General features: G+C 47.2%; 3 protein-coding genes across 5 annotated transcripts; 1 reads left to right on the top strand and 2 right to left on the bottom strand.

Moving 5' to 3' along the window:
- Positions 1-29986: 29986 nt before the first annotated feature.
- Positions 29987-88748, top strand: DHRS7B (dehydrogenase/reductase 7B). 2 transcript variants are annotated; one of them, XM_004776476.3, is made up of 7 exons: positions 29987-30064; positions 67618-67796; positions 73235-73344; positions 81269-81485; positions 82080-82172; positions 85511-85663; positions 87544-88748. In XM_004776476.3, exons 1-7 carry the CDS (start codon positions 30045-30047, stop codon positions 87747-87749), a joined length of 978 nt encoding a protein of 325 aa, XP_004776533.1. In that variant the 5' UTR covers positions 29987-30044; the 3' UTR covers positions 87750-88748. The 2 variants fall into 2 exon arrangements, with proteins under 2 accessions (XP_004776533.1, XP_004776534.1); XM_004776477.3 differs by lacking the exon at positions 29987-30064 and adding an exon at positions 61967-62180.
- A 3675-nt stretch (positions 88749-92423) lies between these two features.
- TMEM11 (transmembrane protein 11) lies at positions 92424-104568 on the bottom strand. 2 transcript variants are annotated; one of them, XM_004776473.3, is made up of 2 exons: positions 104455-104568; positions 92424-93335 (listed from the first exon to the last, which is right to left on the bottom strand). In XM_004776473.3, the coding sequence occupies exons 1-2, from the start codon at positions 104514-104516 to the stop codon at positions 92819-92821; spliced, it is 579 nt and encodes a 192-aa protein (XP_004776530.1). In that variant the 5' UTR covers positions 104517-104568; the 3' UTR covers positions 92424-92818. The 2 variants fall into 2 exon arrangements, with proteins under 2 accessions (XP_004776530.1, XP_004776531.1); XM_004776474.3 differs by lacking the exon at positions 104455-104568 and adding an exon at positions 101192-101468.
- A 13025-nt stretch (positions 104569-117593) lies between these two features.
- NATD1 (N-acetyltransferase domain containing 1) lies at positions 117594-129237 on the bottom strand. The gene is made up of 3 exons (XM_045083625.1): positions 128903-129237; positions 122463-122581; positions 117594-120641 (listed from the first exon to the last, which is right to left on the bottom strand). Exons 1-3 carry the CDS (start codon positions 129006-129008, stop codon positions 120525-120527), a joined length of 342 nt encoding a protein of 113 aa, XP_044939560.1. The 5' UTR covers positions 129009-129237; the 3' UTR covers positions 117594-120524.
- Positions 129238-142757: the final 13520 nt, after the last annotated feature.

The raw sequence follows: 142757 nt of genomic DNA, 5'->3' as shown, positions 1-142757 counted from the left end.
TAAAATACAGAAATAAAAACAAGTTAGTGACATTAGGGATGAAAAAGGGGCTTTGCAACAGAACCCAATAATACTAAAAGAATAAGAGAATATTATAAACAATGGCATGCCTACAAATTCGTGAACTTAGAAGAAATGAATACATTCCTTGAAAAATACAATTTACCAAAACTGACCCAAAATAATAAAATAGGAAATAAAAATAGAATTTTGTTTATTAAAGAAATGGAATTTATTTTTTAAAAAATCTTCCACAAAGAAACTAGGACCAGAGGATTTTACTAATAAATTCTGCCAAATATTTAAGAGATAAATAATACCAACCTTACATAAATTCTTTCAAAAAACAAGAGGATGAAATACTTTCCAAATCATTTTATGAAGTCAGTAGAACTGATGCCATATGCATTTTTTAAGATTTTATTTATTTATTTGAGAGAGAGAGATCACAAGTAGGCAGATAGGCAGGCAGAGAGAAAGAGGGGGAAGCAGGCTCCCCACTGAGCAGAGAGCCCAATGCGATGTGAGGCTTGATCCCAGGACCCCGAGATCATGACCTGAGCCGAAGGCAGAGACCTAACCCACCGAGCCACCCAGGTGCCCCCAAATGCATTTTTTCTAGTGAAAAATACATTCTAAAAATTACAGGCCAATAAGTTCTTTTAATATGGATGGAAAATTTCATAAGAAAATACTAGAAAATATAATCTAAAAGTAGATAAATTGTATAATACATCATGACCAAGTAGCATTTCTCCCAGTAAGGCAAAATGGCTTTAGCATTAGAAAATCAAGTCATTCACTATATTAAGATAATAAAGGACAACCATATTTCAATAAGTTAAGAAAAAGCATTTGACAAAATGCTTAATACTCATTCATCATAAACACTCCCAGTAGACTAGGAATACTAAAGAATTCTGTCAATCTGACAAAAGACATCTATAAAAAAGAAACCCCACCCTCAATATACTGTTTAATGGTGTTCCACAAGATCATGAGCAAAGTAATACCAGCTCTATTCAACATTGTACTAAGAGGTCCTAGCCACTATAATAAAGCAAGAAAAGAAGGAATAAAAGGCACAAAAATCTGAAAAATTAAAACTGGCACTTCAATAAGATCATTTAGCTAGAAAATGCTATGGAATTTACAACTACTAGACCCTGAAGGTAACTTTAGCAATTCTACAAGATAGAAAATTAGTATACAACATTTAATTGTATTTTATATTCTAAGTGCAAGGAATTGGAAATAAAATTATAAATCATTTCCATTTATAATAGTGTTCCTCAAACAATGAAATTACTAGGAATAAATTTAACCAATGACATGCAAGACTTGTATATTGAAAACCACAAAACATTGCCGAGAAAAATTAGGGGATATTTAAATAAACAGCAAAATATCATACTCAAGAATAGGAAGACTCGTTATCCTTAGGATATCAGTTTCCTCTCATACTGATCAATAGCAGAGATTGGCATATTTTTTCTTTTTTTTTTTTTTAGGATTTTATGTATTTATTTGACAGACAGAGATCACAAGCAGGCAGAGAAGCAGGCAGAGAGAGTGGAAGGGAAGTAGGCTCCCCGCTGAGCAGAGAGCCCGATGCGGGGCTCAATCCCAGCACTCTGGGATCATGACCTGACCCGAAGGCAGAAGCTTTAACCCACCGAGCCACCCAGGCGCTCCTGCATATTTTTTCTTAATGGGCTAGATATTTTAGGCTTGCGTGCCATGTGGTCTCTGTTGTAACTGCTTATAACTCTGCATTGTAGAGTGAAAGAAGCCTTAGACAATAAATAAATGAAGAATCAGGGTGGTGCTCCAGTAAAACTTTATTTTAAAAAAAAAATTTATTTATTTATTTGACAGAGAGAGAGAGAGAGAAATCACAAGTAGGTAGAGAGGCAGGCAGAGAGGGAGAAGCAGGCTCCCTGCCTAGCAGAGAGCCCAGTGTGGGGCTTCATCCCAGGACCTTGAGATCATGACCAGAGCTGAAGGCAGAGGCTCAACCCACTGAGCCACCCGGGCGCCCCTCCGGTAAAACTTCATTTACAAAATGTGTGGCTATCGGCCAAAGGCCACAGTTTCCTAAACACAAACTTATAAATTGGACACAATCCCAGTCATGACGCTCGCAGGATTTTGATGGAAATCCACAGCCTGATTCTAAAATTTATTTGAGAAATTGGAGAATCTAGAATATCCAAAGCAATCTTGAAAATGAATAATAAAGAGAACTTACATCGTCTTACTTTAATACCTAACGTAAAACCACAAAAATCAGGACATGTGGTATTATATTAGTAAAAGGACTGACAGATCAACAGAATAGAATGGAATGCCCAGAAAGAGATGCATATTTGTATAGTCAGTCGATTTTTAATATGACACCAAAGCAATCCAATGAGGAATTTTCAACAGATAGATCTGGAATTACCATAAGTCCTTACGGAACAAAACAAAACAAAACAAAACAAAACACCTCAGTCCCTACCTCATACCATATAGAATTCAAGATTAATTCAAGATGAATCATAGATATAAAAGCTAAAGCCGTAAAGCTTTTAGAAGAAATCAAGAGAACATCTTCAGGATTGGGCGGGGGTGGGGTGGGGCTGGTAAACAAAATTTCTTAGGTCACTGAAAAGAACAATAAAACAAAAATTGATGAGACTGTATCAAATAAAAATTTCTGCATTTTGTCAGGCTCCATTAAGAAAATAAATAGGGCACCTGGGTGGCTCAGTGGGTTAGGTCTCTGCCTTCGGCTCAGGTCATGATCTCGGGGTCCTGGGATCAAGCCTCACATCGCATTGGGCTCTCTGCTCAGTGGGGAGCCTGCTTCCCCCTCTTTCTCTCTGCCTGCCTATCTGCCTACTTGTGATCTCTCTCTGTCAAATTAATAAATAAAATCTTTAAAAAAAAAGAAAATAAATAGGCATGTCACACTAGGAGAAAATATTTGCAAAACATATATCTGAAAAAGGACTAGCACCTAGTTTGGATATATTATTACAAATCCTATAATCAATAATGCAAAGACCAACAACGAAATTTTAAAATAGGCAAAAGATTGGAACAGGTACACCACCAAAGGAGATGTACGAATAGCCAATAAGCAAGTGAAAAACACCGAACACTGTTAGTCATCAGGGAAATGTAAATTAAAACTATAGTATACAGCCATTACATACCAATATGCATTTGTCAGACTGGCTAAAGTTAAAGTGAGTAACGTTAAATATTTGTGATGATGTGGGAGCAGCTGGAACTCTCACATTATTGAAGGGAATTTGAAATGTGACAAGCATCTATGGCCATACTACCCTGAACTGTCTGATCTCATCTGAAATGTGATGACCACTTTGGGAAAAGGTCTGGAAGTTTCTTGTAAAATTAAACACATACCCACCCCATGATGCAGAGTTCCACTCTCTGATATGAACCAAGAGAAATAAATATATATATCCGTAATATAAAAATAAATATATATATCCATATATGTATATATGGATATGTGTATTTATTTTAAGATTTTATTTATTTATTTGACAGAGAGAGACATGGTGAGAGAGGGAACACAAGTAGGGGGAGTGGGAGAGGGAGAAGCAGGCTTCCTGTTGAGGAGGGAGCCTGATGTGGGGCTCAATCCTGGGACCCTGGGATCATGACCTGAGCTGAAGGCAGACACTTAACGACTGAGCCACCCAGGCTCCCTGAAAATATATTTTCATGAAAAAACTTGCAAAACAATCTCTGGGAGATTGTAGACGGACATGAAACAGAAAAGGGCATGAGGACACTATGGTTTTATGATAAATTTCAATGTGTTTTGAGTTATTTATACATTTTTGTCAAACCACAGAAGACGTAACCTAATATTTGTGCATTTCATTTTTATAATTTTTCTTTTTTATTATAGTAATGTATATGTAACAAATTTTGCCATTTTAACCATTTTTGAGTGTATAATTCAATGTCATTAGTTGGACTCATAAGGAGCAGCCACACTGCTGTCTGTACCCCAAATGTTTCATCACCCCGCATGGAAATTCTGTGGCCATTAACCTGAAACTCCCCACCTTCTTATCCCTCCCCACCTCCCGCACCTTCTAGTCTACTCTATGTCTTTATGAATTTGCCTATTCTAGATGTTAGGAGCTCAGCCCAGCTGGGGGTAAGAGAGAGAGAAAGCACTCATTGAGTTGCCAGGTGTTGGAGGAGAGCAACAAGCCCAGAATGAAAGAGTTACATTTTAATCACTTACCAGGTGATACAAGAAGAATGTAAAACTGGAGCAGCCTCGGACTCCCCCTGTTCCATCTTCCTCCGTGAAACGATGCACCTGCTGAGGGTCAGGTGGATAGCACAGGTGTAAGGTCATCTTTCTGTGGAGGGAATCCCAACAGAAGGCAGGTTTATGAACCCTGGTCAGAGGATAGATGAGGTAGAGGGCTCAGAGTGGAAAAGGGCTGAGTACTGAATCCCACTGGAGAAAGAGCCCTGGGGTTCCCCCAATCCTCCCATAAAGAAGCCGCACGGCTGGAGATCTTTGCTCCAGGCAACAAGGAAGGCACCTGGGCCAAGAAGACACCTGGGCAAGGAGAGCGGCCAGCCAGGGGCTAGAGTCCCTGACAGCCACTCTCCTTGGAGACCGAGGTGCACCTGCCAAGCCTGAGCCTGAGCCCTGTGGAGGGGGAAAGCTTCGACCTACCACCGCACTCCCATGCATGCCCATGAGGCCTGATGGAGAAAGCCTTTGTGATGCCCTGTGGTCAGGCTTGAAAAGTCACACAAAGTTTTCCAACCAGGAATGAGACTCCTCACTAGATATTTCAAATAAGTGCAATCTTACAACATTTGTCCTTTTGTGCCTGGCTTTTTTCACTCCGCCCAATATTTTCATGGTTCATTCACACAGTAGCATAGATCAAAACTTCATTCCTTTTTGCAGCTGAATATTATTCCGTAGTGTGTGGACACACAAGGTTACCCATGCTTCTGCTGATGGACACTTGATTGTTTCTGCTGATTGGTTATTGTGAATAATGCTACTGTGAATACTGGCGTGGAATTATCTGTTTAAATGGTTTTCAGTTCTTTGGGGTATATACTAAGGAGTGGAACTACTGGGTCATGTGCAAATTCTATGTTTAACTTTGCAAGGAATCAGTTAGCTTTTTCTCAGCAGCCATGCGTGAGCATTACAGTTTCCCTACATCCTTACCAATGTGTAATTTTTCTTTTTAAAAAACTTACAGCCATCCGAATGGATGTAAGATGGTATCGTATTGTGGTTTTGACTACCAATGTTGCCCATTATCTTCTGTGCTGGTTGGTTATTTGCACGTGTACTCAAGTCCTTTGCCAAGGACAAGACAAATTGAGTTGTCTCTTTGATGTCAAGTTGTAGGAGGTCTTTATGTATTCTGGGCATTAAACTCTGATGATACACATGATTTGCAAATATTTTCTCCCACTGCAAGTTGTCTTTTCATTTAATGGATAGTGTCCTTTGATGCACAAAAGCTTCACATTTTGAAGAGTCCAATTTATCTGTTTATTATTTTGTTACCTCGGCTTTTGCTGTGATATTGAGGAACCTGCTGCCAAAGGCAAGTTCATAAAGATTTCCCCTTATGTTCCCTTCAAGGCATTTTAGCCCTTAAATGTTAGTCTTTGATCCATTTTGAGTAAATTTTTGCACATGGAGTAAAGTAAAAGTCCAGTTTCATTTTGCACATGGGTATCTAGCTTCCCCAGCACCATGTTAGAAAGAGTATTATTTCTCCATTGACTGGTCTTGGCACCCTTGTTGAAAACCTACTGACTACAGATATGAGATTTAATTCCTGCGCTATCCTATCCCATTGGTCTGTTTTTTTTTTTTTTTTTATCCTTATGCCAGTGCTACACTGTTTGATTATTCTAGCTTAGTAGTCAGTTTTTAAATGAAGAAATGTGATTCCTCTAATTGTTTTTTGTTTTTCGGGATTGTTTTGGGGGTGCCATGGTGACTCAGTCGGTTAAGCTTCTGACTTGATTTCGGCTCGTCATGATCTCAGGGTCATAGGATTGAGCGCTGTGTTGGGCTCCTTGCTCTGTCTGGAGTCTGCTTGTTCCTCTCCCTCTGTTTCTCCTCCCCCTTCCTCCCTCTTTCAAATAGGTAAGTAAGTAAGTAAATAAAATCCTTACAAAAAAAAAAAAAGATTGTTTTGGCTATTTGGACTCCCTTGAGATTCCAGATAAATTTTAGGTTGGGTTTTCTATTCTTGCAAAAGAAGGGCTGTTGAGATTTTAATAGGGATTTCATTGATTTTGTAGATTGCTTTCGGTAGAATTGACAATACTAAAATTACTGAGTCTTCTATTTCATGAACACAGGATGTCTTTCCATTTATTCTGTTTTCTTTAATTTCTTTCAGCAGTGTTTTGTGGTTTTCAGGAGAAGGATTTTCCTCTGGTAATTATCTACTTGTTTTCTGCATGTCGGAATGGCTAAAATTAACATGTCAGGAAACAACAGATGTTGGCGAGGATGCAGAGAAAGGGGAGCCCTCCTACACTGTTGGTGGGAATGCAAGCTGGTTATCCATCCTGGAAAACAGCATGGAGGTTCCTCAAAAAGTTGAAAATAGAGCTACCCTATAACCCAGCAATTTCATTACTGGGTATTTACCCAAAGATACAGATGTAGTGATCTGAAGGGGTACATGCACCCCAGTGTTTATAGCAGCAATGTCCACAATAGCCAAACTATGGAAAGATCCCACATGTCAAATGACAGATGAATAGATAAAGAAGGTTGATATGTATATTATATATGTAATACGTGTGTGTGTGTATATACATATATACTTTACATATATACATATATACACCTCCATACTCAGCCATCAAAAAAAATGAAATCTTGCCATTTGCAATGACAGGGATGGAACTAGAGGGTATTATGCTAAGGGAAATAAATCAATCAGGGAAAGACAATTATCATATGATTTCACTCATATGTGGAATTTAGACACAAAACAAGGGAGCATAGGAGAAGAGAGGGAAAAATAAAACGAGATGAAATCAGGGAGGGAGACGAACCATAAGAGACTCTTAATCGTAGGAAACAAACTGAGGGTTGCTGGAGGGGAAGGGCTTGAGGGGATGGGGTAACTGGTGAAGGGCATTAAGGAGGGCACGTGATGTAATGAGCACTGGGCGTTATATAAGACTGATGAATCACTGAACTCTGCCTCTGAAACTGATAATGCATTATATGTTAATTAGTTGAATTTAAATAAAAATAGAAATAATAAAAAATAAAATAAAAATCCTCTGAATGCAAAAAAAATAGATTCTAATTAATGATATACATGATAAAGTATTTAGAAGAAAGTATATGGTGGCTGAAATTTATTTTTATTTTTATTGATTTATTTTTTTAAAAGATTGTATTTATTTATTTGATAGAGAGAGATATCACAGGTAGTCAGAGAGGCAGGTGGGGGGGGGGGCAGGCTCCCCGCTGAGCAGAGAGCCCGATGTAGGGCTCAATCCCAGGACCCTGAGATCATGACCCGAGCTGAAGGCAGAGGCTTAACCCACTGAGCCACCCAGGTGCCCCTGAAATTTATTTTTAAAAGCATAACAAAATATATTGGTTTAATGAATGGATAGAGAGATGATGATATATGATAAGACAAGTATATCATTCAGGGTTCAACTAGAGAAGTATAACACATAAGTGATTATACTACGAGATTTATTGCAAATAATTGACTTATCCAATGGGGTAGGGGGAGACTGTCTGGGCAAGCCTGAAGTCCAGGAGGCAGGCCTTTGGGAAGAGCAAGCCAGAACTCATGTGTGTGGGCTAAAGCTTCTTCTCCCAGGGAACCCTCAGTCCTGGTTTTAAGGCCTTTCAGTAAACTGAACCAGGTCCACCAAGATTATTCTAATTGATTACCAGATTATTTTGTGTTTAATTACACGTGCAAAATGCCTTCATGGCAACATCAAAACTAATGTTTGAGTATCTAAGAATGGAGTCTAACCAAGAAGACTCAGGAAGAAGATCATTACAAGAAAATATTTTCTAGGGGCGCCTGGGCGGCTCAGTCGTTAAGCGTCTGCCTTCTGCACGGGTCATGATCCCACTGTCCAGAGACTGAGCCCTGCGTTTGGCTCCCTGCTCATCTGGCAGCCTGCATCTACTTCTCCAGCTGCCCCCACTTGTGTTCCCTCTTTCGTTGTCTCTCTCTGTCAAAAAATAAAGAAGATGTTTTTTAAAAAAGAAAATATTTTTATTGAACTCATATTCCTGTTTTCTTTAGCTGCTATTGAATTTTTGAACATATTTTTTAATATTTTACAGAAAAAGACCATCACGTCCACCCCAATACCTCTAAAATACACGTAACTTGTATATATTGTAGATATTTCTAGAGCATAATATAAGTAACAGGTAACCATCATTTCCTCTGAGGAAGAAGAGGGATAGGACAGAGGCTTCTTAGGTGCCTATTTTACAGTGTTTGAATTTTTACCATGGGCCCACATTGCTCTCTTCAAAAATAATTTTTAAATATATAAACATAGCCAGCTATTGTCTGGGGGCACTTGGCCCCACACCTGCTGCGCTGTTTCTTTGTGCTTTCAGAAATGGAAGCCCCAAAACTACATTTCCCAGGCTCCTTTGCCAGATGCAGCCCAATTAGCTTCCACCACTAAAGAGCCAATGGGTGAGATTTGCAGATATGAGGGAAGATGAAGCATTTTCTGCTGCCAGCAACTGCTTTATCAACAGCAGTGTTAAATGCAGCTTCGTGGGCTCTGTTACAGAGTCTAGAATAGCTTATCTATCAGTAACACCATCTTTCCACTTTTGTCCCTCCAGGCTTTTCAGCTACTTTAACTCATTCCTTGCAATGACTAGGAAGGAATTGGGGAAGACATTTGGGTGAATTTGGATATATCTTAGACCCTTGATCTCATATGTAACCCAAGCCTTCCTTGCTTGAAGACCATGTAATGACCTCATTGGAGGCAGTTGCTTTATAAGGCATTAGAATGGGACTCCCTCCGCCCATGTCTCCTCATTACCTTCAAACCCTAACTAGAGTCAGATCCCAGCGTGCCTCAAGAGGACAAGTACTGTGTTGCCTACACACCGAAAGAAATACAAGATGATGAACGAATTATAAGATTTTACTGACTTATCACCCCAAATCTGGGGAAATGAATGGAAACGGATTTTAAAGGCACTAGATCAAGGAGAAGAGAATATTTTGTTTGATTAGACAGAATTTAGGGATATGGATTTACTTGCCAGGACTTCAGGATTTGAGTAGCTTGAGTAGTGGAAGTGGCCTTAATGGATTGTTTGATAGGCTGAGTAAAACCTGAAATCATCTCAGCCTATATTCAATGAGGCTGAGAGGCAGAACATTCCCAGTTTAACACTAAACAGCTGCCCTTATACTTGCGTGTGCCTATTAGGACACAAGCTGGTGGTCTTCACTCCGGAAAATTCTAACGCAGTAGGTTTGTGGCAGGAGCCAACAATTTCCATTTCTACCCAGTCTCTCCACGGTCTGGGCCTGTGCTTGGAGAATCACTGATATAAAGGACAGAATCCCTCCCGAGTGAGCTAGACATGGTGGAGGAAATTTCTCCCATGCGACTCTTCCGAACTCCCTGAACCCTGAGAGTGTGCAGAGAATGTCCCTTGGGAACATTGGTGCGGGATCCTTAGCATCTTTGGAAAGCTATGGGGCTTTTAGAATGTGGGCGTGGCCTATAGAAGACTTAATTTGTGTGCCTCCTGTGAGATAATGCCTGCAAGTTTGGGAGACTGTCCTGAAAGACACAGCACATACTTTGAGCCAGCGATAAACATGTAGTGCTGTTTTTCTCCTGTAGCCAGAACCCTGGGGCTGGAAATCAGAGGTGGAATTGGAAGAGGCTCCTTTCATTCTCTCTTCCTCTATTATGGTAAAATACGCATAACAGAAATTTACTATCTGAACTATTTTTAAGTGTATAGTCCAGTGGCATGAAGTATATTGACATTGTTGTGCAACTGTCACCACCATCCACCTCCAGAATTCTTTTCATCTTGTAAAACTGAAACTCTGTCCCTGTTAAACAATAACTTCCACCCCCCACCCCATCCCTGGAAGCCACCCTTTTACTATCCATCTTTGTGATTTTAACTATGATAGGTCCCTCCTATAAGCAGAACCATACAGTATTTGTCCTTTCGTGATTGGCTTATAAACTTAGCATATTGTCCTCGGTTCAACCGTGTTGTAGCAGGTGTCAGAATTTCCTCCTTTTAAAGGCTGCATAATACTTCACTGTATGGATACACCACCTTTTGTGTATTCATTCATTCAGTCGTTTATGGACATTTGGGTTATTTTTATGTTTTAGCTATTTTGAATGATGCTGCTGAGAACATGGGTCTACAAATACCTCTTTCAGACCTTGCTTTTGATTCTTCTGAGTATATGTCCGAAAGTGGAATTGCTGGATCATATGATAATTCTATTTTTCATTTTTTGAGGAACCATCACACAATTTTCCATAGTAGCTGTACCATTTCACATTTCCACCAATAGTACACAAGTGTTCCAATTTCTCCACATCTTTGCCAACATTATTATTATTATTATTTGGTAGCTACCCTAATGGATGTGAGGTGACCTTTTATTCTTACACATAGATTCATGTGCAAAAATTTTTGCTTTTCATTGTCATTATATTGGTCTCAACCTGGATCAGGTTCTTAGTTTCTTCTTTTAAAATTTTTAAAAAATTTTTTATTTGACAGAGATCACAAGTAGGCGGAGAGGCAGGCAGAGAGAGAGAGAGGAGGAGGAGGAAGCAGGCTCCCTGCTGAGCAGAGAGCCCAATGTGGGGTTTGATCCCAGGACCCTGGGATCATGACCTGAACCGAAGGCAGAGCCTTTATCCCACTGAGGCACCGAAGCACCCCCAGGTTCTTAGTTTCTAATGGAGGAAAGTTTCCACAGGGGTCACAACAATTACTCCATTTAATTGGATGTTGAGATATCTCCTAGGTATTTTTAGCTCTTCTGTTGAACCAACAGGCAATTAAGAGAATTATTAGGCTGGCTTGGAAGATTGATCCTGAATACCAGATAGGATTGCAGATGCAAAATGTGGCCAGGGAAGGCCATATCTGAGTCCTAGGGGATTTCAGAGGGGACCTGGGGCTTCCAGATCCAGTAGCAAAAGTCAATGGAAGATTATAGCAACATACTCTAAATGACAACACTGGGGCTCAGATCCTTCCGGAGGTACAGAACCCTGACTAGCTGAGATGCCAGTGGAGGGAGGGTAGAGGTCACATGAAATCTGTTGTGAAGGAAGGAGTTATAAACACCAGCATGGCATCTGCCCAGTTAGAGTAAACACTCTAGGAAATATGAATACTTCTGTTTTTGCTTGTATTTGTGTATATTAAGGACTTTCTGTTTCTCTGTTGTGCTTTCCCCCAGCTATTTTAGATAAGGGAAGTGGCGGTGATTAACCTCATAGCGCTTAGGTACAGACTAGACAGTCCAGGATTGTGGCTGAAAGAGAAGAGAAATTAACATCATATGGAATGCTACACAACGATTGCTGGGGTTGTCTCCTCTCTCAGGGAAGAGGACGAGAACGTGAAGGAAACTCATATAGGTTAAGCAGAAGCATGATGCTGTTATTGATCTTTGGAAAGTGAAATAAAGACGCCCACTAAAAGCTGCTAAGCAATTTTCTTTCTATTTTTTTTTAACAATTTTCTTGATGACTCAGTGTTCATGATTCTCACTGAGACATCTCATACTTCTTATCTTCTTCCCCTCATACTTCTTCTTTCCTCTTTCCTCTCTCTCTCACTTTCTCTCTCTCTTGAAAAAGTCCACAGAGGGATCCACCGAGTCCTTCCAATCGGGAAAGTCCTGTTTAAATTTAGAAAATCCTGAAATGTGAAAATTTCACCAAATCCTGTTATGACTTTCCTACCAGAATTAAATGTTAACAAAGTAATCCCAGATATATTTTATATCATTTTGAAGTTAGTAATGCCCACCATATTCAGGGGTAAACATGTGACGTCTTCAAGAAGTTTTCTAGATCAAACAAGAGACAAGTTCAATCCAGAGCAGACTGAATGATTGCGATTTCTTAGCAGAATTCAAACTCTGAAACTCTCAGACTCATTGTTAAATAATAAATCCAAGAGTTGGACACTGTCTTTCCCACATGTGGGAAAAGAGAAAGGGGCCAATGATCCCCTTCAGATTTAACAGGTAAAAGTGTCCATTAGGGGGGCGCCTGGGTGGCTCCGTGGTTAAAGCCTCTGCCTTTGGCTCGGGTCATGATCCTAGGGTCCTGGGATCGAGCCCCATATCGGGCTCTCTGCTCAGCGGGGAGCCTGCTTTCCTCCTCTCTCTCTGCCTGCCTCTCTGCCTACTTGTGATCTCTGTCAAATAAATAAATAAAATCTTTTAAAAAAGTGTCTATTAGGAATACAGACACATCAATCATAATGCTATCCCCCTCAGCAACAAACTATCAACTAAAGTAACTATGTACGAATGATATCTTTGTTGCAGGTTTCATTTGTTTGCTTTTGCAGAACATGGCAACAATTTCTGAAGCTTCTTTGTTCAAATAACACTTGTAACCCAAAAAAAAAAAAAAATTATTCTAATGGCAAACACAAGCTGGTAGCTGTTCTCAGGGTTCACATTACTCTCCGTTTTGTAGCAGAGGGTGTACCTTGTGACCTCTCACAACTTACTCTCTTATCAAATCAGATTATTTTAAATTGTTTAGGATTATAATAGATGGTTTATGTAATAAATTTTTAATAGGTTATTTAGATAGATTATTTAAAATGGTTTAAACTATTATTTTTAATAGTTTGAGATGCAGAATATTTTCTCTAACCATTACATCTTTAGTCCTTTCTGAGATTCGCTCTGTTAATTTGTAAGACCTGCAGTTTTTAAGGCCTGGCTCTGAAATGATGCGACTCATCATGATACACAAAGAACAGGCTGCAAAGAGCCTTTTTGCTGCCAGAAATGGGGAAAAGATTGATAACAGCTTTTACTTAATAACAGTGAAATGAAAATGAAGAGTGTATGGAATGTTTCTTCTCTCAAACGAGTTAGCTTTCTATGAGAAAATACTCAAGATGTTAATAATCTACACTTCTTGAAAAAGCCACTTTCCTGTCTATACTTTTGTGTAATTGTCATCATAGCCCTGTGAAGTTGGCATTAATTTCCATTTTGCCCACGAGAAACCTGAGGCCCAGAGGTGCAAACTCACAGAGCTTTAGTGGCAAAGATGATTGGAAGCTTGGCTCTGCCAGGCTTTGATGATGGTGGTGACATCAGTGGTAGCAACAACTGATATTTATCGAATACTTATTATGTACAAGCTCTGTTCTATGATATACTGTATAATTTAGTCCTCATAAAACTCCAGTTAAGGAGTTACTAAGACATTCATCTCACCTAGATGCATCCAACTCTTCAACCCAGAAAATGTTTATCCTTCAAAAAGTGAAAAGGTTTACATTTCTAAAAACTTTGCATTCTGAGATAGGCCATGGATATAGAAGCTTCCAGAAAGCCTTGAAGTACAAATACCCATAGCTTGTCATCTTTAGATAAACCGTGTCTTATTTTTTGTTAATAAAAGACAGGAATTTCCAGTTTTTTGTCAACAAGAATACATTATCCAATCAGGACTGACAATTTGGATATAATAACCTTTACTATTAGCACTATTTCTTTTCATCTGCTAGCCATTTGTTCTGAAAGCTAGACTCCTTTGAATGTTTTACAAGAAAAGAAAAAACTTTTATTCAGTGCTCAATACTAAGCTGTGAGACTCTTTAGTATCTTCTTCACCATTATCATATTACAGAAACTGGGACACAGAGGTCCCTGGGTGGCTCAGTGGGTTGAGCCTCTGCCTTTGGTTCAGGTCACAATCTCAGTGTCCTGGGATTGAGCCCTGCATGAGGGCTCTCTGCTCGGCAGGGAGCCTGCTTCCCCCTGTCTCTCTCTGCCTACTTGTGATCTCTGTCTGTCAAATAAATAAATAATTAAAAGAAAGAAAGAAAGAAAGAAACTGGAACACAGAAACGTTTGGTAACTTGCCCATGGTTACCCAGCTAGGATAGGGAACCTGACAATCTGGTCCCTAAGCCTGCTTTGACTCTCCCTGACACATTCTGGCCATCCCTTGACTCCTAAGTCCCTGCTTTGCTGAAAAAGTTGTTGGGGTTCTCATGGTTTACTACCCCTACTTTTTTTCTACTTCTGCCCTAGCCACTGGGAATACAGAGGGTGAAAAACATAGTCACTGCTCATGTGAGTTTAACATTTTAAATGGGGGCATCAGACAGCTGAACAATGATTATAGAGCTTGGGGTGGGGGATGCCCAGAGGTCTGTGGGGCTCCAGGGGTCGGGCACTTCACTCAGACTTAGAGGTCAGAGAACACTTCCCAGAGGGGGAATACTGGAGCCAAGTGTTGAAGAACAAGAAGGGTTATTCAGATGGGAATAGAGAGGGAGGGAAGGAGTGTTCCATTAAAAATGCTCCAGTTATCTATTGCTATATAACAAATCACTTCAAAACCTCGTGGCTTAAAACAACAAGAATCATTCCATTCTCTCATGGTTATGGGAGTTGATTGGTATTGTTCTGTGTCAGGATCTCATATAATTGCAGGGAGATGGCTGGTGCTAGGATCATCTCGAGGGCTTCCTCAATGAAAGGTCTAACAGTTGACACTGATTATTGGCTAGAGCTTCGGTTGTGGCTGTCGAAGCCCTCTAAGTTGCCTTCATATGGCCTGGGCTTCCTCAGGAGGATTCCAAGAGCCTGCATCCCAAAATAACCAGAAGGAACTGATTTCACCTTGACTTGGAAAGGGCATGGGCTCATTTCTCCATGGTTATAAACCCTCCCAGATTCAAGGAGACGGGTTTCACCTCTCCAAAGGAGGATCATCAAAGTCACCTCTCTTCCTACCACACAGATGCAATTCAAACGCAAACAACCCTAGACCATAAAAGGGTACAGTGCAGCTCAGTAAACTATTTTTACTTAGACTTTCCCATAATAACTCCTTCCACGCAATTTGGAATTTTTTTGGAGGGTTCTTTTTTAACTGTTTTGCTGGTGCTCTATGTTTGTGCTCAAACTATGTGTTAGGTGCACCATACTGAGGGAAGGGTGTTTCAGGCAGACGGAGCAGCTTATGAAAAGAGAAGAAGTGAAAATGCATGGTTAAGTATATCTGAGTGAGTAGATACTGGAAAGTGAATGGGGAGACATCCACTGGAAGGTTGATAGGGGACAAAGGATGAATGGCTTTGAGCACCAGGAACAATAGCATGCATTCTTCTTAGTATTCTAGGCACTTTTCATGTATTAACTCATTTAATTATTCAACAATCCTGTGAGGTAGGTAATATAACGACTTCACTTTACAAATGAGGAAAATTGGCTACACACTTTCTTCAGGTTCACGTGGCTAGTGGGAGGAGGTGATATGATTTAAGGCCCAGAAAGTCTGGGCCCCAGAACCTATTCCTTTAACCACAATTATTATGTCATTAATCAAAGGAGTTTTTAGTTCAGCTGAAAGATGATAGGGAGTGATTTATTAGAAAATGAAATTTGGGGAGGAGGAAAAAAAAGAAAATCAAATTTGATTAAAATGAAAGTAGAGAATTCCTGTTAAAACCTTCTGAGCTCATTTTGGATCCTATGGGAATACTGACGCAAGAATGAAGTGGTGTATCTGTCAAGAAGAAAATCATTGACCCCAAATGGCCTTGCTGAGGTTAAAGGCCCAAGTCAGTAAACCAAGACTTAATACCTAACCCAAATGCAGTTGCAATCCCCCAGGAGTGTAACCTGTAACCACTCGACATTGGAGTTTCCTGGTCAGCACTAGAAAGTTTGCTGATACACCCCTTCCATTCCCTTCAGGAGGGTGGCCTTGCCTAAAACAATGAATTCTCTGCTCATGATTTCCTGTTTTCTGTTCCTTGTTGACCTATAAAAAGCCTTTCTACTCTGTAGGCCTTTGGCGTTTCCCTCTACTTGCTAGATGGGATGGTGCCTGAGTCATGAATCAATAATAAAGCCAATTAGATCTCTTAAGTTTACTCAGTTGAGGGGCACATGGGTGGCTCAATCATTAAGCGGCCATCTTTGGCTCAGGTGATGATCCCAGGGTCTTGGGATCAAGCCTTGCATCCGGCTCCCTGCTCAGCAGAAAGCCTGCTTCTCCTTCTCCCACTCGCCCTGCTTGCGTTTCTTCTCTCTCGCTATTATTCTCTCTGTTAAATAAATAAATAAAAATCTTTTAAAAAAGTTTTTACTCAGTTGGATTTTTGTTATTTAGGATATCCTTTACTTTTTTTGTGGTGGAATATACACACCGTTTTATATAGATAGTAAAACGCACTGATCTTGAATGTACAACCTGGAGAATTTTTACGTATGTAGACACCTATGGAATTATTCCCAGATCAGCATGTAGACTAATTCCTGTACCACAAGGCTTTCTCATCCCTTTTTCCCCATCACATTCCCCAGCCCCAGGAAGTCACTCTTTTGGCGTCTGCCACTGCCATCCCCTGTTCCTAGACTTCATGAAATGGTACTCAACTTTGTGTCTTTGTGAAAGATCATCAATCACAATGTCTGTGATATTCATCTGCATTGCCCCTAGCACAGTTAATTCTTTCCCATTGATTTGTTACAATACATTGTATGATTACATCACAATTTGTGTGTTGCTGAACTTTTGGGGTCGTTTCTGCATTTTGGTGATTACAAATAAAGCAGCTGTGCACATTCTGGTACATTCCTCTTGGCAATACACCTACCAGGGAATCACTGGGTGACAGTATGGGCTACCCCTTCACTTGCTCAATTCGGCTGCCTTTCCCGCAGGTCACCCCGGGGCCCAACACCCCCACACACTGGGTTACTTTCTGAACGCGAGGATCCCCTCAGCATTAACTCCTTGGAAAGCAGCGAGGTGGACACAGCGCTCAGCGCCCCCCTCCTAGGACGCTGGGGACTGGTGGACTCCCGGTTACTGACATCTCTTTGGCTCTCTAGTCTGCAATGCATGCTGGGAAATGTAGTCTTTTGTTGAAGACAGTGGGACCGGCTAAAAATCTGGGGACCTTTATGCCAATATCCATCAAGAGGATCAATATTTATTCCTGTTACAATGACAAAAAGGGATTTTATAGGGAAAGAGCAGGGATTCAGGGAACAGAAGTTAACAGGCAGCTTCATAGGACAGGGTACCAGGAAGTATCAGCCAATCTGTGCCCACCCTTATTTATTTATTTTTTTTTTTTTACTTTTCAGACTTGAAGTCGCTTCTCAGTGAAGCCCTAGAGACAGAGCCTGATTGGTCCAGACGTAACTCAAGCCCAATCCTTGATGAAGACATCTTAGCTGAAAGTCCTACCAATCTCTAGACTGATGGACAATGTGTCTCCTGCAACGTGCTTCCTAAAGCTGCCGGAGGCAATTTTAGCATCACTGATAACTTCACCAGCTCCAAAGCTGGCTGGTAGGAAGAGCTGCCTTCCATGATGGGGTCAGAATTTGCATCTCTTCTCTTTTAATTTAAGGTGAAAAGGAGAAAAGCAAGTATCTTGTTAAAATCAAAATGCGAAATGTGATTCCCCAACAATTACCAGGAGGATGGTACCCATTTCACACAGAACCAGAAACTTAGAGAAGAGAAAGAATTTAAATGAATTCCAGCAAGGATTTTCTTATCCCTCAGTTAAGAGGCTTGTTACCATCTATCTATCTGTCCATGTTCAATAATACACTAGGTGACATTTGGACCCCATAGCACTTTACAACCTCAAAATAACTAAGTATTATTCACATTCACTTTATAGATAAGTACACCTATGACTTCAAACATCAGTACCTAAATTACAAGGGGGGGATTAAGTATCATAAGCACAAATTAAAGTAAGATGCTTTATACTTTCTTAAATTTAAATTCAATTAAAGATAAGATGCTTTAAAGTCTCATATCTTAAACTTCCCTCAACAAAAGATTAATAGGGGTGGCAGAAGAAGGGATAAATAAGCAGAACACAGAGAATTTTTAGGACAATGAAAGTACTTTGTATGATATTATAATGGTAGATACATGTCATTAGGGTTTTGTCCAAACCCAGAGAATATACAACACCAAGAGTGAACCTTATTGTAAAATGTGGACTTGGGTGGTTATTTTGTGTTGATAGAGATTCATTCTTGGTTAAAAAAAAAAAAAAAAGTATTGTGCCCGTGACTCATATTGATAATAGGGGAGCATGTGTATGTGTAGGGACAGGTGGTGGTGGTAAATCTCTGTACCTTCCTCTCAATGTTTTTATAAACCTAAACTGATCTTTGAAAAGTGGTCTTTTAAGAAGGTTATTAATGCTTAATATATACCAAAAAGGGTGAGATAGAAAAATACAATTCCTTTCTTTGAGAATCCATCGGTGGAGGTGGAGACAAAGGGTAATTTGGATAATTAATGCAACTATATGGGGAATTTGTTCCCCAAGCCTCCCTGTGAATGGAGCTATGAGAATATCAAAAGGTTCTGTGAATGGGAAAAAATTTTCAGCCTGGGGAAGGAGGCAGAGTTGGGGGAGGCTTCATGGGAGAAGTGGCAAATAAGAAAATATAATGACATCATCAACATTTATATAACACAGTCATTCAATGTCTGAGAAGAACATGGTTATGTGGAAAGAAAGAAGATACAGATCTTGCCCTCTGGGAATTCACAATCAAGGTCTATGGCACAATGTAGATTTTTTTTTTCTGAGTTACTTACATTTTATTCACATGGTTCAGAAATATGACCTTAATACACAAATAGGGCTCAACAAATAGAATGTATAAAAAGTCATTCATCATGGTTCTGCCTGCCCCAGTGTCTGTGTTCCCCTCCTTGGGTTCCCTCAGAGCTTGTACACGTGTGCATCTGTGCTTTGATTGGGCTTTTGCTCAGTTAATCGTCACTCTTCTTACCTCCCTCCACTGTGTTAGAACTTACTTCCCTCTTGCTGCCGTGGAACTTGACATTCCTCTAGTTAACAGAAGGCAGACAGAGGTAAAAGTGCACCAATCCCAAGCTGAGGCTTTAGGAGATGTGGCAAGTTATGTCCAGAACACTTGCATTCCCACCATCTGCCAGGACAAGAGCTTGCATGTTCAGACTGGGCCCCGGAGTGAGAGACATGTGCAGCACACCTGAACCTGCCTGGCAGCCCACAGCAGTCAGACCCCCAGATCCGTGAGCACAAAAATGTAGCTGTTGTAAACCAGTTAGAGTTTGGGAGGTGGGGGACATACTTATTAGATTGTATTATTGCAGGAAAATCTAGTTTCATTTTGCCTTTTTAGCTTTATATATGTCATTAAGATATATACTGACTTCCCCTATTGGAGCACAGATTTTCTTCTTTGAGTTTCATGATATTCCAGCGGAGAATGTTTAAATATGTTTAACCAACTTTCACTAATGAGTGCTTGGCTTGGTCCACCCGAGATAGGGAAACTTAAAGCACTTTGTTTCAGAAAGGCTCTCCTTGTGTCTGAATAAATGGAGGAAGCTATGTTCCCACTCTAAGGGGGGAATCAAGAAAGTTAACCATTCTCTGAGTTTCATCCTCAACCCCCATAGACCCAGTGACATCTAAGAAATACCAGATCCCAAAAATGTTCCAGTACAAACCCTTAGTTCTGAACAAACTCTGACCAATACTGGCATCAATACCCCAGCCTTCAGTGATTTCTGAACTAACTCCTTTGTTCACCTGTCACTCACCTGTGATTGGACCCTACCCAGGAATCCCGAAGGAACACGGACCTTGGACCCCTTTCTCAAATAAACCCCTAACTCCGAGCAATGATGAGACTCACTTTCCTTTCTTTCCAAGTCTCCTAGACACTCAGTCTGCTATAATCTAATACTTAATTCTATCCAGTGAACTCTGCTTTCACTTTCTCCTGGCTTGTTATCCTGGGCAAAGCCAAGGACCCTCCTGGCTGGTCCTGTGTGGCCCCCTCTGGGTCCTCAGACCCAGTAAGCCTACATTGCAACCTTTTGTTATCACAAATAAAGATGCACTGAATAGTCTTGTGCATACATCATTTTACACATGTGCAACAGTGTCTTTAGAATCTTGGAATTTCTTGGACACCTGGATGGTTCAGTAGTTTGGCTCAGATCATAATCACAGGACCCTGGGATTGAGACCCGCATTGGGCTCTTTGCTCAGCAGGGAGTCTGCTTCTCCCTTTGCCTGATGCTTCCCCTGCTTGTGCGGGCTTGCGTCTCTCTTTCTGACAAATAAATAAAAATCTTAAAAAGAAAAGAAAAAACACAGATTCATTTTTAAAAGATGTGGAAAATATGCAGCATCTGGAGCCACACAGCGAGGTCGAAGCAGGGGGGCCTGGGGAGGGTAGGGACAGAAGGGCAAGCATGCGCCATGAGTTCTACTCTTTGGGGGGGATCAAGGGGTGGGGGCCTAGGGTTTCACAGGCTCACTTGTTATTGGTGAGTTGAAAACACAAGAGGGGGGATTTAAAGTGCGGGGAAGAGAAAAGGGCAAGTAGCTCAAATATTCACTGAAATCAGCCACGATTTCTAAATCAAAGGATCCGGAATGGGAAGGAAGTAGCCAGGCTCTGTGTGTAGTCTGTGACTGGCAGTATGTTTCTTCAACTTTGAGGTGGATACCTTGCTGATCAAAACTTAAGTCAGGCATTTGTATTGAGAGAGAGAGAGAGAGAAGACCAGACATTGTCAAGGCTTATACTCTACAATCTGAGGTCCCACCTCTCACTTTGTTCATTCTAGGACCCAGACTATTGGAGAAGCCTCTGTATGGGACATTGCTGATCTTAAGGCAGAAACAGACATGATAAACTGCACACTGATTTCTAGTTTTTGCTCAGTATTGACACGTCACTGCCGCCCACATTTCACTGGTTATGGAAATCTAATGGCTGTGCCTGAGTTCTACGGAGCAGAAATGTTTAATCCTTCTGCAGGAGTGAGGGATAATTCAATCTACCTCAGCCCTATTCTCTTTTAACCTCACAGTGTGGGCCTGCAGCTCAGGCCCTTTCCCTTTTCCTAAGGGGATCCTCTGGACTCCCGTGGTCTCAGCTCTGTCTCCAGGCCCGACGAACTGACAAGCCCAATGCTTGCTGGGCTGCTCTGGAGGGCTCCCTTGTCAGAACCTCAACCCCAACACACCTGAAGTTGAACTCATTTCATCCCCCACCCCCAGCCAAACCTGTTTCTTTTATATCTACATCACCCAGGATCCTGCTTGAGCTATGTTTGCCTCTCCTGCTCCCTCCACATCCATCCAGTGCATTGCCAAGTCACACTGAATTTACACTTGCCTCGTCTCTGGATTCCAGCCTTTTCCCACTGCATTTCTGGCCTCAGGACCCTAGTTTTGAAATCCGTTCCCTTCATTATTCCTAAAGCCTCTGGCTCATGGTAGGTATGCAAGAAATATTTATTAAATGATGAATTAACTTTCCAAATTCCTTAATGTGTTTTCTGTGAACTTGCATTAAGTTATGTGCTTACCTGGGAACAGTGTTACTCCTGTTTCCTAACTGGGCTATTTGCCTCAACTCTCAACCCTCTTCTGTCATTTTTCAGAGAGAAGTTGTGGGGATCTTCCTGGTGAACTATACAAAACCGGTCCTCACTCCCAGCAGAACACAGGCCAGTCTGACCCTGTCTGCTGTCCAAAATCCCTTCACCTGTCCTGCGCAGTAGCCAGATCAAACAGCTAACCATCCTCTGTGCCCTTGCTAATGTCACTAAGGGTGAAATGGACATCTCCAGATTCTCTGTATCCTGCAAAGACCACACAAACATCTACTCTTCCAGGAAGCCCTCCTGGATGCCCATCCCTACTCATCTCCTTCTAAATTTCCACAGCAGTGTAACTGTAACTCTCTACCCCATGCCATTTTCTCTTGTTATGGCTAAGTGTGTTCATGTCTTCTCTCTCCGTCAGATCGTGAATTTCTTGGGGGGGGGGGGGCTGGAGCTGTGCCTGCTGTCTCCTTGTACCCAACAGTACCCTACATGTAGTAAGCACCGTATAAGGGTTTGTTGAACACATAGGAAATAGGAAGTAAGAAAATGAGGTGTGTTTCTCCACAAAAGATACCTTCATCCAGGAGGATGCCCTGTCGGTCCTCTTCTGAGCACTTACAGTATACTAAGCCCAGGCGTGAAGTCCTGGGCTCCAGTAGCCCAACCCACAGACTCGGAGGCTCTCATTGCATGATTTTTCCACCTGCCTCCGGGTAGGCCATGGCAGGAGCTCTCACTTCCCATTTCACCTTCCAGATCAGACAGTTTAAGCTAACCCAGAAATGTCACAGACCGCGCGTCGCCATGGCTGATGGGGTTGCATGTGGGAAGTAAGATACAAATAGCGTCTCATAGGTCCTCAGACAGAATTTTTGATGATCACATGTGCTTTTTTTTTTTTTTTTTTTTTTAACCAAAAATACCTTCCCGATGGCAGAAGGTCTGAAAGTTGCTAAACGGCAGGTGCCGCAGCTTTGAGTCCCAAGGATTCAGTCCCTTCCTGGGAGAAACCTTGAGATCAAAGCTTCCTTGTCTGCCTCAAAGAGGGATGTGACCACCTCAAACGTACAGACACGCTCAGAAATCCATGGCCTCTGTTTCGGCTAAATCCCAGTGCTCGAGGAATAGAAGAATATCGAACCTGGCAGCTAAGCTACCTCGTTCTCCGCTCCCGTGCATGTCCCTGGTGAACGGTGAAGCGGGAGAGGAACTGCTTTGGCAAGTCCCGTCCTTACGGGAAAAGAAGAAATGGAAGATAGCCGCTCCCTACACCAGAGTCCTTTATCTACAAAGAGGAGCTCAAAAGGTAAGAGAGCTGGCAAGAAGGCAAGCAAGGCACAGACAAGTCCCTCCTGTGGAGATTATCCACCCAGACGCCTCCTGGAAAGGGGAGAAAATGGAAGCTGCAAGAACCGCCCTCGCGAGATGGCTCCTCGGACGCCCTCGCGCCGGTCGCGGGCGCCTCCTGCTGGAAGAGCTTGGAACACACCCTTCCGCGAGCGCGACTTTCCCCGCCCCCACCTGCGAGCCTGGGAACGCGTGGGCTGCGGACCCGCCAGGCAGTTGTCCCCGGCTTCGCAGTCATCCCGGTCCTCGGTTTTAGACTTCTGACTTTATTGTCCTGTGAGGCCGCGGAGTCACGGAGAGACGCTGACGGGAGAGAGAAAAATGTCGCTCGTCACACGATCTACACTCTTGTCCCCGCCCCACCCCTGAACCAGCTGTCTGCAGATCTCCCCAGGAATTCTGGAATTGTAAACACAAATACATCACACTGTATGTGCGTGTTGAAATCATTGATTTGTGAGATGGGAACCTCAGAGGTATTCCATAAGTGTTGTCATCGCATTTTGGGACTGTGTGTGTGTGTGTGTGTGTGTGTACGCGTGTGTGGCAGGGTAGGATGGGGGCAGAGTCCAGAGAACTTTCTCCCTGGACTACAAAAGAAGACGTCCACAACCAGCTGTCCAGCTGTGTTCTCTCCTGGGAAAAACTGGGCTGTTTAGCTATGTCCAGGGGTGTGCGCTGGAGTCAAACTCCTCAGGTTCAAATCCCGGTGTCTGCAGGTTAATTTTTTTCCATTTGACATTAGCGCATTGTTCCACACGCAGATGTCTTTGACAGGAGTAGAAGAATCTAGTAGGAACAATGGTGCAGAAGGAATGTTTTTCATTCCTTCTGTACCTTTGCTGTGACTCCTCTAGCGCTATTCCATAGAACTTTCTGAGATGGCAGACATGTTTTCTATCCGTTAATGAACACTTGCAATAGAGCTGGTATGACTGAAGAACTGAATGTTTTATTTTATTTTAATTAATTCACATTGAAATAGCCACGTTGGCTAGAGGTCACTGTATTGAATAGCACAATTTTAGCCCCGAATGTCACCAGCTTCCTGTGGAAAAATCAATTTTGTGAAAATTGACACTCCTAGCCTTTTATGGGTGTTCCTCTTGAATATTACGTCTGATTAAAACTATGAAGAAATACAGTGTACACATTATTAGTTGCATTAGGCAATAGGATCCTATAGGACATTTTTACTTAAAAATTTTTAGAAATCTAGGTGCCTGTGTGGCTCAGTGGGTTAAAGCCTCTGCCTTCGGCTCAGGTCATGATCCCAGGGTCCTGGAATCAAGTCCCACATCCGGCTCTCTGCTCAGAGGGGAGCCTGCTTCCTCCTCTCTCTTCCTGCCTCTCTGCCTACTTGTGGTCTCTGTCAGATAAATAAAATCTTTTTAAAATTAATAATTTAAAAAATCAAAAATTAAAAAAACTTTTTTTAGAAATCTTTCTTCTCAGGGAAGAATACAGGCTACCTGAGAGAGACAATCTCTATGCAGCAGTCACCAGCATTTGCTTTTCTCACAAGTTTCAGTGAATAGCCATAAAACTCCCCTTCCCGCCAGGAAGCTGAACATTTCCCAGGAACCACCAATAATAGAACATGTGAGACACACGAAGCTGTGTGTCTCAGCTTTGTGCTTTAAAAAAAAAAAAGGTTTATTTTTAAGTAATCTCTACACACCTACCCCCACTGTGGGGCTCAAACTCATAACCCTGAGATCAAGAGTCACAAGCTCCACCAACTGGGCCAGCCAGGCGTCCCTCAGCTTTGCGCTTTCTGCTCTCAGATGGGCAATGTTCTAAAAATTGCATTGCCTTTCTTTTGTTATCACTTCCCAGGTGTCCTTCTGACCATCTACTATCTTTGGCATAACCTTTATACTCGCAAATACATCCCTGAGATGAAGAGGCGATAATGACAAGTGCCAAGACAAGTACTACAAACTACTGATGCAATTCCAAGGGCTTCGGGAAGGTGGTCGCCTTTCCTGGTAGCTCAGTGCAGTGGAGAAGGCAAGGAGAGGTCCTCTGAATCATCACACAGCCTCCAAGTAGCATCATACGAAGCACATGTCAAAGGGAAACCGATTTTATTAAAAAGATCCATGGGGTGGGAGGAAGGGGTCATGTTAGAGTTCATTTGCTGAGAGAAAATTTGTCCTTAGAACTCTACAAAATCTGGGGCGCCTGGGTGGCTCAGTGGGTTAAAGCCTCTGCTTTTGGCTCAGGTCATGATCTCAGGGTCCTGGGATCGAGCCCACATTGGGCTCTCTGCTCGGTGGGGAGCCTACTTCCCTCTCTCTCTCTGCCTCCCTCTCTGCCTACTTGTGATCTCTGTCTGTCAAATAAATAAATAAAATCTTAAAAAAAAAAAAAGACCTCTACAAAATCTGTGTTGTTACCAATGAAACTTTTTTTTTCATTTTTCTGCTCTCATCGGAGGCAACTATGGTTATGGATCCTTGTCTTCTTGTGACAATGATTCCACCACCACCAGCAATCAGAACGACAGCTACGATTTATTGAGCACTGACTTATGTGGCCCTTTACAGGTGTTACTCCTTTGGTCTCACACTTTATTATCTTCATTTTAAGAATGAGAAGGCTGGGGCACCTGGTGGCTCAGTGGGTTGACCCTCTGCCTTCGGCTTGGGTCATGATCTCCGGGTCCTGGGATCGAGACTCGCATTGAGCTCTCTGCTCAGTGGGGAGCCTGCTTCCCCCTCTCTCTCTGCCTGCCTCTCTGCCTACTTGTGATCTCTCTCTCTGTCAAATAAATAAATAAAACCTTAAAAAAAAAAAAGAACGAGAAGGCTGATGTGTTAAGCAATTCAACCCTTGTCGTGTGTGTGTTTTTAATTCTAAACTTTATTTTGAATGAATTATAGATAGAGCATGATAGTAGTTCAGCATCAAAGCCAGGGATCTGACAATGTACGTGTGTTTGTGTGCGAGTGTGCAATTCCATGTCGTATGTGTAGATCTGTGTAACTACCAGTACACCCAAGACACAGAATTCCTCTATCGCCACAAAGATCTTCCTCCTACTAACCACTTTATAGTCAAAATCATTCCCCTTTCTCCCATGGCAACCCATGGCAACCCCTAATCTGTTATTTTAAGATCTTACATAATTGGTATCCTAAGTAGATAACCTTTTGAGGTTGGCTTTTTTCACTCAGGATAATGCTCCTAAGATTCATTCAAATTATTGCAAGAATCAACAAGTCATTCCTTTTCCTTGTTCAGTAGTATCCTGTGGTATGGTTGTGCCATGATTTGTTTAACCACGAGAGATATTTTGGTTGGTTCCTGTTTTGTCCACCACAAGTAAAGTGTCTATGAACAACTGTGTTTGGGTTTTCATCTTTTTGTAAGTTTCTGTTTCTTTGGGATAAATGCAATTACTAGGTTTTATGTTTTGTTTTGAGAAACTCTCACCCTGTTTTCAGGAGTGGCTGTACCGTTTTACATTCCCACCAGTAACGTATGAGAAATCCACTTGAATTTATTATTTTCCAATCTGTATGCCCTTTATTTCCTTGCCTTGCTTTTTGCACTGGCTAGAACTTTTAGTACTAGGTTGAATAGCATCACTGAAAGTGAATACCCTTGCCTTGTCCAGTTTTAGAGGGAAAGTGTTTGGTCTTTCACTATTAGCTATATCGACAGCTGTGGGTTTTTCATAGTTGCTGTTTTTCAGGTTGAGAAAGTTCCTTTTTATTCCTAGTCTGTTGAATGTTTTTTTTTTTTATTAATGGGTGTTTGATTTTGTCAAAAGCTTTTTCTGTACCGAGTGATATGATCATATGTTTTATTTTCTTCGTTAATCTCTTAATATCATGGATTGCTTTGATTGATTTTTCAAATACTGAAACAGCCTTGCATTCCTGGAAAAAACTTCACTTTGTTAGGGTGCATAATTCTTTTCACATACTGCTGAGCTCTGATTGCTAGTATTTTACCAAGAAGTTTGCCTCTATATTAATGAGGAATGCTGATCTATAGGAGTCTTTATTTCTTTCCTCTCTTTCCTTTTTTCTTTTGGTATTGGCTCTGTCTGGTTTTGGTATCAGGGTAATACAGACTGACCTCATAGAATGAGTTAGGAAGTGTTCCCTCCTCTTCTAATTTCTGGAAGAGATTTGCAGAACTGGTATTACTTCTTCTTTAAATGTTTGGTATGATTTCTCCAACTATCATGGCCTGGATATTTCATCTTTGGCAGGCTTTCAATGATTTCTTTAGTAGTTCAAATTCTATTGTACTTTTCCCTTTCCTACAGGCAAGTTGTGATAGTTTGTACTTTCAAGGGAATTGGCCCATTTTATCTAAGTTGTCAAATTTATGTGTTTAAGTTGTTTTAGTACTCCCTTATTATCTTTCTGATGTCTGTGGGTCTGTAGTGATAACACCATTTCATTACTCATATTAGTCATTTGTGTCTTCCCTCTTTTTTGTCAGTCTTCCTAGAGGTTTATCAATTTTATCTTTTGAAAGACCCAGCTTTTTGTTTCATTAATTTTGTTTTATTCCATTGATTTCTGCTGTCCTTATTATTTTCTTCAGTTTGTTTTGTCCAATGGGAATGAAAGTCCATGCTCTCTACTTGGCCTTCTCTGACATTATATCAGGAGAGGGAAGAAGATGATAGCTGGGTCCCTCTATAGCTTGGCTTGAGGGGAAGTCTAAGCTTTCTGCTTAGCTCTTGCTGGCGGGGGTTGGGGGGTATAGGGCTAGAATATGTTTTGGGAGTTTGGGCTGGAGTAAAGCCATTGTTTAAGTTTTCTGTCTTCCAAGGCTGCCCTTTTCCTTGTCTTTCTAGTTAGAGAGAGCAGCCAGCTTTTGGGGGGAGTTTTGTGCATGTGGGCATTTCTAGGTTGCCTGCCCCTCTAGTATCCAGTTTGGAATAATGAGGCAAAGAACCAAAACCAAAACCAAAACCACCACCACGTTGTTCCTTCAATTCCAAGGTCCCTAGCCAGTGTGCCCTCCCTCTACCTTTCAGACTTCTTATGCTTTTTAAATATATATTGTCCAGGATTTTTAGTTGTACTTAGCAAGAGGAATAGTATGTCTATTTTTTTTTAAGATTTTATCTATTTATTTGACAGAGAAAGAGATCACAAGTAAGCAGAGAAAGAGGGGGAAGTAGGCTCCCAGGGAGCTCTCCCAGGGAGCCTACTTCCCCCTCTTTCTCTGCTTGATCCCAGGACTCTGGGATCAGGACCTGAGTCCAAGGCAGAGGCTTAACCCACTGAGCCACCCAGGCGCCCCTATTCTGTCTTCTTAGGAATTCCCCTGTCACTTTTTCATTGAAAGTCATGGTGTCTATTTGTATAATATCTTGGCTGGGAAGTTAGAGTTCTTGTACTTGCATTTGACAGAAGATCCAATTCAAATTGGTTATAAAAACATTGGAATTTATTCTTGCTTACAGAATGACTCCAAGTAGGACTGAAGCTTCTGTTGGCTAAAGTGATGATAGGCTTAGAAAATTAACCCTAGGAAACTGGCTCAGTCTTGCAGTAAGGACTCAGGATCATATTGGGTTTGCTAGTGGGATAGTGCCACTTTGGGAACTAGCAAGCAGGAGTCTAGAGTTTCAGGATGCCTGGGTGGCTCAGGCTTCTGGCTCAGTGGGGAGTCAGCTTGTCCCGTTCTCTCTGCCCCGCTGCTGCTCTCTCTCTCTCTCAAAATAAATGAAATCTTAAAAAAAAAAAAGAAAAAAAGTCTGTAGTTTCCAGAACAGTGGAAGGAGGGTATACAAACTCCTGTGAAAATGTCTAAGGAAAACATGTTAAACATATTATTTGAAAAGATAACTAACATTTAGTTAGAAATACAATTTCCTGTTTCTAGATTTTGTGAGTACTTGTGAGGATTTCCATGAACTATTAAATGACTAAAGTGAATAAGAGCTACGTACAGAGCAGTGTTACAGTTTCCTGTTGGTAAAACAAGGGACAATGGGGAGAAAGCTGAATGTACACAGAATTGCTGGATTATGCATAAGATGGCTCTGGAAAGACAAGCATAGCTAGTAGCATTGTTATCTACTGGGAAGAGAACTGGGTACCTGGAGAACAGAAAGGGAGATTTTTCAACTTACTCCCTTTTGGCATCTCTTGAATTTTGAACTAAGAGAATTCTCCTCAGTTACTCTTTCAATATCTTCTTCCCGTGGTTCCCCTTCAACCATTTCAGATCTTTTAAAAAAATTTACTTGCAAGAGATCTTATATATCCTGAATAAAAATCATTTCCAGATGTATGTATTGCATATATCTATTCGGCTCTATTCCTTGCATGGTACTCTCTTCTGTCTTTCCATGTCTTAAGTTTAAGGACGCCCAATTTATCAACATTTGTCTTTAGGGCTGCTACTTTCCGTGTCCTGGTCACAATACTGTGGTGTTATTTTCTAGAGCTGTACGTTTCACATTTAGCTCTACTTTTGAATTGATTTTTTGTATGAGGTAGGAGTCGAGGCTCATAACCCACCCCCACCCCATATCGGCATTCAATTGATTTAGCTCTATTTACTGAAAATAACTTTCCTATTGCTTTATGGTGGCTCCTTTGTGGGGGAAAACATGACTACATGCCTGTGGGCTCTTCTTTTCCACTGATCTTATATATTACTGTTTTAATGATGTCTTTTCAATTTATAGTAAGTCCAAACATTCTCCAGGGTACCGACCACTCCCCCTCACCCCAACAAGCCACCAAGAGAGTGCACGAAACCCGAACGGGCCTCCTTCTGAATTTCCCTCCTAAAGATGGAAGAAAGGCACTTAGGTAGGAGTTCGCCTTTCAGACCTCGGGGTGCAGCGCCTCCTTCCGGCACCTCGAGGAACGCACGCCCGACACGCACGCGCAGCCTAAAGGCCGGGATTGGACGGAGCCTCGCGGGCGGGGCGAGCGAAGTCTCGCGTCACTTCCGAGGCGGGAGGATAAAGTTGATTGACCATGGTCGCGGAGGCCACCAGGTAGGGGTTGGGGAGGAAGCGACCTCGGTGGCGAGGGGCGGAGGGACCGTCCCGGAACTGAGGCGCGCGGGTGTATCCCGACTCGAGTGCATTCCCGGCCCCGGCAAAGGGAGGCAAGAGGGTGTCGAGGCCGAGCAGAGGCCGCGGACCCCGAGCCGGCCTCTGCCGACCGCCGCTCCCCGCAGCTCTGAGGAAAGACTCCGCTCTCGCGCGCTTACAGTCGAGCCTTGCCTCTGGCGCTTTCTCTTGGGGGCGGCCGACGCCTTCGCTGAGGTCCCGGTGATGGTGTGTGCGGCTGGGAGGGCCTGACATGAGACGGCGGACCCGCACAGGCTAGGGCCTGTCCGTTTCCCCGATTCCGCACCCATCGACGTGAAGCCCCGCGGTGGCGGGCGTGACCCACGCTCGAGCGCTAGAGGCTGGTGGCCCTGGAGCCTGGCGTTAGAGACCTAGGATTCGCAAAGGAGATCCCGTTTGTCACACGGCAGCGGGGAGGGTTGACTGTGGAGCCCCCGCGGGAAGGGCTTGTTTCAGATCTCTTACTCCCCTAGTCCTTGCTCCGCCGCTTTCTGCCTGTGCGGCTTTGGGCAAATGTCTTAAATTCTTGGCGCCTGGGTACTCGGCAGTAATTTGGGGAATAAGGCGCCCGTATTCGTGAGGTGGTTGTGAAACGTCAATGAGATTGCCAGTAGAATGCACCCCGCCTAGTGTTTTGCCACACAGTAGTTAGGAAATAAGTGGTACCCATAGAACTCTCTTTTAATTTCCCTTGGTATAGTGATCTGCGAGTTAGGAAGTTACTTCTGGGCGCCATAGACACCTATGTTTAGGGAGCTAATACTTGATTCTTGTAGTGGAATTGCCAGGAAGTGCTTTTCGCGTCTTCCAACCGGTATGGAGGTGGGGCTTTCTAAGGGAGTGGCAGGTGGACCAAGGGATCCTTAGCCTGGTGATCCAGAGATACAAGTAGTACAAATGATCTAATTCTTCAGAAGGGTAGGCAGGGGAACTAACTTAGGACTCTTGTCTCTTGTAGAAACTTTTCTTACTCTTCACCACCAAAGAGTAAAGTGAGTGGTATTACATACTTTCAGCGGAGTTACAAAAGCTGAGATTACACACAACAAATATGTGGGGGAGGCGGGCTTTTAGAACACACAGAAGTCTCTCGACTTTTTCCTAAGGTAATGATGCTTTTTATTTCTCCTGAGGCTTAGGATGGGAAGGAGCCGAGATGGGAGGAAGAAGTAGGGTCATGACTGGGCCTTGGTCAGGAGTGACCAATAAGGCTGAGTGCTTCTTCTCGCTGGGATTTTCTAGGCTGACCTTCTGTTGTCCCCAAAGACAGTGTGGTGAAGATTCCAGATTAACAGCTGATGGTAGTTTATGTAGTCCCAATAGGGCTCGCTTTAAAAGGAGGCATTATAAAGATGTGTATGCATAAATTATGTTTTGCTGAATTGATCTTTTTCAGGAGACAGAGAAGACCACCTAATTTGTTCTATTATTTTTCTTTACAACATTTGAAGCTTCTTTAGGATCATTCCTTTTATCCCTGCATGGAGGGTTTCTTTTATTGTAGAAAACACAGACTTTGGAGAAGACAAAACAAAACAAAAATTTATATCATTGGAAAGGATCTTTGTTGTAAATTTTTTCCTGGATTGTAGATTGATTAGGGATCTGGTACAAACACTAAAACAGTAGTTACCATGTTTTAATTTTATGGCATATACTGAGCCATTTGCCCAAGACGGAAGTACTATCTTATCCTAATTATTTTTTAAGGACTTACTTATTTGTTTCAGACACCCCTGGGGAAGGGTGGAACAGAGGGAAAGTGAGAAGGAGAATATTCAGCAGACTCCTGCCTGAGTGTGACACAGGGCTCTCTATTCCTCAACCCTGAGATCATGATCTGAGCCAAAATCAAGAGTCAGATGCTTAACTGACTGAGCCACCCATGTGCCCGGAGAAGTACTATTTTAGTTCCATTTTTTACAGATGAAAAAATTGAGGCTCAGAGAGGTTGAATGATGTGTCTAAATTTGGAGAATCTAAGAGAGAAAAGAAACAATTTTAAAGGGGATTATCTTGGGGAATGTAGAATATACCAGAAGGGAGAGAAAGGTTACCCTTAGATGCTGGAGAACTCTGGAATGAAGGGACATTTTCTCATTAAGTCTTGGAGTCTCCTGCTGGGAGGGAAGGGCACTTAAAGGCAAAAGCCTGTTGTTTTATCTGCATATCCTGGGCCAAGGTCAACACAGCTGGACTGAGGTTCTCTAGGTTTTGAAGTGCAGGTTTGGAATCCTGCTGCCCTGCTCTAATGGGTTGATGATGTACTTTGCTTTTTAAGAACCCGACACTGTATACAAGAGTGTGCAAGCCACATAAATGCATGATCAATTCACATCCAGAAAGAGTCTTGGCTTTATAAACATCTTTTTGAAGGTTGTTTTAATTTTTATTTAAAATTTTTTTTATTTTTTAATATTTTAATTCCAGTGTAGTTAACACAGTGTTATATTAGCTTCATGTGTACAATATAGTGATTTAGAAATTCCGTATATTACTCAGTGCTCATCAAGATTAAGTGTTCTTGGGGTACCTGGGTGGCTCAGTGGGTTAAAGCCTCCGCCTTAGCTCAAGTCATGATCCCAGGGTCCTGGGATTGATCCCCGAATTGGGCTCTCTGCTTAGCAGGGAGCCTGCTTCCCTTCCTCTCTCAACCTGCCTCTCTGCCTACTTGTGATCTCTGTCAAATAAATAAATAAAATCTTTAAAATAAAAAAAAGATGAAGTGTTCTCTTCCTAGATGTCCATCAACAGATGAGTGGATAAAGAAGATGTGGTGTATATATATATATATGTATATATATATATATATATATATCACACACAATGGAATACTATGGAATACCATATATATTTAGTACTATATATATACATATATGTATTTTTATATATGTATACGCACAATGGAATACTATGCAGCCATCAAAAGGAATGAAATCTTGCCATTTGCAATGATGTAGATGGAACTAGAGGGTATTATGCTGAGTGAAGTAAGTCAATCAGAGAAGGACAATTATCATATGATCTCCTTGATAATGAGGAATTTGAGAGGCAAAGTCAGTGGTTTGGGAGTAGGGAAGGGAAAAAATGAAACAAGATGGCATTGGGAGGGAGACAAACTATTAAAGACTCTTAATCTCACAAAACACACAGGGTTGCCGGGGGGAGTGGGGTAGGGAGAGGGTGGTTGGGTTATGGACATTGGGGAGGGCATGTGCTGTGGTGAGTACTGGGAAGTGTGTAAGCCTGATGATTCACAGACCCCTGGGGCTAATAATACATTATATGTTAATTTAAAAAAAAGATGTTTTCTTAATCCCCTTCACCTATTTCACCCATCCCCCCACCCACCTCCCTCTGGTAACCATCAGTTTGTTCTCTATAGTTACGACTCTGTTTTTTGTTTTTTTTTTTTTCCTTTGTTCATTTGTTTTGTTTCTTAAATTAGGCATGAGTAAACACATGGTATTTGTCTTTCTCTGACTTAATTTGTTTGGCGTTATATTCTTTAGCTCCATCCATGTTGTTGCAAATGGCAAGATTTCATTCTTATTTATGGCTGAATTACAAGTATTATGTACATAGATGTATATATACACACACGTATACACAATATATGTAATAAGCATGCTATACAATATACATTTACTTATCATACAATATATGTATGCAATATACACATATTATACAATATACATGTATCATATATATATATATATACACAGGGAATATATCATATGTGTAGGTATATACACACACACAGAGCATTATATATATATACACCACATCTTTATCCATTCATCTTTTGATGGACACTTGGGCAGCTTCCATAATTTGGCTGTTGTAAATAATGCTGCAGTAAACATTGGGGTACATATATCCTTTTGAATTCATGTTTTCTCTTTTTTTAAAAGATTTTATTTATTTATTTGATGTAGAAGGAGAGTGAGAGAGAATGTACAAGCACAGGGAGTAGCAGGCAGAGGGAGAGGCAGACTCCCTGCCCAGCAGGGAGCCCCATATGGGACTCGATCCCAGATCTCCGGGATTGTGACCTGAGCCTAAGGCAGACGCTTAACTGACTGAGCCACTCAGGCACCCCTCAAATTAATATTTTCATATTCTTTGGGTAAATACCCAGTATTGTGATTCCTGGGTCATGGGGTAGTTCTGTTTTTAATATTTGAGGAAACTCCATACTGTTTTCCACAGTGACTGCACAGTTTCATTTCCACCAACAGTGCCAGAGGATTCTTTGCTCTTCACATCCTCACCAACAGTTGTTTCTTGTGTTTTTGGTTTTAGCTATTATGAAAGTTGTGAAGTGATTAGCTCATTGAAGTTTTGATATGCATTTCCCTGATGATGAGTGATGTTGAGCATCTTTTCATGTGTCTGTTGGCCATCTGGATGTCTTTGGAAAATGTCTGTTCATGTCTTCTGCCCATTTTTTAATTGGGTTATTTTTGGGGGGGGTGAGTTTTATAAGCTCTTCATATATTTTGGATACTAGCCTTTTATTGGCTACGTCATTTGCAAATATCTTCTCCCATTCAGTAGGTTGTCTTTTTAGTTTTTTAAAAAATATTTTATTTATTTATTTGACAGAGAGAGAGATCACAAGTAGGCAGAAAGGCAGGCAGAGAGAGAGAGAGAAGAGGAAGCAGGCTCCCTGCTGAGCAGAGAGCCCGATGCAGGACTCGATCTCAGAATCCTGAGATCATGACCTGAGCCGAAGGCAGAGCTTTAACCCACTGAGCCACCCAGGCACCCAGTTTTGATTGTTTCTTTCACTCTGCGGAAGCTTTTCATTTTGATGTAGTCCCAATAGTTTATTTTTGCTTTTGTTTCCCTTGCTTTAGGATACATATCTTTTTTTTTCTTTTTAAGATTTTATTTATTTGTGAGAGAGAAAGAGAGCATGAGCAGGGGTGAGGGATAGAGGAAGAGGGAGAAATAGTTTCCCTGCTCATCAGGGAGCCTGATGCGTGGGACTCAGTCCCAGAACCCTCGGATCATGATCTGAGTCAAAGGCAAATGCTTAACTGACTGAGCCACCCAGGTGCCCCATAGCACACATATCTTGAAAGAGTGATGTAATAGCTGATGTGAAAGAAATTACTGCTTGTGACCTCTTCTTCAGGGTTCAAAATTTTAGATAATACTTTCCTATGGTGTACTTAAAATATTTTATTCAGATTCGTAACTGTATGTTTGTATAAAGGGAGCCGTGTTTGTGTTCTAGTCAAGAGCGTGGAATGTGTCTTCCCTAACATACTTTCCTCTTTTTCTCCATAATTATAACAGTGAACATTCATTGAATGTTGTATGCCCAACTTTATGCTAAATATGTTCTTACAATAACTCTGTAAAGTAGCAATAGTTATTTTTAGAGGAAGAAATGGGCTCAGAGATGGGAAGAAATTTATCCAAAGGCAAAGAGCTAGTAAGGGCAGAACCAGTTCTACGTACTCCAAAAGCTGGTGCTTATCTGTGTACTTCAGTCATTCCTTCATTTAGCAGAACACACCTACTCTCTACCAGCAATGTGCTAGGTGTCGGGGATACAGTGATGGCCAAAACAGACAAAATCCCTGTTGTCAGGTTGCTTCTCAGTCTAACAATGGTGATAGGCAGGTAAAGAATTACAAACTAATTATTAATTATGGTTGTGGTGCATGCTATGGAGGACGGTAGAGGGTGCTATGAGAATGTATAATGCAGCCATTTGGCCCCAGGAGGGAGTGAGGAGAGACAGGGAGGCTCTGTTGAGGAAATATTTAGCTGAGACTTTTAAGTATTGAGTTGGAGTTAAATTGGGCAAGGAGAAGGGTGAACCAGGGGGAGGGAAGGGCATGTGTGAAGCCTTGAGAATAGGAGGAGCTTGTCTTATAGTTACTGTGTGGCAAATGTTGCGCAAGTCTAACACAAAATGTAGGTGGGGGTCAATATCACTCCCCAGTCTTGGTTTGTTTGCTTCTCAGAATTTATAATGAATTCCACAAACCATATCTATTTTCCAGCTCTGATTGGAGTCCAGCCTCCTTCAAATATGTGATTAGACCTCTGGTTGCCCACAGAATGGGGATTGGGGATGAGAGGAGGGATAAATACCTAAATGGGAGACTTAATTGGCATTGGTAATTTCTACTACAAAGCTAAATAGACACTGAGTGTCAATATTTTGTTTCATCATATTGTCTCTCTTTTGCTAAATGATTTAACAAATATTTTATAGTTGCACTGTGGTCCACACCCTATGTTAGCCACCTAGGATACAAACGTATAAGGACATTCTTTTCCTTTGCCATGCATAATTTAATGTTTTCTTTGCCTTCCATTTAAGATGCTGCAGGTTTTTAAAGAAAGATTTTATTTATTTGAGAGAGAGAGAACGAGAGCAGGGGGAGGAGCAGAGAGAGAGACAAGCAGACTCTGCTGAACGTGAAGCCCAGCATGGGGTTAGATCCCATGACCCTGAGACTGTGACCAGAGCCAGAATCAAGAGTCAGACGCCCAACTGACTATGCCACCCCGGTGCCCCTAAGGTGCTGCATTCTTATCAGCATTATTCTTCAACAAATATTTATTTAGCGTTTGTTATGTGCTAGGCACCCGGCTAGGGATACAGCATGAACAAATAGTTGTGGTCTCCGTCCTCATGGAGCATAAGCTCTCATCTGGGACTGGAAGGCAGAGAGGGAGGGAGAGAGTCAGGGAGATGAGGTTGAAGAGATAGGCTGGGGTCAGACCACACAGGCCTCATAGGTCGTGCCAAGGATTTAAGGCTTATCCTAAGAATGGTGGGAAGCTGTTGAAGAATTTCAGTCACGAGAGTATCATCAGTGGGACTGTGTTAGTAAAAGGTCACTTTGGCTCCTCAGGACTGGTTAGGAGGTAGGATCAATAGGGCTTGTTCATATTTTCACTCTGGGATGAGAAGGGAAAGGGGGTTGTCAGAGCTGATTCTTCATTTTCCAGCTTGTGCTTCTGTGATAGGAACCCCTGGAGGAAGAACATGAGTTCCGTTTTGAAAAAGATGTCTTTGAAATAATCCAAGTGGAGATGTCACAAAGGCAATGATACGGGAGGATCTGGCTCTCAGATGACAGTAATGGGCTAGTCCCTGGCGGGGGGGGACCAAACTCTTGTTGGGGAGGGTTTTTTTTTTCTTTTCCTTGTATTGAGGGAGCCATCAGAGTTGGGAAAGCAGGGAATAAAATTTCTCCACATTTATGTTGGGGAAAAGTTAAGATCTGCCCACCTAAGAAATGGTCTCCACAAATGTGGAATGAAAGAAGCTAGTTCTGTAATTGAATAAGCATTAACCAGGACTGGGGTACATCGCAAGTACTCTGCTAATGAGATGACAAAAACAAAAAAGAAACTCTACCATTTATAATTCATTACAAACACAGTCTCAAGATTAATGGTAATTTTGTAAGAAGACTTGACAGCACCATTTGATATATATGCTTTGGTAGTTCCTCCTAAATTCACCTGGTAATTGGGGTGGCCATCTGTACCAATTAATTGCCTTTATCTAAAGGAAAAGTAAAACCTCTCTAATCTCCGTGTGCAGGGAATAGAGATGTGTAGGCTAAACTCCTCCGGTGACTGAGAGAGGGGGCGCTTTCTTCCTGGGTATTAGCATTTAAAAGAGATGGCTTTTAGGACCTTCGAAAAAACATTCCTGAGTTCTGCAGCTAGCTTATTTAACCTTTAAAAAGATTTGCATACATATCAAAGGACAGAGGAAAGTTTTATATAAATACTAGGTTATTCAAAGAAATGCTCTAAGAAAAAGGAGGGAGGAAAAAAAGATCTCTTTCCCTTTGGAAACAGAGAAAGTCAATTTTTAAAATTTACTTAAACTTACAGTGCAATAAGATGTTGGACTAGAGCACACACAGAATGGGGATTATTCCGAAGAGGACTTTTAAGTGAGTTCCATGTAGTTTTGCATAGTTAGGATACCCTCAAATGGTCAAATGTAGCCCATAATTTCTTGTACCTTGATTCAAAGAAAAATGTATATTGGTACTCCTGGTAGTTTCCAGCCAAAACGCTTGTCTCTCGTAGTTAACTCTTCCAGGGCTTGTCTAGTCCTCCTTAATGTCAATAATGTCATTCCTTAGTTCGACCCAGTGTTAAAAAACAAAAATTCAAATAAGTGAAATTCAAATATTTTATTAGCTTTATTCAGTGATTCATGAATCAGGCGGCATCCCATCTAGCAGACAGAAAGGCGCTCCAAGGAGCTATACAAAATGAAGGACTTTTATAAGCAAAAGAGAGTGGGAACAAGGAAGCCTTACTAGCAAAATGTGGATTGGTTTTGGCAACGTCACTTTCCTTTAGGAGATGGCGGGGGTCTATAAGACAGATTACCTCACTAATGCTGACCGGGTGATTCCTGATTGGCTGGTTTAAGATTCCACTTCTGGAAGAGTCTGAGACTGTAACTAAGTTAAGACTTGGTTTGGTGATGTGGGGCTTACCAAACATGACTGTTTTGGGTCTTTTGTCTTGTTTCTAACCCCATTTATAGACATAGGAGACCTTTCTTTGGTAGGTAAAGTTAAGGTTTTAAAGCAGAAATGAACTCTCCATTAATCTGTTCTGGAAAGCTATAAACCAGACGCTGGAAATTGAGGTTGAATGGCAAATAAATTTAGCTTGGAAGCTACTTGCCACCCACTAAGGTAGGAAATTGAATAAATGCTTTTAGATTCTGCCTGGGCTCTCCCTCCCATGCCCTACGGTAACCTGACACTTGTCTACTCATCTACTTTGTGGAGGGAATGGTCTGCTGATAGCTGCTGATTTAATGGAACGTTGCTTACCAGTAGTTTGAACTTGTTTGCTGTAGCTAGAGCTTTATTTTATCACGTAAGGTCATGTTTGCATTAGGAGCACTATGTTTTGAAGGGAGATGTAAGATTTTCTAGGTTTATATGAGTAGTACTTAGCAGTTTTAAATTGGAAAGTATATTAGGAAACTACTGTTACTTCAAAATTCTCTTGTGAGTACGTATGGTATTACAGTCCAGATTGGCTTAAAACATTAGCTAAACTGGGGGCACCTGGGTGGCCCAGTGGGTTAAAGCCTCTGCCTTCGGCTCAGGTTATGATCCCGGGGTCCTGGGATTGAGCCCCCCATTGGGCTCTCTGCTCAGTGAGGAGTCTGCTTCCCTTCCCCTCTCTCTACCTGCCTCTTTGCCTACTTATGATCTCTGTCTGTTAAATAAAGAAATAAAATCTTAAAAAAAAAACAGTAGCTAAACTGAATCAAGGAAATTGTACTGAGTTTCTGTTAAGCAGTTAGCTTGTTTATATTCAATTCTTGCATAAAAGCCTTTGTATTTTGTTTGGGTGATTGCAGCTGAATATGGGAATCTGTTCATCTAGATAGTATTAAAATTCTTCCTTTTTAAGGCTCCAACTAAAGGATTACTAATATTATTATTTACCCCCTATTTATTGCACTTAATGTGGACTTTAGAGTCTGAAAACCTGGTTCAGATCTCTGTTCTGCCACTTGCTAGCTATGTGACTTCAGTCACATAGCTTTTCTCATTTAGCAGATGGAAATCACTATCATACCTACCTCATAGGATTGCTATGAGGAGGAAATGAGATCACGGGTATGGAATATGTAGCCCAGTAAGTTGCAAACGCTAAAAAAAGTAATTGTTATTGGTATTTGTCTTTTCACAGTAGCCATATATGGTAACAAGCTAAAAGTTACTCTTTTAAAGTACAGTTTGGACTTTTGTTTACTGTTATTGTTTCACTCCAGTAAAGTCCTCGTGTGTGTTAAAAACTATCACAGAATAGGTAAAAGATGAATTATATTAGAAATAGAAATGCAGTTGTGGTTTCAGGAGTTGGGATATCTAGTAATTTCTGCTACATTTTCAAGAGATTGAAGGATTGTGATATTATATCTTGTAGGATTGTGTAATTTATAAAAAGCATCTGAAAGCATCATTGTCCTTCTTTTCCTATCAGTTGACAGGTCTTTACAAAGGGCAAGCTTTTTTCTCTCTTCTTAACCTGGAGATTTACAAATTGTGACAAGTGGTGGTTCTTACATATTGTGCATGTGCCTCCCAAGGGTCCAATCCAGTAGGTTGTACAAAAGTGTTAGAGCTTTTGCTCTCCACTCTTTGGGATAGCTATTGGGACCTGAAGTTCCAGCTCCTGAAAACTAGGAGATAGGAGTACCTCGAGGGAGCCCAAGGTGCTACAGTGTTCAGTTTGCTCATTTCACATATGCTGCCCATTTGTTTGTCATTGATTCAACAATATTTGTGAACATACACCTTGTGTCTGGCACAGGAAACAGGATAGGGGCTTAAACCTCCAGAGAGAGTCCACATGCGGACAGATCAAGTACAGCCAGGTGTTCCAGGAGCTCTGGCATTGAGGCATCAGACAGTCTGGGCTTTCTTCTTGATCTGATTTTCAGGTTGAGAAACACTCACATGAGACATGGCAAGGAAGATAAATTTATTCATTTTCTTTGTTCCCTTTTTTTTTTTTAAGATTTTATTTATTTATTTGTCAGAGAAAAAGAGGGCATAAGCAGGGGGAATGGCAGGCAGAAGGAGAAGCAGCAAGGAGCCTGATCCCCAAGACCCGGGGATCATGACCTGAGCCAAAGGCAGACGCTTAACTGAGCCACCCAGGCATCCCTTCTTTGTTCTTTCTTTTCACCCTTTCTGATATTACCTACCGAATTTCTAAGTAGATAACCCAGTAATCGTAGAGATAATTGGTATCATTTTAATCCTTCCTGCAACTCTGTGAGGCAGGTACTAGACATATTTTGCAGATAAGGAAACTGGCTGAAATATCAAGTAGCTTGTCTAGAGATACTTACCTGGTTAGTCTGATTATTGGTATTTGAACCTAGGTCTGGCTGGATCCAAAGACAGTTTGCTGTATCATATCAGTAATTTGAAATGATCATACCTGTCACTTAAATCTCAATAGAAAAATGGTAGCTGGAAAGTTGATCTTAGGTAAAGATCAAGAGAAATTTAAAAGAAATTATTTATTGGGAAAAAAACTACTGAATTGTAAGAAACAAAGTTTGGTTCTGCATTTTATCAGAAGAAAGTTATGGTTAGACACCTGTAGCAACTGACACCAGGCCAGGGATACTGGATAAAGTGAGAAAGTGTAAATTCTTCCAACAAGAAGCAAATTTCACAGCGATCTAGTATCTTGTTGTTGTTTTTTTTTCTTCTCATAAACTTGAAAATAAAATTAACTGCTTCCCCCACCCCCAACATTTTAAAATTTAACTTGGCCACACATCATATCTGAGAAGCCATCTCTTTTGAAAGTTTCTAGTTGACATGCAGTATTTGATTATGAAGACATTCAGATTGGATGAATTGGGAGACAGAATTTCCATTTGATTAGGTTTGCGTTATGATCATCAGTTTCATTTCTAGTAGTAGGAAAAAGTCCATTAAGTCCTTGGGATGAGTTGAGAAGACTTCTGGTATGATAAAGAGGTTGCAAATTTCCCCCCAAAACCAACTATAAAACAGGACATATGTCAGAAACAACCATTTCAGAGGTCCAGAAATCAACCAAAGACACACAACAAATTTGAGAAGCATTTCTTCATGAAAACGCATCAAACACTAAGTGAGACCAGTGGGAATCTGTGGTGTTCCTGCTAGAGCTCCTCCCATCCCATCCCATCCCCCCAGCTCAGTTAGTGTAGTAGTTCAACCAGGTGAATAGCTATTTCACTGTTGGGGCTACCTTATTTAGAACAGAGAGAAAACAAAAAACCATGCCCAGAAGCTTTCTTATTCTTATGTTGTGGCCCTGGTTGGGCAAGCAGTGAATCAGTAGACGAGCTGGAAATTTGACAGGACCACGTACTCCGGAGGACTGGAAAGCTACATGTATGAGCATAGTTTGCTAAAAAAGGCCCCAGGCTATCCACACATCCCTGGATAGTGTGCGACTACAGAGGAGTTAGTCACGAGAAAGCTTGATGAAAAGTAAAAGCTGATGAAGACTTGAAAATTGCTTGAATTTTGAAATTACTTCCCATACCACACATAGATCCATCTGCAAAGGGTAGAAGCTGTACTTGTCTGAGGTGTTTGGCATAGATACTGACATACAATGGTTGACCATTAAGATATTCAGATAACCACCAGTAGGAATCCAAGCATAAAAATAAAAATAAGAAGAAAAGAAAAACTGAGCAGAGACATCACTGGCCACATACTGTGGGTGAAACAAAATCCTTAAGTTTAGTACAGGCAAGTTATTAAACAAATTTTAAAAGTCAGCTACTCTGCAGTCTCCAGAGGACAAAATGAGAATCTGAAGTTGCTATAAGGTAATATCTAAAATAACCAGTTTTCAACAAAAAATTTTGTAAGACATGTTGAAAAAACGGGAAACTGTGACTCATACCTAGGGGAAAATAGCAAAAAGAACAAAGGTTGAAGACAGAGCTTCAAATATCCTTGGGACAATATCAAGTATACTATCATTTGGAAGTCCTAGAAGAAGAGAGTATGGGGCAGAAAAGTATTTAAAGAAGTAATGTCCCAGGGCACCTGGGTGGCTCAGTTGTTAAATGACTGCCTTTGGCTTAGGTCATGATCCCAGGGTCCTGGAATGGAGCCCTGCATTGGGCTCTCTGCTCAGCAGGGAACCTGCTTCTTCCTTTCCCTTTGCCTCTCCACTCCCTACTCCCCCCCAACCTCTGCTCATGCCCTCTCTCTCTCTCTCTGAAATGAATAAATGAATAACAACAAAAAAAATAATGTCCCCAAATTTGGTGAAGAACATTGTATTTATTTCCTATTGTTGCTATAATAAGTTACCACAGATGTAATAGCTTAAAACTCCATAAATTTATTACCTTGTAGTTCTTGAGGTCAGAAGTCCTATAATCAAGGTGTCAGCAAGGTTGTATTCCTGCTGGAGGCTCTAGAGGGAATCTATTTACTTGCCTTTTCCAGCTTCTGTAGGCCGTCAGCATTTATTAGCTCAGGGCCCCTTCCTTATATTACTCTAATTTCTACTCCTGTTTTCACATCTACTCTGTGATTCATCCCTCTTGCCTCCCTCTTATGAGGACTCTTATGATTGTATTGGGCCTGCCCAGATAATGCAAGATAATCTCCCCATCTTGAAGTCCTTAATTAATCATATCTGTAAAGTTCCTTTAACCATATAAATAAAGTAATATACTCTTACGTTCCAGGGAATAGGATGTGAACATCTTTGGGGGATTTTATTCAGGCTACTGTAAACATCGGTATATATATCCAGGAAACTCAGTGAACCCCAGGTTGGGTAAACCCAAAGATTCTCACCTAGATACATCATAGTAAAACTGTTGAAAACCAATGATCAAAGTTAAAAGCAATAAGTGAAAAATTACTCCTCATATACAGGAAACAACCATATATGATTAATGGCTTAACTTCTCGTCTTAAAGAATGGTGTTGGACCTTCTGGTTTCTTATTCAACATGTAAGGTGCTTAGAAGTTGCCCTTCCACCCTAACAAGTAAAAAGCAAAACAAGTGGAAAAATCAGCCAATTCTTAGGTCCATGAGAGTCGTGAGATCACAAAGCAAACTGCTGCCACCAAAATTGGCAAGACGGGTGGATACAGACAATAATACTTATTCGTGCAGTACTGCTGTAGGAAAGCTTGAACTGTAATTGAAAATTGCTGGAGGCTTAATGTGGAAAAGTCTGAGAGTTAAAAACTGGAACTCTGGAGGGACCCAGTCTAAAGGGGGCCTCATAGTTTTGTGAGTTTTGACTCCAGGACTTCCACCAGGCCCTCACAGTGAATATTGGGAGAAAATTCCCCTGTGCTTCTGTTATGGGGAGGGAAAAGTAACTGTTTTGAAATGTGGCAGAGTGTTTTGTTCTTAACAAAACCTGCCCTTGGGAGAAACTCTTTTAATTAGGGAACTTACTAAGGGAAAGGGAAAATAAGTTCCCTTATTTAGGGAACTTACTTAGGGAAATACTCAATTCCAGGTCTGTCTGGTCATTCTGTCCTATCTGAAGAGGGGGATAAAACCCCAAGAACCACTGATAAAGTTCTCAGTTCAGAGGAAAGGCTCACCACAAGACTAGATCTAATCATTGAACCATAGCATGCTTCCACTGCCTCTACATTTCTCAAGGCCTATTACTTCAGTTCCTTTAAACCAGCACATCATTTCTTCCTTTATTTTTTTTAGTTTTATTTATTTATTTATTTGTCAGAGAGAGAGAGAGAGAACACGAGAGAGAGAGAACACAAGCAGGGGGAGCAGGAGGCAGAGGGAGAAGTAGGCTCCCCACTGAGCAAGGAGCTGATACGGAACTTGATTCCAGTACCCTGGGGTCATGGCCTGAGATGAAAGCAAATGCTTAACCAACTGAACCTTCTGATTTCTGCCTTTTAAGAAAACAGTACCAGGCATACTGAAAGATGAAAAACACAGTTTGGAGAGACTGAACAGCATTAGAACCAGAGTCAGATATAGCAAGAAAGTTGGAGTTTTCAGACTGATAATTTGAAAACTATGATTAATATGCTAAGGAGTTTAAAAGGAAAAAAAGAAGGCAACATGCAAGAACAGATGGATAATATAAGCAGAGAGATATAAAATCTAGGAAAGAATAAAAAAAGAAATGCTAGAGTTAGAAAACACCAGGAGAAATGAAGAATGTCTCTGATGGGCATGGCTGAGGAAAGAATCCCTGAGCTTGAGCATATGCCAATAGGAACTTTCTCTTCTATTCCTTTCTGTTCCTTGCTATTCCTTTATGGTCCTTTCTTCCCAAAACTGAAAAGCAAAAAGACAGATATATATAAGAACTATGAAACAACTACAAAAGATGTAATATATGCATAATGGGAATATCAGAAGGAAAAGAAAAAGAATCAGAAACAATATTTGAAGCAATAATGATAGAGAATGTTCCCAAATTAATTGGAGACACCAAACCACAGATCCAGGAAGCTCAGGGAATACCAAGCAAGATAATTTCAAGAAAATCTCAGAACAACTAGGCATACTATTGTTAAACTTCAGAAAATCAAAGATTAAAAAAAAAATCTTGAAAGAAATAAAAACTACACCCCCTACAAAACAAACAAACAAACAAACAAAAACCTTACCCATAGAGGAACAAAGATAAATACATCTGATTTCTCCTCAGAAACCCTAAGCAAAAACAGAATGGCATGAAACTTCCAAAATGTTAAGAGAAAAATGCCTAGAAATTGTAAACAAAATTTCTAAATATTTATGTTTTAGGTAATGTCTACAGCCAACATGGGTCTCAAACTCACAATCTGGAGATCAAGAGTTACATGCTCCACTGACTGAGCCAGCTAGGTGCCCCAAAAGGCCTAGAATTCTATGCCCTGGAAAGTTAATCTGTCAAAAGTGAAGGAGAAATAGTCTTCTCAGACAAACAAAAATTGAGGGAGTTTTAACTTGCCTTTGCAATAACTGTTAAAAGTTCTTCAGAGAAGGAAAATGGTATAGATCAGAAAGTCAGATATATGTCTGAGAAGAAAGAGCATTGGTAAAATAAAAACTTTTATTTTTCGTCTTCTTGATTGGCCTAACAGTTTGTTTAGAATAATAATAGGAAAAATGTATCAGTTTGTATATGCTTATATATAAGTGAAATGAATGACAGCACTGATTTAAGAGTTGGAAGAAAGGAATTAGTATTTTGTCACTTGCATTATCTGTGAAGTGGTATAGTGTTAATTAAAAGTGGGCTCGGGTTAGTTATAAATATATGCTGCATTCTGTAAGGCAAGCACTAAAAAAAGTTTAAAAGATGTATAACTGATATTCTAAAAAAGAGAAAATGGAATCATAAATGCTACCAAAAAGTAGAAAAAGTGTGGAAGACAAAAATAGGACCAGAGAATGATGACAACAAAGAGAAAACAGTAAAGAGTATGGTACATATTAATCTAACTATATAAATAGTCACTCTAAAGTTCAGTGGTCTATATATACCAATCAAAAGAAAGAAATTTTGAGAGTGGATCAAAAAGAAGACCTAAAAATATGTTGTCTACAAGAAACCTGTTTTAAGTATTAAAGACATATAGATTAAAGTATAGGGATGGAGAAAGATATATTATGCTAAAACTAATGAAAAGAAAGCAGGACTAGCTATATTAATTTTAGAGCAGACTTCAGGGTAAGGAAAGTGATCCGGAATAAAGAGGGGCATTACATAATGATAAAGGGAGTAAAAAATATTCCCAAAAGACATAACATTCCTTAACTGTGTATGCACCCAGCTATAGTGTGTCAAGGTACATGTGGTTAAAAACTGATAGAATTACAAAGACAGATAGACAAATACACTATTGTAATTGGAGACTTAGTACCTGTCTATAAGAAATGAACATAATTCACCAGGCAGAAAATCAGTAAGAACATATTTGAAGTTTACAGCACCATCAGTCAACTGGATATAAAGAACATCTATAGAATATTTCATTCAACAACAACAGATTACAAATTATTCTCAAGTTCACATGGAACATTTGCCAAGATAGATCACATTCTGGGCCATAAAACACAACAAATTTAAAAGAATAGAAATCATATATTGTCTGCTTTCGGGTCACATTGGAATTAAAATAGAAGTCAATAACAGAAAGGTAGATGGAAAATGCCCCAAAGTATGTGGAAAACTGAGCAACACACTTCTAAATAACATGTGGGTCAAAGAAGGAATCTGAAATTTTAAAATATTTTGAACTAAATGGAAATGAAATTCCAATTTATCAAAATTATGGAATGTAGTGGAAACTATGCTTAGGAATTTATAGCATTGAATGCATATATTAGAAAAAAAAAGAAATCCAAAATTAGTAGTTAATCTTCTACCTTAGGAAAAAGAAAAAATTAAATCAAAAGTAAGCAGAATAATAATGATAATGGGAGTAGAAATCAGTGAAATTGAAAAATAGGAAATAGGTAAAGAAAATCAAAACCGAAAGCTGATTTTTAAAAAAGATTTTATTTATCTTTTATTATCTCTATCAAAACAGACAGAGATCACAAGTAGGCAGAGAGACAGGCAGAGAGAGAGAGGGGGAAGCAGACTCCCCGCTGAGCAGAGAGCCCAACGCGGGGCTCGATGTCAGGACCCTGGGATCATGACCCTGGGATCATGACCTGAGCCAAAGGCAGAGGCTTTAACCCACTGAGCCACCCAGGCACCCCAACTGAAAGCGATTTTTTGAAGAGACCAGTAAAACTAATAAGCCTCCAGCCAGGCTGATAAGGAAGGCGGGCGGGGGGGGACATTGCTAATATCAGAAGAGAAAGAGGAAACATCACTACAGGTCCCATGGACATGATACTAAGGGAATATGAATAATTCTGTGCCCACAAATTTGATAACTGAGATGAAATTGACCAATTCTTTGGAAGACACAATGTGTGACTCCCATGCGAGAGGAAATAGACAATCTGAATAGGCCTATATCTGTGAAAGAAATGGGATTAATAATTAATATTCCAAAGTAGAAAGCCAGCACCAGACCTGAATGAGTTCACTGGTGAATTCTGCTAAACGTTTAAGTAAGAAATTATGACAATTCTCTACAGTCTCTTCCAGAAGACAGAAGTAGAGGGAATACTTCCTAACTCTGTGAGGCCAGTATTACCCTGGTACCAAAACTGGACAAAGAGACTACAAGAAAATAAAAGTACAGACCAATATCTCTTACAAACATAGTGGCAAAAATCCTCAACAAAATATTACCAAATCGAATCAAGCATTGTATAAAAGGAATTATACGCCATGACTAAGTGGAATGCATCTCAGCATGTAAGACTGATTGAACATTCAGAAATCAACTAATATAACCCATCACATTAACATACTGAAGAAGAAAAATTATTTTATATATCAATGGATGCTGAAAAAGCATTTGACAAAATCCAATACCCATTCATGATTTAAAAAAAACAAATGTCTCAACTGTCAGCAAACTGGTAATAGAAGAGAACTTCCTCAAATGGCAAAAAACACTTACAGCCAACATCAACCTACTTAATAGTGAGAGGCTCAAAGCTTCCCTACTGGGATTAGGAACGAGACAATGCTCTTCACACCACTGCTTTTCAACATAGTACTGGAAGTCCTAATGCAATAAGATGAGGAAGGGAAGTAAAAAGTATACTGTTTGGGAAGGAAGATAAAACTGTCCTTTTTTTTTTTTTTTTTTTTTTGTTTGCAGATGACATGATTGTCTCTATAGAAAACCCAAAGAATCAATAAAAACAAAACAACAACAACAAAAAAACAACTCCTGGAATTAATAAGCAATTATAGCTAGAGTATAGGATACAAAGTTAATCCATAAAAGTCGATCACTTTCCTATATGCCAGCAATGAACAAATGGAATTTGAAGTTAAAGATAATATCATTTCTGTTAACTTCCCCCTCCACAAAAATGAGGTACTTAAGTCTAACAAAATATGTGCAAGATGTATGAGGAAAGCTTCAAAACTCTGATATATGAAATAAAAGATCTAAATAGTGAGATTTTCCGTGTTCACAGGTAGAATGACCCCATATTGTCAAGATGTCATTTCTCAGCTTGTCTATGATTTCAACATAATCTCAATAAAAATCCCAGCAAGTTATTTTGTGGATATTGACAAACCGATTCTAAAATCTATATGGAGAGGCAAAAGACCCAGAATGGCTGACTTGGAAGTTGGAGGATGACATCATACAACTTCAAGACTGTAGAGCTATACTAATCAAAACAGTACAGAATTGTTGAAAGAACAAACAGATCAATGGAACCGAACAGAGAACCCAGAAATAGACCCGCAGAGCTATACTCAGTGGAGCATTGACAAAGGAGTGAAGGCAATACAATGGAGCAAAGAGAGTTTTTTCAACAATGATGCTGGAACAACTGCGTACCTACACCCACAAAAATGAAGCTAGACACAGATCTTCTACCCTTTACAGAAATTAACTCAGACTGGATCACAGACCTAAATGTAAAACACAACTCTATAAAACTAGAATATAATGTAGGAGAAAACCTTGATAATCTGGGGTATACTGAGGCCTTTTTAAATGTAACACCAAAGACATGAGCCATGAAAGAAATACTTGATAAGACTTCATTAGGATTAAAAACTTCTGCTCTGGAAAAAACAGTGTCAAGAAAATGAGAAGACAAGCCAGATTGGGAGAAAATATTTGTAAAAGACATATCTGATCAAGCACTGCTATCTAAAGTATACAAAGAACTCTTAATTTAAGACTCAATAGGGCACCTGGGTGGCTCACTGGGTTAAAGCCTCTGCCTTCCGCTCAGGTCATGATCCCAGCATAACCCCATATTGGGCTCTCTGCTCGTTAGCGAGCCTGCTTCTCCCTCTCTCTCTGCCTACTTGTGATCTCTGTCAAATAAATTAAAAAAAAATTTTTTTAACTCAATAGTAAGAAAATGAAGAGCTGAAAATTGGAGCAAAAGACTGACAGACACCTTAGCAAAGAAGATATGCAGATGGCAAGTAAACATGAAAAAGATGTGCAACATTGTATGTCGCTGGAGAACTGCAAATTAAAACAGCAGTGAGATATCAATACACACGTATTAGAATGGCTAACATCCAAAACACTGACACCACCAAATGTTGGCAAGGATGTGTAGCAACAGAAACTCTCATTTATTGCTGGTAGGAATGCAAAATGTCACAGCCACTTTGGAAGACAGTTTGGCAGTTTCTTACAGAATTAAACATACTCTTACCGTATGACCCAGGAGTTGTACTTCTTGTATTTACCCAAATAAATTGAAAACTTACGTCTACACAAAAACCTGCAAACAGATGTTTTTAGCATATTTATTCATAATTACCACAACCCACAAGCAACCAAGATGCCCTTCAGTAGTGGGATAAACTGGTACATCCAGAAATAATACATGTATTTTTTGTGATACAAGAAAATGTTAGTGTGAAAAGGAAATGAGCTATCAAACCATGAGGAGACATGGAGGAACCTTAAATGCATACTACTAAGTGAAAGAAGCCACTCTGAAAAGGTTGCATACTGTATGATTCCAATTATCTAACATTCTGGAAAAGGCAAAACTATGGAGACAGTAGAAATATCTGTGATTGCCAGGAGTTGGGGTGCGGGAAGAAAGGATGAATCAGTGGGCACAGAGAATATTTAAGGCAGCGATACTATTCTATATAATACTACAGTGGTGGGCACATGTCATTATATAGTTTTCAAAACCCATAGAATGTGCACCAACAGTAAACCTAATATAAACTATGAACTTTGGTTGGTAATGATGTGTCACTGTGGGTTCATTAGTTGTAACATTTACCATCGCGATGGGGGATGGTGGTAGTGTGGGAGGTTGTGCACCAGTGAGAAGAAGGGGTATAAGGGAACCGTACTTTATGCTCAATTTTGCTGTGAATCTAAAATAGCTCTAAAAAAATAAAGTGTAACAATAATTGGAAAAAGAATGCTTGTCACAGAACAGTGGAGTTCCAACATTCAACAAAAAAACTGTCAACACCAAATCCTATATTAAATTTTATATCTAAAACTATCCTTCAAAAGTGAAAGTAAAATATAGTCTCCTGTGAACAAAGATGAGGTAATCTATTGATTACAGACTTATCTTTCAAGAAATACTGAGGGATCCTCTAGGCCAAAAGGAAATGACTCCAGACTGTAAGTTGTTTCTGCAGGTAGAAGTAAAGAGCCCTGCAAATGATTAACTTGTGGGTAGCTATAATATACTGTAAATATGTTTTCTCTTAATTTTTGTAAAAGTTATAAGATCGTATTAAAGCAGTAATCATTATTAACACTGTTGGGTCGATAAGATGTTTAGATGTAATCTGTGTGATAATAAATTCAGGAAGGCAATAGCCAGAATGGGGTGTAGGATGTGAAGATTGTATAGGGCTGCTGTTTGACTATGGGAGTGGCCGAAGTAGTGTGGAGGAGTGGTCACAGAACTAAGGCACAGGAAGGGGCACCCATTTGTAGGTAAAATCTCCAAGAATTCTGGTGACAGGAAATGTGCTGGAGAGAGTTAACAGCGAGTAGCTAAAAATCTTTTGTAAGTAATGCTGGGGTGTGGGGGATGGTGGTGGCCAAGAGGAAGGCAGGTGATTATAAGGAGGGGCAGTGTCTGACATAGTCTGACAAGGAAGAGGCACAGTTTCAGGGAGAAAAGGTGTTGTAGGGAGAAAGTTTTAGGGCAGTTTTACGGAGAAAGGGAGGAATAGTGAGGAGCAAAGATGGCCCCACCGTACCTTCGAGCGAGTTTGTGAGGGGTATGGGGGAGAAGACAGCCACCACTGCAGAGGTCTGCAGGGGAGTCTGTCCTCAGGAGGAGCCAGACATTGTTGGAACAGGATGGTGAAGGGGCTGTCCAGAGTAGAAGATGTGAGTTAGGATGCAAGTGATTTCAATGATGACTGACCAAGAGGACCATGGGTTAATATGGGGAAGGGTGGGAGGTGGGGTCGGAAAAGGGAGTGCACAGAAGGGTTTGGAAGCCTGGGGATGTCTCAAGAGACCTGGACTTCCTCTGGTGACTGATGTAAACATCTATAAAAATTATGATGAGATTGGTCCCAGTGGTTCCAGGCATATGGGGGAGGCAGGGTTGGTTATTGCGGTGGGGGTGGGGGTGAAGGGCCTTGCTGGGAGCCTCTTCTGGGCTTCTGTTGATGGAATCCAGAAAAAAGGCAGTTACCCCAACCCTGTGAATGGAGGTTGGCAGATAGCCCTTGTTACCCTCACAGTGGCAAATCTCTCTGTTGGTAGACAATTAAGGAGATCTTCAGGGGCTTCTAACGTTAATATCTATTAAAATCATCGGAGGAGGGCATCAAGAGTCCAGATTCCCACCCAAGTCCACCTTTTCTGGTATTACTGATGTCAAAGGTCTTTACTGGGTGGGGCCCTGGAGCTGGATTTCAACAGGTGCTTCTAATGTAGATAGGGATTAGGAGAGGATGAGTAATGTAGCTTGGAGCAAGCTGCTTTGGAAAATACAGCAGGAGGGGGAAGCCTGGAAAAGTCTGGTGATTTACTCTGTAGTCACCTGGTCTCCAGTCCCAGGAAAGGTCCAAATCAAGACCCCACCTGCCATGCTGCCCCAGATAGATGGCACTGTAACTTAACATTGGTTAGTTTGTCCCCTATTGTGTTCTACTTGGGGTATTTCTTAGCTAATTTTATTTTGCAAAGTTGGTACTTCCAGTGTAGCTAATTGTTCACTTTAGCAAAGTTGAGTGTGAAGTAGAAGTTATGAAAATGCTCAGAGATACACAAAACTAGAAGAGTACAGTGAACTCTCATATACCCTGTACCCAACCTCAACAACCATCAACATTTTGCCGTGGAAGGAAAGAGACAAATCTTTCATTTCTTGGCTCCTAAAATTGGCTTTAATATTTATTTGCTTTTACTTCATTATGTGGCTAAGCTTGTTAACTTTAATATCACCAGGGGGAAAAAAAGAAAGCTTCATTATGTAACAGTGTATATTTTAATGCAGTTTAAAAGGTAGCCCTTATACTGTTACACGCTCAGAGCAAATACAGTGAATGTATAAAAGATGTTTTCAATTGCAGGTGTTTTTTTCTTTTAATATATATTCTGGAATTTGCCAAATATATATATTTAAAGCCTGAAGAGGCTCAGAGAGAAGAGGAAAAATATGTGTGGGGAAAAGTGGGAAATCAAGGAGTGGTTGAAATAAAGTTTATTGACTCCCTACCATGGGCCTGTCCTGAGGAGACATAGCTATGTCTCAGGGAGCAGTTTGCTAGGATGCTGAAAATAAAGTGATCAGGCACTCACTAGGCTATTTTTAAATGAAAGCTTAGAAGTTGGCTATGGAAAACCCCTCTCAGGTTATTATGCTGTTTTTCTCCTTTTGCCCTTTCAGTTTGTGAAATTCCTTTCTTTATGTTTTCTAGCATAAAAGTCAGTGCACTACAAGTTTTAAGTAGAAGCATTGTAAAAACTGCTTCAGAGTAAAGGGCATTTCCTAGTCAAATTTCACAATAATGTTTTTCAGTTCTAAAAATAACTTGGAATTCAGGATGAAGCATCATCCTAAATGAATTACAGTAAGGGAGATTGTCTAAGATAGAAGTAGACAGGGATAATGATTTATCTAAATCCATGAGGAAACTAAGACAGTCATTTCTTAGAATTAAAGATAATCTGATTTCAACCACGAGCCTACTTGAAATTGGGCAGCATTTAGTGTTTAATCCTTTGTGGATGACATACTTATTTTTTCTTTTTTATTGTGATAAAATACAATAAAGTTTACCATCTTTATTTAAAGATTTTATTTATTTATTTATTTATTTGTTTGTTTGTTTTTAAGATTTTGTTTATTTATCTGACAGAGTGCAAAAGAGAGGGAACACAAACTGGGGGAGTGAGAGAGGAGAAGCAGGCTTCCCATGGAGCAGGGAGCCCAATTCGGGGCTTGATCCTAGGAACCCAGGATCCTGATCTGAGCTGAAGGCAGATGCTTAACAACTGAGCCACCCAGGCGCCCCAATTACTGTAGCTTTTTAGTAAGTTTCAAAATCGGGAAATAGGAGTCTTCCAGTTTTGTTCTTTTCAAGAATGTTTTGACTCTTTGGAGACATTTGACATTCTATATGAATTTTAGGATGAGTTTTTCTGTTTTTACAGAATGTCTCTGGGATTTTGATAGGGATTGCATTCCTCTGTAGAGCACTTTGGGTATTATTGACATTTTGTAATATTTAGTGTTCCACTCCATGAATTTGGGATGTGTTTCCATTTACTTCTATCTTATTTCATTTCCTTCAGGACTATTTCGTAGTTGTCATTTTACAAGTCTTTACCTCCTTGGCAAAGTTAATAAGTATTTAATTTTTTCAGCTATATTGTAAGGGGAGTTGTTTTTGTAATTTCCTTCTCAGATTAGTCATTGTACATAGAAATACCAACTGATTTTGTATGTGAACTTTGTATTTTGCTACTTTGCTGTATTTATTTATTCTCACACCTTTTTGTATAGTCTTTAGGGTTTCCTATGTATAAGATCATATCATCTACAAATGGAGATAATTTTACTTCCTCCTTTCCAATTTAGATGCCTTTTATTTCTTGCCTCATTCCAGTACTTTGTGGTGAAGTGGGTATCCATCCATGCTTTGTTCTTGATCCTAGAGGAAAAGCTTTCATAGTCTTTTACCATTAAATATGATGTTCACTGTGGGGTTTTCATATATAGTGTTTATTAATATGAGGTAGTTTTCTTCTGTTCCTGTTTTGTTGAGTGTATTTATCATGAAAGGGTGTTAGATTTTGTCAGGTGCTTTTTGTTGTGTCAGTTGAGATGGTCATGTGGCATATTACATTGATCGATTTTCATATGTTGAATCATTCTTACATTTCAGGGATATATCCCATTTGATCATGATGTATAAATTTTTTTAATATGCTGCTGAGTTCGGTTTGTTAATATTTTGTTGAGGATTTTTGCATCAGTTTTCAAAGGGGATGCTGGGCTGTAGTTTTCTTTTTTTCTTTGTAGTATTTTTTTTCTAGGTATCAGGGTAGTATTGATCTCATTGAATGAGTTAGGAAGTATTCTCTTTAATTTTTTAGGAAAGTTTAAGAAGGAGTGATAATAGTTCTCCTTTAAATGTTTGGTTGGATTCACCAGTAAAGCTATTTGATTTGAGACTTTTTTCTTTTTCTTTTTCTTTTCTTGGAGAGTGAGGGCATATGCAAGCAGCAGGGAAGAGTGAAGGGAGAGAGAGAGAATCTTGAGCAGGCCCCACACTGAACGTGTAACCTGACATGGGGCTCAATTTCATGACCCTGAGATCATGAGCCAAAATCAAAAGTTGGATGCTTAACTGACTGAGCCACCCAAGCACCCCCAGGATTTTTCTTTGTTGACTTTTTTTTATTATTATTATAGATTCAGTCTCTTTAATAGTTATTGGCCTATTCAGATGTTCTGTTTCTTAGTGATTAAGTTTTGGTAGGTTTTGGATTTTAAGAATGTGTCCATGTCATCTAGGTTATCTAGTTTGTTGGTGTATAGTGTTCATAAGTATTCTCGTTGTCCTTTTTATTTCTGTAAAATCAGTAGTAATGTCTTCACTCTCTTTTCTGATCTTAGTAATTTGAGTCTTTTCTTTTTCTTTCTTTTTTAGTCCATTTAGCTAAAGGTTTATCAATTTTGTTGACCTTTTGAAAGCATAACTTTTGGTTTCATTGATTTCTTTTTTTTTTTAAAGATTTTATTGATTTATTTGACAGACAGAGATCACAAGTAGGCAGAGAGGCAGGCAGAGAGAGAGGAGGAAGCAGGCTCCCCGCTGAGCAGAGAGCCCGATGTGGGGCTTGATCCCAGGATCCTGGAATCATGACCTGAGCCGAAGGCAGAGGCTTTAACCCACTGAGCTACCCAGGCGCCCCGGTTTCATTGATTTCTATTTTCTATTCTGTTTCTTTTATCTCTGCTCTAATCCTTTATTTTTATTTATTTATTTTTTTTTTAATTTATTTGACAGGCAGAGATCACAAGTGGGCAGAGAGCCAGGCAGAGAGAGAGGAAGAAGCAGGATTCCTCCTGAGCAGAGAGCCCGATGCGGGGCTCGATCCCAGGACCCTGGGATCGTGACCTGAGCTGAAGGCAGAGGCTTTAACCCACTGAGCCACCTAGGCGCCCCATATATTTTATTTATTTGCCAGAGAGAGAGAGAGAGAGCATGCACAAGTGGAGGGAGCAGCAGGTAGAGGGAGAAGCAGGCTCCCTATCAATCAAGGAGCCTGATGTGGGACTTGATCCCAGTACCCTGGGATCATGATCTGAGCTAAAGGCAGGTGTTTAACCATCTGAGCCACCCAGACATCCTTGTGTTCTAATCTTTGTTATTTCCTTTCTTCTACTAGCTTTGTCTTTAGTTCTTTTCCTAGTTTTGTTTTGTTTTAAATTGTGGAGTTAGGTCATTGAGATCTTTCTTGTTTTATAATGTACATATTTATAGCTATGAATTTCCTCCTTAGCACTCTTTTTGTTGTATACCATAAGTTTGGTATATTTTTGTTTTTGTTTATCTCTTAAGTATTTTCTGTTATCTCTTGTTACTGATTTTCAGCTTTACCCTGTTGTGGTCACAGAAGATACTTTAGGGGTGCCTGTGTGGCTCAGTGGGTTAGGCCTCTGTCTTCAGCTCAGGTCATGATCTCGGGGTCCTGGGATCGAGCCCTGCATCAGGCTTTTGCTCAGCAGGGAGCCTGCTTCCCCCAGTCCCTCTGTCTGCTTCTCCTCCTATTTATGGTCTCTCTCTGTCAAATAAATAAAATCTTTTTTTAAAAAGATACTTTTTATGATATCTTTTTAAAAAATATTTTATTTATTTGCTAGAGAGAGAGAGATTTCACAAGTGGGGAGTGGGAGAGGGATAAGGACTTGATCCCAGGACGCTGGGATAATGACCTGAGCTGAAGGCAGACACTTAATCAACTAAGCCATCCAGGTGCCCTGATATCTGTCTTTTAAATATTGAGACTAATTTGAGAATTTGTGGCCTAACATATGTATGTCCTGGAAATTGTCCCATGTGTACTTGAGAACAATGTATATGCTGTAATTGTTGGATAGTGTTTTATATGCCTGTTAGACCTAGTTGGTTTATCGTGTTAAGGCCTTTATTTCCTTGTTTTGATTGTTCTTTCCATCATTATGAGTAGGATATTGAAGTCCCCAACTACTCTTTTATTTATTTTTTAGATTTTATTTATTTATTTGACACAGAGAGAGAACACAATCAGGCAGAGTGGCAGACAGAGGGAGAGGGAGGAGGGCCTCAATCCCAGGACCCCTGGATCATGACCTGAGCTGAAGGCAAATGAGCAACTGACTGAGCCACCCAGGAGCCCTCCAAGTACTCTTATAGGACTGTTTTACCTTCATATATCTTCAAAGGTTTTACTTCATATATTTAAAGTCCATTTTAATATGACACTAGTGTAGCTACCCCTACTCTCTTAATGTTTGCATGGAGTATCTTTTTCTGTCCTTTCACTTTCAACCTCTTTGTGTCTTTATTTTTTTAAAGATTTTATTTATTTATTTGACAGAGAGAGATCACAAGTAGGCAGAGAGGCAGGCAGAGAGAGAGAGAGGAGGAAGCAGACTCCCTGCTGAGCAGAGAGCCCGACTCGGGACTCGATCCCAGGACCCTGAGATCATGACCTGAGCCGAAGGCAGCGGCTTAACCCACTGAGCCACCCAGGCGCCCTCTTTGTGTCTTTAGATCTCAAGTTAGTCTCTTGTAGGTAGCATATAGTTGAATCATGTGATTTTATCTGTTCTGCCAAATTTGTCCTTTGCAGAGTCTAATCCATCTACATGTAAAGTAATTACAGGTAAGGAAGGACTTACTTCTACAGTTGCACTGTTTGTTCTCTGCTTTCCCCCCTCGTTTCCTTTATTATTGTCTTCTTTTATATTTAGTGGATTTTTTTTTTTGCAGTGAAATGTTTTGATTCTTTTTTCATCTCATTTTGTGTTTGTTCTATAGTTATTTTCTTTGTGGCTGCCATCAGGATTATGTGTAACATCCTAATGTTGTAACATTGGAATTTGACTTTATACCAGCTTAACTTCAATAACAAACAGAAATTCTCCTTTTACAGCTCTCTCTCCATCCCTTTTGTTGTTGATGTCACAAAATTATAGCTTTATACATTGTGTGCCCCAAAGACTAAAGTAGTAATAATTTTAAATGCATTAGCCTCCTAAATTATATAGGAAATGGGGCACCTGGGTGGCTTAGTTGGTTAAGCATCTGCCTCCGGATCAGATTGAGCCCCATGTTGGGCTCCCTGCTCAGTGGGGAGCCTGCTTCTCCCCCTGCCCCTCCCACCTCACTTGTGTGCTCATGTCTCAAATAAATAAATAAAATTAAAAAAATTTTTCTTGGAAACAAGATTTGGAGTTACAGACCAAAGTTTTAATAATATTAGCTTTTAAACTAAAAATTGTTTTTAAAAAATGTATGAGTCGGGGCAACTGGGTGGCTCAGTGGGTTGGGCCTCTGCCTTTGGCTTGGGTCATGATCTCAGGGTCCTGGGATTGAGCCCCGTGTTGGGTTCTGTGCTCAGCAGAGAGCCTGTTCCCCCCTGCCTCTCTGCCTGCTTGTGATCTCTCTCTCTCTCTCTCTCTGTCAATAAATAAATAAATAAATAAATAAATAAAAGAATGTATTACTCTTTTAAATCATGTCGAAAACAGAAAGTGGAGTTATGAACTATCATAATTATTCTAATATTTATATTTTTGTATGTATTTACCTTTACTGAAATCTTTATTTCTCCACATGGTTTTGAAGTGCTGTCTAGTGTCTTTTCATTTCACCTTGTAGGACTCCTGTGACAATTCTTGTAGAGCAAATGTAGTGATAAACTATCTCAGCTTTTGTTTATCTGGGAATGGCTTAATTTTTCCCTCACTTTTGAAGGACGACTTTGCCAGATGCAGGATTTTTGGTTGACAGTTTTTTCTTTTAGCACTTTGAATATATTGTCCACTGCCTTCTGTTTGATGAGAAATGTGTTGATCATCTTATTGAGGATCTCTTGTTTGTGACAAATTACTGTTCTAGCTTTCAAGGTTCTCTGTCTTTGCCTTTAGAAAGTTTGATTATACTATGTCTTGGTATGGTCTCTTTGAGTTCATGTTACCTGGAGTTCTTTGAGTTTTTGGGGTGTTTATAGTCATGTCTTTCAGCAAAGGTGGGAAGAGTTCAGCCACTAATTCTTCAATATTCTCTCTGCCCCTCTCTCTCCTGTTTTTGAAGCTTCTACAATATATATGCTGGTCAGTTTGATGTGTCTTGTTGGTCCCTTAATATTCTGCTCACTTTCATACAGTCTTTCCCCCTCATTTCTTAGATTTAATACTTTCTATTGCCCTGTCTTCAAGTTTGCTGATTCTATCAGCTTTGTACTCACATCTGCCTTTGAATTGCCCTAATGAATTTGTTATTTCTGTCATTCTTTTCAAGTCCAGTGTTTTCTTTTGCTCTCTTTTTAGGTTTTCTGCCTCATTATTGATATTTCCATTCTTTTTACACATTATTTGCTCGATTTTCTCTAGGTCTTTCTTTAGTTCTTTGAGCAGCTTGAGATAGTTTTAATATCTTCACCAGGTTAATCTATAGTCTTTCACTGGGACAGTTTCTTTGAATGGGCCATAGTTCCCTATTTCTTTGTATGCTTTTGAATTTTTTGTTGAAAAACTGGACATTTTAATCTAATAATTTGGTAACTCTGGACTCAGATTTTCTCCAGTCCCTAGTGTTTGCTCTTTTTTTTATAATTAATTAATTGGCACATTTATTTTTGTGGGCTGTCTTTGTGCCTAGGATCAGTCTGATCTATGAACCTAAGGTCTTCCAGGTCTTTTCCTGGACATTCATGGTCACTTTCTAATTTTCCCCATGTATTCAATTGCTTTTGAATGTCCTACTCTTCAATTACTGACTCCTAAAAAGAGGAAAGGAGGAGAATGAAGGGAGGATACATTGCTGCCGGCCCTGTAAATTCCCTGGCAGCCCCCTCATCCCAAGGTGGAGAGGCTTGTTACTATGGAGGGAGGTGCAGCCACACTGGCTTTCCACCTCTGTCTGCACCTCTCTGATTGGAAGCAGCAACCCACATTCAGGCACAAATCCCTGATATTTAGAGGACAGGGTCTTTTTTGCTCAACCTCATTCAAGTTGCTCCAGAACCTCCAGTGCACAGCTGCCAGCCCTGCTCCTGGGGTGGAGGTTGTGTAGGTGCTACTGTGTTTGCAGCTGAAATTGACTGAAATTAACCACAACTTGCCAGCTAGGCCTTAGTAGGGAACTTGCAAGCCTTCAGTAGACTCCAGAGTTCTAAAATACATGGTTCCACTTGACAGATTCTGCTGGTACAGTCATTGAATAGGTGGGGAGATGGATTCCTAGTGCTTCCCATTCCACCATTGTCTTAGAATCCTTTCAGTGTACATTTTATTTGCTTATGTTTTTACTGTTTGCCTTTCCCATTGATATGTCATCTCCAAGAGGATAACAATTTACTTTCCGTTTGCTCATTGTACCACAGAGCCTGGAAAAATGGACATACAGTAGGTGCTCAGTAAATGTTTGTGGAATGAATTTATACTATAGCAGATATAGTGATAATTGTGCCCAAGTTTTAGTACAGTATTGTTGACTGTGTTTTCTTCTTCTTTCTGAAGCTGATACCCATGCACAGTTCCTAGTAGATACTTGGGCGAGGGCCTTACCAGGTCCTTTTAAACACACTGAATTCTTGGAGTACGTAGGTGGCGCAGTTGGTTAAGTGTCTGACTCTTGGTATCAACTCGGTTTGTGATCTCAGGGTAGTGAGATCGAGCCCCACTTTAGGCTCTGTGCTCAGTGTGGAGTCTGCTTGGGATTCTCTCCCTCTTTCTCTGTCCCTCCTGCTCATGCTTTCTGTCTCTCTCTCTCTCTAGAATAAATAAATCTTAAAAAAATTATAAACACACCAGATTCCTGACTTTATATTTACATGGGCACCTTGTCTGTCATATTCACTATTATTTGTAATTTCGTTAGGTGATAATCTAAAACTCGGGAGTCAGAAACAAGCAGCTTCTCTGGGCCAGGTTGTGTGTTGTGTGACCAGCATAGTGGTTTGAATTGTTTTGACTTTGAATTAAAGCTTCAGGCGAGGCTTGTCCTTTAGACAGGCCACCACTATGTGGTTTTACAATGATTGTTTCTTTTATTATCACAACTCTAATAATTTAATTTTTGTGTTTCTTTGTTTATTGTCAGTCTTCTCATCTAGGCTATGAAGTCCATGAGGTCAGAAACCATGTTTACTTCATTCATCGCCCTACATCCCAGTCTTAGCTGAATCTGGTACTAGATGGTACTTGCTATATGAGGTTTGGGTATAAAGTCATACATTTGCTCTTTTTACCAAATGTACTTAAACATGACTACCCTTAATGCCACCTGCCTGGCTGCCATGTTGAGTTCCTGCCCCAGCTCCTCTGTGGGGGACTGCCTTTCCTCCATGAGTTTAGGAGGCAGGAGCATGTTTGTGTAGGATGTTAACATGTACAAGGTGTTTCCTATGTGTCTTCTTATTGGAATAATCATCCGCATTTTGAAATTAGGATACGTACTTACAGATGACGAATACGTTTGCCCATGTTGTACAGCAAGTACATGACATGGTGGACTTGAATCCAGCCCCCTGAGTGCCACCTTGGTGTTTTTCTGTTTGACTCCTACAGTGGGTGTACTGTCTGGTTTATGTCAGGACCTTTTGTGTGTTTTCTAGGAAGGAGAGTGAGATCACCCCTGCATCCTCCAGTGATACTTAATTCATTTTATAAAGCATTAGACACCAAAATTGGTTTTCTGTGGCAGGGTGCTAGGTAGACATCATGAGCGCTGTCTTTAGAAGCAGATCTAAGGCTCTGGCTGTGGGGCCCTGCTCCTGTGTAGGGAGCCTGCACGGCAGGGTCTGGAGCTGTGCTGGCACCTCTCTTTGCACCCTCCCTGGCTGGTGCTCTGGCAGTGTGTGCTCAGCGTCTCACTGGAGAGCGGGGCTTGCTTCCGCGTGGTTCCTCTTCCCAGGAATGGACACTCAGGAGCCAGGTCTGAAATCGTCTCGGGCCTTCCTTTTGGTGTAGCTTTACTGCTGCCAGCCTGCATTCCTTTAAACTGGGGGCCCTGAGGTTGGCATCCCAAAATACACCCTCCAGGCCACTTGTCGCTGGCTTGTTCCGGCGCTCCAGGGAGGGCTTGCTGACCTGAAGGTGTCTTCTGGCCTTTAGTCTTAGTCACTCTGCCCCAGGTCAAGGGACCAGAGAAGACGCTGGCACTGGGACCCGCCACTGGCAAAGTAGCTGGCATCTGAGGTAGGACATTGTTCTTTCTTTCCAGTCAGAGACGGCCTTAGCTGCTGCTTCTCATACGCTTGAGACCAAAGAAGAGCAGCTTCATTCTGCTTTTACTTTCTGAAAATAGATGAGTATATTTTCAGATATCGGTCATAGCATGACCCATAGCTTATGTCACCTTTAACAGACTAGCTGTTTAATGCTGGTCGTCAGTTAGGAAATTCAAGAGTGGTGTAGGTTTGTGAGAATGGAATCCTAACTGCTTTGGGTGATACTAAGCCACTCTGTGCTGCATGATTTCAGCGACCTGCCTCCCAGTTGGAACTCCTCTCTGCCCTTTAGCCTGATTTTCTTGTGCATAACATGACAGATTATTTCATGACTCATCCTTCTTTTGGACCTGAAATCATTTTTATTCTTTAAATGTGGAGGGCTTTCAGATACCCTCTGTTGATTTTTGGGTGTGGCTATTAATAGTTTAATTTCTGTGTGTGGTTCTGAGTAGCTTCCCAATAACCTGGTTTTTTTTTTTTTTTTCTTTTTAAAGATTTATTTATTTGACCGAGAGAGCTCACAAGTAGGCAGAGAGGCAGGCAGAGACAGGAAGGGAAGCAGGCTCCCTGCTGAGCAGAGAGCCCAGTGTGGGACTCGATCCCAGGACCCTGGGATCGTGACCTGAGCTGAAGGCAGAGGCTTTAACCCACTGAGCCACCAAGGCACCCCCCAACAACCTGTTTTTGTGGATGGTTCCATTTACTTTATTTTTTATAACTGGTTGAGAGAAGAAAGGAATCTTAGGAACAGATTCCATCTGTGAAATGCAGTGTAAAATTTTGGCTAAAGGATGAGGAATGAAATAACATTAAAGTGACATTTCTGCTCAGAGTTGAGTTCTTGGAGAGAGTCTTGTTTCCAGTTTGAGGTTCCAGAAGCCCCTTTGAAGAGCTTCTCAGCGGAATAAGGGAACAGCTGAATTTCAAAGTCACAGTGACAACCGTGAACTTTCTGGCTGTCCAGGCCTAAGTAACACTCACCCATGAAAGGACTTTTCTACCATTTACTGTCTTTTAACTTAGGTCTAGAGCTCTGTAGTCTGTGGGATATGAAAATACAAGCAGATGAGCTTAGTGTGTGAACGCCCGAACTGTCTAACTTCTTCCCGCCAGCTGATGTGCCTTATTAGCGTAAGGTCTGCTTCAGGTCACTTCCCTGTCAATTAAGAGAGTAGACAGGATTGTGAGCGCCTCCTTTTCTGTTAGGCCGTGCACTCGCACTTCTGGACCTCGTGTGATCTGTGGTTTCTGTTTGAGGGGGGCTATCTCACCTTCTTCCTTTTCTGACCTCACTCTCTCTCTGAGACTTGTCCTACTTTCTGCTGTAGCTCACAGTGATGCTGGGCTGTCCCTTTTATGTATGAGCTGATCTCCAAGTGCTGGAAATCGTGGGATAGATTCTTTTTCCCACTCCCTTTTTATACCATCAATCTTGCTTTCCCAGTTCTATCTGAAACTAGCAGTTAAGCATTTTGGTATAAAATGCAAAATTTGTAAACATATTAAAGTTCTTCTAGGCCAGCTTCAAAGAAAACTGACCCCCTCTAACCTTGTTTTACATAGGAGTTGTATTTCCTACTCTGGAAATGGGTCCAGTCAGGACACAGTTCCTTCCTTCCACTTAGAAGCTGTGCCTCTGCTTGGAGAATGCCCCCGGACACCACAGCAAGGCGGGAGGGCCGAGTTACCTCCGTGTCTTGCTCTCTTGGCCATCCTCACTGCCGATGGTGAAACATGGAGGAGCTGGCCCAGCCAGCATTCAGAGACCAGAGAGTCCTGGCGGTCCGGGGGCCTGGCAGTATGGCCCTGTGCACTGCAGAGTGGAGTGAGGGGGAAGGTCTTTAAGAATTTTGAGAAACTCCCAGAAAGTTGGGATTTGTCTGTATGACCAGCTTCACCTGGTCAGGAAAGTGACCTGAATACCTACCTACCCTGATACTGAGTGTAATGCTCTCAAATAAATGGCTTGCTCTGGAATGTCTTTTCCCACCATCATCCTCCTGAGTTAGCTGGGCACAATTGGTGCTGATTTCTAATTTACTTTGCATTCTGATTCTGTTAAATGACTTGTCAGACTGAATGCAGATGTGCACTCTCCCCACAGAAGCCGGCCCGTGGGCCGAGGATGGATCCCATTAACCTGTTGCCATATTTGCCTCAGGCAAAGTGGTCCCCAGGGCCAGGAGACCAAGGCTGGCATGCGATGTTGTGTCAGGTGCTCAAGGAATCCCAGAAGTGTACAAGACGGTGTGTAGTTCTCTCTCTTTTCTTCGTGTCCTGGATTGCTGGCTTGGGTTGTAAAAAGGTGCATGGAAATGCAGCTTGTTGGCAGCTATTGTTGTCTTCACAGGGTGGGGGCAACCTCTGGTTTGTTTTCATCCTGCTTCTCCCTGGGTGTGAAAAAAGGGGAGCAAGGGACACTTGGGCACTTGTCTGCTCTCACTTGGCTGTACTGGCCTCAGTGCCTGTTAGGGTGGCCACACTTTTGATATGCACCTCGGCATATGGGATCCTGACTTCTTCTGATAAAGTCGGGGTTTCTTTTTTCCTATATGTTAATGTCATTAAACCAAAGGGTTTATGAAGATATAAAATTTAAACTCCAGCAAGCTCTATGTTTAATGACTTTCCTTCATTTTGAAGAAACCAGTTTTCATAAACTGGGGACTCTTCCAGACAGCCTTGGAAATCTGACTGCCATGAAACTAAGTCCTGGCCTAGGAGCTTTCAGTTAGTTCTGGGTCATGATGATGCCAATGGCAACTGCATTTACTGAGCACTTACACTTTTCTAGGGACTTGCACACATTTCCACATATTAATTCAGCTGACCTCATAAAAGACCTGTGAGTTGGACACTCAGATACCCTCATTTTACAGATGGGGAGATTGACGCCTGGAGTGGGGAGGTCCTTTATCCAGGCTGGTAAGTAAGTGGCTCAGCCAGGATGTGAATCCAGCCAGGCTGGCTCGAGGGGTCATCCTTGTAACCCCTGCACTGCTGTCACTTTGCCTCAATTATTGTTTTCCACGTGGCCTCTGCAACCTCTGAATTTTGAGGAGCAACAGGCTGCATATTGGTACATGACACCCTTGTAGCCTTCAGCTGGAGTTCATCAGTGGAGACCTTTCAGATTGAAGGTCTGAACCAGGCAGGCTCCACAAGGCTCTGGTCTCCAGGAACCTATGGAGGAATGTGCAGAGCTATTTCCACCCAGCTGACTTAATGGAGCTCCGCGCCTCCACCAAGGGGCTGAGGCCTGTTGTCTCTTCATGAGTCCCTTCTTCAACTCCCTGGTCACCTTGGGCACTGGCCAGGCCCCATGTAATTCTCGGTGAAGTAGGGTGGTCCGCCTTGGGACCTGACTGGTAAGGATCCAGGATGGCGGTGGGATAGAGCTCTTCCCAGACAGCCATCCTGCTGGGTCGAAAGCTCCCTACCCCCAAGTTCATTACATGAAAGTTCTGAGCTATGATTACCTTGGAGCCTACCTGTGTTTTCTGTCAATTACTGTAATTTTCCGGTAAAGCTGCACTAACAAACTGGTAATCATTCCTGCCCCCCAGAATTCACACCTCCCCCCCGGGAAGTACCCCTGCACCCTGTGGTCTTCAGGGGCTGCCCTGTGAAGGCCCCCAGGCGGTCCCTGCAGACCCACAGAACTTGCAGAGGGTGCCGGTCCATGCTCTACACGGTTCTCAGTCCCTCCAGGTGCCAGACAAAGGGTCCCTGGGCTCCAGCATTTCCCCTGGGACTTGGCCTCAGCTTCCTGCTGTGGGCAGGGGGTGGCGCCAGTGGTACCCAGTAAAGAGCTTGGCACTTGATAGGCCACTTTAATTGCTGGTTCATCCGATGGAGGCTTGGCACAATGGAGGGTGAGAAGGAAATGTAACCACTTAGCAGATAGTCGCTGGGGACTTTTCAGAAGTGGATTAAGTGGAGCTTGATGGGAAGCAGTCATTTTTACAGATGTTTGTGTAAGAACGTTAATTATTTATGGTGATCAAGAAATTGGATATATTTAGAAAGGCAGATGAAAAACCAAACTGAATACTGAACTTGTTGAGTTGGCAGTTCAAATGCGAGCAGAACCCTTTTGCAGTCAAGCAGTTTAAACTAGATCAGGACAGCTCACCCGATGCTGAGGTTCATGATCAAAGCAGCGGATCTGTGTTGGGCTTCAGTGGGTTCCTGGCTCCATGGCACCCACAGAGTTGATGTTGTCTTGGGAATGGAAGCAGAAATTTTTTTTGAATATATGGAGTTGAGGACATGGGACATTCAGCAGGTGACTGAGGGTTTTACATCGTTACTCCCAATTTGATGAGGAATTGAAAACTTTAGGCTGGTTTGCAGCTCTACCCTTGGTTTCCAGCCTCTTCCTTCCTGAACGGGATTACTGTGCTTCTAATATCCTAGTCCTGGAGGAGGACTGTGGGTGGTGGGCCTTTTGTGTAATAGACTCAGCCCACTTGTCAAATAGCCTGACAGGGCATTTCTTCCAAAGTGGCAGACATGGTGTTGTTCATCACTGGCTCATCCTTGACCTTCCTTTCATCCTGGGTCTCCCTCCTCTCCTAGCTTGCTTCGGGCATGGGGGCATGGGTGAGTGACAAGGAATCAGGGAAGCTTGGAAGAATCAGGAGATTTGGGCAGCCGTGGAAGGGACGGATCCTAGGAATTGACTGCCGCTGTTGCACAGATGTTCCTGTGCCCTGACTTCACCTGGCTGACTGTGGCTCCCCAGTGAATGCTAAGTGAGAACACGCCTCAGCGCATGGCAGGGGACCCCACCTCCCAGCCTGAATCTGGGGCAGAGGGCAGCTCCCCGCTGCACAGAATTCCCTCTGGGTGTCTGTGAGGCCTGTGGCCAGGAGGATATTTATGGGCCATCGCAGACATAGTCCAGGGCACACCCCACCCAGAAACATCCATTTGCTTAGGGAGGAGTAGAAGGATTGGTATGGTGTTCTTTTTCCTTTTTTTAAAAAATGTTTTTTAATTCCACATATATGGGTTGAGAATGATAATGGGCATACTTCAGTCCCCCTCAGTAGGTTCCTGAAGGAGAATCAGGAGAGTGTGGATATGCCCGAGCCTCCTGTCACACTCATGGGTAACTGGGTCCTGCGCTGAATGACTCTTTCAGCTTGTTCTGGGGTCGCTGTGTGCCTCTGAGCGGCTTCACGAGGTCAGTGGCTTTGCTGTCTGCTCATGTCAGTCAGAGGGAGAGAATGCATATTCCACCAAGCCGAGGGCCTCAGCAAGATAGTTGCTGGGCTCAGAGCTAAAGTCACCATGAGAGAGATCTGGGCCCTTTATCAGTCTAGTGGGGCAGGAGCTGGCAAGTCCCTTGAGTTTACTTGTTATATCACAAATGCATTTGGTTTGGGTTCCTTTAGGAAGAGTCTGCTCAAGGTGAAGATCATGGACTTCATTACATCTACGGCCATCCTGCCCCTGCTGTTTGGCTGTGTGGGAGTCTTTGGCCTCTTCAAGCTGCTGCAGCGGGTGCGCATGAAGGCCTATCTCCGGAACGCTGTGGTGGTCATTACTGGCGCTACCTCGGGCCTGGGGCGAGGTGGGTCCTGGGGGCAGTGCTGTCGGGGGGACAGGGGTGGGGGGAGGCAGGGAACTTGATGCACACAAGAGGAGCAGCTCCTTCACTGCACGCATGTAAATAAAGGAAGCGGGCTAGGTGACTTGGGAACAAGAGCATGTCACCGTCCCTGGTCCGCTTGGAAAAGGCGAGAGCCTAATTGTGATGAGAAATGGCCCCTGGCTTTCATCCGCATCGGTGTTGGGAGGCGAAAGCCACGAGGAAGACTGGCAAACTGGAGACACTGTTTCTCCTCTAAGGGGGCCCCCTCACTCCACTCCAGCTAGTTGTGGAAATTGGGGGTTTTATGTGAAGACGCCCAATTGTCAAATACAGCAACTAACTTAGAAAACATTTTTACCTCTGTGAGAGCCAAACAAAGCATGCGGTTTCCTGGATTCAGCAAGCATCCCCGATTCATGGCCTTGGTCCCCTTCCCCTGGGGCTGTGCCTGCAGCTGCACCCTGAGTGTGGCCTTGGTGGGGTTGGGAACAGAATAAGTGATAGTTCAGATACTCGGTTTTTCATGTGAGTTCCATCTGATTTGGTGAACACATTGAGGCTCTGGGTCCCAGGGGTTTTATGCTGGGACACAGGCCCAGCGTCACTCACCACCCGTGGCCTCATACAGATGAGTCTGTAGAGCTGCCGTCATTTCCCTTCCACACACGTGCACTGCCTCTGGCCGAGTGCAAGCAGCAAATGCAGGCATGTCGTGTGTTGCTTCCTCCTCCTCAGCATCTGCACACATACCACCCACACCAGCACATCGTCCACGCCGGCGCTCGGTGCCCCAGGAGAAGGCTGCGAGGCACCCAGAACTGTGGCAAACCTATCCCTGCTGCATCCTTTGGTTGGGGGCAGCACAACACAGATCGAGCATCTCCCATTTGGGAGGCTTGGACCAGGTGCTGGGACAAACCAAGGAAAGACAGGATCCCTTTCCTCAGGGAGTTCACAGTCTGGTGGAGAGTGGCCAGGGCTTACCTCAGGGCATTGACATTTCAGTAATGGGTGTTCCCACCCAGGCCCGGTAGGTGGATTAGAGGGATGTGCCAGCTTGCACTTTAGCTCACCAAATGCTCACAGAGGATGCAGAGACTTGCCCTAGGAATTCTAGATTCAAACCCCAGTCTGACGTCAGGACTCAGTCTTGTCTCTCCTGCAGGGGCGACGGCCAGGCAAAGGAAAGCATGGGCCGGCAAGTAGGGCATTGCGCACAAGCCCAGGGCGGCGAGCAGCATGGTCATGCCGGGCTGGGAAGCGCTTGGGTGTTGCGGAAACATAATGGAGCAGACGGGGCCTTGTCTGCAGAGGAAGTGGCTAGCGGTCACAGGGGAGCCTGGGGAAGCATGGATTCATTTGTACACCACTCTGATGTTTTTGGTGGGATCTCTGCGGGTGAACCCTGCGCCTGTCATTAGATACCCAGACCCGCAGAGGGACAGCTGCCTCCAGGCCTTTTGCCACGGTCAGTCCTCTGACCTTACTCAGCTCCTATATATAGGGTAGTCAGCAGCCACTTCTCTTGATCTCAGAGAAGCTTTTTTTTTTTTTTTTTTTTTTTTTTTTTTTTCAAGTCCTTGAAGAGTATTTGAGAGCTGGCTGGGATGGTGACTTACAGGTGCTCCTGTATGTGAATGCTGGAGAAAGACAGTGTCCTCTTGGTCATTCCACACTTCCTCTTCTGGAAACCAAGACTGAAAGGAATAGACAATACAATTGAAAGAAAAACAAAACCTGTGTGTGTGTGTGTATGTATTTCTATCATATATTAGGTCAGCCATTTCCCAGATTCCAAATCAGTCTGTTTATATGCTGCCCCATTTCACATCTGAAGGACAAGAGCCCATGGACCGCTTTCCCCTCCAGCCAGATAAAATAGGAACAGATTCCTCACCAGCCGGGTCAAGGACAAATGCCGCTGTGGGGGACCACCAAGGAAGCGCTACTGCACCTCAGCTTTCGGAGGAGGAAGACAGAGGTGCCCTCAGTGGCTCGGCTCTGCCTGCCCTGTCAGCTGCTCTGAAAGCCTGGATTCTCTGATAAGTCTTCAGACAGCTTTCTGTGTTTCTCCTGTTTTGTCTTCTATTTTGTATATTTAAGCTACATGAGCTTATTCTTATAAAACAGTAAGACCATTGACTAGAGGAACAGAATGTTCTGGATACCCACTGTAGCCAGCTTAAGCCCTGAGGTCGTGAATAACTCTCTTGATTGAACAGGCCAGGAGTGCCGGCAGCACCGGACAACCCTCTGGCAGCCCTGGCTAGAGAAATGGTACTTTGGGACTGTTTAACTTTTTCCCTTGACCCTCCTGCCTCCCTGTGTCAGCTTTTTCAAGAAAGGAACATGGAATCCCTGCAATCTGTTGTTTTCATTTCTGTCACTCCCTACACGGACTTTAATTTCCTCCGTGTTTGGCCGTGCTAGGAAGCAGAGCTTAAGTAGCATGTACGTGACCGTTTTCCAGAAGCCATTTAGATGTGAGAGTGCCTCCCCCCACCTTTGGTTGTGCGTGTCTGCACTCTGGTGACACCTCACAAAACGTCCGTTGTGTCAGCCACGTCAGGATGAAAGGGGGTGAGGAAGCCAACCATGCCTGAGACTCCTCTTCTTTGGGAATGATTTAGTAAACTCCATGAGCAGCTCTGGCCTCAGGAATGCTGGTGTCTGGCTTTGAGCGCAGCCGCTGCCCCCATCCCTGCGAGGAATGCCCTGCTGAGGAAGCACAGCCAGATGGGCCGTGCAGAGGCTGAGACTTCAACAACCGGACCATCCAGGGACAGGTTGAGTGGGGGCTGTGGCTCTGTCTGGGTTTGTGCCCTTTGTCAGGATGAGCCGGAGAACAAATCAGCCACATCTTCAAGGAAGGTGATTCACCACACTTGAAAAGGTCTTGATTTAGTCTGCTTAGCACTTCCTTCCAGAAAACTCCATCTAGAGACCAGCCCGGAGGTGCTGGTCTGGGGATGGTACGTGAAAGCTTAAGAGGAGCTAAAGGAGGAGCCGTAGAGTGAAGAGAGAGGGCTTTGCACCATGAGACAATCCAGACGTCAGAGAACTTTCTCTCTGTTTTCCTGAAGGATGCTGGAGTTTGCTCTCCCCTCCTGTTTTGAACCCTTCAAGCTTTTGGCTCTTTTGTGGGGAAAGGGCTGTCAGAGCAGTACACCCTGCCTGGATCATACAACAAGGTCCTCTGCTCCTAGCCAGGAGGTGACAGGCTTGATCCCTCAACCGCTTGCCGCACAGCTCCCAGAGCAGGCCTGTCCTTTCTCTGAGTCGGGGTACCAGACACCACAAGACTGCCTGAGCCTCTCAGATTCAACCCAGGACACGGTGGGTGGTGCACTGGCTCCTTGGTCAGCTGCCTGGGAGGGGTCCGAGCAGACCTGTCCGTGGGTGTTTGAGGGAGACCAGCCCGCAGGCATGGACAGGCAGTACTTCTTTATTTTTTTTTAATTTTTAATTTTTTATTTTTAAAGATTTTATTTATTTATTTGACAGAGAGAGTTGACAAGCAGGCAGAGAGGCAGGCAGAGAGAGAGGAGGAAGCAGGCTCCCTGCTGAGCATAGAGCCCAATGTGGGGCTCGATCCCTGGACTCTGAGATCATGACCTGAGCCGAAGGCAGCGGCCTAACCCACTGAGCCACCCAGGCGCCCCGGCAGTGCTTCTTTAAACCCTTGGGTTTCAGTTTTCACTGATAGTCAGTTTTTAGAATGTTTTAAAAAGGCAGCTTAGAAATGTGAAAACAATGAACACTTATGTGCTGCTTTTTTCTATAGTGCTTTTCCTCTACTGTATTATAGAGAAAAATATGTATGTCCACTTCCTCTCATGCAGTCCCAGTGCTGTTTTTACCTGTACTTTGTAGAAGAGGAAAGTGAGAAACACAGAGGTTATAACTTACCAAGATCACAGAACCAGGAAGTGACCAAGATCGGCGTTGGACGTGGGCAGTCGAGGTCCAGTTCAGTCCCTTGACCATTGGGCTGCACTGCTTTTCACGAGCTGTATGTTTTCAGGGCCCCAAACATTCAGTCAGGCCATGTCTGGGCTCATAGCAAGCAAGAAGCAAGAGGCCTTCACCCTCCCTCTCCCCTATAGGTTAACCCAGATTCTGGAGGTTTCCTCTCCCTGCCCTTCCCCCTGGGCCTCGGGATTTGCCTGTGAGCCTTGCTGGCCTTGTCCTCGAGATGCTGCCCCATGCTTCGTGGGATTTCAGCAGCAGAGCTTGCCTAAGTCAGAGACCCCTGTGCTGTCTGGCGGGGGTGCTGTGTTGGTGTGACTCAGAGTGGCCTGCAGCCCCGTTCTCATCTTGGAGGGAAGCCAGGCCAGGGAGGCAAAGTGGAGAAAAGGCCCTGCCAGCACTGAGAGAGTGTGGTTCCTGCCACCAGTGGCCCTGGGCGGCCGCTACTCCTGTCCCTCCCAAGCCTTGGCCACTCAGCTCTTTTCTCTTAATTCTGGAGCTATCCCAGCATCCTCCTAATCAATCTCTTTTTGCTTTGCCCCGGTGGGATTTGGGTCTCTTTTCTTGCCACCAAGAGAACACTGGCTAATAGAGGTACCCCGGTCTCAGCTGATGTCACCTGGAATGTTGCAGTGGGTTCAGCAGAGCCTGATCTCCACCAGTCCTCTTACCCGGTGGGAGGGAGCCTTTCAAACTGCAGCCTCCCTTACTGGGCCTTTGCTGTTGTAGGCGCTCCATGTGCTGCAGTTGTTCACCTTTGTCATTTCCCAGCCTGGCAAGACTGTCAGACGCTCCACTTTCTGTCCCAGTTGTATCTGCGTGTGGCCCCTTGGGTGCTTTGCAAACGCTTCTTCTTTAGCCTTGAGCACTTTCCAGAGAAACAGCCGCTCACACGCCCCATCCCTTCGCAACAGAGTCCCGTGCCCCTGTGCTTGTACAAACCATGGAAGCACGCTCTGTAGATCTGTACCTGGTGCACTGAAGTGACTTGGGAAACAGCCTAGGTTGTGCCAGAACGCAGGCCTCGGCACACCACGGCCTCACAATGGCTGGCATTGCCCGATCACTGAGCACATTGCATGACCTGAGCGTTCTCAGTTGTGAGAAAGGGGGTAATGCCTGCAGGGTTGTTCGGAGCTAAAGATCATTGTGGAAAGTTCTGAGCATGGTACCTAACAGATCTGTCCACCAGTTCCGGCATTCCTCCTGCCTTGGTGTCTGCCATATGCCTGATGTGAGCTCTCCTAGGGCAGCAGCGGGCCTCATTTGTCACTGGGGTCTTAACTCCCAGCTCTACGCCTGGTCCACAGCAGAGGCCAATAAACGTGTGTAGTGCGTGAAGAAACAAATTCATACTTTGAGACTTGGAGTGAGTTTGGATTGACCTGCACTGGGAAAGAAAGGCATTGAATTTCTTTAGCTGTCAAGGTTCTTTCTCCTTTCCTTAGAATGTGCCAGAGTCTTCTATGCTGCGGGTGCTAAGCTGGTGCTCTGCGGTCGAAACCAGGAGGCCCTGGAGGAGCTCACCAAAGAACTTTCTGCTTCTCAGGCCACCAAGGTGAGCCCAAGGGTGTGTTTTCCGTGGACCAGGGGTGCGGTGCATTGTCTGCAGGTGTCTAAGGAGATGGCGGCCATTCCTGGGCCACCGCACATTCCATGTGCTTGCTCTGGACCAGCGAAGGCAGCAGGTCTCCATTGCTGGAGGAGGCAGGACTGTTGCAGGCTTCAGATCTCAGCTCTGCCACTTACTGGCACTGATTTAGGCAGTTCTCTCCGTGAATGCTTCTGCTCCCCCCTTTCCTGGCTAATATCTAGTCATCTCTGTGTGGTGGGGAAGTTGGGGGGGAGGTTGGCCATGACTTCTAAAATTTTAATTGTGAAAAAATATATGTGACATAGTACTTACATACATATAAAGATACACATATAAATAAAATGTACATGACAAAGTGCTAATCATTTTATCCATTTATAGGTATACAACTCCGTGGCATTAAACACATTCAGGGTGTGTATAACTCTCACCACTTTCTGTGTTTATCATCCCCAACAAAAACTCTATACCTGTTAACAATAACTCAGTCTTTCTCCTGTCTCTCTAGTGCTTAGAAACCTCTGTTCTACTTTCTTTCTATGTATTTGCCTATTCTAGATTCCTTGTATAAGTGGAAAATGCAATATTTGTCCTGTGTCTGGCTATTTCACTGAACGTTGTATCTTCAGGTTCATCCGTATTGTAGCATGAATCAAACTTTCATGCCATTTGATGGCGGAGTATTATTCCAGTGTACATATATACCACATTTGGTTTATCTGTGACTTTGTTGATGTACACTGGAGTTTTCACCTTTTGGCTATCGTGAATAATGCTGCAGTGAACATAGTTGTACATATTGTGTTTGAGTCCCCGGTTTCAGTTTTTGTGAACATACACCTAGAACTGGAATGGGTGTGTCATAGGGTAGTTTTATGTTTAACCTGTTGAAGAACTGTCATCTGTTTTCCACAGCAGCTGCACCGTTTTACATTCCCACCAGCAATGCACAAGGGTCTTGCTTTCTCCACATTCTTGCCAACGCTTGGTTCTTTTCTGTGTGTTTTTTAATTGTACCTATCCTAGGAGATATGAAATGGTTTTGTGTTTCCCTAGTTACAGATGAGGTTGAGCATCTCTTCCTGTGCTCACTGACCATTTATATGTCTTCTTGGGAGAAAAGTCTTTTCAAGTCCTTTTCCTGTCTTATGTTTGTTTTTGTTGTTGAGTTTAGTTCTCTATATATTCTGGATATAGAATATATATCCTTATCAGATCTGTGATTTGCAAATATTTTTTCTCATTCAGCAGATTTTTTTTTCACTTCCTTGACCGTGAATCTATATCCTTTGATGCAGAGAAGTTTTATTTTTTTTAAAGACTTTATTTGAGAGACAGAGAGAGCACGCACACACGAGCGGGTAGAGCGGCAGAGGGAGAGGGAGAGAAAGAATCTCTAGCAGACTCGGTGCTGAGTGCAGAGCCTGATGCGGGGACTCAACCTCACAACCCAGAGATCATGACTTGAGCCAAAATCAAGAGTCAGTTGCTCAACCAGCTGAGCCACCAAAAAGTTTTTAATTTTGATGAAGCCTAGTTTATTTTTTCTTTTGTTGACTGTACTTGTGGTGCCACATCCTTGAGGTCATTGCCACACCTAACATTATGAAGATTTTCCCCCGTGTTGTTTTTTTTTTTTTAAGATTTTATTAATTTATTTGACCGAGAGAGATCACAAGTAGGCAGAGAGACAGGCAGAGGACGGCAGGGAAGCAGGCTCCGGGCCGAGCAGGGCTCGATCTCAGGACCCTGAGATCATGACCTGAGCCAAAGGCAGAGGCTTAACCCACTGAGCCACCCAGGCACCCCTTCCCCCGTGTTTTATTCTGTAATTTTAACTCCCAACATTTAGGTCTCTGATCCATTTGATTTAATTTTTGTATATGGTGTTAGGTGAGGTTTCACTTGCATGCTTTTTGCATGTATATATCCAGGTTTCCTAGTCCCAGTTGTTGAAAAGATTGTTCTTTCCTCCTTGAATGGTCTTGGCACCCCTGTCACAGTCATTTGGTCACATACATGAGGGTTTATTTTGGAGCTGCCCTTCCTGTTTCATTGGTCTGTGTCTGTCTTTATGCCAGTCCCGCACTGTTTGCTGTAGCTTTGCAGTAAGATTTGAAATCAGAAAGTGTGGCTCTTCCAGCTATGTTCCTTTTTTTTTTCCAATGTTGTTTTGGTTGTAAACAGACCTTTGAGATTCCATGTGGATTTTAGGATTTTTTTCTTTCCAATTTCCTCCAAAACATGCACTTATTTTGATAGGGATAGCATTGACTCTTGGATCACTTTGGGTAGTATTGACTACTTAACAGTGTCAAGTTTTCCAGTCCATGAACATGAGACGTCTTCCCATGTATTTAGGTTTTCTTTCACTTGTATCAGCAGTGTTTTGTAGTGTTTAGCATACAAATCGTTGACCTCTTCAGTTTGATTTATTCCTATATATTTAATTCTTTTAGTTGCCATTATAAATGGATTGCTTTCATAATTTCCTTTTCAGATTACTCATTGCTGGTGTATGGACATATAGCTGGTGTGTGTATGTTGATCTGGTACCTTGCAACTCTGCTGAGCTTACGTTAGCTCTAATAGCATTCTCTGGATTCTTCGGGACCTCCTATGTATAGGATCGTGTCATCTGTGAGCAGTTGTACATTTTCCTATCCAATGTGGGTGCCTTTTATTTCTTGTTCTTGTATAAGTGCTCTGCTTAGAACCTAGTACTGTGTTGAATAGCTACAGTGAGAGCAGGCATCCTTGTCTGGTTCTTGGTCATAGGGGAACACTTCCTGTCTCATACCATTGAACATACATTAGGTGTAGGTTTTTCATAAATTTCCTTTACCATGTTGAGGACTTTCCCCTCCATTCCTGGTTTGCTGGGGTTTTATCATTAAAGGGTGTTGGAATTTCTCAAATCTCTTTTTTGCATCAGTTGAGATGATGATGATGTAGTTTTTTCCTTTGTTCTGTCAACGTGATATATTGGTTGATTTTGTTATATTGGACGAGCCGGCATTCTTAGGATAAATCTCACTTGTTCATGGTGAGCATCTTTGCAGTACACTGTTGGATTTGAGTTGCTGGTATTGTGTGGAGGATTTTAGCATCTGTATTCATGAAGGATACTGGTCTGTAATTTTCTTGTGCTGTCTTTATCTGGACTTGGTATCAGAGTAATGCTGGCTTCACAGAATTGAATTAAGAAGTGTTCTGTCATTCTTCAGTTTTTTGGAAGAGGATGACAAGTGTTGATGTTAATTCCTTTTCAAAGTTTGGTGAAATTCACCAGTGAAGCCATCTGGTTCCTGACATTTCTCTGTCGGGAGGTTTTAGGATATCGCTTCAGTCTTTCTACCTCCTCTGTGTCTGCTGAGATTTTTCAATTTCTTCTTGAGTCAGGGAATTTGTGTATTTCGAGGAATCTGTTCAGTTCTTCTAGGTTATCTCATTTATGGGCATACAGTTGTCAGTTGTATTATAACCTTTTTAAACTATTTTTTAAAATATTTTATTTTTATTTATTTATTTTTTTTGACAGAGAGAGACACAACAAGAGAGGGAACACAAGCAGGGGGAGTGGGAGAGAGAGAAGCAGGCTTCCCACTGAGCAGGGAGCCCATTGTGATGGGGGTGTGGTGGGGTGGTGGTGATCCCAGGCGCCTGAGATCATGACCTGAGCCTATGGCAGACCCTTAATTACTGAGCCACCCAGGCGCCCCTATAACCTTTTACCTAGGTAGGGACCTACTCCATCCTTTCTTTCTTTGTCTAGCTCATGGTTTCTCAATTTTGCTGATCTTTTCAATGAACCAACTTCTGATTTCATGATTTTCTTTATTTCTACTCTCTATTTTATCTCCTCTCTAATCTTTATTTCCTTCCTCTGCTAGCTTTTGGGTTAGTTTACTCTGTTCTAGTTCCCTAAGGTGTAAAGTTGTATTATTGATTTGAGAACTTTTTTTTTTTTTAATATAGGCACTTATAGGTACAAATTTCCCTCTTACCACTGCTTTCACTGCATCCCATAAGTTTGGGTGTTTTATGTATTCATTTTCATTTGTGTCTAAATAGTTTATAATTTCCCTTGTCATTTCTTTTATGAGTCAGTGCTTCTTTAAGAGTGTGTTGTTTAATTTCCACTGATTTTTCAGTTTACCTTCTGTTACTGATTTCTAGCTTTATCACACTGTGGTTGAAGAAGGCACTTTAAATGTTATCTTTTTCAATTTGTTAACATTTGTTTTGTGGCCTAACATGTGGTCTGTCCTGGAGAATGTTCCGTATGTGGTTGAGAAGAATGGGTGTGGTGCTGTTGTTGGGTGGGATGTTCTATATATCTGTTCAGTCCTATTGATTTATAGTATTCGGGTCATCTATTTCGTAATTGATCTTCTGATTGCTTGTTCTGTCTCTTTAAAATGGAGTATTGAAATACCACAATATTATTATAGAACTGTTTGTTTCTCCCTTCAGTTCTGTTGATTTTTGCTTCATATATTTGAGGGTCTATTATTAGGTAATAAATATTTATAACTATTATCTTTTTTTTTCTCTAATGAATGCCTTTCTATTATCACGGGCTTACCTTATTTTATTGTGCTTCCCTTTATTGTGCTTTGCTGACGGGGTGTATTTTACATATTGAAGGTTTTGTGACAAGCGTGTATTGATCTAGTCTATCAGTGCCATTTTTCTAACAGCATTTGCCCACTTCACATCTCTATGTCCTGTCTCTGTGTCACATTTTGGTCATTCTCACAATATTTCAAACTTTTCCATTATCAACTTGTTATGGTAATCTGTGATCAGTGACTACAACTCACTGAAAGTTCAGAGGATGGTTCACACTTTTTTAGCAATATTTTTATTTTTATTTTTTAATATTTTTAAATTAAGATATGTATGTTGTTTTGTTAACCATAATGCTATTACATGCTAATAGACTACAATGTAGTATAAACAGAACTTCTTTACTGGGAAACCAAAAATTAGTTTGGCTGGCTTAAATGAGATATTTGCTATACTGTGGTGGTGTGAAACCAAACCTGCAATGTCTCCGAGGTATGCCTGCATGTAATGTCCTTTTTTGTCTCTCATAACCTTTTCTGATTTAAAGCCTATTTTGTATGATACTAATCCAGCCACTCCAGCTCTCTTTTGGTTATTATTTACATGGAATAACCTTTTGTCATCCTTTCACTTTCAACCCAATTGTATCTTTGGATCTAAAGTGCGTCTCTTAAAGACAGCATATAGTTGGATTTTTAAAAAAAAAAATTCTAGCTATTGGGGTGCCTGGGTGGCTCAGTGGGTTAAAGCCTCTGCCTTCGGCTCAGGTCATGATCTCAGGGTCCTGGGATCGAGCCCCGCATCGGGCTGTCTGCTCAGGGGGGAGCCTGCTTCCTCCTCTCTCTCTCTCTCTGCCTGCCTCTCTGCCTACTTGTGTTCTCTCTCTGTCAAATAAATAAATAAAATATAAAAAAAAAATTCTAGCTATCAAGTGGTGTTCTGATAAGAAAGTTTAAATTGTTTATATTTAAAATAATTACTAGTAAGGAGGAACTTCTTCCATTTTGCTATTTGTTTTCTGTATGCTTTATAGCTTTTTTGGACCCTCAATTCCTGCATTACTGTCTTGTGTGCTTAGTTGATTTTTTAAAAAATGATTTTATTTATTTATTTGACAGAGATCACAAGTAGGCAGAGAGAGAGAGAGAGAGGAAGGGAAGCAGGCTCCTGCTGAGCAGAGAGTCCGGTGGGAAGCTCGATCCCAGGACCCCGGGATCATGACCTGAGCCCAAGGCAGAGGCTTTAACCCACTGAGCCACCCAGGTGCCCCACTGTGTTAGAGTAGTTCTCTCTTGATGTTTTCAGGATTCTCTCTCTCTCTCTTATCTTTTGAGAGTTTTATTACAACATGTCTTCATGTGGGCATCTAAATTTATCCAACTTGGTGTTAAGCTTCTTAGATGTGTAGATTCATGTATTTCATAAAGTTGAGACGTTTTCAGCAATTATTTCTTCAGATATTCTTTCCACCCCTCTCTCTGTCTCTTCTCCTTCTCAGATTCCCACAGTGTGTTTATTGATCCGCTCGATGGGGGGTCCCCACACGTGCCTGTAGGCTCTGTTTGCTTTGCCTCATTCTTTTTTCTTGTTCTCAGACTCAGTAACTTCAGGCATCCACTCTTCTGTTCCACTGATTTGCTCTTCTGCTTGCTCAAATGTGGTTTGGGGAACCAAATGCTTGGGGCTGAGGACGGGCGTCAGTCGGCACTTTGGACTCCAGAAAAAAACAAAATACAAAGAGGTTTAAAAGATGGTGGATGGTCAGAAAAGTGAACACTTCTAAGAAGTAAAGCTAAATGAAGAATGGAACTTTGCTGGGCGCAGAGCAGCATTTTCCATTTCAGAAGTTGTACTTTGAGCTTCAGAATTTTTTTTTTTTAAAGATTTATTTATTTATTTATTTATTTATTTATTTATTTATTTGACAGAGAAGGGGAGGGAGAGAAAGAGATCATAAGTAGGCAGAGAGGCAGGCAGACAGAGAGGGAGAAACAGGCTCCCTGCTGAGCAGAGAGCCTGATGTGGGGCTTGATCCGAGGACCCTGGGATCATGACCTGAGCTAAAGGCAGAGGCTTAACCCACTGAGCCACCCAGGTGCCCCTCCAGAATTTTTTTTATAATTTCAATTTATTTGATGGCATTTCTTTAATGATACTCATTTTGTTTATACATGAATTTTCTGCCTTTCTCCGTGTCTTCCTTTAGCACTTTGAGGATCTTTTAAGACAATTTGTTTAAAAAATCTTTGTCTTATAAGTCCATTGTCTGGGCTTCCTCAGGTATGTTTTCTGGGGATTTATTTATATTTTTGAATATCAAAACAACATGTGTTAACTCTTATAAATCTACTGGAAACCATTTTAGCCAGTGGTGATTAAAATAATGCACCTTGCCTCCATGCCGCACCTCAGTGATCCACCACCAGAACACAAACCTGGTTTTTAGAAGACAAGGTCTTTATTGCCTACTTTTGCTCCCTCCTGCTGCCCCAAGAAGTGTGGCTTGTCTTTCCTACAGCTGCCTACCACAGGGATGTAGGGATGGAGGATGGAAACCTACCACCAAGGCGATGGCTAGAATTGACCAAAATTACTTATAATTTGCCAACCAGGCACTGCTTTAGAAGCTGCAGGGATTCAGATAGACTCCAGAGTTCCAGAATTTTCAGAGAGTTTCTGCCAGTACAACGTCCAGGTGGAAAGAGATTCTTGGCACTTCCTACTCTGCCGTCTTCTCTGATTTCACATCCCCACCCCTCCTTTTAATCTCTTATTAAACTCACATCCACTGGGAAGCCCTCTAAGTTAGATGGCTCAGTTATTCATTTCTCTGGCATCTTATACTTCTTCATGATATGCTTCACAGCTACAGAATTTGTCTTCCTCACTAGACAGGATGCTTCTGGAAGACAGGAACGGTGTTTGTCTTGCTTTCTTCCCTGTCCCCAGTCCCTGGCACATAGGAGATATATAACAAAATGTTTCATGAACAAATGAACAAAAAGGACAGTCTGAGAAGGACGGCTCCCATCAGGAAGGGCACTGTTTAATGTCGTGATGATATACAGCACGGTGCTGGCACAAGGCATTGAGGGGAGCCTGGCTCTAGTAGCATTTTCAGTTCAGGGGAGAAGTTGCCCAGGTGAGATGTGAGTACCAGAGGCAAGAACCTCCAGGCCACATTTCTTTGGAGGAAGAGGTACTAGAGCCCGTGCCGTGCCATGCCCAGGCCACTTCCAGCACTCTGAGAAGCAGGGACATGTGGCTCACATGCCTGTCACTCTGAAGGTGCATTAGGTTTCTGTCATTTGACCAGGTGCAGACACACAAGCCTTACACAGTGACCTTTGACCTCACGGACCCTGGGGCCATTGTCACCGCGACAGCCGAGATCCTGCAGTGCTTCGGCCACGTGGACGTGCTCATCAACAATGCGGGCATCAGCTACCGAGGCACCATCGTGGACACCACCACGGACGTGGATAAGAAAGTCATGGAGACAAACTACTTTGGCCCAATTGCTCTAACGAAGGGTAACAGTCCTGAAGTCAAAGGGAAAAGAGCACTGCATGTTGGCACTCTTTTTACTTTACTTGATTTCTTTTTAGCTAAATGTTGCCTAACTCCATCTATTTTACCCCGGAATGGGTGTTGTCATTACAGCTTGGGTGTTTGTTTTCTCCAGGCTTTCGTTTGCATTTGCTTGATCTGCTTTTCAGCCTTAAATCAAGATGTTCTCCTCAGGGACAGCTTATTTGTACAGCATCACATCCATTTCCTTTTCATGGTGTTTGGAAGCCCAGGCAGACTGGGGACATTTTTGTGCCTTGTCACAGATACCACTCACGGGGAGAGGCTCTCCCTAGAGAGGGGGACCGAGCCGACCCTTCCTAGTGACTAGGTGTGTGCCTGCCTGCCTCCTTGCCCCCTTGCTGCTCCTTCCCGATGGCTGTCTGCTGGGCGCCAGAGGCCTGAGAGTTCCCACCGGTGTGCCGCTCCCCGTGAGAAGCTTTTCCTGTTCACCTCCCTGGCTCTGACTGCATATGATAAGTGAGGTCGCCTCTTGTCCCCGTTAGCTGCAGTGACCAGAAGGGTACTCCGCTAAAACCTCTGCTGTCTTTCTTTAGCACTCTTGCCCTCCATGATCAAAAGGCGACAAGGCCATGTTGTGGCGATCAGCAGCATCCAGGGCAAAATCAGCATTCCTTTCCGATCAGCATGTGAGTACTCTCTTCTCCTTCCCCCAACTGTTTTTCCTTATTGTCTTCTCATGATTATAAAGATAGCACATTTAGTATGCAGAATTCAGACATGTAAGAAATACTCAATGCAGAGTGTGAGGGGGGCTTGATCACAATGTGTTCTGCTGAGCGGAATGTCTGGGTTCCAGCTCTGCTCCTTACCTGCTCTATGTGACCTTGTGCAAAGGTGCCCACTTCTCTGTACCCCAGTCTTTATCTGTAAAAGGAGGCCGGAGCAGTCCCAGCCTCGGAGGGCCACTGGGAGACTGTGGCAGTCTGCGAGGGTCGTGCGTGCAGGGCTGGAGTGCACCCACATGTACGTGCCATGCATGTGTCGGCCACTAGCCCATTACTGGGTTTTGCCGTGGACACATAGCATGTCCACGTGATCACTCTGCAGCAGATGTCTCCCAGCTGCTCTCCTGTGATCAAAGACTCAGATGCGGAATTACAGTATACATACTTTTCGTGCCTTGCTTATTCCACTCGCTGATACAACTTTCCACATCAACATATGCAATTCACTTGATCCTTTCGAGTGGGTCTGTAGTAGTGCATTGAATAGATGTGACGTGAGTCATTTAGACATTTTCCTGGACACAGGAAGATTGCTTTTCCTTCAGTTCTTGACCAGTAGCAATGATGTGCTACCTAGGATATCCTTAAATATTTCCACCTCTGGCTACTCGTGGAAGGGTCTCCAAAAAGTGGAAATAGTAAGTAGGACCAAAAAAAATGAAACTGCCGCATTGACTTCCAGTTCCCACTCTCACCTCCGTGTGCGAGTGACTGCGCCAGAAGTTTGAGATCTCATTTCTCCCATCTGCCTGCCATCATATTGTGCCAGCAAGCAGACGGAGCCTGGGCTTGTGTTGACAGATTTTAAAGGCGATTTCCCAGACTGCCCCAGTAGCTCTGTTCTTTGCTCCGCCCTCTGCTAGACGGACCTGTGGCAGCTCCTCTGCTTTCACTGCCTCTAAGCGCCGGCCTCACCCAAAGGCAGCTGCAGAATTGGCAGCGAGGGAAGAGAGAGCAGAGCTGGGTCAGCACTTTGGAAGGACGGTAGCAGACATCCAGCTGGATGACACGGCGTGGCTGATCTGGAACTGTCACAAAGACCTCCTCTTCCTCTGCTCTGCCTCATGGTTCTAGTTGCATGTCCTTGGGCGAGTAGCTTAACTCCTCTGACCCCCGTTTCCTTGCTTGCGAAGAGACTGATGGCCCCCACACACGTTCCACAGAGCAGCGTTAAAGGTGAAATGAGACATCTGGAGACGGAAAGTCCTTTATGAATCGGGAAGCACTCTGGCCATATTTGTTCCTGTGGTGGTGATTTCCCTGTTTGCCGGCATTCTGTTTCAGCTCTGACCGCACAGGACAGCTATTGAAGGCAGCTCAACGGTTCAGGAATAAACAGAATCACCAGTGATAAAGCAAGTGAGGTGAAATGTTAGTAATAGATAAATCAGGGTGAAGGCTATACAAGTGCTCTTTGTACGAAATTACTTCCACCTTAACTTTGATTTATCTCTGATCTGGGCACTTGGTAACAAGCAGACTTGAGTATGGCAGTGCACCTGGGCATGTTGGTTAATCCTGGTGAGCAACAGTCTTCTCATCTGTGAAATGGGAGAGCAGCTCACCCCGCCTCCCACTGCTGTCGTGAGGACCAAAGAAGATGACCCAGGTGGCACTTTGAGCCCCGTTGCCCTGCAGTTCGGCAGGGCTCCCTGTTGCCGGCCATGGTGACAGTGTAGGTTGCTCAGCCTGCCTGAGGACCTACGCCTGAGACTCCATGAGACCTGGCATCAGGGTGCAGCCTTCTATTTTGGGGGGCCCCCAGGATGACTCTTGTCTGTCCTCAGGCCCTGGCCTGCACCCCTGGGATCACAGCTGGTAGGAGACGCTCTCTCTACCTGCCTACCCACAAACTACACTTCCAGCCCCCAGCAGCCTGGCCCAGAGCGAAGCTGCTGGCCCCCAGAAGGTGCTGCAGTGAGTTCCAACTCTGGAATTTCTCATGGGACTCGCTGGGACACTTCCTTGCTTCTTCTCTGTTTTCTTGGCTGATGGATTGCCCCTTTCCTAACACTAGAATGTTTAGAAGTCTGAATTGGAGGAAACTTATTTTCAGTGGAATGTCATTGTCGGGTCACTGTGTCCCCACGCAGAGTGCTGTCAGCATGTTTGGAGCCGTGGCTCCTAGGGAGCAAGCTCAGTAGCTCTTCCTGACAGAGAGCCACTCCACAGAAGTTCATCAAACAAAATACATAAGAAAGTGGGGCATGGATTTCAGACACACACTCCTTTGCCTGCAGGGACGCTCCCTGGTAGCGCTGCTTCAGTGACAAAACCTGGAAACCACCCACGCAAGCCGGGGTGGCTTCTGTGGTCCTGGACCAGTGGAAGGGTGGCGGGCCTGCGTGGGGGGCGCCGAGACCGATCGCTCTGCACCACTGCATGAAGAGAGCTACTTGCAGGAATAATGTAGACAATGTGAGCTCAAAAAAATTCTTTAAGTGTCAAATCATATATATGTATATAGGATATGTAGAAGATAAGTCCTGCGACACCAATAGCACAGGTGACCTCTGGAGAATGGAACTGGAGGACGGAAGGAAGACCTTCACTTTTTACTTCGTGTCCTCTGTCCTGTGTGAATGTTTTACCTATTAGGCATTAAGGTTTTTTTTTTTGTTTTTTGATTCTTTTAACTCTTAACATTAGAATAATTGCAGATTTCAGGGCACCTAGGTGACTCAGTCGGTTGAATGTCTGACTTGTGTTTTCTGCTCAGGTTGTGACCTCAGTCCGTGCTCAGCGGGGAGTCTTCTTGAAATTCTCTCCCTCGCCTTCTGCCCTCTCGCACTCTCTTTAAAATAAATAAATACATCTTAAAAAAAAAAAAAAAGGATTTCAGATTTAAGAAAAGTGTCAGGAACAGTACAAAGAACTCCTGTGTTCCCTTCACACGGATTCCCTAGTTGTTAACATTTGACCATATTCGCTTTGTCCTAGTTTGTGTGTGTTGTGTGTGTATGCACATACATGTGTATATAAAATTTCCAATTTTTTTCCCTAGACCTCTTGAAAGAAGGCTGGAGACATGACATTCCTTTACTCTACACAGTTCAGGGTATTTCCTGAGAACAAGAATACAATGTGCTTCCCTAACTCAGGAAATGTACACTGCTATAATACTATAATCTAAAATTGTAATATCAGTTTTTAAGGAAAAGAGAATGAATGGGAATGAGTCTGTGGGCCTGTTCCACGCCCTCTCCCTCACCTGTGTGTCTGGCCATGAACCTTTGCAGATGCGGCTTCCAAACACGCAACCCAGGCCTTCTTTGACTGTCTTCGTGCCGAGATGGAGCAGTATGAGATCGAGGTGACAGTCATCAGCCCTGGCTACATCCACACCAACCTGTCTCTCAATGCTGTCACTGCTGATGGGTCCACATATGGAGGTGAGGCCCTACTTTCATTTTCTTCCATGAAAAGCTGTTGGTTGGCCACAGTGAGATGTGCTGCTTTTTTTCCATTTGGGATGTAATTTTTAAAACCCCAGACCTTGCTGTGTGGGTATTGGTTATGCATACCGCTGCTCAGTGGTCACTAGCATGGGCCGTCTGCAGCCTGAGCTCACCGTTGCAGCTGTCGGAACAGGGTGCCTGGTGGCCAGGACTTTGAGTCCTTTGAAGGTCTTAGAAGCCCAAGCTTCCAAATTAAAGTCAACGAAAGTAAAACTAAAGTGGATTAACTTGATGGAAAGTATGGCTTGCTCAACCCAAAAGATTCCCTGCCCAGTGTGCTTGAGAAATGACTGATGTCAGGGTGCTCAAAGGAAAGAGTGCAGCTTTCTGGGGTGAGGCTGGGTGCGCCGGTTTCAGTCCCCGTCTTGCTTCAGCCGGAGACACGGTGAGCTGACACGCAGTCAGCACCGGTGGGCTGGACAGCCTGGCCTCAGCACGCGGGCTCCGGAGGCTTCCCCAGCCCACCGACCCACCCGTGCTGTTGATGCGGGGGTCAGCTCTGCTCCCTCTTGCTTGCATGGCCCCACCTCTTGAGAAGTGACCTGCTGTGTCCTGCCTCTGTGGAGGTGCCCTCTTGGGCCTGTGCTCTGGTGTTCAGCAGCGGCCTGCAGGTTGTGTACCACCCCCGGCCAGACTGGAACCAGACTGGATAGTGGCTCTCTCAGCAAGTCAGCAGGAGCCAAACAGAAGCACCAAGCCAGGGGCACCTGGGTGGCTCAGTGAGTTAAGCCTCTGCCTTCGGCTCAGGTCATGATCTCAGGCTCCTGGGATCAAGCCCCACATCGGGATCTCTGCTCAGCAGAGAGCCTGCTTTCCCCCCTCTCTCTGTCTGCCTACTGTGATCTCTCTCTCTCTCTGTCAAATAAATAAATAAAATCTTTAAAAAAAAAAGAAAGAAAGAAAAAAAGAAGCACCAAGCCAGAGAGGTTCATACTTACTTATACTTGGGAGAATCTTTTTTTAACAATTCCCTCTGTGGCATTTAAAAGTAAATAACAATCAGAAACCTGTTCTGTGTTAATGGAAACACAGGGAGAGCAGATACTGGGGAGGAAGCTCATGCAGTTTACACGGCTCATTGATGGTTGCAAATGGCCTGTGCTGGTGGCCTTTCCTCTCCACCTGCCAGCTGGTTCTATTTTGTGGGCAAAATTGTCAGATTATAAGGAAAGGAGGAACATTAGTTGGTGTTAACCAGCCTCACACCTCACAAACCCTGCACCTCTCTGTTACCACCTCAAACAAACCAAGGCTTTCTTCCTGGTCCTTGTCCAGGTAACATAGGACGTGGGGAACTGTGACATCTGTTCCTGAGTCACTTCATTCTCACTGTGGGGGGGGGGGTAGTATAGTCTCCTCCCATCCCCCACCTGGCAGACCTCAAGCCAAGCCACTCAAGACCTACTCAGGGCCACACTAGCCCTCGTTGTCGGTTCCAATAGACAATTCCCAAGGTGGAATCAGTGTGTGTGAAGGCTCACGCTTTGGGACCCCATCCCGGCTGGCCTTTGGTCTTTGACACAGACCACCGGTTCCTAAGCACTGAGGAGGCCCGTTTACCTCATTCCACGTCTCTCCCACACTCCGCCTCTCCCCGCTCGTACACATGGAACTGCAGACGGCTTCGTCACTTCTGTGAGTACAGGACAGTCGTGGATGGAGGCGCCCCACCCGCCTCCTGGCAGATGGCAGGGGGAGCTTCGTGGTGGGAAATTCAGCAAACCTAGCTGACACTGGTCATTGTCCACTCAAGTCCTTGGGAGAGGAACTTCTGCTTTATAGTTCATGTCTTTGTTTTGTTTTGTTTATTTTAGTCATGGACAAGAGCACGGCCCAGGGCCGAAGCCCTGCAGAGGTGGCCCGAGATGTCCTGGCTGCTGTGGGGAAGAAGAAGAAAGATGTGATCCTGGGCGACCTATTGCCGTCCTTGGCCATTTATCTGCGAACTCTGGCTCCTGGGCTCTTCTTCAGCCTCATGGCCTCCAGGGCCAGAAAGGAGCGCAAGTCCAAGACCTCCTAGTCGTGCATCTGAGCTGGGGAGGGAGAGGTGGGGAGCAGCACCTACCCGGGGCGGCGGCCTGCCTGGGCACAGCTGCATTTGTAGACACCTTCCTGGGTACTCGTCGTACGGGTGGGAAAGAGGGAGCACACACTTCTCCCGAAGCTCCCTGGCTAGCCCCTGCCAATAGAATGAGAACCCAGAAGGACAGCCACCTGCTCAGGGCTGAGGGGTGCATCTGAAGGAATAAGTGTGGAGCTGGCTTTGGGCTAAGACTCTGAAATAAATGAACGGTTAAGGGCTGTAGTCCTCAAGGGCCAAAAGCACTGTACCTCCTTTGAATTCCAGCCTGAGCCAGCTCCTCAAGAGTGTTTCAGCCTTGAAGACGGAAAACATCTTGACATCACCTGACCCGCTTCTCTCATTTGACTGATCTGGATCACAAACTGATGGTTTTGGCAGAGTCCCCCGCAGTACTCAAGGGAGCAGGCTGTGGTTTGAAGACGCCGTTGTCTGTTTCCATTTCCAGGGTCCTACAGGACATCGTCCAGCGCAACAAACGGGCTTCTGTTTGTTCTGTCTTTCCATGTAGCCCAAGTGATGCTGACTTTAGTACCTAAAAGCCATTCCCCAGTTTCCCTGTGAACTCTCCCCGGAAGCCGTGTAGACCAGGCCCCACTCCCATCAGATGAGTTTACTAAGGACACAGCAGCCAAAAGGGAGAGGAAACCCCCGCATGGTCCCACAGATGCTCTAGGGAGTCAGACTCCGAAGCCCGGCTGGCTGGGGGTTTCTAAGGCTGCAGCCGGCCCCGGAAAGAGCGGCGCTTTAGTTAGCTGTGCCTGAGGGGTGCCTACTTCCACCTGATTTATTTAAAAATACGTGGTTGAGGTTGAGTAAATCCACTTCATAGCTGATGTTTAGGATGAAGCTTTACCTATTATTGAGGCTGAAAATGGAAATGGTGGCTGTTCTGTATGGTTTCCCCAACTTGGAATAAAAATGTCCTAGCATGTCCTAGTGGCATCTTGCGCCATCTCCTAACTCTGACCCTGTTGCGCTTGTATTTTAAACAGCTGTCCCTGAAATTAAAACGGCCAAAGCCAGCCTATGGTTAGTGTCTGAGGCTCTTCAGATTCCTGGGAACAGGAGGACAAGGAGTGCAGCGTTAGATCTGGTGGTCGTCCCCAGTTCCCAGCACAGCCTGAACATTCCAGGGACCCATGGTTGGAATGTGGATAAGGACATACGGGTTGGCTCTTCATTTACTACATACACCATCTACCTCCCTCGTAACATAGAGGAGAAGGACCTCACTGTTCAGCCTGTTTGCACATCATGGGAGTGAGCGCCAGGGAAGAGCCGGCCCATGACAGCCGTAGTGGCTACTCTGAAGCCTACTCTGAAACTGACTAAAACTGTCAAGTGCATAGCGGGTCCTCAGGAAGGGGCAGCGACAAGAGGCAACTGGGCCTCTAAATGGGGACGAGAGAACATCTGTCCTTGGACACAGTTGATGAGCACTTTCACTGGGGCCCGGATCCAGGTGCTGTCCTTTCTTGTTAAACAAAATGGGCAGCAACTGGAGACCGATGTGACCTGCTGTCCTCTAAAGGACACGTGCTGAGCAGCCACATGGTGCGTCATCAGAACATGGCACCAAGTCCGCTGCTGGGTGGCTGCCTTGGGGGCCACTGGGACAGCGGTGGAGTCCACCAAGCCCCAGGCCAGGCGCGGGTCAGTACGCAGAGCCTGGAGCAGACACGAGGGGTCTCTCAACCTACACACGACACCTGAGCCAGATCCCAAACCACTGAAGTTTATTTACCTTGCATTTTTTACAGACTCACACTTTCTTAAACTTACTTTAGAAACTTTATTTTCTACCGTATAAGTAGTAAATGCAGCATAACCAACCGTTAAAATCTGGCAACTTCCAGCTGGCTGGCAGAGGCTGGGTGTGAGGTCCAGCTGGTCCTGAGGAGGTTGGCACTATCAGAGAGGTATGAAAGATGCGCTTGCACCACACAGATGCTTTTTGGCCTCAGAAATCAGGGAGACGGCTAATTAGGGCTGGTGACCTCAGTGCTCCTTAAAGTCCACGTGGCCATCTTGGGCCTCCTGTCATGCCGGGCAGGCAAAGGTGGGGCTTACTGGGCCTGCTGGAGTGGGAGCTCTCTGGACTGGGAGGGCAGCCACAGCCCTTCCCTAAGGGCGAGCGTCCCCCCTCTCCAACACTGTGCGCTGGCCAGGACCCACTCTTGCTTTCAAAGCAGTGTTTGGATACATCTGCCACCAGGGGCAGTGGTGGTTCTGCTGTTCCAGATTCTCTGTTCTGTCCTCAAGGGTTTCTTTTCCCCATTTCTCTCCTCCATGGAGTGGGGGTAGGTCAGAAAGCTGCACTTGGATGGGTTCTGCCTGCAGATATAGTTCAAAGGCACCTTGTGCTTTGCTCCGTAGGCCTCCTTGGAGCTTTCCCCAGTCCCAGCACAGAAGCAGGCGCACTTGTGCTGTGAGCCCACACCCGAGTTGGGAAAGCATAGCCGAGTGAGTTTCCAGACAGCAGCGCTGCACATCTGGCCACTGTGGAGTGGCTCACGAGTAAATAGATGGACCAGTGAGCGCACAGCTGCCTGGGCACACTGCCCGGCACCCAGCAGGCTCCAAGGACACAGTTTCCCTTCCCTTCTTCACGGGGGACGACAGCTGCAGAACCAGATGTGAACACTTTGGAGGGAGCTCATAGGCCAAGGGGAGAGACAGTCCGTGTTTGCAGGGGTCTGCTCCTCTCCATTTCTCAATGAGCTGACCCTTCCGAAGGCTCTTTGCTCTTCTCTGAAATTGGGGCGAGAGTGGGCAGTTCAAACAAGACTGCTGTAATTGGGCTGGCATGATGCACTGACGGATGTGGGCACACACAGGACTCATGTGTGGACTTTGCAGGCAAGGGCCCAGCTGACTTGGCCTTTGTTTCCCACCTGATGGTTCTTTGAGGCTCTTGCTTCGGGAGCACTGTGGCCCATCACCGAGGAGCATAACCCACTTGTCAGTGACGTCTAAGTAGGAAGGCGGCAGAAACAGAGCAGCCAGGGTCAAGGGAGGGGAAGGCCTTCCAGGCGCAGGAGGTGCGGTCCTCCCGTTCCCCTTCCTGGCCAATTTGGGCGCGGGTCACGCAGAGAGGCCTACAACACCCAAGTCCTGCCCCGCACTCCACGGCAGGCCTGAGTCCTCACCTTGGCCAGGGCCATGTAACTGAGGCGGCACCGCAGAATCTGGGCTAGTCCACCTGACAAGAATCACTTTGTTTAGCACAGCCAGAGCCAGCCTGTTTGCACTTGGCTTCTATTTCTGGTGAGGACTTCAGCTCAGCTGACCCAACGGAGACGGCTACTGCTTGTCAGCTTCCAGCCACCTCCCCTGTGAAATCTGATTTGCAGGCAGAGAGCACGGGGCTCCCTTTCCAAATCTGCACCGTTTATTACGGAGACACCTACCATTCATGGCAGCCAGCCTGGGAGCTGGCAGTCAAGACACCCACGGGCTTGTGGGCCCTGCACGTCAAGACCCGCTCTGTGCCTGGGATCACTACCAATCGACCACGGTTGCAGATGGCCAGGCTGCCGCGTCAACTGTAGTGTGCCCCCACCATCTTGCCACCCAGCCTTTAACTGAGTCATGAGTATTTCTAGGCCCCTGGAATTAAAGTTATTCCAACTCTTTGTGGACCAGAGTCCATTTTGAAGTCTTTTAAAAACTCTGGGTCTCCCCTTATAATAAATGGACCAGTCGCCACTTGAGCGCCTCGACACTTTCCCACATACCCTTTCATTATTCTCTGTTATCAGATCTTTGTGATGTGGCCTTTAAAACCAGTTTGCTTCTTAAAGAAGGACCCTTCAGGAGGAAGTGCCATGTAGCTCTTCAGGGAGGACTGAGGGCAGGTCTCAGGAAGGTTGCAGATAAGGCAGAGGACCTGACAGCTGTGTAGAAGAGAAGATCTTCCATTTATCCAACACCTCAGAGGGATGTGGACGATGGTGTGCGATAGGCCTTCTGCTGGGAGGAAGGGGCGTGGGACAGGCTCGTGTGGAAGGGGAGTGGTGGGAGGGGCACTGGGCTTGAACTCAGGGTCCACATCAGGAACAGCTTTGATGCTTTGAAAAAAATGCAGCTGGGGGCGCCTGGGTGGCTCGGTGGGTTAGGCTGCTGCCTTCGGCTCGGGTCATGATCTCGGGGTCCTGGGATCGAGTCCCGCGTCGGGCTCTCTGCTCGGAAGGGAGCCTGCTTCCCTCTCTCTCTCTCTCTCTCTCTGCCTGCCTCTCCATCTACTTGTGATTTCTCTCTGTCAAATAAATGAATGGAGTCTTTGAAGGGAAAAGGAAAAAAAAAAAAAAAAAAAAAAAAATGCAGCTGTTCCCCCGTGGGGCCTTCTAAATCCAAATCTGCACAGGAGGTTCCAGGCCCAAGTCTTCCACGTGGCCCCACACAGAAACCCAGTGACCTCTAGGCCTCGTCACTGGATCCTGCCATGGCCCCAAAAGGCATTTAGCAGCGCTGGCCTTGAAAACGAGGCCAGCGTGAGGTGAGACGTGAGAGTGAGACCGCTCAGGGTGGGGGTGGGGGGGTGTCCGTGCTGACCTCGCTCAAAGTCCTGCTCCTGCTGTGGGCAGTCACGGAAAGAGAAGACACCTGAAGTTGAAATTCTCATAATTTTAATGGTCAATAGCTTGTGGTTGGCTCTGGATGGTACAGTTAAACAACAGACTTAAAGACCTCCCCCCCCAACCCCGCAAGCGCATTCATACCCCCTCCGTAGCGTTGCTGCAGTCAACATTCCACCACCCGCTCAGACTCCCACAGCTCAGACCCCCCGCGGGTTACGGGAATCCACATCTTAGTGTAATGAGCTGAAAACCCTTGGTACGCCTGTGATCTGTGTTATTTTTTTTTTTTTAAATAACAACTATTAAACCAAACCCCTTCCCAGGCTCCGCCGCCTCACAGAGCAAAAACTGTTGCTGTGGCCATCTGACTCCTCGGGTCGTCTCTCGTGGGCTGGGTCGTTTGCTTCTCTCCCCGTCCTATTGCAATCATACGGCATAGAGTTCGTAAATCTTCTTTACACAGTACACCAGGGCGGCCAGTGCTATCGTGTTGTGCAGTCTCTTTCTGTGCAAGTCGTCCTTCCGGACCAGCACCACCGGGGTGGAGGAAGTGAGTGTGTGCAAGGGCAGACGGGACAGTTTGTAGGCGTCGTACTCCACCTGGTACTTGCAGCAGGGGTCAAACTGCCAGGAGATGCCGTAGAGGGTGCAGCAGGCCAGGCTGAGCACGCCGGCGGGCAGCGAGATGTAGTGGGAGTAATCCAAGGGCAGGGCCAGCGGGGTGAAGAGACAGGCGGTGCCCGCCAGCACGGTGGTCTTGTGCAGGCAGTTGCCCACGGTGATCCAACGGGCCGTCTCGTCGCCGATGCGCGTGGGCTCGATCACGATGTACTTGTACTGCGCTTCCAGTGCCTGCTCCAGCTCGTACTCGAACTGGTCTTGGGCATTCTCCCCGTTGTAGATCTCGTGCACGATGTAACAGTCCGTGGCCGACAAGCTCACCCTTGGGGAAGCGGGGGAAAGAGGAGACAGTGAGACCGCTGAGAAGCACGCGCCCCACTTCCGTGCCGAGACACTGGGGACAAGTCCGTGGCCGCAGCCTGGGCACCTGGCTCAGCAGTCAGCCCGAGCTCTAGAGGCCACCATGTCTCGCTTATGGTCTTATTGTCCCTGGAACCCAATATACAAGGTAGTCACTGAAGAATTTTTTTTCTCCTGAGAGAAAATGGCAAAATGCAGAGACACAGGAGGAGGAGTACCCAGATCTCTAAGGGGATGACCGCCGGCGATGTGCACCAGGCCTGGCAGGCAGACCAACGCAGTGGACTGAGTGGACAGAGCTAAGTCTGCAAAGGAGCCACAAGGAAGAAAGAGTGTTTCGGCCCAGAATAACATCCACGCAGAGGCCCAAGGTCGGCAGGATGAAATGTGCTCTTGGTTAACCAGAGCAATGGAGGGAGGAGGCTTCTTCAACGGAAACCAACAGACCTGAGGCCAATAGTGCCAAACACCCTGCCCTCTGCAAGGGTCAAAAGCAGTCATCCCTGCCCCACAGAACAAAAGACTGATAGGGTCGTCCTCGCCTCAGATGACTGAGAACAAAACTCCTCTGGCTGTCACAGGAGGACAAGCTGCACAAAGCACCCCCGGCCAGCAGCCCCGAGAACACAGGCACACAGCTTAGAAAAAGCAGCCCTCTGATCTCATTAGGAAAAGACAAGGCCTCAAGAAGAGTGACAATGAAATTCAGTGTAAGGGGGACACACGAAGGACCCCCAAAGGTTCCTGGCCATTCTGACCCTGTGCGTTCAGGACTCTGTATTTATCGCCAGGAAACGCTCCTCCCACTCACATAAGAAATACTGTTCACGGGTCGCCTGGATGGCTCAGTGGGTTAAGCCTCTGCCTTCAGCTCAGGTCATGGCCTCAGGGTCCTGGGATCAAGCCCCACATCGGGCTCTCTGCTCAGTAGGGAGCCTGCTTCCCCTCATCCTCTGCCTATTGGTGATCTGTCAAATAAATAAAATCTTAAAGAAAGAGAGAAAGAAAGAAAGACAGACAGACAGACTGTTCACAAAGACCCACTTCAAGTGGCTGAGCTGATCCAACATCCCCCCCGGGACTAGGGATGGGTGACCTGACCCTCACTGGCAGAAGACAAATCTGGAGGCTCAGGGATGGACGACTCAGCTGTGAATCAAGGCCACAGAGCTGGCTCATGGGCCACGGGGGGCATTTGAGGCGGTTTCGGGATTCTGTTTGACGTCTCTCCAGTGCAAACTTTGCATCCAAAGCAGAATCTTTCCACACCCCTGATGGGCTAACCTAAATATAGACCCGTACACGCCTTGTCATTTCCATTTGGCTTGTTTCAGCCTGTCCAGATCTTTCTGAATTTCCATACCGCCTTCCAGTGTATACCGTTTCTCTTAGTTTTGTGTTCTCAGTTCATCCAGTAAAAAGCCTTTATACCAGCCTCCGGGAGGACACTGGTAGATGCAGCTCTAGAAGCTGGATCAAGTCACTTAACCCTGTTACTAGGCAGCACAGAACACCTTTCACGTGCCTCAGTGAAAAGCAGCCCCCTGTCCCTGGGCTGGTCAGACCATCATGAACAAGAGAATGTCCAGGGACCCCCATCTGGCTCCTGGTGCCCCCACCTGAGCCCATGCCCTTCTAACTGGGGCTCTGGACCAGTGTACTGAGCCCATCCTCCTGAGCTCTGCTTGTCCAATGAGTCGCACAGCCCTACGTGATCAAGGACACAAGGTCCACCGGTCCCCCCCACATCCCGGAGCACACAAGCAGCGGCCACTCTGAGGAAAGCAACAGGGGAGCCGGGCTCAGAGCGTCCTCGTCACGGACCGGGCACATTAAGAACAACTGAAAGCTTTTAAAACAAGGTCACCCCCAAATCTCTAGGTCCCAGCCCTCCTTCAAAGGTGACCTGCTAAGTGTGGTGAAAACTGGATTGTCGGGGGGGGGGTACGCTTTGAGAAAAAAGGACAGGCGATGAGAGAGTGGGACCACTGAGCACTCCCTCCAGTTACTCCCAGGCAGGATTCAGCATAATAAAAACTATTTTTAGCCAACAAATAAGCAAACCTAAGAGGCAAAGAGTTTCACCCTGTTAGAAAAACAAGTGCTCAGTACTCTCCTATGGTCACATCAGAAATGAAAAGTCACTGGTAATGGCATGACCGCCCCCGAGTGCAGGGGGAGGGGCATCCTCCAGGAGGGGCCTCCATTCCTAGGTGGGAACCACTCTAGCAAAAGGCACTGGCTGGGACTTGGGCAGAGGGAACTCTTTATTCTGAAAAAGTAACTGTAATTAAGTTGGGCTCAGGGGAGCCTCCTAATTAAATCACAGGCCCTAATTAAACGGTGTGCACTGGGGAGAAGTTGTGCACTGGGGGGGTCAGACGAGCAGCCTCCTAAACGCGGGCCATCGCCGGAACAGCTCACTGCGGTGAGCCAGTACTTGGGGCTGCCTCTCCGGGAGGAGTTAATGAGCTGTTTCCGGAAGAATCCACCGGAAGTAGATGAGACAGGAAAAGGAGGGTTTCCCCGTTCAAGGCCTCCATTTGGTTTGAATTCAGGGAGGGGAGTCGGAGTTCATTTCAGTTCTTACTCCTGGGCAGGACTCCGCACTTTAGAAGTCACCTGGAGCAAACAAGCACACCTAAGAGGCAGAGTCTCACGCTGGCTGGAGACGTCCCAGCGGAAATGGAAGTCACTGGTCACAGGGTGACTGGCCCCGTGTGCACAGGACCCGGGAGAGGACTGGCTCCCAGGCAGCCCCGGCTTCCCTTGTGTTCTCAAGCGGTTTAGAGGAGGCAGTTCAACTCACTGTGCATCCCACTATCAAAGCGAGGCCAGGGATGCCTTTCTGGCCACAAAGTCCCTCCAGAACATTTAAGGCAAAACCTGGGTGTCAAGGTTGGGACTACAGAATGTTCCTGCCCAAACCGCAAATCTACCTTAGCATATAGTGCCCTCTCTGCCCAGCAGACTGTAGTCATCCTGAACAAGCCAAGCACAGAACAGTGATATAGTATGTGATCTTTAGTGTACTTTAAAAAAGGTATACGTTTGTTTTTAGGGTCTTTTAGGTGGCTCAGCTGGTTAAGCATCTACCTTTGGCTCAGGTCATGATCCCAGGATCCTGCATTGGACCCCTGCTCAGCGGGGAGCCTGCTTCTCCCTTTGCCTCTCACCCCACTTGTGTTCTCTCTCTAAAATAAATAAAACCTTAAAAAAAAAAAAAAGGTGTATATTTGCTTTTAAACATGCAGAACCTTTCTGGATACACAAAGACCTGGGATGTACGACCATCATTGGGGAGAGGAATGGAGTGGCTCCAGAGAGAAAAGAGGAGCCCTTTTACCAAATACAATCCATGGTACTTAGGGTACAAGGTCGTGCTCCTAAACCCCCTATGCCAGTGCTGACATCAATTTGCTTGGTGATCTCTAAACTGGCCAGCAGAGCAGAGCATGAACCCGTCCAAGCTGGAGGGGCTGCTGTGGGTGCTGCCCCAGGGTCATGGGCCCTTATGCCTGGGGCTCTCCTATCGGCCCCCCTCACGCTCCCTTCACCCAGAGTGGGCCTGAGACCCTTCCCTTTCCTCCTCTGAATCTGCCCTGGCAGTGGTGAAGACAGGGTCTTCAGCGGAGTTCCCAGAGAACACTGGCTTTCCAGTGAGAAGGGGGCCATAACGAAGAACCAGGCCACCGAACTCGACTCCCTGGATGTGGGCACCCTCTTTGCACCTGGCAGCCTGCCCAGCATGTGGCCCTGCGGTGCCCTCCACCGTCGGGAAGCCGGTCTCGGGGGACTCCGTAATTACCAGAGTAGTCTCAAACCCAGATCCCCAAAGTCTGGAGATACCTCCCCCAAAATCAGAGCTGTGCAAAAATGTTCCAAGCAGCACCGTGTGGGGAGAGCAGCACTGCTACGAAGAGACCGCTAATTGGGCTGCTCCTCCACCGGGCAGGGAACGGATAGCCGAATCCCTCACTGGGGAGAAAGCAGGGACACGTGTGGACGTTCGGAATGCACACAGCGCTGCCGGAGAAGCTGCCACTGAGGAGGGTCCTCATGTGTGCTAACTGCGAAGAAAAGCAAGGAAATGACGTCATGAGCGAGGAGGGGGCCTCTGCCTGCGGCAAGGGACACATGGGCCAGGGTGATGCTAGTTTTCTACTTAAGCTGAGCAGTGAGCACATGAGTTTACTGCCTCCAAATCATGGTGACACACACATAAAACGTACCGTCCTGACCATTTGTAAGCGCACAGTTCAGTAGTGTTCAGTACCTTCCCGCTGTGGCGCAAACAAGCTCCAGGACGGTTTCCGCCTGCACAACTCTGCCCCCGCGAAACAACAGCTCCCACCCCTACCCCCACCCTTCGACTTTGTGTCCTTCAGAGCTGGACAACATTGGGTACCACATGTAAGTCAAATCATACAGTATCTGTCCTCCTACAACTGGCTTACTCAACTTGACACCACATTTTCAAGGGTTACCCATGTTACACGCCATGAGTCAGGAGTTCCTTTCCCTTTAAGGATGAATAAAAGAATATTCCATCTAGTGTCTATACACCTGTTCATCCCCCAATCACGCCTGGGCTACCTCCTCCACATCCCCGCTATTGGGAATAATGCTTCTGTGAACACGGTATAAAACTATGTGCTCAAGTCTCTGTTTTTCATTCTTTTGGATCTATGCCTGGAGGCTGCACTGTTGGCTCATATGGGAATTCTACTTTTCACTTCTTGAGGAACCGCTGCACTGTCCCCCACCATGGCTGCATCCCTTTGCGTTGCACCCAAAAGGGCATGAGGGGTCCAACTGCTCCACATCCTCACCAACGCTTACACCGGTCTGTTTTGTTTTTAACAGCAGGCATCCTGATCTGTGGTTTTGATTTATACTTTTTAAATAACAGCTTTATTGAGACAGAAGTCACCCATTTGGAGTGTACAATCCGGTGGCTTACTGCCTTCCCTGCGTTGTGCAACAGACGCCATGATCAATTCTGGAGCATTTCCATCACCCCAAAAAGAAACTCCATCGCTCCCCGTTTCCTCCAACCCTCCCCAGCCCCTGGCAAGCATCAATCCACACACTGACTGGATGGACTCCCTTGTTCTGGACGTTCTGTATAAACGCCATCGTGCCTGTGGCTGCCTGGGCCTGCCTGCTTTTGTTTAGAACAGTATTTTCAAGGGTCAGACATACGATAGCAAGTTTATGACTTTCACATGTTAGAAACATACTTTTGATGTGTTTAATGTACAGTTTTTAAAAATCCAAGACAAAAGATCTGGAGGGAAGTATGGAAGTTCAAAGATGCTGGACACGAAGAAAAGTCAACAGGGGTTTTCTTTGGATGGTGGCCTACCAGGTGACTGACGTTTTATTTTCCTGCATAGGTTTCTGTACTTTTCAAAAGCAGAAAACAAACACACATATGCTTCTTTTATAATGCGGAAATGAATCGCCAGCTTTCTGTCAAAAAGAAAACTCCTGTTTGATAGCCCTGTATCTCTCGGGGTGACGAGACTGCACAGCCGAGACGAGCAAGAGGGAGCCCAGTCCCAGTCCCAGCAGCGACTCTCTGCCTCTGTGTGGACGAAGGAGCGTGTGCTGCCGGAGAACGAGCCCACCACCGCGGGTCGGGGCACAGGCAGCATCTCATGGCTGGGGTACCCTGCTGGTCTCAGCCCTCTACAGTTCTGCCAGTGAGCAGGAGGAAAATTTCATTTCCGTCGCCTCAAGCAAGCACCAGCCAAGGCACCGTGCAGGCCACCATCACTTTTTGGTCCTGGCAGAACAGGAAGAGGCTAATCTAACAGCAGCGGAAGCGCTTGCTTTGGGCTTACTTCCTGGGGCGGGCCCTGGGCTCCCAGGCGGGCCTGGGCTGGGAGCTCCGGTCTGAACGACAAAGGATGTCAACTCGGAGCTCTGGGAGGCAGACTGTGTTTTCACCCGGCCTGAATGTGACAGATCACCAACACACAGTAGTGGAAGTGCATTTGAAATGAGTGACAGGAGAAGAACAATTACAGTAATTAAGACAACGCCTGGGTGAAAAATTAAACTAGGTCCATATGTCAGGTTGCTTTCCACCCAGTAAGCATGTGGCCACTTCATTACCTGTGCTCTGGGAGGTGCTGGACTATACCTCGACCTCCAGAACTAGAACGTACTTCTGGCTAACCAAAAAGTGCCTCCTGGGGAGCCAAAGAAAGCGGCAGGATTCTGTGTTGTGGCTTTAAAGGCCAATCCGGACAGCAAGGCACAGGCATGTAGCCCCGAATGTTGAGGATGATTCCAAACAGGCCGAGGTACAGGTACCCGACATGTTCATGTGTTTCAGAGAGAGCCCCGCACACCGAGGGGGGGGGTGTCCGGAGACCTGGATTCTAGTTCCCACTCGGTAACTCGCTGGCTTTGTCGCCAAGGGCAGAAGCCCTTGCTGCTCTAAGCCACGTTGCCTGGGGTCAAACAGGGCAAAGGCTCTAGCTCTTCCCAAGTGAGTGCCACAGCGAGGGCGGAATGGGGTGGGCTCTGCCAACCCAGGTGACAGCTGCAAAACACACCCCAGTTAAGTGTGTTTTGGCCCACGCAGCTGTTTGTAAATTTAAATTAACTAAAACTGTCAAGTACAAAATCCACTTCCTTAGACGCAGCGGCCATACCTCGAACCGTCCGTGGCCACCTGCGGCTAATGGCTACCCTAATGGACAGCACAGAGACAGGACATTTCTGTTATGGCAGAAAATCCTACGGATCAGCACCGAGCTGAAGCACTCCTGCGACTCTATTAAGCTTACTGGCTCTCCCTAGAACTCCGTGGCCCATAACGCCGCTGCTGGCAGCAGGGACAGAACACAGAGGCAGCTGGGAGGTGCCCGAGGTTCGCTCTGTGGAGGACCTCCCACCTCCTCCCACTGCCTCCACTCACTGAGGCCCTGTACACAGAAGCCCAGCTCCAGCTTGGCCTCGGACTCCCCGCCCATACAAGAGCATCCTGCCCTTCGCAAAGCTGGGCCCGAGCTGGAATGGGGTCTAAAGCACGGAATCCCCGAGGCGCAAAGTATCGCCGCTGGAACCAGACCGCTCCCGTCAATCCAGGAAGACGGAACGTCGTGCCTGAGGAGGATGAACCCCAGCAGATGACTTTAACTTGCAATATCCAATTTCCGGGATCAGAACCTGTGGCCGAGTGCGCCGACTCCACCTTCCGGTAGGCAGTTGGGGAGAACCCCCACACCCAGACTCGGGCATGGATGGCTACCTGTGCACCTCGGCCACGGCCAGGAGGAACAAACATTTTCACCACACACCGGAGCCACAGAGGCAGTTTTCCAAGACAAAAAAAAGTACCCCAGGCCACTAAGGGTCCTCAGCTCTAGAAGGAAAAGCTCAGATCAGAATGAGGAGAATGTCACTCCCAGAAAGTGAGCCACCTGCCTTCATGGCTTGTGGCGCATCTGTTCAACTGGACCAGGACTAAACCCTCCACCAGCCACCCAGGACCACACTCTCCGACTCACATATTAAAGCCACGCTGTCAGAACAGCACGACCAAGTCCTGGGAAAGAAGGTATCTGGTACAGAAAGAGGAAGACACAATCCCACAGACCTGACTGCTTAAAAACATGGGCAGGCGGCCGCACAGGCCAGGGGTTCCCCCGAACACCTGAGCATCTAGTCCAGTATGCCCGGCCCTCTGGACACCCCAGGTCTTTGAGCAGCGCTGCTGCCTTGCATCACGAGGAATATCAGATCAAGCATATGTTCACATGATGGGAAGAGCGGGAGCTGAGAGTACGTGGCTATACTCACATTCCAACCATCACGGAGAGCTCAGGGACGCCCCGAGGCCCTGAGGGAGTGAAGACAAGCGGCCCAAGTAGGACGGGCGGGCCCGTCTAGGAGCTGGTCCGGGGCGGCACCCAAGTGGCAGAACACACAGATACCTGCACTGTGCCTTCCTAGATGGGCAAGTGTGTCTCAAAGACGCCGACAGGCCAAGTGGCAATCTGTTTCGTGTGCTCGCTGCCAGTGTGCTGAATTCTGGACAAGAATTCAGGTTACAGCTCAGAGTCTGATGTTCTTCATTACAAACACTGTTGAGTCCCTGGATTTAACGGAGTGGAGAGAAAAATCAACATGCGAGCAGCTAGCATTTTGCTATTTCCACCCCTCTCCTCCTTTAGTCTAGACCAGCGCTGTTGCATCACTAGAACTTTCTGCAGTGACGGAAGTGTTCTAAATCTGCCCTACCCAATGTGGTAGCCCCCCAAGCCCCATGTGTCTACTGAGCACTTGAAATGGGACTGACTCGTATGACTGAGAAGCTGAATTTTTTCATCTTATTTTTATTTAATTTTTTAAGATTTTTTTTTTTTAAAGTAATCTCTACACCCAAGGTGGGGCTCAAACTCCCAACCCCAAGATCAAGAGTCACACGCTCTACTGACTGAGCCAGCCAGGCGCCCCTATTTTTAATTTAAATTTAAATGCCACATGTGACTAGTGGCTACTGAATGAACACAGCTCTTGACTCAAGAACCCGGTAAAGAATTCACACATCGTGTATTCTGAAGCGGACTAATACACAGCTGATGTCTGAAATTGTGGTGGACGGTACAGTCCTGGGCAGGGCCTTTAAGTACAAGTCATGCTTGGGAGTTTGCAGCCACTTGGCAAATCTGGAAAGTTTGCCCAAAGTTTTGCTCTGCTCCAGCTCCTGCCCCAAACCAGGCAAAGTGTCCTTTGCTTTCAGTATAAAACAGACTCCAACTGGGTGTGTCAAGTAATTCTGGAAAGTGGTCTTCCAATGTTAAGCTGATATTTGGGTTAGCACAGATGTGACATGGAACAAACTCATTTAAGAGAGCCATAAACACCCTATTTCAGTCCTAAGAGCCAATAATATGCTTGGGCCCCTTAATCTACAGTGCTGGGCAATCAATTAATCCAGCCTGCCCCTCCCAGTCTTTCCACCCACTGAGCAGGAATGGAGGTGTGCCCAGAAGTTAGCTAGCTGGCCCGGCAGCGGGTTATGTTTCCATCCCCTGCTCAGCGTGGGAGGATCTTAGGGCAACTGGGCTCCGACGAATGACTCCTCCAACAGAGCCGGGTTAGGGCCTCCCCAAAAAGGCAACTAGAAAGGTTCCCCAGCCACACACCATGATATTTGAAGGAGGAGAGATGGGGCCACCTGAACCATAAAATCTGCTGCCCCATTCCTGGGGCATCTGCATGTGCGAGCAGAGCCTTCGGCTCCAGGCCAAAGGTTGCAACCTGCACACCTAGGGAGACTAGGTAGGTAACTGCAGTGAGTCAAGTTGTCAGGTGAGTAATGAACTAGAGAGCACTTGCCCTGACCAAAAGCAGTCCGCCACCACTCAGCTTTTCAAGTAGAGTTTTGCGTGAAATCTTCCAACTTTTAAGTACTGGCAACTGATTTAAATTCTCTTTAAAACCTGAGGATCGAAAAAAAAAAAAAAAAAACCCAAAACCTGAGGATCGACAGTCAAGGGCTGGATTCAGCCTATGGGCTGCTAGTCTGCAAACTCAGTTTTGAATTAATGCCTGTCTCCAACCAAGGAGATAATATCCCCAGTATCTGATTTCTTAGATCAATAAAAGCTTAACTTGTGCTAGCACAGCCCTTGTATGATGTCTGGGGCATTCCCATTTGGCCCTTCTAGCTGTTTTTATCCAGTAAGGAGAAATGCCTTTCTCTCAGCTACTCTGGCTTTTCTAAGCAGGATTAATGGTCGCATTTAAGATCCTGAAAACGTTTGCCAGGTTTAAAGGCCATCGAGGTCACTTCTTGAACTTCTTCCTATGGTCTGATCTAAGAAATACTACATTGGAGTTGGAAAAACAAAAATATCTGCTTGCCATTCACTGCTTTTCCACGGAAGAGGAAATGCAGAGCAGACAACGCTGGATAACTCTGAGCTTAAGATAGCTGGCCTACCACAACTACCAAACAGGAAGACTCTTCCCAACGAGAAAACCATCTGCAGGCAACAGCAAGGAAGAAAAGGAATAATGAGGATAGTTGGGTGGGAGGGGAGGGGAAGGCGGGGGGTGGGGGAGACACTGTTCTGTTTAATAAGCTTCTCCAAAGAGACAAAACACACAAACACAAAACTTTCTTGCTGACCTCGGCTATACCAAGCAAGCCAAAACAAAATGGACAGAGCAGCTGAATTCAGGCGACTCCACCAATACACATCCTTCCCCAAATTTCTAGTAGCTGAACAGCTTCTAGTGGCTTCTAGCTGAAACTGCTTTCTCGAAGAACTGTAACTTCAACCCGAAACACAAAAACTCTAACAATCTCATCTTCTAGAAATCAGTTCTCCAAATCGAGATCCACCTCGGAAGAAACAAGCCCCTAGCTCCCTACCCACTCATCATTCATTAAGAAAGGTCACTTTAAAGGACTTCCACAGCAGGGGGCTTGCAGAGAACCCTCGAAAAGTCGCAAGAATCAGAGGGTTCGAGGAAGCGGCCGGCTCTCGGTCCGGGAGACACACTGGGGAAGGTTAAAGCTACCCTGATAACCGTGCAGACCGCACTACCGTCCCACAGCTGGCCCATTCCATGCAGGCTTCCCTTCCTTTTCCTTCCCCGGAGCCATCCCTCATCACGTCAGGAGTCGTGGCCGAAATGGCCACGCTGGTGGCCAGGCAGGACGGGAGCTTCGGACGCTGCCCGACCGCGGGATGCTAGGCGGGTCCCTTGGGCCTGCACGGGGCTCCCGGTACTTCCCGCGTGGCCTGGCCCCGACCCCGGCCCCTGTATGGCCGCGGCCCACCTCTCCCGGCCCCGCATCGTCACCTCCCCGGACCCCTCCGCGGAGGCCGCTTCAGCCGGGCTAGAGCGGGCGCCGGATCCCACCCAGATCCTGGATCGGCCAGAGCAGGAACCCCGCGTGCCTCGCAGGAGTACGAGGAGGGCGGGTGGGCGAGAAAGGGGAGCCCGGGGACGAAGGCAGGGACAGCGGTGCAGCCCCAGGAGGCCTCACTGGCTTCCAGGTTCCCGACCCACTCGCCCTGGAAAAGCAACAGGCCCCCGGATCTCACCTCTCTCGGGCGCTGCCGCCACTGCTGCCCGGGCCAAGACGCCTCCTTCCCCAAGCGGCCATCTTGGAGACACTCAGCTCGCAAATGTCTCGCGCCAAGGCGGCCTCGGGATAGTGGGCGGACTGAAGGGAAATGTAGTCCGGGCCACAGCCCCGGTCTGCGCAGAAGGCGGAAATCGAGCCCTTCGGGACTACAATGTCCAGAATACGCCGCGCGCGCCGGAAGCCCCGCCTCTTTGAGGTTGCCTGGAAAGTGTAGTTCTCAAACCAGGCGGAGTGGAAGGAAGCACCCTGGGAGGAGTCCTACTCAGGGCACCTTTTTAGAATTTAAATTCCCAGAGTTCACAGATTAGGAGTCACAGGCGCCCGCCCGCTCGTATGGCCTTGGGCTTCAGGAGCAAATAGCTGAAGGAGAATGGAAAGAAAGTGCCTACAACTCCCAGACCACCGCGCGGGAGGCGTCCGGCCGCTGCCCGCTGCAGTCGCCGAGGGGCGCCGCGCTTTCTGCGGGGCCTGCCCTCAGCTTCCCTGTCCTACCCGTGCTCGCCGCCCTCGTGCTCGCCCGGCTGCCGGCGTGTCCAGCCGGCACCTTCGTCTCGCCCTCCGCGAAGGCGGCCCGCTGTGCCCTTCACAGCGGCCTCTGCCCCCTAAGGTCACCGAGGGGCCGGAGGCGCCACGGGCCTTTCTCAGAGGCCCTCGCTACTCCCGCTCCATTCCCCCCAGTTCCCTGGACTCGGCGGATGCTTTGGGGACCAGACAGAGGCGGTCCCTTCTGTCATGAAAGTTCCCGCTTACACCCTGTTGAAATCGAGATCTCAACAGAAAGAAGAGAAGAACTCCAACATGTGATCATTGCTATGAAACAAACGGTCTTGTGCAGAGAAAAGCCTATTTTAGATGGGGCCCGTGAGACCCTTTAGTCTCCACCGCACAGCCCACTCCTATCTTGGTGCGGGGACGTGAACATAATCTCCTAATTCGATGTCTTTGAGAGTATATGGTGGGCAAATCGCCCCACCTGAGCCGGGCTCAGGACCTGGCATTTCCCTGCCTGGACCCTGCCCGAAAGAGTCAGGAAACGGGACCCAGTGATTCCTAGTTGCTGCTCCCATGGACCTTTGGGCTATTTGGAGGAGGAGCGTTTCGCAGTGTTGGAACTTGTAGTCCCTCTCCTGCTTTCGGCAGACAAGGATACAACACGTTAGTTGGTTCCATAAATATTTGAGCAACTCTTGTATGGCAAAATCGGCTCCAGATTCCCAGATAGGAAAAAGCACAGTGCCTGCTGTCAGCATCCAAGCCTGTAGGAACTCAGCACTCCCGGGCACAGGGCTGTCAGGTGTTGATGGCACTCTTAGCATCAAAGAGAGGATTCATCTGTATCTCCTTCCAGCTCACGGTCCACAATAGATTTAAATGCTTGACCTCCTCTCACAGTCCCTCATTACCTATATGATGAAATTCAAGCTCCTTAGCACAATCTAGAGGCCCCTCTGTGGTTTGGAGGTTGCCCAGCTTGCCAGCTTCAACTGCCTCTCCTTCCTGCCTGGAAACTGCCAGGCTAGCAAATCCGGAGCAAATCCAGGCTTCCCCTAAAATATCTTTCTCTGTCAGCCAACTAGCCTTTAGACTTTGGGCCTGATTGGTACCTCGGAAGTGCCCGCTTAGGTCACACAACCCTGCCTCGTGGTGCCAGTGTGTATGCAACCTGTCGGTAGAGACTGCTGGACAAGTACCATGCTGCTTCTTCATCACCTACAGACCTGTTTTCTCTGGACCAGTGTGGGGATGCAGAGGGTCTCTCGGGATTTTAGAACAGCTGAGTGTGAAGCCTGGCGCCACACTCTGCTTCCAGGGCTACTTCTACAACTACTTGCTCAGTTTCCTTGTTTGTCAAGTGGGGGTGATATTAGTGCCCTGCCTCACGGGACTGCTCTGAGCATTACATATGATACATGCGTGGAACTTGTACATACATGTTACACCGGTACCAGTAACAACGGGTGGTGATGTTCCGCCAAGCCCTGCTGTAAACATGTTAAGTGATTTAACTATTAATCTTTACAACAGCCCCGTGAAACTGATGCTCTTATTATCAATGTTCTCATTGTGTCAATGAGGAAACTGAGTCGCAGAGAACCTGAGTGACTTTCCGAGATCACCCTGTCGGTCAGGAATGGTGCCAGGAATTGAACCCGAGCTGTCTGGTTGCCGAGATTACACTGTGCTGTGGTGCCCCTCAGGAGGAGCTCTGGAAATGTCATTGTCTTTGTCAACAAGGACAGGTCGCACACCCATGTCAACCGCACAGAGGAGATGTAAGGCCTCCAATGGCTGTTGCAGGCTGTTTGCTTCCAGTCTGCTGGCTTGAGCTAAGACACAGCCCCCTCACCCGCCAGGGTTGCCTCTTGATCACTCTTAGTGCTCACACACATTCTGGAAGCTTCACAATTCATAGGCAGGTTAGTTCCCTCGGCATGTAACTGAGCATGCGCTGAGGGCACAGACCGAATGGTGGAAATCAGAATCCCTGTGGCCGTAGGCACCCCTGGGCAGTGGGACCCCCGAAAGACTCCTGAGCGGCTAGCAGCCAGCCAGCCAGCAGGATGGCCCGGTCCTAGCTGGGCTCACAAGTAATCGAGCACCCTTTCTGTTCATTCATTCTTCGAGCAAATAAGTATGGCATGCACTCTGTGTCCCACTCTTGGCCCCAGAGACACAGCATTTAGTAAGACGAACACTGTGCCTGGCCTCATGGGCTTTTCAGTCCTAGTGAGATAACAACAAAGTAAATGCTTGCAGAGGTTTTCTAAGAAGAAATGAAGCAGGATGATGTAGTAGAGTGACTTGGAGACTATGGGGGGCTAGAGGAGATGTCTTTCCAGAGGGAGCGTTTGCATGGGCCCCGAGTGGAGAGTGTGCACAGGCAGAGCTGGAGACAGAATGTTCAGCACAGAGAGAATCCCCGTGAAGGCTCTGGAGTGTGCGTGAGCTCGAGTGTTCCAGAAATGGGACTGGGGTGACTAGCACATAGTGAGAGAGGAGAGGTGCTGGGTTTGCCTTTGGTTAAGTCACTTCCTTGCTCTGAGTTTCAATTCTCTCTGTAAAAGGTGGTAAGTTTCTCTGTGTGCTAGTCAGTGTCAGTTGGGAGAGGAAGCCCCCGTAGGTATTTCAAGCAGAAGGAATTTACTACAGAGCATTGTTGACAGAGGTGTTGGGAGGACAGGAGAGGCAAGGGGACAATAAGGACACCCACCCGATTCCCACTTGCTGGAGCAAGAGCTGAGCACCACACCCCTGGGGGTGTCTGCTGTCACCACTGCGGCCTGCAGTGCCACAGTACCGGGGCCTGGGATGGCTCCTCCCTCCTTCCCGTCTCCAGGACACCTGCCACGCCTCCGGTAGGCCCTGTCACCCGCCGGGGCATCTGGGAAGTGTGCCTTGCAGGCTTCCAGTCCTGGCTGCAGGGAAGAGTCTAAAAAGGCACGTGTGGGATGGAACGAGCAGACGGCACTGACATGGCTACGGCGCGCAGCTCCTGCGAGGAGGAGCGACGAGTGTGCGTCCAGCGTATTCGGCCAGCTCAGACCCCTCCCCACACATCGTAGGCATCCGGGATGCAAACAAAGACATCTTTGCATGTTTTCACAGGAAGGTTTGGACTTACGACTAAAAGCATCAAAAGTGAGCATCTTAAGGATAGAACTTTGATTCTGAATGGATAATATATTCACATGGCATCATGTTCAAGTTACAAAACAATGTGCAGAGACGGTGAGTTTCTCACATCCTGGTCTTCCCATTACTTCGTCCTTAACACCTTCTAGAACAATCGCTTGTGCCTTTCTGCTGTGTCTTTTGTGGCAGACCCAGACATAGGCAAATGTCTCTATCTGCTAACCACTGTGTCCTTTACCCCCACGGTGCATACTGGACACGGGCTGTGTGGCTTGTTAGTATCACTTCAGCGTATCCTGGGGGTCACTCTGGGCATGCTCGAGATTCCACAGGACGCCACACGCCATGGTTACCTCTGCCCTGCTTTTCTTAGGCAGCCTCCCAGAAGTCTTTTTATGGTTTCAAAGACGGCTGCAATCCGTGTGCTTGCATGACTTCCTGGTGTTGCACACCTTCCTGTGGGATAATTTCCCGAAGACAACTTGCGGGCTCAGAGGGCGTGGGCGCTTGCTGCATTGACAACTGTCACCCAAGTGTCCTCCACTCCCACCACCACCAGGGGCTGTTTCCCCACAGCTTCACCAGCACAGTCTCTTGACATCCCCACTGAGGCCCCACACATCGAGAGTGAGAGATAAGCCCTCCCTGCTGTGCCCCTGCTAGACTCCTGACCCACGGTCTCCGTGAACAGCCAGAAATGGGCCTTGTTTTCCACGACCGTTTTTGGCGGTGGCTTGTTCGACAGGCGTAGACGCCTGAAACAAGCCCCTCCTGAAATCCTGTATTGGCAAACGCTTTCCAGTCGGTGGGACAAGGCTGACCTCCCAGTGCTCCATGGCGCCCAAGCCCAGTCATGAGACCAGCCGCAAGCAGCCAGGTGTCCTTCCAGGCTGTTCCTAGGGAACCTCAATCCTCCCTCCTGGCAGCACCTCACCTTGGACACGGAAAAGGCCCCAGTGTGTGCACAAACCACGTTCCTGGGGAACCCCAAGCTCATGCCTGTGTGAAGATAAAGCAATTGGCCCAGTTTCACAGCGTGAGTGTGGCAAGGGCACAGATTGCCCTGACTGATCTCGGACTCCTTGCTAGAGACTGGCGGCCGTGGGCATGACAGCGAGGCCGCTCAGCGGTCGTGGAGCTTCGGAGGAGGGGTGTGATTCGGTCATGTGCCACCAAACCCTGCTCTGTGCCAGGGTGTGGGAAAGCCCGGTGACAGAGGAGGACATGGACGAGGCCACTGCCTTCCATTAGCCCTCCTGGCCAGCTCCTAAGTCAGGGCTGGGCCACACAGAGCCAGGGGCTTGGAGGGTGACACTGGAGTTCCGGTTTTAATAGGAAGAGCTCCTGCCCAAACTGGGTCAGGACGGTTTGATGATAAAAGTGCCTTTTTATAGTTCGTGTTCGAGCAGGTGCCTCCCTCGGGAGCATCAAGTAGGTGAGACATCTACTCAGAGGCCGATTTCACAAACAGGGGCTGGGGGACCTTGGGGCCAGTGGGGCACGCTTCTGCCATCACACACAAAGTGCTACAGACTGGGGGGCTGACACCACACACATTTTTTTTTAAGGTGCTGAGGTTTCTTTGTTTTTTTTTTTTAAAGATTTTATTTATTTATTTGACAGAGATCACAAGTAGGCAGAGAGGCAGGTGGAGAGAGAGGAAGGGAAGCAGGCTTCCTGCCAAACAGAGAGCCCGATGCGGGGCTCAATCCCAGGACCCTGGGATCATGACCTGAGCCAAAGGCAGAGGCTTTAACCCACTGAGCCACTCGGGCACCCCACCATACACATTTTTATTTTCATGCCTCTGGGACCTAGAAGTTGGAGATGAAGAAACCAGGGCTGGTTTCTTCTGAGGCCTCTCTCCTCGGCTTGGAGCAGCCACATTCTCGAGGTGTCCTCACATATCTCCCCATGCACACGCGCACACACACACACACACACACAGGGTCTCCTTGTGTGTCCAGATCTCCTCTTCTTGTGAACTCACCAGTCAGACTCGATCGGCGCCCTCCCATCTGACCTCATTTCACCCTACTCACATTATTTTTTTTTAAGGTTTTATTTATTTATCTGTCAGAGTGAGCAGAAGCAGAGGAGTGGCAGGCAGAGGAAGAAGCAGGCTCCCCGCCGAGCAGGGAGCCCGATGTGGGGCTCGAGCGCAGGACCTCTCTCTGCATCCAGGCCGGCAAACACAGGCTCCTTGTTCATAGGCCCACAACCTGCACACAGACGGGGCAGCTCCCCCGACTTCCTGGATTCCTCACACACAGGGTCCCAGGGACTCTCTGTGAAATGTCCAGGCCCTTGAGGTGAGCAGTCAGATTTGGAGTCCCGACTCTGGCACCAAGCTAGCTAGGGGACTCCAGTGTTCATTCATTCAACAAATATCCCTGTGTTTCTGGCACTGGGCCACAGCCACAGACAAGCAAGGAACATGACGGGTGTAGTCCTGCTTTTTGGGCTTCTGTTTCAGGGGCAAGAGTGGATCAACCAGCAAGGAAACAAGTAAGAAAAGTCCAGGAAGTGATACAGGATCAGAATAAGATGGGGGAGTGAGGTAAAGAGCGTCTGGGGAGGCAACATTAGACGGGAAGGTCAGGAAAAGCAGCGTCCACTTCTCCTCTTGCCTAGACTATGGCTGTGATACCTGGGGGTACAGGAGCCATTTTGTGACCATGAAGCAACAGCAGGAGGGGGAAGCCAACAGGAGATGGAGAGGTGGATGAAAAGAGCCTGGGCCTTCAGTGACATCATAGCACCACAGCACCAGCCCTGGGCCTTCATCCTCCAGACGTCGTAATACGTAGAATATAGGAAATGCCGCTGTGAGTTGGATTTCGTAGCAACTGAACACGTGTCTAATTAAAACAGATCTAAATGACAAGGAAGGTGAAATTATGGTAATGTTTGGAGGAAGACAACTTCAGGTAGAGTGAGCAGAAATGCAAAGGCCTTGAGGCAGGAACAAGCTTGAAGGATTGGGAGAACAGAAACAAGGTCAGTGCTAGTGAAGTGTGATGAAGTCGAGGGACAAGGTGCTGCTTCAGGTCCCTTGGATCATACCCTCAGTTCAGTGGGAGGGCACTGGACATAGTCTGACCAAGGTTTTAGGCAGATTTTTATGGCTACTGTGTGGAGAGCAGCCCACAGGGTATAAGAGATTGGTTGGGAGACCAGAGGTCAGATGAGGGAGGGAAGTAGGGCCCTGGCCTGGGCTGGCTATAGTGGAGATGGTATCAACTCACAGGGACATCTTCCACCAGACAGACTCCAGGTTGTGTCCTGACCCCTGCCACTTGTCAGCTGTGGACTTGGGGACCCCTCAAACCTAACCCATTTCTCTATCTTACTCCACTATTGTGGTCCAGGACACTGGGGATCTGCCCTGACTTCCTAAGCTGCCTTCCTACCCCCAACCTTCACCTTGCAATCCTCTCTCCACACTCTAGCAGCCATAATTCCTTTAAAACAAATATGAACTTGGCACTTTCCTGCTTATAAGCCTTCAATGAGTCCCCAGAAGCCTCAGCAGCCATCAAGATGCCTGACCATGGGGCGCCTGGGTGGCTCAGTGGGTTAAGCCGCTGCCTTCGGCTCAGGTCATGATCTCAGGGTCCTGGGATCGAGTCCCGCATCGGGCTCTCTGCTCCGCAGGGAGCCTGCTTCCCTCTCTCTCTCTCTGCCTGCCTCTCCATCTACTTGTGATTTCTCTCTGTCAAATACATAAATAAAATCTTTAAAAAAAAAAAAAAAGATGCCTGACCAATCCTGTGTGTTTGTTAAGTTATTGCTGGTCTAACAAATAGACTGAACAATGCTTCAGAGATCAGACGCAACGCTGGGCTCTCCCTCTCCGGGAGGCCACCACTTCCTGAAGAGGACAGTTTCGGAAAACCTCTGTTCACTTCTGCTGCCAATTAACGACCAGGGAGGCCGGGAGATGCCATCTGTCTGTCCAGGAAGGGCAGGACATGGGGTTTTGGTGACTTACGGAGTCCCTGCAACAATCTGTCCTCTGGCCCCCCAATCATAGTGCCCCTTTTTCTTCACTGGCCCCCTCTGCCGGAGGGACCACCCACACCACACCCCATTTCGGTTTGAGGCCTCCTCTTTCTTAGAGAGGGAGAATGTTCTCCACCAGCCTGTGATCTGGTAGTAAAATCCAAGTTACTGCCCATTCGGAGCCAGGATGAGATGGTGGGATGGGGACAGGATCACCGCAGGTACAGCTCTCATCTGACACAGGGAGGGCAGGAGACAGCCCACCTCGTGGCAGCACCAGGCCAGCGACAACGGGATCCTGAGGGGCAGGTGTCACAGAGTCCCTCTCCCTGGCTCGGGCCCAACTCTGTTCTCTGGAAGGACCATCCCCATCCTGTTTACTCCGTGGCTGCCTCCGAGAAGGGGTCTGCAGGCTTCTCTGCCACCTGCCCGCATGGGTGTGGCCTCAGGGGCCAAGCTGCGGGCCCCTTCGTTGGCAGTACAGTTCCCTCCAAAACCGAGGGAGGCCCCCTTTCGGGAATTTCTGGAGGACTGCGCCCGTCACTATGTTCTAATGGAGCTTTCAAGAAGATCCATTTCATTGCTTTTAATCACAATGTCTGCCTCTGCCTCGGTTTACCAAAGCTGAACCTCTGGAGCAGCTCAGACCCTGAGCTGGTGGGCCCAAGGGACACTGCCCCCGATCTCGCAAGTGGCCGAAGCTTTGTCTACAGAAGCAGGGAAGCTGTGATGGGCCACTGCTGTCTCGGGCACGGTCAGGTCGAGTCCCTGCCGTTCGCAGCCAGTAGAAGTGGCCTTGTCCAATCCCACAGGCCTCTGGTCTTTCACCCACCTGCCTTCCGTGGGCAGATGGTCATCTTGCACACACCTGTTCCTCAGCCTTGTTGCAGACTGAAGGAGCCGCTGGCACACACTATGGGCTTCATTTGCCTCAGTGCCCCCAAAAGCCCCAGGCCGGGTAGTGGCGGGTTCTGGCCTCCGGGGCCTGGCAGGAGTGAGGGTACCGAACATTCAGCACCTGTGCAATGTGAGTCTCCACCTTTCCGCTCTGCAGAGTCTGTGTCCGTGGCTCCACACCTGACCACTAAGCCCTCACTCGCCGTGTCCTGTGTTCAGTAACGGAAGCACCCAGCTCCAGGTAGAGTTAGCATCCTGTCTGGTGTAACTGACGCCCAGAGGCTGGATGCTGACAACCCTGCAGAGATGTATTTCTCAGTCATGGAGTAAGCCTAAAGGGGAGCTCACTCTTGGCAGGGGGCTTGTGCCCAGGCAGCAGCCCAGGGACCTGCGTTCTTTTCCAGGAGACTGACCAGCAGCATGGCCTTGCTGTCCCCAGCAGCAGTGGTGGAATGGGAAAGACAGAGCCTGGAAGGAGGCTCCCGCACTTCCACACACAGTCTATTGGCTGGAACTCAGACCCGAGGCACGTCAGCTACAGGGAGGTTGGCAGGAGCAGCTGCGTGTCCCCACATTGTGAGCAAACTCTACCACACCTCCTGGCTGTCCTTCACCTGGCTCCAGGCTCCTCTCCAGGCTCATTTCCTGCCGCCCTCACTTCCAGACATGGGCAACCTCAAAAGATGCCTTCAGCTTCCTCACTGCTGGGCCTTTGCTCTTGCCGTTTAGTCTACCCAGAGCTTTTGTTTCCTTTATTGCTCCATCTGTTCATCTATCTGTCCGTTGGTCCATCGATCCATCCAAGAAACACTGCTGAGCATGAAATCTGTGTTAGGCACCGCTCTGGTCTGGGGTTATCAAAATGAGCACAATGGAACATAAACTACTGTCCTCATGGGGCTTGTATCCTAGGAGTGTGACGCAGACAACAAGTAATAAGCTAAAATAAACCAGTTTTATATAATGTAAGAAGAAAGAAATGATTGAAAAAACTAGAGCAGAGTAAGGGAATCAGGAGGGGTAGGTCACAACTTAAAGGCAGGGCAGGCTCTGGGAAAGGAAGCCTCCCTAAGAAGGTGACAGCTGGGCACAGACCTGAAGGAGGCCAGGTAGGGAAACACAAGGATGGCTGGGAAAAGAGCATTCTGTGCAGATGGAGCTGCATGTACAAAGGCCCTGAGGTGGGACTGACTTTGAGGTCTGAAGAACAGCAGGGAGGCCTATGTGGCCGCAGCGTGGTAGGAGATGAGGGGGGGCCTGTGGGGGCCACTTCCTATGGGGCCTGTAAGCTGACCCCTTCACAATGCCCACCTGTCTTTAGCTTTCCACCTAGATATTCCTTCCAGGGCCCTCTGCACTGGGGTAGGTGCCTTGTCTGTGAATGCCCACAGCCCTGTCACAGTCTTCTTCCTGGGTGTGTGCTTCCCACTCCTGCCCTGCCCTGCCAGGTCCCCTGATGATGGACTCCCTCTGCCTTGCTCACCCTCACATCCTCACTGGACACATACTGGGTACTCCACATGGGAATGGGATTGGCCTCCTGAACGCAGGGTCTCCACATATAAAAGGAGGAAGGCTCTCCTTTCACAGGCAAATTCAGCTTGGGAGCTAGGAATGAAGGGACGTGCTTCTCTGACCTAGTTCATCCCTTTAGTTGGCCTTTTTGTCTTAACAGATTAAAACACCCATAAATTCTTTTTTCCCCGACTCTCCTTATTCTAGATTCCAGAATGACCATGCAGAGGCGTATTCCTGTCCGGTCTCAGCGTCTTTCCTCATCTGACCTGTGACTTCATCATGAAGAGCCTTTAGAAAGAAGCCTCTTTAAAAAAAAAAAAATTATTTATTTATTTGACAAAGAGAGAGAGAGAGACCACAAGTAGGCAGAGAGGCAGGCAGAGAGAGAGGAGGAAGCAGGCTCCCTGCTAAGCAGAGAGCCCAAGATGGGGCTCAATCCCAGGACCCTGAGACCATGACCTGAGCTGAAGGCAGAGGCTTAACCCACTGAGCTACCCAGATGCCCCAGAAAGAAGCCTCTTGAAGGATCCTCCCTTGACCTCATGCGTTCCACCCTCTCCCAAATTCAGAGGATTGCTGGATCTCACCCATAGATCTCCCACCGAAACCCCTGATCCACGGCCTACAAGGGCCCTGTCACCTATGAGAAGTTCGTGACACAGCAGCCCATGACGCGCCCGCACCGTGATGACTGAGCGCCTCCAAACGTCAGGGGCCATTCTGACAGCCATTTGGAGGCGGCTGGGCACTGGGAGCTGTCATTCTCCATCACGCCGTCTTCCGCCATTGGCATAGAGGGATCAGCATGGTATCAGATGCCCTGCCCCTCGCTGGCAAGAATATTCCATCCTGGCTACTTGTCCGAGGGCGTCCACATCCCTTCCTCCCCTGGATCGCACCTGCACCCACATGTCCCAGAGCCCTCGGCAGCGGGCAGCCTGTTCACTTCTGCCCAAAGGAGCACCGGCATGAGCCCAGAGGATGGTGAAAGCGAGTTTCTGGACCTGGAGCGTTTTGGCAGTGGTGGCGGCAGCAGGCACGGGTAGGCACCCACTGCGAGATTTGGTTCAGGTAGCAGAGTCCTGGCAGTGGGCCAGCAATCATGGCTTTCAGGGACAGCTTGTGCCCCAGCTTGTGGCCCCGCAGCCTCCCACAGGTACTCACATCTGGGTCATCTTCTCACACTTGCTCCTCTCATCCTTCCGGCAGTGTGGTGGCCAGTCCCCCGCACTAAATCCCCTTGGTTTGCCGTACGTGAGGCGGTCTCTGTTCTCCTGACTACACGGACTGCTGTCGTTCTTGGTCAGAACCTCGGCCTCTGAGGAACGGTTTCTTGAACACGGGAACCCAGGCCGGCTTGAATGACCAGATTGGGCTGGGGCACAGCCATGATCTCACTGCCCCTGGGGGGAAGGGGACCCAGAAGGTGAAAACTGCTATTTGACATCTCTGCTAGTTTCAGGGGTGGGGTGGAGGTGCCTCCTGAAGGCAGGGCCTGGAGACCTGCAGGCTGCTGTCCCCAGTCACGGTGACGGGTATGACTGCGACAAATGCTCCGGTGTGGGCTGGATGCTGGGGCTACAGCAGGGTCAGCAGAGACAAAGCTGTAGCCTCAGCTCCAGGTACGGGCACAAGGCTGCAGAGTGTCCTCAGCAGCTGGGAACATCCCGGCAGCTGTGGGATGAAACAAGGGACCATGAGACAAGGGACCGGATGAGACAAGCCTGGAGCTCGATCTGCACGGGGCGGGGGTGGGTGGACAATGAGCCTCCACACCCTCGCCAAACTCCAATGGGGAACTTAGGCCACTGGTTTGGAAGGAGCAGCACCCTGAGAATAGCTAAGGGGACATTTGTGTGGACTTGAGCAAATCCGAGAAGCCAGCCCCGAGGAAGGAACGATGTGAGTGAATGAGTGGTTGCACGCTCCCTCCTAAGCCCTACCACACCCCAGGTGCACATGCGCAGTCATCCTGTCCTGCCCAGTGGGCCCCCCTGCTCAGCTGTGTATCTTGTAGCTCAGGGCAGAACCCACTTAACCTTCCAAATGAGCAGAGAAGTTACCAGAAGAGTTATGTGTGTATTTTTCTCTGAGACCACCTATCACGTAGGGTAGATAGTATGACCTAGGACCCTCCAGCCCGGCATCATCTTATAGAAAGGGCAGGGACTGGGTGTGGATCCTGGTGCTCTTGCTGTCCAGCTCTGTGGGCTGTAGCCTAGTGACTCCCCCATTGTAGGCCTCAGTCTCCTCATCTGTAAAACAGGCCAAAGAACTGGGATCTCATGGCACGGCCATGACAATCAAGCTAGACAAGATTCTGAAGGGCCTTCCTCTTCTTCAGGGTAGCCCTGTAATCCCGAGTGGGAACTAGGAAAACTCCCAATCAGGAATTCCTCCCTCCCTGGACCATAGGGTGGGGGGCAGGGAGTGGGACAGACAGAAACGTGGCCACGTGGCCCTCGAGCGCAGCGCCTGGTTTCCCCCACGGGAGCCTGCCGCCCTCCCTGGAACTAGAAACCCCAGGGAAAGGCTCTTCAGTGGGGAGAGGGGCATGTCTAAGAGCAGTAGCTGAGGAGACGTGACAGGACATCACAGCCTCTTCCCGGTAAACCCTGTCCAGCTGCTCCGCTGGCGCCGTGCTGAGCGCATGGCCGTGGCCTCAGGAGGCGGGAGCTGTGACGTGGGAAAGGATGGCAAAGTCCCCAGATCCTGACGCCACTGAGTTCTTGCTGAGAGACCTCAGCTAGGCCCCGAGTGCCTGTCAGAGCCTCGCCTTCCCCACCAGAAAGTGGGGGCTTTGCTGCCCATTTAAGTAAAAGGCTGAACACCAGGGAGCGGGACAGAACGGAGCACGCCTGCCAAGCCTGCCTTCTCCCCTCCTTCTCACACCCATGGCTCCTTAACCTGAACTTCTTTCCTCGTCACTAAAAGGGGGGGCAATGATCCGACTGGAGCAGGATGGTGGGGGGAGGAGTCGCCCCCTGCCCCACCCCAAGAGCCCACTGCACAGCTTCTAGAAGCAGTCCTGGAGCCCGCACACTAGGTCACATCTTTTATTGAAATGTATGCCATGCAATCTGTTCAAGAGTTTGAAAAATAACAGAGGGAGCAGGTGTGGAGACCGGCCTCGGCCCAGACACCACCTGGAACAGGTCCTGAGTAGGAAAGGCACATGACTTACCACCTGGCTTGACTGGGCAAGAAAAAGAAAGCCCCCAAGCAAGACATGGCAGGAGAGCGCAGGGCCCGTGGGGCAATCTGCTTGCAGGGGGGCCGGGTGGCATCCCCACGTGTCCCCCTGCCCCTGCAGGTGGAAGCGGCCTACGTGACCTGCCTGCCGAGGAAGGGCTCCTGGAGCACCCAGGTTGGGTGCGGACGAGGTGGGAGCGCCACGGAGTAGCACCGGGGGTGGGGGTGGGAGTGGGAGGTGGTATAGGCCGGTGGAGAAGGGCTGGGAGCCCTAGGATCTGTGTCTGCTGCAGACCAGGGTCCCAGCCTTGGAGAGCAGGCTCTGCTGAACACTAGGGCCAGGCAGGCCGGGGCGGTAGGGGCGGTGGGACTTAAGGCAGCCAGAGGTGAGGAGGCTCCAGGTGGCTCTTGCAGGAACTGGGGACAAGCTGTTCCTGGACCCAGGGCTGAGCCATGTCCCCCAAGACCCTGCATGTCTCCTGGTTCAAGTACTGTTTTGTGTGCATGCTGGCCAGGTGTAGTATGTCACATGTGGTTAAGAACACAGGTGCCGGCTGGGACCCACGGAGGACTGAGACAGGGCTGCTCTCTTGAAGCCAGCTGGCTGTCTGCTCTGGTTGGCCCTGCTTGCCCTAGGGGCCTCCCTGGGGTCCCGTGTGCTACTGCTGTGGGATACCCTCCTGTGGCCTGACCGGGAGTGCCCTGGGGCCAAGTGCCCTCCTGGAGCTGGTTTGTGTCACCCTATAGGCCATGGAAGGAAAAAGCACCGGTTTTCTCAGCTACTGGGCAGTTTTCATGACTGAGTCTATGTTTGGCCTTGGGAAGGCTTGTGTGGCTGGGGAGTGGGAGGGGAAGGGGCCCCATAAGCTCCCTGACCCAGGAGTCAGGGGAAGAAGGCCCAGGGCCACTCTTGGACCTACAACCCACTCTTTCCTTGAGCTGTGCCAGAGATGGGACACCCTCAGCCTTTTGGAGGGGACTCAGCAACTGAGTTCCAGAGTTCTTCCTGGCTGCCAGCTACCGGCACAGCAGAGGCCCAGGGGCATTTGTGGCTCCTCACTGTAGCCCTGTGCAAACAGAACTGAGGAGCATGGTGGGCAAGGCGGGGCATGACTTCAGCCCTTGGAGATGGGAATTCTTAGAGGCCAGAGTGGGTCTGGGAGTGAGCACACAGAAGGCTGTGAGGGTGCTGAGGATACTGCCTCTCCAGGGCTCAGGGACCCCTCGCAGACAGGCTGCAGGTACAGCCTGATCCAGCTGTTCCTGCTACTGGGCGGGAAGGGCTCTGTGCAAATGTCTGCCGGGGGCCGCCGAGCTGCAGCGGTCACGGGGAGCTTGGTGCTGAGATTGGGAGCGAAGAGGTGAACGCAATCAGAAAGGGAGGGGTCACTGTGGCAACCAGTTCCCCCCAGCACACACACTTTCCCAAGCCTGCCCCCAGCCAGAGGCCTGGAGGGGACACGGTACCCCTGGGGATGTGCTGTGAACCAATGTCTCAGCCCCTAAGGGACTCTGACTCCAGGGTCGCCCTCCAGCCCCACAGAGAGGCAGGCTTGGATTGGAAGGAGGGCATGGGAGGTCAGGACCCTGAGCCCTCCCCAGGTCACAAAGGAGGGGTGCTGGTGTGCACCTCCCAGGCCACGGCCAGGAGAGCTGTCTGGGAGGGACCCTGGGATCCCAGCCAGGCAACAGGACATGTCGGGCCAGAAGCTAGTCATGAGAGAGAAAGGTGCTCCGATGTCCGATGTCCAAAAAGGAAATCCCACCACATCACTGTTTCTTTCCCTTGGAGGTGAGGACGGTTTTGTTAGGACAGTGTGCCTCCCTCCCACCTGAGCTCCAAAGGGACCTCTGTGAGAAAGCCCACCCGCGGGGGACCAAGAGGCCGGTACAAGAGGGGGGTCCCGGGGCTTGGTGCTCCAGTCATGCCTGGGGCTGGCTCCAGGCAGCCGGGGCAAACAGGGATGGCGGCCACAGGGCATGGGGACCTTGGACTACCTGCACAGCTGACAGACAAGGGGGCAAGGAATTAAGGGAACAGGTACCAAGGAGAGAACACCCAGTGCTCCCTCCACCAGCCCCTCCACTGATGCAGAGACCTACACAGGGTCCCGTGCATGTGCATGTGTGCATGCACATGTGCTCGTGTGTGCACGGTTGGGCCGCGGGGGTACGCAATCCACGCATTCCAGGCTTTGCCCCTGAAGGAGGGCTGCCCCGCACCTGGGCCCACCCCCCAGTGCCAGGGTGCAGAAGCTGGGGGAAGGGAAGGGGCTGGTGGCATCCTCTGGGAAGTTGGCACGCGAGGTTTCTTATTGCTCCTGTCCACTCAGGCAATCCCCTCCTTGCTGCACAAAGGACACAGCCCTAGGTGGTGGCAGAGGGGGCCCCAAATCAGCCCCCCTGCCGATCACAGAGCAGGGAACAGCAGGTGAGACCCAGACCAGCCACAGGGACAGCCCTGGCCACCCTCTGGTCCTGGCTGCTGGCCCCCGCTGGCCTGCCCATGAAAGGTGGGGATGGCCTCGTGAGAAGACAGCCAGTGTGTGCAGAGAGTATTCCTCCGGGATCTCAGCTGCCCGGCTTCCCCTTCACCGCGGTAGCTGGACCACTGCCCGTCGTCGGCTGGCAGCTTCTGGGGGCCACCAAGAAGCGTCCTTACAAAAATAACTCTGAGTCCATCCCCGGTGGGGAGCAGGTTTCCTGAGAGCACACAGAGGGCCGGGGTGAAGGCCGCGAGGAGAGGTCCGGCTTGGAGGGTCCTGCCCCGCGGGGCCGGGGCTATGGCTGGAGGCGCTCCAGGTACTGCGGCAGGGGGTTCTCCTTGACGTACTTCTGGATGTACCAGCACGTGAGATGCGCCTTCAGGTCCTCCTCCACTACAAAGTCCAGAGCAGCCTGGGAGCCGGGGCAGAGAGAGCAGCGGTCAGTGCCTGCAGCCTGCAGCCGGGCCCCGCACAATTTCCCTGGTGCTCCCCTCCAAGGGCGGGAGCTGGCGCCTGCGGGCCGAGGGACACGCTGCTGCTACCCTCCTTTTGCAGTGGGGGAAACCAAGGCACAAAGCTGGGATACATTGCCCGTGGCCACACGGCACCGAAGTGGACCAGGGGCCCGGGGAGGGTAGTCTGCTCACAGGCAGCCCAGTGAGCCCAGCAGCAGTGTGGGCTCTGTGCGTCTTGAAAGGCATCAAGCAGGCACTAAACCAAAGAAGCCCCAGCCCTGCGCCACATCTGGTCTGCCCTGCACCCCACCCACGAGGCCTGGCAGCCAGCACTCCTGTCCCGTCCGATCTCAGGGCCTCTGTGCTCACAAGGCCTACACTTCTGTTGCCCTCACTCTCCTGTAGCCACTCCTTCGATGCCTTGTCCTAGAACCTTACCCTCTGGCTGGGTCAGGGGTGCCCCAGGGCTCCCTGCACCTAGCAGAGGTCACACTTGGGTATGACAAGGTTCGCACAGCCGCTCAGGGGCGGAGGGCCGTGATGAGGATACCACCATGTGGCCTTCATCATACCTGTGGCTGTTCTCATCATAGACAGCGAGGGCAAGCTCGGGGTACCCCCTGCCCTGGTGTCTTGCAGGATGTCCTACACACAGTTGGCGTTTAGTAAGTGCTTGCTGAAACAAAGTGGAGGACGGCCTGGGTGGGGTTGGCTGGTCTAATGAGAGGGGAGCGGCATTTACTGAGCACCTACTGGGGACCCTGTGCTTACATGCTGGCCAGTGTGAACCTCCAGCTCCACACGCCCGAGCAGGCCTTGTTGCGTCTCACCATCCACACCCCATCTCAGGGCTCACAACCTGAGACCCTCAAAAGACAAGATTCCAGGCTATTCTCCCATTTCACAGAAGAAGAAACAGAAGGCCCCAGGAGGCAGCAGAGGCCACACGGTAAATACCTTTGTGCCCTGGCAAGCAGGACTCAGGGGAGACATGGATAGGGGTGTCTGGTAGATCCCACAGCTGGCCAAGGCTCCCCAGAGTCAGAGAGAAGTGCACCCAGCTTCACGGCCCGCCTCCCCTCTCCCCAGGTCAGTAACTCTGAGTTTCCTGAGTTACAATCCCCAGAGAGCAGCAGAGAGGCTGGGCCCTGTTTCAAGGAAGAGGACAGCTATGTCTGCCATACCCTGGCGGCCTGGGGGCGCAGCTACAGGAGGGCAGAGGGGAGAGGGGAGAGGAGGGATGAGGCCCGAGGTGGGGGTGGACGTGGGTAGAGCAGGCAGAGGGAAGAACAGGGGCCTGGAGCAGCCCTCAGTGCCATGCACGGAAGGCCATTCTCTGTCACCTTCCCCGCATTAAGCCCACACCCGCTCTCCAGCCAGCCTGGGGTTTGGGGATGGAGGGCTCAGGGGCGAGAACCGGGACGCAAGCCACTGTACTTGGACATTCCTTTATGAGGTCATTCTATTGGGGTTTAATGAGCACCTATTACTCATGTGCCAAGCCCTGGCCAGTGAGCTCCTGACATTCAGGAGGTGTCTGCAGCCCTGGAGGCTTAGCCCTACGGAACCCAAGGCCTGGGCCCACAATGGCTGCCCCCTGCTGCGGAGGAGCAGGGGCGGGGAGGGCAGAGTGTGCCACCAGCAGCTGCCCATTCGCAGCTGTAACATGTGGACAAGCTGGCACCGTCGTCAGCATTCCAGCCATGACACAGACCCGGGTCAGCCCCCAGGGCCATGGTTTCGCTGCATGTGGGGGCAGCCCCCTCCCCCCAGCCTACCTTAGCCAGGTGCTTGGCGATGCCACGCCCGCGGTAGGCGTCAGGGACCTCAGTGTGCTGCAGGTCCACGATCCGCTTGCCCACATACTCGTAGAGCAGGACGGCCCGGTCATGACATCCTGCGGAGGGACCATGGTAAACAGGTGAGGCCCAGCACATGCTCGGGGCTTAAGGCAGGCAAATAGAGGGACCGGTGTTTGGGGCCAGGCTGCCAGTGTTGGACCTAGAATGACCTCTCTGTGCCTCAGTTTCCTCATCCATAAAGTGGGGGATATAATAACGCAACCCCCATTGTGTTTAGAACACTGAGGTCATCTCTGCACAATGTTAAGATTAGTGCCTAGAGCACGTTGGCCTTTGCTGTTGTAATTACCATCAGCACACATCCTCCTCCCACCCGCTGTCCTATCTGTCCATCTGGCCCTTCACCCCTGTATCCAACCATTCCTTTCAACAGCTGTTTACGGAGCCTCAGGCACTGTTTCAGATACTGGGACTCAGAGGCAAACAAGCCAGACCAAGAGCCTTGCCCTCATGGAACTGACTAGAAGGGGAGATAGAGAACAAACAAGAAAAGCAAGTTAATGCGCAGTGTGGCCCGGGGTGGGGCAGGGGTTGAGGGAGTGCTGGCTAGAAACAGGAAGGAGCAGAGGGAGTTAGCCACGGGATGTCTGGGGGAACCCTGTTTTGTCAGGGGGAATAGCCAGTGCAAAGGCCCTGAGGCAGGAGTGGGTCAGATGTGTTTGAGGGACAGGGAAGAGGCTGGGGTGGCTGGAGCAGTATGGGCAAAGGGGAAGGCAGGGGAGAGGAGGGCAAGGAGGTGACAGGAGCTGGTGCTGTAGAGATGGGAAGTCATTGTGAGCAGGGAGCCAGAAGAGGGCCCTGGGCAGGGGAGGGACAGAAGGTGACTCAGGATTTCAAGGGATCCCTCTGGCCCCCCTGAGGGCAGACCCAGGGCAGGCACAGGAAGACCAATGAGACAGCTGATACACTAGCCCAGGTGAGTGATGACGGGAACCCAGTCACAGGCAGAGGCACTGGGGTTCAGGCAGGCATCAGACTCAGATGGTGCTGTGACGGTGTAGCCGGCAGGATCTGCCGGGGACACCTGGACATGGCAAGTGAGAAAGAGCTCAGGACAACTCCCTGGTTTATGACTGCAGGCCACTATAAGTGTATGAAGGAAAAAGTAAAGTGGGTTGGGGTGACACAGGGCCATTTAGCCAGAGGCAGTCCAGGGAGATCCCTCCATGAAAACCTTGGGAGTTGGGGGGTGCCTGAGAAAGGGGCAGGCTGAGGACAGGGTTAGTAGAAAGGCCCTGAGGTTAGAAAACACAATTCATTGGCTCTAAAAGAAAACATGGCAATGCCAAGTGTCTTTTTAAATGCAAATAGTCTTTCACATGTTTCGACTTTAAAGCTTCCTAGAGTTTGCTCCTGAGTGCTGCCTGAGCTCCCAGCCTATGTCGAGCGTGGAAGGCTGACAGGCCAAGAGAGATCAATGACCAGACCAGGGCCTTACAGCAAATCGGACAGGTCAACAGGCTCCCATCCCATGCGGGAGGCTTTCTGTCTCTCCCCAAAGCTCCAGGAGCAGGCTACAATTCATCTTCCCATTTCCAGATGGGAAACTGAGCTCCAGAGATCCAAGGGTGACCATGAGTCCCAGGTGAAGCCGGTACCCAGGCCTCCTGACCCTCAGCCTGGTTCTCTTTCTGCCCCACCTCAACAAGCCTCCTCTCCCCTGCCTCCAGGCCTTTGCCTCCACGCTTCTTCTGCCTGGAATGCCCTTTCCCCTTCTTGGCCCCAGTCCCGCCTCCTCCCCAGTGTCTCCTCCTGAGGTCCCCACTATGGCTCTGCATTGGCCTCTGCTGCTACTACCTGCCCAGCTGTGTCGCATGGGACTTGGATCCCGCATCTGTACCAGGGCACGAATTCAGCTCACCCAGCACAGGAGAGCAGAGATCAGGAGGCTATTTTCAGCCTGAGCTGGTCACCAGTCCCGGAAGGAGCTGCTGCCTGACTGGCGTGGCCATTTAAGGACCCCCAAATCCAGCGAGGGCCTAATGGATGGCAGGCAAGGTTCAGAGTGCTGTGCCTGCAGTCCGTGAAGAAAACGGCCTCCCCTTTCTTAATGGAGAAAGCCGGACAAACAATACCCTCCTAATAACAGAACTTTGAAGGTGTTAAGCTGGAATAGAGCAGAGAAGGCAAATCCTATCTTAAATGGAGTCTACAGGGAGGCCTCTTTTGAGCAAAGACCTGGAGGAGGTGAATGAGCCGATCTAAAAGGAGATGTGGGGGATGACCTGTCCAGGTGCCAAGGACAGCATGTACGAAGGCCCTGAGGTAGAATGTTTGAGGATCAGTGAATGGGTGGGGCTGAACCCAAATGAGGGCGGGACAGCAGGAGGAATCCACGCTGGGATCCTGGCTTTCCCGGGCTGGCCTTCGGGGAGATGACAGGCAGCTCACACCTGTGGGGCCCTGCCACGCTGTCCTGTGCTCAGCTCTCCGAACACGCTATTTCCACACCACAATCTTACAGAGTGGGTAAGATTCTTACAGCCCTGTTTACAGATGGGGAAACTGAGGCCCTAAGAGGCAGTTGTACAGCCTGGCAGCATGTGTGGCTAAGCTCACTTAGAGTTTTCTGGCTGAAAGAAATACAAAAAGGCATCCGGGGTCACTGGGATAGACGTGGGCTACGTGTGAGGGGAAAAGCTCTCTAGTGAACCCTGCCGGTGGCCAGGTCACAGCACTCTACATGGGGAGGAACCAGACCCTTAGTGGACTATCTTGATGCACCGGACCTATGGCCCCACACCAGTTTCAGCCTTAGAAGGGTAGTAAAGGTCACCTTGCCCCAGTCACCGACACCTGACATGACCCAGTCCACCCCCAACCCAAGTGCAAGGGGCCCGAGCCAGCACGGCTGGGAGGCACCGAGGGCAACGCCTGGGGGTTTACCCAGGCAAGTCCATCCCCACTTGGAGAGAGGTCCCTCACCACACCATGCATCCTCTCCCACCCTCCCTGCTCAGGAACACTGCTCTAGGCGGGCATCATGTGGCACTGTGTGGTGGCGACATGGAGTCATGTAGGGGCCTCGTATCCTGGACTGGGATCTGAAAGCCACGAGATTGGTGCTTTCCTTTCAGTCCTGCTGCCTTTGGGGATGCCGGAGAAGGTCAGAAGTATCTACTAACTCTCTGGGGCCTCAGTTTTCCCATCTGCAACATGGGAGCAGGGAAGATGCGGAAAGCACCAGGACCCTAAGACCCCCAGATGACCCTCCTCCCTGCAGCATGTGGGAGAGTCAGCCCTGGCTGGGAAGGGAGAGGAAAGGCCAAGGAAGGGCTCTCCCAGGGATGGGGGCTTAATTCTGGCTTAGATGCCTCCTGGCTGTGTGCCCTGCTGTCCCCACCTATGACATTGTAAGGCACAAGCTAGTGTTTTAGAATGTGGGTGTAGGCAACAGGCCTGGGCTCCAGCATCTCACACTCCACGTCAGTAAAAGCCATCCACACTTCCTTCTCCATCTATCCAGAACCGGGACATTTCTCCCCAGCCCTGCTCACGACGTCTGGACTAGTGCAATAGTTACCTCCCTGCTCTGTCTTGCCCCCACACAGTCTGCTCCCCTGGGAGCAGTCAGAAGGACCCTGGGACATCCCCGTCCAGCCTCTCTGCTCAGGACGTTCCCAGGCACCCACCTCACTGGGAGTCAAAGCCAAGTCCTCACTACGGCTTTTGTGGCCCCTGTACCAGCGGCCCCCCGTGACCTCTTAACCTTATCTGCTGCGATCTTCCTATCCCTGCTTCTCCATTACTCCACTCTCTGTTGCTCTGGATACACACCGGGCAATGGAAGGCCTTTGGTCCCACTGCTTCTTCCTCGTGGCATGTGCTTCCCGCTGGAGCTCTCCCCTCCTTGCCTCTTTTAGGTCTTTACTTAACTGACACCTTCCCAGAGTGACCCTCCCCGACACCTAATTCTAAATAGCAGCACTTTCCCGGCATGCCTTTCTGCTGCCCTGCTTTATTCTCACCAGGCCCTGGCTTTCTAGGACACTTTACACTTTATTTAGTGTCTGTCAGCCCTCTGGACTGTCAATCCGAGTATTCAGCACCAAGGGCAATGCTTGGCATGTAGTAGGTGCTTAGTAAGGACAGGTGGCATAAACCCCAGTTCTTCCACCTCCAAGGTACAAGACCCTGAGCAACTGGGTCACTTTCCTGTGTCTCGGTACCCTCATCTGTAGAACAGGAAGAGCAGTTTCCCCTCACCCCACCCCACCCACATGCCCACAGCTCGCCTGGAACAGAAGGACTTCAACGTAGTTGCTCCAACCCTGCCCTCGCCCACAACCAGAACTTGCTGGAAGCTTATCAGCACAGTCCTTGCCAGGGGGATGCCCCGGGGCCCACCCTGGGAGTCTTGGGGCTGCTCTGGCTCTTAGCCGAAGCTTACCTCTCTCCATAGGTACAATGAGCCTGTCTTTAGGGCCTGCCCTGCGGTTTGGGAGACACTATGACACACTGTTCCCCTCTCCAGCTGAGGCAGGATGGGGCCCAGACACCGATGAGCTCCCCCAACTCCCCAAATACACATCCAGACCCCACCTTCAGGCTGCAGAGAAGTTGGTGGCCTCCCACTCCTCCCTGGCTTTGGGCGGGGAATCCCCAGTCCATTTTGTAGGTAGCCATTTGGGGAAGGGAAGGAGACAAGTTTAGAAACATGGCGAGACAAGTCCAGCCTTGGCCACAGTCAATTCTAGAGGGGGGCTGTCCTTTGGCTATACTGATTCGTAAAAAAAAAAGAAAAAAAAAAAAGGAAACCCCAAACGTTCCCATTATCTTCTGTCTCTGTGAATGTATGGAGGAGTCTCTTGAGCCGCGAAGGGAAACAGAGGCCTCTCTGGAGCCTCAGAAAGTAAGATGGGAAAAACCACAAGGACCCTCCACACAAGAATGGCCAGTCCTGAGTGTCAAGGTCAGTAGGGCCACGGTGAGCACCACGGCGGTGGAAGGACTTGCGCTCACATGGAAGAACGCTGTGTAGGATCTGTTGGGCCCAGGTTTGAGCTCTGGCACTTTGTGATACAGGGCAAATCACTCCTTCCCTCTGGTTCAAAACTCAGTTTGCTCATCTGTAATGGGGGGTGAAAATGCCCTCATCACAGGGATGTTTTAACAGGGACGTCATGGGGCCTGAGAAACATCCGTGCCCCAACCTCAGCCCCTCCTGACTACGTCCAAGGGCAGGCTGGACAAGCCCAGTTCCAGGGGTCAGACCAGGTGGGATCCTGCCCCACCTCTGCCCTAACTCACTGCCTGACCTCCCCCTTTCCCTTTCCCAAGGCTCTGCCTTCCCTTCTCAGAAATAGGCACGATGGCCTCTAAGGGGCCCGTCTGGCTTGGACAATGCCACTGGGGGCCCAGCTGGGAGGGAAGAAAAAGTTATTAATGTGGAGGGGGATGCACAGGGAGTTCTTGATCCTGGACTTTATAATTCTGTTTTTTTTATCCTCCGGACTTCTTGGGGGAGGGGGCATGCGTTAGTAAGTGCTGGAAACTTTCTTTACAGGAAATGAAGACTTGACTCTGCTTTCTGGTTTTAAAAACAACCACCGGTCAATGGTGAGTAGCACTTGTTGTGCGCCGCTGGCACTCTTCTAAGCCTTCTCTACTCTCACGACAGCATTTCATCGCTATAACTCGGACAGGTGTGCACTACTCTCCCATTGCCAAGATGGAGAAACTGGGGCACACACAGAGGAGGCAACTTGTCCAACGGGGCTGATGGGGACACCTTCCCCTCCACAGTGCCCACCCACTGAGGCAGACACCCCTCTCTCCTTCTGCCCCAGGTCTGCCCGGAAGATTCCCCCAACCAGCTCGGTGCAAAAAAGCCAATGTTCCCAGAGACGGCAAAAAGCCATTTCGCACCCGGGGAAAGGGAGGAGGTCACCGTTGACCTACTCTCCAGGAGCTCCAAGAACAGCCCTCAGGGGGGTGTCCAACACCGGAAAACTGCCCCGCTTGCGCAGGTGCGGGTCCCCTGTGGCTTGAAGCCAGGAGCTGGAGGCAGAGGACCCGAGCTGGCCCCACTTCTTACTCCACCTTCCCCGGGGGTCCCCTGCCCGCCGGCCCGGGGTGCTCCGCGTGGGCGCGCCTCTCCCGGGCAGCCCGCTCCTCCCAGCCCCACCAGTCGGCCGCGCCCCCTCCTAGTCCGCGAGCGCAGCCCGGGGCCTGCTCCCGGAGCACCCGGCAGAACAGCAGCGGAACCGCGGCCGCCGGAGGCCACCCCGCGGCGCGCTCTCGCGACGCCCCTCCCGGGCTGCGGACCGGGGGCGCGCGCCCCAGCTAGGGGGCGGCCTCGGCGGGCCCCGCTCGCTCGCAGACAAAAGGCGGGGGCGGGCCGGACGCCGCGTTACCGTTGAGCCGGACGGTGAACTGGCGGCGCCGGCGGTCGTGCTCCACGCGGATGGGGCAGCCCTGCTCCAGCGCGCCCAGAGGCACGGCGGCCGCCGAGTGCGCCATCTGCGCGCCGGGCAGCGCCGGGCAGCGGCCGCTGAGACCCGCGGCCCGCGCCGGCTCGGCGGGGGCAGGGCGCGCGGAGAGGTGCGCGGGCCCGCGGCGGCGGCGGCGGCGGTGGCGGCGGCGGCGGCGGCGGGAACGGGGGCGCTGGGCGGCCGGCAGCTGACGGCCCGGAGACCGCAGGCGGCGGCGCAGAAACTGACACTCGGCGGCGGCCTCGGCGGCGGCAGCAACAAAAAAAAGGAGGGGGGCCAGGAAATCAGCTGTGAGGTCACGTGCGGCGCGCAGCCAGTGGGCGCGCGACCTTTTTGTTTTGATACATTCCTTTCGACTCTTAAAGGGGCCGTGCGCCTCCCTGGCCGCGTTCCACTCGTCGCTCCAAACAAAACAACGCGAGCCGCTTCCGCGCCTGGGACAGTTTTCCCTCTTGTGTTTGACTCACAGGCAACTTTGGGCCCCCCCACCCTCCGACACGGAGCCCTTCTCAAAAAGATGTAACGACCTATAGGGAATTCTAATCTTTCCCTCAAAGCCCCTATTTATTAAGCACTTGCTGTGTGCACAGCATGTGCAAAGCAAAGCCCTGGTAAACTACCGGGAGTGCTCAGTAACTCAGTGAAAATTCGTATCACGAGCTTGAGAAATAGGTATGCTTGACTCCATTATACAGATGAGGAATAGAGGCCCAAGGCACACTGCGGTCATTCGTAAGCAGCAATGGGAAGATTGGTGTCGAGGATCCCACCCGTATGCAGGTGTGAGTGGTGAAGAGGAAAAATCCTGAGAAGTCTTGTTTGGGAGAGGAGTGAAATGCCAGCTCATCCCAAAAGAGGCGGAAGTGTAGGAAGAAGCCGTGGAGTCCCTGGATCCATCCCACAGATGGCGAAACTGAGTCCCAGAAAATGGGCAGGGACTTAGTCTAGGACTCCCAGGACTGTTGGGGGGGGGGGTGTGGAGGTGGTGGTGCTGCCTGACTTCTTTTTCTTTGGAAAGGGGACTTCCCTTCCCCTCAACCTCATCTGGTTAACGTCTGAAGCAGCGCTCCCTCCCACCCATCTCTGCTTATGAAACACATGACTACAGGTTACCATTTACTAGTTTGTTTCTTAAGATGTTAAGTTTGGGGGCACCTGGGTGGCTCAGTGGGTTAAAGCCTCTGCCTTCGGCTCAGGTCATGATCCCAGGGTCCTGGGATCCAGCCCCACATCAGGCTCTCTGCTCAGCAGGGAGCCTGTTTCCTCTTCTCTCTCTGCCTGCCTCTCTGCCTACTTGTGATCTGTGTCTGTCAAATAAATAAATAAAATCTTAAATTAAAAAAAAAAAAAGATGTTAAGTTTGAAGTTCATTCCCATGTTGACCACCACTCAAGTCACAGTAGAGAACACTGTGGTGGTTTCCTCACTCCCTTCCAGTCAATGCCCTACCCTTTGAGAGAACCACTGTCTTTGACTAATTTGATTTTCCTAGAAGTTCTCATAAACAGAATAAAATAGTATGCACGTTTTAGTGTTCAGTTTCTTTTGTTCAACATTTTTATCTGTGAGATTCATCCATCTTGTATCTTTTTCATTGCTGAATGGCATTGCATCGTGTGCACATACCATAATTATTTTATTATTTTTATTTATTTAATTTGTTTAAGTAGGCTCCACACCTAACGTGGGGCTTGAACTCAAACCCTGAGATCAAGAGTTACATGCTCTAGGGACTGGGTCAGCCACCTCAACTAACTTGGGGTCTTTTAATGAATGATTTGAAGGAGGTAAGAAAGTGAGTCAGGGCATGTTGTAGGGAAAAGCAGTCCAGGCAGAGACAACTGCAGCCAGTGCAAAGGCCCTGTGGCCTCTGTGTTCTTTAAACACAGAGGCCAGTGGGACTGGCACATAGTAAGCCAGGGAGAATGGTGAGCTGAAGGGCCTGGGGGTTAGATTGAGGGTAACCACTGGCCACAGTAGGGCTTTTGGCTTTTACTCTGATCCAGGAGGGGGTTACCGAGAAGGTTTTGAGCAGATCAGGGATGCAATCTCAGGGTTTTTTTTTTTTTTCTTTTTAATACTGGAAAATTTCAAACATATAGTATGTGTAAATACATTAAATAGTAAAAGGAAGTCAACATCATGGCTGAGGTTTTCATTTTTTTAAAATTTAAAACATTTCAGTTCATGTTTACATACAGTAGAAATGACCTCTTTCAGCGTATAGCTTTGACAAATGAATACCTTCCTGTAGCTAGCACCACAACCAAGGTATGAAAGTTTTATCATTCCTCCAAGTCCCCTGAGCTCCTTTTAAGCTCTCCCCCACCCCACCTCTGATTTGTTTTCTGCTACTATTGTTGACATGCTGCCTTTTCCAGCATGTCATAGAAATGGAGTCATGCAGCATGTGGCTATCTGTGTCTGCCTCCTTCATCCAGCACTGTGTTGTTGTAACGCGCCCGTCAGCAGTCTGCTCCTTCCCATGGTTCCATAGCATTCCATGGAACTATGTAATGACCTTGGCTGTAGGCTCCTTCTGCCTCCTTCGCTGGGTGGGTGGGGGGGGGCATGGAAAGGAAAGCCCAGAAGCAGGAGACCCGTGCACTGCTCCAGACAAGCAGGGAAATTAGTGGCCAGTGCCCATTCTTCTGGGCTCTGTGGCTGCCACAGAAATGCGATGTGGAAGTTAGCTCATGGGCATGGCCTCCACACTGCCACCACCTGAGACAGGAGAGGGGAACTGAAGCTTCATGACGAGGATGCTCCCAGGGGAGGAAAGTGACAGATTTAGAATCTGAGCCAGTCTGTCTCCAGACCTGTGCTCCTTGCGCCTCAAGATCTGTACCCCTGGGCCTCAGTTTCCTTATCTGTGAAATGGAGTTAAGGAGTATGCATGACCTCACCAAGCACCCGAAGTTCCTGCTGCTGGAGGCTGGGACCAAACAGGCCTGGCTCATTCGTCCTGCCTCTGCTGTGAGACCCCAAGTCACAGGCATTCTCTGGGCCTCGCCTTCCCTCCTGCAGCCCTGGCTTACCGCCCAGGGTCTCAGCTCTGCCAGGCTGATGTGGGATGAATGTGGGCAGGATGGCTGCCCTGCTCACCAGCCCAACATTCTTCCAAGGGAGCTCCCACACCCTCACCTCATCTGGACCCCGGCCACCCCCACACCCATGGACAGAGGCTTCACTTTTCCTTTTAATGCCTTTACTGTTCTTCTTTCCCAATCAGATGCACAAGGGATGCTCATTAAAAAGTTTCAGAATAAACAAGAAAATATCAACAGGACAAAAACCCTGCAGAGACCCACCTCCAAGGTCCAGCATTGCTCTCAGGTTGGCTGTGCATCCTTCTAGATGTCCGGCCCTCACTCATTCCTTCACTCGTTCATTCAGTGTTTGTTAAGCTGCCTCTGTGTGTTCTGGTCCTGAGAACACAGCTGAGAAGGAGGCAGACGGAACTCCTGCTTGCCTGGAGCTCTGTACGCAGACTGTTTTTTCTAGCACGAATGTAATCAAATCATATTCACTGTTTCATAGTGGGTTTTTTTTTTTTTTGTGAGCATTTTCTCTTGTTAATATATGGAAATCACAGCTCATTCTTGAAGAGCTTTTTTTCCTCCAAAGATGTTATTTATTTATTTGAGAGAGAGAGTGTGGGAGAGAAAGCATGAGTGGTGGGGGAGGGGAAGAGGGAGAGGGAGAAGCAGGCTCCCTGCTGAGCAGGGAGCCTCAGGCTGGACTCCAGGCAGACCCTGAACCGACTGAGCCACCCATGCACCTTGAGAACATTTTTACATCTACTTTTTGACAAGGCAATATGTTCACATGTGTGAAAAACTTAAGCAAAATACATCCAGGCACCCAGGAACCATCAACCTGCTACCCGTGTCTTCCCGGCTCCCCGCCACACACACACAAGCAGTTTTACTTGTTTATTATGAATCCGTCCAGACTTCGCATACATACACGTGGGTACATACAAGTAGATAATCCTTCCTCCCATTTTTAATCCAAATTAGCATAGAACCCCCAAGTGTGGCATAGCGCCCGCCGGGACGCCGCTGTGTTGAGCTGTGTTGGCCCCGCGTGGTGTCCCCAACTCCACAGCTGTGCAGTCTTTCATTGATGGAATTGCATGACGTCACTAACAGATGACAAGACCCTAACCATTCTCTTAGACACAGTCCTTTGCTGATGGCTATTTGGGTCATTTCTAAATATAGCATCTTTGTCTCCACTGCAGATTCTTCCATCTTATGGATACAGTAATCAACCAGTTCTCTGTTGTTTGGCATTTAGGTCAACTACCAACGTTTCACTGCATCGAGGTGAATGTTCGCACAGATGTCTTTGCCTACCTTTCCAGCTGTCTTCACAAGAGCACACCAGCTATAAACCGCAGCTCCCTAGTGCTCCTACGCCAGGCGCCAGCACCGCTGTGCTGGGTGCCTCATGTGTGTGAACCCATTAAATCCCATTAAATCCTCACACTCACCGGGGGTAGCAGAGGTCATACAGGTGAGGGGACCAGACTTTGGAGAGGCTGAGAAATGTCTGTAGTCTCCTCAGTGGTAGGTATAGAGCTGGGATCCGAACCCGGGTGAGACTGAGTCCAGAGTCTGACCCCCCAAACAGAGGACAAGCCACCAGCTGGCCCAACAGATGGGACCTTCCCAAGGGCAAAGATGGCTCCCTCCCAACAAGATCCAGTCTCTCAGAAATCTTCTGGAGTACATCGGGGGTCCAACATTCAGGGGCTGCGGGGCCCAGGCATTCTGTGATTCAGGGAGCCCAGGTCGGTGTCAGACAAAAGGGAGCACTGTGGAGTGCAGCCCAGTGCCGATCTCCTGCCCTGTGCAAAGGGGCAGGGACTGCTCACTCCAGCCCCACTGACTGTCCCATGTGGGAAACCTGTCCTGGTTTTTCAACAGGAGCTGGAAATCAAATAATATAGTGAGGTCTTCTTATGTACAAGTGATGGCAGCTGATTAGAAAACACAATTGCATGTGTCTGCTACTAACTCTTAAATGGTTGGTGGGGAGAGAGAGAATGTGGAGAGCTTAGCTAGCGATGTATCTGGGTGAAGGTCATGCGCACATTCATCGTGCAGTTCCGGCCACCTTTTTTCTGTAGATATCAACTTTTAAAAAACAAACAAACAAACAAACAAACAAACAAAAAACAAACCAGAAAACGGGGAAAAGAAGAGACAAAACCAAATAGAATAAGTGATTCTGGGCTAGATCCTGGTCAAACAAAAATCTGGCCATAAAAGATACTTTGGAGACAACAGGGTGACTGGAATATGGATCATGGATTAGATGGAGTTACAGCTTTTTTCTCTGATGGGATAGCCATATTGCCGTTATGAGTGAGAATGTTCTTGTTCTTCATGCTGAAGGGCTAGGAGCCAAAGGTTTTGGTGGCAGTAACTTACCCTCAAATGATTCAGAAAATAATGTATACCTACATGTGGGACAGCGAGAGAGATGGAGAGAGAGGAAAACATGTGGGCTCAGCATTAGCAATGGCCATCCCAGCCTTCAAAATCTCGTGTCCTTGAAATTTTTCATAATAAAAATTGTGTATGTGGGGGGCGCCTGGGGTGGCTTAGTTGGTTAAACAACTGCCTTCAGCTCAGGTCATGATCCTGGAGTCCTTGGATCGAGTCCTGCGTTGGGCTCCCTCTCTGTGGGAAGTCTGCTTCTCCCTCTGACCCCTCCCCTGTCATTCTCTCTCTCTCTCGCTCAAAGAAATAAAATCTTTAAAAAAAAAAAGTGTACGTGGGTCCTCGAAATGGCCCCTGTTTGCCACCTATATGTAGCTCAATTAACCCTGATACCAAATGGGGAAACTGAGTCCCAGGGAGAAGAAAGAAGCCTCTTTTTAAAATTTTTTTAAACGGCTGTCTTACCTTCCTAATTCATTTTCCTCAGCCAGTGTGAGAGTGAGTATTTGGACTGGTGGCGAGAGGGCACTTCCTGTCCCTTGGTCTTTTCTTTCTCCCCCACCAGAGCTCTATGAGAACGGTTCTGGTAGAGCCCCATTTTACAGAGGTGGAGACCTAGAGAAAGGAAGAGACTTGACTGAGTTGCACATCAAGTTGGGGAGGGAAGCAGGTCCTCAGGGATTCCTGTCTTCCTTTCTATACCTAGAGAAAGAACCTGGCTTTGGGGTCAATAAGCCAGGTCTGCCACCAGCTTTGTTGCGTGACCTGGGAGGCTGACCTCACCTCTCTTAGCTATAATTTGTGGTGAGGAATTAATGAGGTAACATGTGAGAAAGCTCCTGAACCACTGCCTTGTGAACAGTTGGAGCCGTCCCACGTCCCTCTGTCCCAGCCGTCCCCCAAATCTCAGAAATCTCCAGCTGTTACACACACCCAGCCTGCCCCAAAGAGCCATGGCTCCCGCTTCCAGCCCTTCTCTTCTCTAACCCCAGACCCACCTGGCTGCTATTGGCCCCCAGCCTCGCCCTAGCCTCTGTGGGTCTCCTCCTACCAGGGTTGCCACAAGCCTTGGACCCATGACATCACCCTTCTGAGCACTGGGTCCCCTGTACCCTCCCTCCATACCCTCCCCCCTTGTGCTGCCCAGGGCTTTTTTTTCTCTTTATTGAACTGGCTTCCCTCCTCCTCCCCAAGCTTTTAAGATGTAGTTTATATACCATAAAATTCACACGGTAAGTATGATTTTGATGACTTTGGACACAAGTCTACAGCCCCGTAACCACCATCACAAGCATCCTATAGAATATTTTCTTCACTCCCAAATTTTCCTTGTGCCCTTTTGCAATTAATCCTCCTACCCCAAGTCCCAGGCAACCACTGATCTCTTTGTGCTGCTGTAGTTTTGGCTTTTCCAGATGGCATACAAAGGGAATCATATCTGATGTCACCTTTTTTAGTGTGGCTTCTATGACTCAGCAGAAGGCACCTGAGAGTTATCCATGGTGTTGCCTGGATCTGCAGCTCAGCCCTTCTTCATTGCTGAGTAGTAGTCCATGGACAGATATACCAAATTTTTTTTTCTGTTCACAAGTTCATGGACATTTGGGTTCTTTCCTGGTTTTAGGTCTATGAAAAAAGCTACTATTAATGTTTGCATACAGGTTTGTTTTTTCTTTTTTTAAAGTAGGCTCCATTCCCAGCATGCAGCCCAACATTGGGCTGAAACTCATGATCCCACAATCAAGACCTGAACTGAGATCAACAGCTGGACACTTAACCAACTGAGCCATCCAGGTGCCCCTACATAGAGGTTGTGTGTGTGTGTGTGTGTGTGTAAACACAGGTTTTCACTTCTCTTGGGAGTGGAATGGATCGTAGTCAGGTGTATAATTTTATAAGAGATGGCCAAGCTCTTTCCCAGACTGGTCATACCATTTTGCATTCCCACCAGCAAGATTTTCCACCTCCTGGCCAACACTTGGAATTGTCAGTCTTTGAAATTTTAGTCATCCTAATAGGTGTGTAGTAAGCCTCGTTGTGGTTTTAATTTGCATTCCTCTAATGACTAATGATGCTGATCGTCTTTTCACGTGCTTATTTGCCATTTATCTTCTTGGTGAGGTGTCTGTTCAGATCTTTTGCACATTTTTTATTGGGTTGTTTGTTTTCTTATTTTTGCGTTGTAAGATTTCTGTGTATATTCTGGGTACAAGCTCTTTATCATAGATGTGTTTTGCAAATATTTTCCTTTGGGCTTGTTTTGAGGATTCAATAACATCATAAATGTTCGATAAGTGGGTGTTTTTATCATTATTATTCTTATTACTGCTCTTGCATTATTACTGTTTTGTCTTTGTGAGTAGAACAATACTGCATGCCTCTGAGTCCAGAACTCCTAGTGGCACCTGCTAACGGAGGCTCCCCTGCGCCTCCAAGCCACATACCCAGGTTCCCCCAGGCTGGCTGGTCCTCCCTGAGGGAGGCACAACCTTCTCTGGAGTCCAGGATATCTGTGTGTTGTTTGTCATTTCTAATATTCACTTATCAAAACCAACCAGCTGGCCCAGGCTGCTCGGCTGGGCTGCTGCTGGGAGGGGAGGCTGGCCCAGAGGAGACCTCAGATACAGCTCGCCCTCCCTGCCCTGCCCCCCCTCCCCACCCCGGCAAAGCCACATCCCTCCCATCGCCCGGCTCACAGCCCTGACTCTGGCGTGTTGGGCATGCATGGACGTGCTCTCTCCTTTGAGCAGCCTCACCGCAGCACTCAGGATTTGATTTCCGTTTGCCCGAAGAGACGCCCGAGGCTTGGAGAGCCCATCTGGCCGCCCCGTGTCCCACGAACGGTGGCTCTGAAGGGGAATGGCTGGTTTCTCCTGCAAGCCCTGGGCGCATGCGCACACACTCATGGAGCACCGCCCAGCTCGTACTTACCCTAGCCGGGCCGAACGCAGGACAACAGGAGGCAAACAGCGACTGTGTACAGAGCACTGGGCCCGCAAGAGTTATGCCGCTCGGGGGAGTAGCTGTAAATTTGTCCCATTTTACAGATGAGAAGACTGAGGCTTGCAGAGACCCAGTGACTCACTCGATGCAGTAGTGGCAGATCAGGCTTTGCACGCCAGGCACGCCGTCTTCTCAGACCAGGTGCTTGACCGTCCTGCCACGCTGGGCCCACAGCCTTTGTCCCTTCCGCGAGGCCTGCCCAACCTGTGGGGCCAGCTGTTGCGTGCTCCCAGGCACAGTGTGTGCGTAGCCTCACCGATCGCCGCAGTGCCACTGGGGAGTCCGTCGTGCCCTCCCCACTTCACCTGTCTCAGGCCCCTTCCCCTCTCCCTTCAATCAAGCTCGCTGCCTCTCCATCTCTGCACCATTTTCCATTTGCAGCTGCTTCTCTGACTGCCCTCTCGTACCCAAGCATCTTCCTCGGTCATTGAAGCCTTCCTGGTGGGAACAGGCTGGCTCAGACAGCGTGAGGAGAACCCTGTGGCAGGACCTAGCTACGTTAGGATGCGGGGGACCCTTCCCCCCGGCCCGCTCCCTTCTGAGACTCCCTTCTTCAAATCCCCTGGCACGGTGGGGAAGGAGTTTGCCCCGGAATATTCACTGTGGACACGAAATACACGCAACTGCATCGCAACAGGGGACCTGCTAAATCCTGATGGCAGAGTCGCTGGGATTGTTCGGAGGTGCAGAAAGGATGCAGATGCCCTCCGCGGGCTGAGATGAGAGGGCTTGCAGGGTCTTAATGCGATGTTAAGTGATGAAGATATGTATAGGGCGGTGAGAAAAGAGCGGGTGTGGCCTTGTCCTTCCTAGGACACACGAAGGGCTGGGTCCTGGGTGGGCACCAAGGTGGCTGGTGCGGGGGGCGGCTGGCGGCATAGAGACATTTTTTCGTCTCATACCTTGTCACTTTTCACTGTGGAACTGAAATTTCCTCCTCTGTGAAGCTATCTCTGATTCTGCCACCCCAGGTGTTACTCTAAGGAGTAACTTAGAGGTCAGGGATAGGCCCCGCCCTTCTCTACATCTGGCTCCCCGACAGCCCCTGGGAGGCACCTTCCACCTGCCATCGCTTGTCTGTCTGGGTCAGACTGGGCACCCCTGAAGGAAGGGCCTGGGTGGGGCATCTCCTTCAGGGGAGCCCCCACATCTAGCTCAAGACCCAGGAGGCCACTGAGTTGGCCCAGATCCTGAGGCCTCTTCCCTCCCCAAGGCCTCAAGAGGGGGCTGATTTCATGGCCAAGCCCTGGTTGAGCTCTGACTGTGTGCTAAGCACATCCTAGGCCTCCCTTTTGAAAGTGAGTATCCAGGAGTAAACTGAGGCTCTCGCAGCAGTTACGAAATCCCATAACTCGCCTGGTGTCATGCACTAGCAAACGGAGGAGCCAGAATTCCATCCCAGAGGCTCTTGGCAGGCCTATGAGGGATACAGGCCATCTGTGGTTCCCTCTGCACACCCCCTGCTGGGAGGCCCCTCCACCTGGAGGGGCCTTTCTCTTGCCCTTGGATGAGGCTGGGGACCCAGAGACATGTTTGGTCTGGGCTTATGGGTTCCCGTCTAGCTTGACGATGGCCGCACAGGGGTTTTGGGAACCCAGAGTGGGGATCAGTAATAACTCCTCCTGGAGCAGCAGGGAGAGCTTCTTGGGGGATGTGGTGTGACACTCCGCCTAGAAGGATGAGGGGGCTGTCCAATCCTTCCACTCCATGCGTTTCCCCCAGCAAGCTCGTTATCTTCTCTCCCCACACCTACTGCCTGGCCTGGTTTTATCTTCATGATTGGCACCCTTCTCCTGAACCCATGGGAGGCTTGAAGCCTCATCCCTCCGGCCTCCTCCCTTAGCCTCCACCCCCTTCCCTGTTCTAAGAGATGCCGACACCCTGGGAAGTAGGGGAGGTGGCTCTTCGAAGAGCCCCTGTCCACGAGAAATTGCTGAAGGACTGTGGAGTTTTTAAAGAAATGGTTGCAAGTTCTCCAACGTTCTTCCCATTGTGAGGCAGAGTCTGTCTCCTGTCCTGAAAACTGGGTGGGTTTCTTTGACCAATCAAGTAAGGCAGAAGTGATACTGCGTGACTTCTGACATCGCATCAGAAAGGGCCAGGGAGCTTCCACCCCGTTCTCTGCTTGCCAGACCGAGGAAGCCCAGGCTGCAGGCGGAGGCTGTGTGCAGGTGCCCCAGTCCACAGACCCAGCCGCACCCAGCCCTGCGGTCCTCTGGTCTCCGGGACCCAAAACTGAATGAAGGGGTCTCCAGGTGACTCCAGCTGAGGCTGCAGATGTCCTGGGTCAGAGCCAGGCCGCCCCTGCTGTGAGCATGATGAAATAGTTCTTTTACCCTCCTGAGTTTAGTGGGGTTCAAAACTCGGCAAGAAACAAGGTGGGGGGTGGATTTTGTGACTTTCCCTGTCTCTATCATTCTTTTCTCAACACATATCTGCTGGGACCTAGGAGGGGCGGGGGGGGGGCTGTGGAGGACCTCGGCCAAGGGTCAGACCCTAGAGGTGCTGTTTACCCGTCCTCTGTGAAACAGTTGGACCAGGTTAGAACCAGGGAACTTGGGCTCCCTGCCTCCCCCAAACCACTATACACACCCCAGCCCCTGACACCCCTGGAGACTGGAGTTTTGAGTCACTGAATGGTGTCAAGTCCCGTGAGTCTCTCAGCTTGGATATTTGAGGAGGACTGCCCAGAGGAGGCAAGAGTGAGATGTAAAGAAGAGGCAGAGTTAAAAATAATGATGACAATTTGTTTATTTACATTACAATGTCAAATAGGGGCGCCTGGGTGGCTCACTTAGTTAAGTGTTGGACGCTTGAGTTCGGCTCAGGTCACGGTCTCGTGTTGTGAGATCAAGCCCTGCGTCAGCCTCTGCTTAAGACTCTCCCTTCCTTTCTGTCTGCACTACCAGCCTCCCGTCTGCTCTCATGTTCTCTCTCTAAAAATTTTTTTAAAAATAAAATAAACAGTAATTATATTACTGGGCTTTATTAACATACCAAACTACTACATATTTAATATATATTAAAAATAACACATGGTTCTTACAGAAAGAAACATTTGACAGAAAAGCATAAAGAAGACAAACACATTCCTTGTGGTCTCTGCCCAGAAATCACCCTGGCTGACCTGTTGGGAGTATTTCCTACATTCTCACCAAGCATCTTGGTCTAGGCAGCCACTTTTAGCAAAATTTCCCCATGGTTCAAGCAAGGCACAGACCAGCTGTAGTAGCAACTACAACAGAAGAGGCCATATTTGGAGCATGTGGCTCGGTGCCCTCCCTCCCTGCCCCTGCACAACCCCTAAGGACAAGGTTATCACAGCAGCACCCCCTGCAGTGGCCCCAGATCTGAGTCATTCACGGAACAACACCGTGGGGAGGGGGGCTCTGAGTGTGCAAGACGGAAGCTCCTTCCCACTACTTCTTGGCTTTCTGATCCCCAAGCACAAGCAATAACCTCCAGGGCCAGGGCAGTGGAAATCTATCCCTAGGAGTGGGGCAGAGCCAGCCACTTGTCTAAGCAAGCCGGGGGCATCATGGCTGCCTGCCCATCAGATGCCTGAATCAATCTCAGTCCTTCACTGGGGCCTCCCCCCAGGACGGATTCTCTCCACCCAAGAACGTTTGCAACCCTCCAAATGACAGTTTCACCAAGACGGATAACCTGAACGCCCTTTCTCCCGTTATAGCGGGAAAATCTGTGGTTGCTGGATAGGGTCTGCTCCCAGAGCATTTCGAAGGATGGGATGGCTGAGCCTTTGACTCTGAGCAGGAGCAGGCTGGGGGTGGCAGCCAAGGGCATTTCACGCAGGAAAGCTTCCCCAGCTCAGGGCTGTGGGCAGTGCCCTGGCTCTAGGCCTGGACAGGGCACACCTGGGCCGGAGGAGGCTTCCCCTGGGGCCTCTATGTGGCGTGCTGGGCAATGCTCAGTGCCATGGGGGTGCTGGCCGGGACAGATCTCGGGCCTGCCTTTGGGCAGGACGGCTGTACTGCTCCAGTTTCCTCCTGACCGGACGCCCGCACATTGGCCTCTCCCACCCAGGGGCCCCTGGGTAGGCACCTGTGTCCCTTTCTGGCCTGAAATCTCTCCAATGCATCCCCTGCCTCAGGGGTAGAGCCACCTCCCCTGGAGACTTCAGAAACCACCAGCCCCTGGTGCCCCAGCCTGCCCTGGACGGAGCCCAGCCCAGCAGACGGAGGGTGCGAACTCACTGAGCACAGGCAGCGGGAGAACAGCAGCGCCGGGCTCTTCAGCGGTGGGCGTGGCTTTGGCACAGACCCAACCCCCAAGGTCCCCCCCCCCCCCGGAGGCCCCTGAGGCCCCTGAGGCCCCCTGTGGGGTCTGCAAGGACAGGGATCTGCAGAGGGACCTGTGGCTTTTCTGGGGAGCATGTGGTGGGCCGGCCAGAGTGTCCTGGAATGATTAAGGGTTCTCGACACCGTTTCCATCATGGCCTTCCACAACCTGGACCTGCTGACACTAACCTCATGTCCTTCCTCTCCTGTCCGCTCCTCCTGCTGGAACTACGCTCTAGATGACCGGCTTGTTTATTTTCCCCTCAAGTCGACTTTTAATTCTTCTTAGGGCCACGCACGTCCCCAGTGTGGAAAGGCACACAGCACGACGAGGCCCGCAAGCAGTACAAGGACACCCCAGCAGCCCCCTGTTCCCACCCCCGGGGACAAACAGGAATCGAGCGTCCGGTGTGTGCCGGGCTCTGTTCTGGGCACTGGGGACGCCACAATGTCCTCAAAAGAGGAAGTCCCCCTCACCCCCACCGTTGAGATTCTAGTGGGACTGCCTGCAACCCTTTTAGCTCTTTCTTCCTTATTTCTCCATCACATGCTTTGATGGCCATTTCTGCCTTTCTTTTCGGTTTTAGACAGTATCTGATAGCTTCCCAGGCTGGAAGGTGAGGGTTCAGTTCTCTTAGACGCGGACCTCTGTGGCTCTCCTCCCCCAGGAGCCCAATCTCTTGGCCCCAAACTGTGGGGCTACATCAGACTTTGGTGTTTACGATATTGTGATCATGGAAATGCTGTTTCCAGCCGAGCTGCGCAGTACTTTATGACTACGTTCTCTATTGTGTGTGTGTTTTGTTTGGCGGGGGGTTAACTACTGACTTTTGTCCTTTTTGTGTCAAGGTGGGCACTCAGGGGATCCTTTCAAACTGGAGGCTCATGGCCTTTGTCTCTGGGAAGTTGGGAGGCATCGTTCACTGCTCCTTTTACAAACTCTTAACTCATTTTGTTTCCATGCCCACCTGTCCCACCCTCCGGGGGACCTGGTGCCTCCCAGCTGAGTGTTTCTAAGGGTCT

Source organism: Mustela putorius, unplaced genomic scaffold (genome assembly GCF_011764305.1).
Source record: "Mustela putorius furo isolate JIRA1106 unplaced genomic scaffold, ASM1176430v1.1 tig00000731_pilon_pilon_pilon, whole genome shotgun sequence".
NCBI classification, from domain to species: Eukaryota; Metazoa; Chordata; class Mammalia; order Carnivora; family Mustelidae; genus Mustela; species Mustela putorius.
The sequence above is the reverse complement of the archived record's forward strand: the minus strand, read 5'-3'. Positions and strand labels throughout refer to the sequence as shown.

Coding starts and splice junctions, on each gene's coding strand:
- DHRS7B (XM_004776476.3), top strand. CDS start 30,045: ATGGTCGCGGAGGCCACCAG. Junction 73,345..81,268: donor CTGCTTCTCAGGCCACCAAG/GTGAGCCCAAGG, acceptor TCATTTGACCAG/GTGCAGACACACAAGCCTTA. Junction 85,664..87,543: donor TGATGGGTCCACATATGGAG/GTGAGGCCCTAC, acceptor TGTTTATTTTAG/TCATGGACAAGAGCACGGCC.
- TMEM11 (XM_004776473.3), bottom strand. CDS start 104,516: ATGGCCGCTTGGGGAAGGAGGCGTCTTGGCCCGGGCAGCAGTGGCGGC. Junction 93,336..104,454: donor GGCGGCAGCGCCCGAGAGAG/GTGAGATCCGGG, acceptor CGCTTCCCCAAG/GGTGAGCTTGTCGGCCACGG.
- NATD1 (XM_045083625.1), bottom strand. CDS start 129,008: ATGGCGCACTCGGCGGCCGCCGTGCCTCTGGGCGCGCTGGAGCAGGGC. Junction 122,582..128,902: donor GTTCACCGTCCGGCTCAACG/GTAACGCGGCGT, acceptor GTCCCTCCGCAG/GATGTCATGACCGGGCCGTC. Junction 120,642..122,462: donor TCGCCAAGCACCTGGCTAAG/GTAGGCTGGGGG, acceptor CCCGGCTCCCAG/GCTGCTCTGGACTTTGTAGT.